General features: G+C 50.3%; 1 protein-coding gene across 2 annotated transcripts; it reads left to right on the top strand.

The window, feature by feature from the left end:
* Nucleotides 1-22,988: 22,988 nt before the first annotated feature.
* FLI1 (Fli-1 proto-oncogene, ETS transcription factor) lies at nucleotides 22,989-141,756 on the top strand. Of its 2 annotated transcripts, XM_036353416.1 has the most exons (9): nucleotides 22,996-23,354; nucleotides 86,748-86,956; nucleotides 97,356-97,510; nucleotides 101,399-101,602; nucleotides 110,897-110,962; nucleotides 134,005-134,070; nucleotides 136,260-136,319; nucleotides 138,214-138,261; nucleotides 139,739-141,756. In XM_036353416.1, exons 1-9 carry the CDS (start codon nucleotides 23,337-23,339, stop codon nucleotides 140,266-140,268), a joined length of 1,356 nt encoding a protein of 451 aa, XP_036209309.1. In that variant the 5' UTR covers nucleotides 22,996-23,336; the 3' UTR covers nucleotides 140,269-141,756. The 2 variants fall into 2 exon arrangements, with proteins under 2 accessions (XP_036209310.1, XP_036209309.1); XM_036353417.1 differs by lacking the exon at nucleotides 101,399-101,602 and having other exon boundaries at nucleotides 22,989-23,354.
* The last annotated feature ends 1,338 nt before the right edge of the window (nucleotides 141,757-143,094 follow it).

The following is a 143,094-nucleotide window of genomic DNA, read 5'->3' as shown; positions in this document are numbered from 1 at the left end:
ATTATAATAGAAGAGGAGGTGGAAGGGACAAATGATGGTACGGTAATAACATTTTACCCATGTTTTGAAGCTCTGACTTATAAGATGCTTGTTCAGCCTTGCGATATAGACACAGTGGCCATCACACCCCTTTGACACAGGCATCAGTACAGAAGGTTGGCCAGATTCACTCCTGGACACATGAGTAGTGCATGGTAGCCTAAGACTCCAGGCTAGATCCCTGGATTCCTACCTGAGTTCTCTTCTCAGGCACCACGCCCACCCTACACCATGCTGTGTCTACACCCAGATCCATTAGATGGTTTCAGCTGCCCTGGTCAGCTTACCCATCAGGAAATAATGTTTGCTCATCTGATCGGATGTCCAGAGATTGGGCAGATTTCATGAACATGCAGTCAAGACCCTGACTACATTTTCCAAGATTCTCTGCAGCTGCCTTCCTCTGGCAGCAGCCTTGGTCTCAGAGCTGCAACCCTCATAGTCACAAAAAGACCTCCAGCAGGAGAGGCAGAAAGAGAGAAATGGCTACTTACTGTTCCTCTTCAAAGTGAATAAGAACATCCCCAGAAGCCTCTACAATCTTTGCCTGAAACAGAATAGGTCCCATGACCGGTCCTGAACCAAATGTGTTCGGGAAGGACGGAAATGCCCTGATTCGTGTAGTCAAACCATAGCCCATCCCTGGAGCTGGAATCTCGGGCAGTGTGGGACAGTGGTTTGCACCACGCTCAGATTCATTCAGTTAGGAGGGAGGAGGGAAGCCAGTGGGCAGCTCTCACACCCTTCATGGTGTTTAAGACTTAAAGCTTTTACTTTATCTGTAGTGATCATCATAAAAAAAAGTTTTAGATGAATCTAATAAAGCCCTCAACAAGGAAGTGAGATTCGAGGAGAGTTCTGAGAGAATGGAGGGCGTCCTACACCCCAGAAGCTCTCCTAGAGACATTTCCCAACACCAGTAGCAGCAACAGATGTGAATGAAGAGAAGCTAACTACATCAAGTCCTCAAAACGATGCAAATCCCACATAGCGATTTCCCAAAACTCAGACAACAGCTTCCTGGCCTTCGCTGCCTTGACTTCGCTCTGAGCAACAAACGTAGCTCCACACCTCGGTTTATTTTTATGAACAGCTTCTCCTCTGCAACATCCCAAATAGTCAGCAGTTCTCCCAGGGCTGGGTGTACTCTGTTTGCAGGTTTTAGCAGCAGCTACCGCCCAATGGCCCGGACACGTCCCTGGAGAGCAGAGATGAAGAGCTGAGAAATCCTTCTCCGCCGCCTACGAGAAATGACTAGGAGGAATGCTCTCCTCATGGCTTTGGGGCTCATGTTCAGCCAGTGGTGAAAGCCTCTGCTCCCATGCACCGGTGCAGGGCAGAGAGAGGAAATCCAAGGTGGCTAGAGGGGAGACACATCCTCACAGGTGGAAGAAGAACAGAGGAGAGAGAAGAGGGCATGGGTACGTGGGTTTTGCTGCTTCACTGCTTCCTGAGCATGCCCAGTTCCCACCCAGAGCCCACCCCCTGCAGGTAGGGACAACTGCTGGATGCCCAGTGCAAGGCCCCGTATGCAACCTCCATCACCCTTCACCCAGCACAAGGTCCCAGCCCCTACCCACTCACAGGTGAGGCCTAAGAAGCAATATCACTCAGGAAAGAACAGAAATCCAAGAAGGCTGATCCTGTCCTATAATAACTGGGCTGCCCACTAAGTTCTACCCCAACTCTCCCAAATGACTTGTCGCCACCATTCCTCCAGTCCCATCCACTCTTTGTAGCACTCAGTTACCATCCATTCAACCGGCAGGTCTGTAGCCACAGCCTCCAGAACGTCAGTCACAAAAGCAACATTGGGTGTGTGTGGGGGGCAGGGGGGGTAGAGGGGAGGAGGGCAAAAGAACAAGAGAAAGCTGCTTGTTTGTGAGATGGTTCCAGGCCCACCATTTCATTCATCTTCATCGGGGGACCTGCGCAGCGGGTCTCAGACCAGGGGCCCAGGTCTGAGGTCAGCTGGTCTACCAGAGGCACTGCCTGCCCCGGGCCCAGCCTCACTCCACACATGTGCTCGCGAAGTGACGCGCACTCCAGCCTTCTCTTTCTGTTTATTTGTCTTGCGTTGTGTTGTTTTATTAACCAGAACTTGAAAAGGAGGCTTTCTTTCTTGTGCTGCCATTTGGCAGAAGACTAGAGGTTACAGTAGCAGGCAGAGCCTAAACACTTTTTTTTAAAGTCTCCATGGAAGTTCCTTCCAGAGAGAAAAACTATATCCGATTCCCCGTCTCCCATTGAACCTCGGAAGGACTTCCCACACCTTACCTTCAAATAACAGAACCCCGGCCAACGCAAATGGAAAAACATAAATTTTTGCACGTAAAATGAAAACTCAAGGGGTGCAGACAGGCCTGTGTCAACAGGGTATTGTGAGCTATCAGTGAATTTTTAGAAGCAGGTTTGGAGGCCTGGTTCTCTGTTCAGGGACCTGGGGCGTGTTTTGGGGGGCCTCAGCCACCCAGGGCTATCTTCACCTCGTTTTCAACAGTAGATAGGACCCCACTCAAAAGACCAGGCAAACAAAGGCCCAGGTGGCGGGGAACGACTTACACTTATTCCCAGTGATTAAAGAGCAGAGATGAATGTCTAGACAGGACAAGCCCCAGCTCACCGATACCTCTCGGGGTGGACTCTGACTCTCCTTCCTGATCTGCATTGCTCGGTTTTCACTCACAGGCTCCCTCCCTAGAATTCAGTACTGCCTCGTTATTATGCATGACTTTTTTTAAAAAAATGTATTTTTATTGATTTCAGAGAGGAAGGGAGAGGGAGAGAGACAGAAACATCAGTAGTGAGAGAGAATCATTGATCGGTGCCTCCTGCAGGTCCCACATCGGAGATCCAGCCTGCAACCCGGGCATATGCCCTGACCCGGAATCGAACTGTGACCGCCTAGTTCATAGGGCAGCGCTCAACCACTGAGCATGTCCAGGACGGGCTGTGCATTACTTTAGGTCTCTTTCTATCACTGACTTCCTCATCTCTAAGCTCAAAGGAAAAACACCCAGTGGAGTAGGCGCTCTCTTGCAAGGCTCTCAGCATCTCTGTCCCCGGATCCTAACAGGATGGTTTTAACACTGAGGGTGACAGTGAGTGACGGGCCCTGGCCAGGGTTCAGTTGTCTCCGGCCCCGCCCCTTGTGCCAGGAGAGGAGATGAAGGCAGCTGCTCATTTTCCCTCTATTTCCCTCCACAGTCACGGGTGGCTAAGTCTCAACGATCAAGCTGTGGCAGTTAGAGACAGGAAATGGAATCGGAGAAAAGAGACTTAAACTTACCCACCATGGAGAGCCCCCCACCCCCACCCCCTGGGCTGGGACTAAAGCTTTTCCAGGTCCCAAGGCCCCCAACCGGGTTTGCACCTGGACAAATCCTCCAGGGCTCAGATGGCCCTGCATTCCCCAAACTCCCGGGAGCCTGTGTCTGGACCCCCACGAGCTGCTGCTGCCCGGTCCCCTTCGAAAGGGTGTCCTGAGCTTCAGAAGCACTGACTGCAGGGAAGCAAGGAAGCCCAGAACTCAGGCGGCGTGGTCCCAGCCTTGCTGCCAAGCAAAGGACAGGCTCTGAACGCAAAGTGCTTCCCTCCTGCGCCCAGGCCCCACCGCCTATGACATAGTGTGGATCTCCAAGTGCAAGGACGGCGCTCTGTGGGGCTGGTGATGGGGTCTGCTTTCCAACTCCTGCCATCCAGAGATTATCTCCTGTGGCCAGTGCTGCCTTTGATCAAATATTGCACATGTATGGAAGCGGCAGGAAGGCACACGTGTACCTAAATGCTGAAGATCTGCGGCTGAATAAGGCAGCTATTGCTTTCTTTCCCTTTCTTAATAAATTTTTATTGATGTCAGAGGAAGGAAAAGGGGGAGAGAGAAATATCAATGATGAGAGAGTATCATTGATCGGCTGCCTCCTGCATGCCCCACACTGGGGATTGAGCCCGCAATCCAGGCATGTGCCCTGACACAGAATAAAACCATGTGACCTCCTGGTTCATAGGTCGAAGCTCAGCCACTGGGCCAAGCCGGCTGGGTGATAAGGCAGTTTTTTCTACAATCACGCAAGAGTAAGGAGAGAACAGGGTTTTTTTTTGTGTGTGTGTGTTTTTTAGAGTAGCATGACAAGATTGTTTATAAATTGAACCAGATGAATTCCAAAAGCCGAACACAACTCACTTTTCAACCCAGCGTGTGTGTGTGTGTGTGTGTGTGTGCCTGAAACTGAGGAGAGTTTTCTTACATGGCTGCCCAGCTCTGTTTAAAAATCAGTCAACAGCCAGTCATTTATACTTTGGGTTTTTCTGATAAATGACAATTTCTGAATACATGCCTTATATGTAGACTGATTTCAATGGAAATAATTGAGTGATTTTTTTAAAATTAGAAGTGTTTCTGGCATGTGTCTACATTTCAGAATAGGTGTACTGTGCCAACGGCAGCTGCTGAAATTCTTTAGAGTTTGGTGCAGCCAAATTTCATCAATTATAATTTAAAAAATTTTGTAACATTTAAGGTAAAAAGCTTTGTATTCACATAGCTAGTATTTATTGAGAATTAAGTTCCAGGCACTGTGATAAGTAGTTTAATACATAAAATAATGTAATCTTTATTATTACCCTTTTGAGATATTAGAACCCTTTGCTGTCACTACACTTCCTTTAATGAGGGGGAAACTGAGGCTTAGGGAAGTTAGGTAACTTGTCAAGGTCACGGAGCCAGTATGTTGCACAGCCATTACACAAATCTAGGTCTATTTGACCCAAAGCTAGAATCTTAACCACACACTACATTGCCTCACTGCACCGTTACTGATGGTAGTTTAATAGCAATTACTAAACCATGCATGATAGCACTCTTAGCAATCAAATTTTTAAGCATATATTCTTAAATTTCTACTAATCTTTCTTTCTCAAGGAGTTGGCCAGTGGGGGGGAAAAAGTAGAGGTTGTTTTTTTTTAATTACAAATATAGTCAAAACATAGGCAGAAATAAGTTTCCGTGTGTGGAAAGCATTGCATGCTTGTTCACATCCCACTTTGGAAACTGATTACCCATAATTCCTTAACCATCTAGGATGAATTTGTGTTTACATTTTGTGTCTCAGTACTGATGCTTTTATGTGATATTGAGTATTGATATTTGAGACTCAGCCACGAGTGACAAACTTGAGCAACAACCACACGATGATCAGCAGTGTCGTAAATATAAATTCTTCAAAAGATGCACTCTAATTTCTCAATAATGTTGAGATGTCAGTTCCCTTCTCTTTATCTATAGATTCAACACAATCACAACACAGCAGGCTTTTTGAGATAGGAGCATGGTTCTAAATTTTATATGGAAGACAAAGGTGCTAGAATAGCTAAAAACAATCTTGAAAAAGAACGAATTCACAGGACTGCACTATCCTTCACACTATGATTCCAAGACTTACTATAAAGCTACTGTCAAGACAGTGTGGCCTTAGTGAAAGGTTAGACAAATAGATCAGCGGAACAGAATAGATAAATATAGTCCACTGATTTTTTTTTTTAAATATACTTTATTGATTTTTTACAGAGAGGAAGGGAGAAGGATAGAGAGTTAGAAACATCGATGGGAGAGAAACATCGATCAGCTGCCTCCTGCACGCCTCCCACTGGGGATGTGCCCGCAACCAAGGTACATGCCCTTGGCCGGAATCGAACCCGGGAACCCTCATTCCGCAGGCCGACGCTCTATCCACTGAGCCAAACCAGCTAGGGGTAGTCCACTGATTTTTGACACAGGTACAAAGTCCTGTCAATGAAGAAAAGATAGGTCTTTTTTTAATAAATGGTTTTAAAACACGTAGATGTCAATATGTAAAATCAATTCAATAATGAACAACTACATATTACTTCACACCTTATACAAAAATTAACTTAAAATAGATCATAGTCTTAATTGTAAAAATTAGAACTATCAAATGTCTAGAGGAAAACATGGGACTATATCTGCATGACTTCTGGTCTGGCAAAGGGGCTTTAGCTATGACAATACAAGCAAGATTCATCAAACAAAAAATATAAATTGGACAAAATAAGGACATTGCAGGAAAACCGATGAACTCTGAATAGTCCGTAGTTTAGGTAATAGTGATGCACTAATGCTAAGTTTTGATAATGATGGTTATAAAATCCTAGAGGCCAGGTGCATGAATTCGTGCACGGGTAGGGTCCCTCAGCCTGGTAGGTGATCGGGGCCGATCGGGGCCGGCCAGCTGCGGGGAGGGATTACTGGAGGTTGGCTGGCAGTGGGAGGTTGGCTGTGGGAGCTCACTGACTACCAGGGGGCAGCTTCTGCATTGAGCCTCTGCCCCCTGGTGGTCAGTGGGTGTCATAGCTACCAGCCAGTGGTCTGGTAGTAATGGTTGCTTAGGCTTTTATAAATATAGATGGGTGAAGGGTATTCATGAACTATCTCTACTATCTTTGCAACTCTTGCTCCTATGGGATGAAAGAAAGGGAAGTCGAAAGTAGTATTGGATATCTTAGAGGTGGAAGGAGAGGGGAGTTATGAAATCAGTGAATTGGCCTTGTTAGGGAACAACCCCACCACCACCTTAGGAGATGGAAAGTTAGCCTGTTTCATGGGATGTGTTGATAGAAACTCAACAAGGAAATATGAGATTAGAAGTTAAAAGACTTGGGTTTCAGCCAGGCCCTGTGGCTCACCTGGCAAAATTTGACAAATTACTCGTATAATTACTGAGATAATGTCTAAAACACATTACTTAGATAATGTATAAAAGATGATTCTAAGAGACTCGGGTTTCCCACATGTGGCTCCATTTCGCCAAGTAAAAGATGGTGATAGCAGCAATCGTGTCCCTTAATGGAATAACATACTTAAAAGTCACCATGAAAAAAAGGAGTCATTTCTGTTTCAGATTCAGTTTCTTCATCTGGAAACTGCGCATGAATTTCTCTAGGGTCGTTTCCGATCACATATGACTCTAAGTGCTACATAAATATATCATAGAAATATTATAATAGTAGAACAAGATCAGGTTTTGTATATACATCCATATGTCAAGTCTTTTATTAGTACATGTATTAAAATTGGAATAAAATTGGCCCTAAAGATAAACATGAGAGGTGGGGAGAAATAATTCTCTTTCCAAAAATATTATCTGCTTACAACATTTTTAAAATGTAAACTATGGAATTTGTTTTGTGCCATTAAAATGCAACCTAATTCTGCCTGGCCAGTGAGGCTCAGTGGTTGAGCATCGTTGAGGAGATCATGGTTCGATTCCTGGTCAGAGCACATCCCCGGTTTCAGGCTTGGTCCCCAGTAAGGGGTGTGAAGGAGGCATCTCATCAATGATTTTCTCTCACCATTGATGTTTGTATCTCTCTCTCCCTCTCCCCCCCTCTCTGAAAGCAATAAAAATATTTTTTTTACATGTGACCCCTTTCTAATATAATCAACTTGGTGGTAGTTTGTCAAAAGCATATCAGTTTTTTTCAATTAATGTCAGCTGAGTATTCATGCAATGTGTGTACGTGTTTATTCAAAGAGGTGCCTGTGAATTATTTTCATTTTATGTGTAAGAAACCTGTATGGGAAGTGCGTCAGGCAAAAAACTGCATCCTTCGCTCTAACCCGCACCATTGCTGGCCTTGGTGCACGCCCACCTTCCCTGCCCAGCAGCTGTGGGGGAGCTGAGATGAGAAGACAAGCAGTGTGCTCCCTCCATTCCTGCCCCCAGTGGGGCGGGCAGGAAATGCCAGCCTCCTCACAGGAAGGCCTGCTGCGGTGAGATTTCCCGATTTACTTTATAAATGCAAGAAGGCCAGATACAGGAGGAGATAAGCGCTCAAGATTGCAAGTGCTTATCATCTGCCAGGCTTCTGGGCCCCACAGCCATGGCCGGTTTCTCTTAGTGAGATGCAGGCCAAAGTTCAGTTTGGTTCCAAATCGAGAGGTCTCCCCAACTGAAAGCCATGATCATCCACCCTTGTCAGTCCTGGCAAGGAAACCACTCCAAATAGCGTGCTGAATTCTCACCAGGAGTGGCATCTTCTGCCCAGGTATTCCTACAGAAATTCAGGGAATACCACTCTCCCTCCTAGCTGCACATTGGCCTCACCTGGGGGTGCTATAAAAAGGACTGGAGTCTCTGGTTCCCCAAGTGAGCGTCTATAGTCAAGGCACCCACTGGACTTCATGGTACTCAGCTGCCCCGTGATATTTCCATGGCAACGCTCCTCCCTCAGTTCTGATGTTACACTGCTGGTACCACTCAAATAAAACATTTAGTAGAACGTGAAGAATGGGATCCTCAAAAAGACAAGACAGCCAGCCAAGGTGGCTAGCTGAGTTCATAAAGGTCAGGGGGGACTAGCTCAATTTAAAATGTATTTTTATTGATTTCAGAGAAGAAGGGAGAAAAAGAGAGAGAAATAGAAACATCAGTGATGAGAGAGAATCATTGATCGGGTGCCTCCTGCACGCCCCCTACTGGGGATCAAGCCTGCAACCCGCGCATGTGCCCTGACCTGGAATTGAACCCTGACCTCCTGGTTCATAGGTCAAGACACTTAACCACTGAGCCATGCCGGCTGGGAAGGACTAGTTCAATTTAGCATTAAGCGTGCTCTGGCAGCCGCACGGGCCAACCCACTCTCTGGTCAGACCCTGGGATGGACGGGGGCATTACCCACTTGAAGGAGAATGCTCCATTCCACCTCTTTTCTTCTACTCTATTTTTATAAAATAGAACCAAACCCCTTACCTAAAGCCACAGCACAGAGGCTGCATGGAGAGTGAACGATCACGTTCTACTTTTTCCATCTCCACATTATCAATCATTGTGAAGCCATGAGAATTTCAGAGTCAACCATTCCACTCATCTATGTGTGTCACTCACAAGTCTGACGTTTTAAGAAGGGAAAATAGGATTTAAAGGAAATCTACGTCTCCTTTTTCCTCCGCCAAAAATCTTACTTCACAGAGGTCTCATTTAAAAACATCACCAAGAACATAAAAACATACCCTCCACTTTTGATCTCTTATCTAGGGAAGCCAGAGGAACTCACAAGGCGGTGAGTCCCCAGTGTTTATTGTGTTAAATGGGGACATTGTTTTGTATCCAGCTGTGACGTGCCTTGAAGTAACACGGAGTAACTGTGCTCTTTCTGGGACCTCGCTGTTCCCTGGTTGCCGAAGTTGAAGGTCACAAAATCATAATAATGACACAGCAGACCAGTATTTGACCAGGCAAGTATTTACATAGCTTCTCTTCCCTCCAGAAGCTGGAAGCACTTGGCCAAAGGCACCTTAGTTCTTGAAAGAGTCCCCCAGACCCTTGCATGAGGGCTATCATTTATCCCTCTCCCAACTCAGCTATCTCCCACACCTCACTCTACTCCTTCCACCTCAATTAAAAAATGTACCCAGTAGTTGAGCATCGGCCTATGAACCAGGAGGTCATGGTTCAATTTCCGGTCAGGGCACATGGCCGGGCTTGCAGGCTTGATCGCCAGCAGGGGGCATGCTGGAGGCAGTCAATCAATGATGTTTCTCTCTCATTGGTATTTCTATCTCTTTACCCCTCTCCTTTCCTCTCTCTCTCAAAATCAAAAAAAAGGAGTTCCTCATTGCCTTAATGTATAGTTTCATTCATTCTCTAATAACCTCACCAATCCTGGGGAGCTTTATGTATTTTTATTTATGGGTGGGGTGAGGGTGAATCTGTGAGCTAGGGGGAGGCCCTTTCTCTCACTCCTGTTTGGATTGCAAATCTCTTGCTTCAGTCCTTTTCAGTCTAACTCTGAATGCTCCCTATTTTGCACATTGTGCTACCCACCATAAGAGTCTCTTAACACTGAGGACGTGTGTGTGTATGTGTGTGTGTGTGTGTGTGTGTGCATGTGTGTTATTGTGATGGAAATCAAAGAACTGACTGGGTCACATACACGTTGGAATCTAATGAGCCGGGTCTGATGGCTCTTCTTTCTCATGGACCCTGTTCTACTCACTACCCCGACTTCCTGGACTTATCTCCCCGAGCAGATTTCCCACTCTGCTTTCTTTGTCATTTCTAGGGGCTCAATCTTGTTTTGCAGTCTGTCAGGGGCTACAGGGGCACACAGAGAATGAGAGATAAGGCGCATGACATCTTGTTGGCTCCCCTGTAAAATCTGAAATTGCTTGTTGAAGAGCGGGAAGCAACTTCCTTCCTTTCTCATCATGAACAGCAAAAAGAATAGGAAACCCAGAGAAGCCAAAACTCAATTAGGCTTTGGGTGTTATTGGGGGTGGAAAGAACCCCAAAGACAGGAACACTGCTTTACACACAAGGCCACTCATGACCAAAAGCATTAGATAGACAATAGATAGTCATCATCACAGCAGGTTCTGGAAGAGCTCAGTAAGTGAGTCAGCATCCCCAATTCCCTTTCACTTGCTTGGAGACACCAAAATACTGCATCTCAGATGCATTCCTTTGTTGGGGCTGCCATCAAAAATGCAAAATACTGAGTGCTTTTTGTTTTCTCACATTCTGGAGACTAGAAGTCCAAGATCAAAGGGTCAGCAGGGTTGGTTTCTCCAGAGGCCTCACTCCTTAGCTTGCAGTGGCCACCTTCTCGCTGTGTCCTTTCATGGTCTTTCCTCTGCGCTCCCACATTTCTGGGTCCTGGTCTCCTCCTCTTACAAGGACACCAGTCACCTTGCATCAAGGCCCAGGCATTTTATCTCCTTTACCTCTTGAAAGACTCTCTCTCTAAATACAGTCATATTCTAACATACTGGGGTGAGGGCTATAAGATATGAACTGTAGGGGACACAATTCAGCCCATAACCAGTCATCAGGAGCAGAACCAAGACTGGAACCCAAAGTTTCTAGCCCTAGAACATTAATTTGACATTGATTCACGTCCTTTCCCAGGTTAAATTATCTCATGGAATTATGGCATTCTCTAATGGGGTGGGGGGTATCTCTTGATGATCTAATTGTAGCCAAATTGTGGGCCAAATAAGGAAGCTGCGTCCTAATTGTCTTGCTTAAAATCATAAAACTCCTTGATAACCACCCAGTGGATCCAATCTCCTATTCTCCTAAACTCCACAGGAGGGTCACTTGCTAATCTGTGGATTGTAAATCTATGGCACAAGGAAACAGCTTGGTACAGGATAGTTATTGAGGGAGCAATAACTATAGAGCAAGAAAGCCCTCGCTCACCTGATCTCCCTGTGGAAGGAGTTGGAGGGATAAGCTGGCTTTAACGAGCCTTCCTGCCCCTTTCCCTCCATCCTCCTCTTTTATGCTGCTCCTTATGGCAGCTGTTACCAATTTCAGCAATTTTCTCCTGGCAAATTGAAGGCTTCAGGTGACAGAGAGTTGGTTGTATCCTTCTAGACTAGAGAATGAGAAAGCCTAGGTCCTACTTCCACCCCACCCCTGCTTCCAGACTGAGTGGTTAGGGCTATAGGCACTTCCCCAGTGGGCATCCCCAGCCCCCTCCCCCCCACCTCCCACACATGCACCAGCAAGGGCAGGCTTCCAGGTGTATGCCCAGCTCTGAGACCCTATCTGAGACTCCACATTATTCCTCACTTCATTCTCAGCTCATTTGTTTTCCCAGGACCACCAAGATTTTATTGTTTACACGCCCCTCGAGTGAGTACCCATTCTGTGGCTTGAAATGACAGGAAAAGTGTGAAATAGGACACAAGAGCCCGCACACACACACATGCGCACAAACACACATACACACAAAGAGTTTGGTACAGAACTTGGACACTGGACACCTCTATCAGCTGACCACACCCAGGATGCTTGGAGGGGGGTGAGCTCATGCTCCCTGGGTAACCCAGGGAGGTTAAACATGAAGCCAACACATGAGCACTGATTGCATATAAACCTGAGAAGCAGAAAATCAATCAGTAGCAGTCAGGTGAAATTTTCCTGTCAGTTTTTTCTTAATTTGGTTTTGTTTATTTTGTCTTCCCTTCCCTCCTTTTTTAAAAAAAAAATTAATCCTCACCTGAAGATATTTTTTCCATCCCCTGCACACGCCCGACTGGGCCCAGGGACTGAGCCTGCAACCAAGCTATGTGCCCTTGACCAAAATCCAACCCAGGACCCTTCAGTCCGTGGGCTGATGCTCTAATCTTCTGAGCCAAACCAGCCAGGGCTTGCATGCCCTTCTTTCCGTATTTCAAAAAAAAGGGATGCAGCTAAATAATTGTTTCATTTTTCTGCTTGTCTATTTCAGTGTGGACACTGAGTGTCCAGCCATGAACAAAGCAAACTCCACTTCTGCCTTCAGGGAGCTTACCATCTAATGAAGGGAGAAAGAGCTTAGATATGTCTACAAGTAAGGATGTGATAACAACTGTGAAGACACGGAGGAGGAAGAGCTTAAAATCTAGAGCAGTGGTTCTCAACCTTCCGAATGCCGCGACCCTTTAATACAGTTCCTCATGTTGTGGTGACTCCAATTTCATTGTTACAAATTGAACATAATTAAAGCATAGAGATTAATCACAAAAACGATATGTAAGTAGATATGTGTTTTCCGATGGTCTAGGCGACCCCTGTGAAAGGGTCGTTCGACCCCCAAAGGGTCGCGACCCACAGGCTGAGAACCGCTGACTAGAGGGAGGTACTAAAGTGATCTCTTAGAAATTCCCTTCAAAAAAAGGAAGAAAAAAGGTAAGGAGGGAGGGAGGGAGGGAGGGAGGGAGGAAGGAAGGAAAGGAGGGAGGGAGGAAGGAAGGAAGGAAGGAAGGGGAGGTATAAAGGAAGGACCAAGACTAGAAAAACTTAATCTGGATGGTAAATTATTACTTAGACAGTTGTTTAGTGCCTACCTCCTCTTGCATAGTTGAAGCCCTCCTTTTCAAATCCCCAACTTTCCTGACAAGAACCTGTTTAAAATACAGGCCATCCTTGGAGAATGGATTATGGGGCGTAGCAGCCAGCGCCTCTGTTTTATCCGCGGTTGTTTGGAACAGTGTGTTTGTGGCCTTGGGAAAGAAGGTGATTTCCGGGAGAATAAAAATACAGGGGCCACGGCTCTTGTTCTTCAGCCCCTTCCCCTCCCCAGGCCCAGCCTTGTTTTCCTAAGCAATTGTCAGGAATGTGCGGGGCGGGGCGGCCTGGCCATCAGCTCGGAGCCTAGGCAGCCCCAGTCACGGTCCCGGGCTGGCCTTTCACCTCGCAGCTCTCCCGGCTGCTCTTATTAAGCAGCAAAATGTTTCAATATGTGGAGCTCTGGGGGAGGGACGGAGAGAAAAATCGGGATATTGTGGCGAAGGAAATAATGAATAACCCTGCCGCCAGTCCCCATACCCCCCACGTGGGGAGATCTGGGTGATAAGTGTGGTTTCTCCAGAAACGGAATTCTAGCCATCGCCTTTCGGTCAAAAATCTCCAGAGAGAGCAGGGGCGTAGGGGGGCGGAGGTGGGGGGGGGGGTGGCCGAAGGAGAGACAGCGAGTCCTAAGCACATTTTCTCAGTGCCCAGAACCAAAGTAGTCAGCCATCTAGGGACCCAGAAAAGAAAGAGGAGGGGACAATTTGAGAAACTGAGGCCCATTCCCAGAGGTGTGCGAAGCCTTCGGCTTGGTCCTTACAAATGGACACACTCCCATCTCTACTCTGACCTGTCACCTCCACTTCTCCCCACCTCCAAGTTCATCTGTTTGGCGAAGGGGGCGGAGGGAGAGGCTGGTGAGCAGTTCCCAGTTACAGGAATGTCAGGAGCGTCCTATGCAAGGGTTTGCAGGCCACCCAAGTCCGGTCTGTTTTGTGATTCGGCTACTGACAGAGTACAGGGGAGCTTGGACTCAAGGCCAGGTCTACACGCGGAAGCGAGGAAATAAGCAACACCCCCAATTTCAAGGAAATGCACATTTGAAGACCCAGAAATGACCCCTTAGCAAGAGTGTTTTTCAATGTGTTTTAATTAACCTCCCCTTCCTCCCCCTCCCCCATTGTTTCTCTGACATTTGCAATTCACTTCGTTCTTCTAGAGTCTGCCCCGAAAGTGTGGGTCACAGTTGGGGAATCCTTCCCGGGAAGGACCAAGTAAAGGCAAGGAGTGACCTCGAAGTTGAAGAATCAAAGACCTCACTCCTCTGGTTTAGGCCTGAGGAGTAAGCATTCTCAGGGTCGCCCTTTGGCACGAAATCCTCAGCGTAGGGAAGGCCTGCGTCGCCAGGCTCCCCTGGGCTTAGCAGAGCCGTCTCCAAGTTTGTGCTGCGTGTGTGTGGCTTCCAGGGTTCCTTGACATTTCCTAGAAACCCAGCGAGGCTCCTGGAAAAGCAGCTGGGGGCAGATGGGTGGCTGTCTATAAAACCATCCATCAGAGGGCAGCTGAAATATTGATAAGAAAACGGAAATCAAATTAAAAGACGGGGGGGGGGGAGGAAGAGGGAGTGGGAAGGAGGCGCGGGCGAGAGGCGGCGGAGAGAGAGGCAAACTGCAGGGCGCGCGGACTTCAGTGGCTCCTACGGCCCCCTCCCCCCGCCCCCCCCCAGGAGGCGCGGAGCCTGCGCCCCCACCCCCTACCGCCCCCACCCTCCGCGTCTGGATGTGCAGAAAAGAAAGTCCAAACTTTGACTCCAGCGGGTTTAATTCGCGCCGCCAAGGACCCGGCTCCGGGCACAGAGAACTCGCACCAGGCACTTGAACATCCTGGCGGTGCCCGAGTGGCGCTCCTGCTTGCTTAGCAGGAAAGGGTGCCTCAGGTGAGTGTTCGTGGGACCTCTGGGGGCGCTGCGGGCTCCGGGCGCCCCCACTCTGCCCCGCTGCCCGCTCTAGTTGTCGTCAGGAAATGCGAAGCTTTCGGGGCTCTTTTATTTTTTTCCCCAGTCTCTCCAGTGCTGGCTTTTTCTCCCCCCCCCCCCCCCCCCGCCCCCCCCCCCCCCCCCCCCCGCCCTCCACCTCCCCTCTTTTCTTGCAAATTTCACTCCAACTTTGAAAGCAAACAGGGGAGACGTTGGAGCCCGGGGCGCCAGGGGCGGAGGTAGTGTGAATGGGAATCTCAGAGCCCCGAGAAATGTACCTGGTCCCTAACCCGTGTGTGTGTTGTGGCTTCAGGAGCCCCAAAGCTGGAATTTGTTAGTGGGGAGAAAAGTGCTTTATCAGAAACACATTGGCTGCCGGAGAAGCTGTGGGCTGCCACGTTAGAGATGGTTTAAGAGGAGGGAGGACCGGGACCAGTCGCCAGACTTGGCAAGGCAGGGAGAGATGCCCGCAGAGGCACCTGGCACTCTAGACTCGTTGGTGGGGGCCCCCCAGCCCCAAAATTCAGATCTCAGACGCCATCCCCCTGCCAGCGACAATGAGGCCGCGTTATTCATGGACTTGGCCTCTGCCTGCAAACCTGTTTTCTTTTAGAAGCGGGGACTCTGGGAAAGGGGCCTGGTGGACCACCGGAACCTCTAGCCAGTCTTCATAGGCGCTCCCTTGGTAGGGAAGAGGGGGGCATCTGGGCCCTAGTGGAGTCCTAGGGGTGCTGGGGAGTCGGGCAGAAGGCCTGTGCCTCAAGGTCCCCAGCGCGTTCACCTCTGTGAATATCCGTTTCCTAGGGCCTCAGCCTGCAAGGTGGGTAAACCTCCCTCCCTCTCCTCCCGGCAGGTGTGAAACTACCCAGGCCCCAGGGGAGGCGGGTGGTGGATTTCGGGCAGAAGAGGGTTGGAGGACAGTGGGGAACAAACCAGAAGTGTGATGACCACTTGGACCCTCCCCGGCTGATCAGGAGGTGTGGAGGCTTCGAACTCTAGCATTCGCCCTTCATCACCTGCACCCCCACCGCATCACCCTTGCTCCACTTGCGCGTGACCCAGGCTTCTCCTGCCCAGGTTGGTTCTGCGGCCTTCCCGACCCGTCATCACCACCCCAGGATGTTCCAGACGGTCCCCGACACGTCGTCTTACGTCAAGGTAAGACCTGACAGCATCTTTAAACAGGTAATAACTCCCAGTCCCCCTGCACCCGGGGAAGGGGTGGTGGTTGGGGGATCAGTCCGCATAGGGGCGCTGGGCGCAGACCTTCGGGGTTCCCTGGTGGCTTCTGCCGTGGCTGAGCCGGGTGACTCTGCGGGGAAGGCCAGGTGGTGGCCCCTAGACCGGCTCCTAGTCGGGCCCCTGGGGTGTGCGCTTCGGCGTGGCGCACGGCAGGCTCTCCTCGCTAAGGGTCTGTGTGAGGACGCGGGTGTGCGCGGGGGGGATGAACGCGACGCGCCTCTCTTCCCGGTCCGACACCCCCCACCTCGTCCGAAAGCCCCCCTTCCTCCGTCCACCCACGCCCTCCCAGGCGCTGATTGCGACTTGACAGCAAATCGAAGGGTGGTTTTTATTTTCTTTTCCACAACAGTTCCCAAGAACGTAAACAAAACGAGGCCAGGGCATCTGGGTTACACGTTTAATGAAAATCTGGGGACGCGTTGAGGTCCTCCAGCCGCCCACTGCAGCTTCCGGGGACTGGGGGGCAGGAGGAAGGACCTGCGAGGTCCAGGAAAAGCGCTCCCACCTCCTTCGGGTCCGGGCCCCGCCCCCTTTCCAAACCCCGCCCCCGGGTTCACCGCCCCCCCCCCCCCCTCCAGCGTGACAGTCCAAGAACGCCCAGATGGTGTGCACTGAATGTGGGCTGGTGGCCACAGCGATGGGGCGAGGACCCTCGAGTTTTCTCCTTGAGGCGCCAAATTTGCGTCCGCCCCACTCCCATTTCTCTAAACCGAAATGTGTTGCCACCTGGTAGCCTGCGTCTACGCGCACTCCTCCCACCCCCTTCTCCCCACCTTCGGTAGAAGTCTGTAGTCACTGGGGAAGCCAAGTTCGGAAGGCTTGGCCAGGAAGGAGTGTTTCATCAGCAATAAATGAATGAAAAATGATGAGACCAATGTGTCCATAATCAGTAAGTGGATGGATGGATGGACGGAGGGCTCCCAGGAGGTGGCAGAGCGCGCACAGGCTGGAGCAAGCCCCTGTTCCTTGTAACCCCTCGGACCAGCCTCCCCACCCCACCCCCTGGAACTGGGAGCCCAGCTAAGGAGCTCCCTCTTCTAGCTCGGGCCCAGAGCTGCAGGCGGGCGGGGGAGGGCGTGAGGCAGTCTCTCCCACCCACATGGACCCGCGAGTCTGCACGCACCCGGGGACCCAAAACCTCAAAGAGGATGAATTCTAGAGGGTAGAGGGTCGAGTGAGAGTCCAGGAACCCGATCCAGGGCGAGAGCCGGAGAGCAAGCAAACCCTTGGGGGAGAGGGGAAGGAGGAGGGGAAGAGGTGGAAAGGGGCGCCCTGGGGTTAGGGAAAAGGAGGTGGGTGGGGTCCCAGAGCTGTGGGCCGCTAGGGCAGCCGCTCTTCATGGGAGCTCTTTAAAAGGGGGAAAAAATGGATTTTTCAAGCAGCTACAAAGTTTGTATTGTTGCACAAAGGGGTGCATTGATGACGGTGAAAGTTCTGCGTGGCCAGGACAATCTTGGGTCTGTTCCGCCGGCTCCCTGGGTCGACCCGTTGCCAAAGGGGCACAGACAGTGCGGGCTGCCAAGCCCCTGCCCTTGGGCGCCAGGCACCCACTCCCAGGTTACTGACAAACACCTGGGCCCCAGCGCGGGGACCCGGGAGCCCAGGGTGCCCACTGCCCTCAGGCAGTGTCCGGGTTCTGATAACCCACAGAGTACTCAGGGAGGCACCCCTAAGATGAGCCCTGAGGTTGGATGTGAGAGGATGGGAAGAGAGAGGGAGAGAGGGAATTCCGGTGACTGGTTAAGACATGGACAGGCAGTGAATGAGTCATGGCGGTATCTCATAGAGAGCCCTTCCCTTTGTCAGGCCCCGTTCTAACCATTGTACAACTGGTTTAGTACTGATAACTCTGAGAGGTAGTCCAGTTTGCAAATGAAAAAGGGAGGCATTGAGAAGTTAATGTAACACAGATTGTAAGGGGCAGAGCCCAGATCCAAATAATAAGGGCACCATTTTGCTGACTGCCGGGCAAGCTCTAAAGCGTTCATTGCATCTTTACAACAGCCCTACAGGGCAGGTCCTATTATAAAGCCGAGGACGCTAAAGCACAGAGAGGTTCAGGAACTTGTTCAAGGCCACAGAGCTGGGAAGTGCAAAGGCAGAATTCACACCCAAGGAGCCGGATCTCCCGATGGGAACCTTCAACCAGGGCGTTCCACTTGCAGATAAAGGGTGGAGGGCGCAGGAGACCCGCGGAGTAATCCTAACCGGACAGGTGCCAGCGCTGGGCTAAGCACTGTCCATCCCCAGCGCGCAGGGCACTCCTTGAAAGTCCCTTCCCGGCCCCACGAGAGACTGGCTGGGTCCTTTATTTTCCTTCTTTACGAGTTTTCCAGATCCCTAGCTCTCGTCCCCCCACCTTCCAGCCTGCGGGTGCAGCCCATGCAGCCTTCTGGACGAGACACCTCCCCACTCCCCTCCACTCCCCACCCCCATCACCAGAGGAAAGAAGGCTGATGCCCTAGAATGTTCGCCGCCAAGACCCGCCCAGCGGCAGCTTCTGGCCCGCAGGTCCTGAAGCCGCATTTCGGGGACACGGGTCTGTACTTAGAATGAACGCTGTTCCCGGCGGGCGGCCGGGAGGCAGGGCAGATGGGAGATTGGAGCAAGGCCCCCATCCGGACGCAGCCACTGGCTGAGGGTCCCGGCTCCTGGCTGGTCTCCACCTCTCATCAGTCTGCACTCTCTGGTCCACCTCGGACTCCCTTGGGGTTTCCTCCTCGACGCCGTGGGGTCTGGGGACCCGGCCCGGAGCGCCAGGGCCTGGGCGCAGAGACCCTCCCCTCCCGGGCCCGCCCCGGCCTCCCGCCGCCCGGCCCCCCACGTCGCCTTTTGGAGCCCGCTCGGCTCTCGGGCGGGAAGGCGCGCGGGGAGCGGGCAGGGCGAGCCGAGGCTCTAAATCTTCCTTCCACTGTGAGTAGCTGGAGTCTGAGCAGCAAATTCAAAGCAGGCGCGCCTGCAGAGCCGTCCTGCAGAAATACGCCCCGCCATCCAAGCGCATCCAGGGGCGGCTCGAGCTGCCTTGTTTGGCTAAGGTCAGACGAGACTCGAGTTCTCCAATAAAAATAAATCTCAAATTAATTATGGCCTCGAGCGAGGGGCCAGACACTTGAAGCTGCAGTTGTGCAGTCTGGAGTTTTGGCGCTCGCTCGCCCATCCCTCCCCCGCACCCCCGCCTCCCTGCCAGCTCGAATACCCGCTGCGGCGGCGAGAAGGGAGGGGAGGCCAGGGGGGGAGGGCGGAGGGGGAGGATCCGCCCGGGAGGCTCGGCTGGGCCAGGCGTCTCTCCGCCAGCCCGGGCATCGCTCAGGGTTTCAATGCCCCGACGGACCGTCCAGGAGTCGGTGGCACCCTAGGGACCCAGCTCTACTGGTCGCACCCTCCCGTCCCCAGCTCGGGGCAGGTTCGGAGAAGCCCGGGGAGTCGCGTCTGGAAAGCCTTGATCGGGTCAAAAGGGCTGACATTGAGCGAGCCAAGACGCCTTTCACCCGCCGCTCTCCTCCCAGGGGAAGCGGGACTTCCGCATCTGTGAAAATATTGTCCGATTCGGAGGGTGCGGGGCAAGTCATCTCGCCAAAGTTCCAAGGAAATATTCACCCCCCCCCTTATGCATGCTTTCTATAAAGGACCCTAGACCTAGACATGTGAGGTGGTCTGTTTTGTGGGTACCCCTCCTCCCCAGGTGGAGCTTTTGTTTTGTCTGCTGGACCCGCTATGTTGGTTGTGAGCTCCACCCCCCCCACACACTTGAAAGCCGGAGGGGCTGGTGGATGGGGCACTGGCGGTAGCCAGCACCAGCTCCTGGTCAGCAGCCCTGCCCAGTCTGGGAAAGGCAGAGGCAGAGCCGCCTCTGGTAAGCCAGAAAAGAGGGTGTGTGCCAGTGTGTGGGCTGGGAGAAGTCAGCAGTCCCTAGCTAGGCCAGGAGGAGACTGGCAAGGCAGGAAAGGGGAGAGAGAAAGGGAGGAAAAGGGGTGAGGCAAGAAGTGGGGTGAGGAGAGAGACAGACAGGGAGGGAGAGGGAAGGGCAAGGGTTCCCCCTTCCCAACTCCCGGGCAGTCTTCATTTGCAGCAGGCCTCACCGCAGGCTCTCTATCAATTTGTCTCAATGCAAACATTCGAAATATTCTCCTTGGCTGCTCGTGAAAACAATGTGAGCTGCCAGGATCAAACCATCTTTCCAGATGTCTGGTGGAAACCACATTAAACAGGGCAGACTTGTTTACTGTTGTGTTTGGTTAGGGCTCCCCCCCCCCCATGTTTGGGATTTACAAAATCAGCAGCGGGAGAGTCGAGCCTCAAATCCAGAGTTACATAAGTGGGCACGCTTGCCCACCAGCATGTCAACACAGGATGAGGGGGGGAGGGGGTGTGTGTCTGGCATTCCCCCAAAGGCTGTTCAGAGTTGGAGGAAGGTTGGTTCTTCTGGACCAAGAACCTTGTGGATGGACAGGAGGGCCACATGAAGGCCCTGGTACGTAGGCAAAGGCCTGGCCCTCATGCCAGTCCTTGAGTCACAAAGTGGTGACAGTTATGCCCATGCCAGCTGCTCCTCTCCTTCCCCCTCCCCACCATCTTCAAAATGATGAAGTTGCCATAGCTTGGGTCTTACAGGCAGAAAGAGAAAGTGCTACTGAGTCCCAGAATTAAAACAGGAGGGCAGTCCTACTTTCAATCCAGTTCTCTATGGGAAAGGCGGCTCCTGCTAAAAGGCGTTGGGGGTGCCAGAGATGTGGGGGTGACTGCCCTGATCAATGAGGTGAACGCAAACCTGTCGTGGTCCAGGCTGAACAGAAGGTGGGATGAGAACCCTTGCCAATGTTCTGGCCACAGAGCAGCCTTCTCAAGCCCTAGGTGGAGGGCATGGGGCTGGGGTGGGGTGGCCATTAATGGCCTAGGTGTTTGCCCAGCACCAGGAAGAGGGCCCCCTGATGGTGGAGGTGGAGTCCTCTCTGCCTAAAAGAGGGGTGATGTGTCTGGGGGGTGCCAGGTTTCTGGTCTCCTCCCAGTGGGAAGCGGTCTCCCCCGCACCCTCCTGAAAGCCCCGTTGTCTGTCGTTTGAAGGTCGGCAGAGTCTGGGCTGAAAAGGAAACAATTTGGGGTTTGAAAGGATGTAATTCATTCTTCCTTTCCCTTTAACCTCTTTCCTCTCTGGAAAGCATGTGGAAACTGAAGGGGAAGAGGGAGCGGGCGGGCGGCTGGGCCGAGGGGAGGAAGGGGTTAAACCTGATTTCTTTTAATTGAACTCCAGAACTGGTGGCCCCAGGCAAAGGGGGGGACTGACCCCGCTAGCGGTAACCAGATGTGGCGGTCCCAGGGGAGCCCCTGAGCAGACCCCTGGATTGAGAAGCAGACAGGAGGTGGGGGGGGCAGCCCGGCCCCCATTCCACCCCTACCCCCCCCTACTCCCCCATACACACTCCGAGTCTCAATTGCTGGCAGGCTGCACCCGCCACTCCTGGTCTGGTCACGTTCAGACCCTCGTCTGTATTCGAACCCAAAATTGGAGCTGAATTGATGAGACTAATTTCCAGAGGGGGGTTGGGGGAGGGAGGGAAGGAGGCGAGAGAGCTCTCGGGCTCAATTGCTCCTGAAGAAATAAAGAATTAATAAGTCACCTTTTTCGCCGCTGCGGACACCCCTTTGCAACATTTTTTTCTTTTCGATTGGCTCGGATCTCCTCTGGATTTTTTTTTTTCCCTCCTCCTTCCCCGGGTGGACTCTTAAATAAAAGTGAAAAAGTCCAAAGCGTGGTCCGGAGAACGTGGACAAGGTAATCATCGGTCTTGGATGTTGGGGAGAAGGGAGTCAGGCCGATAGCGCCCGGGGTTCCCCTCCCTGAGCCCGGACTCCTGAGGCTGCCCCCACTGGAGCGCGTGTCCGAGCTGCTGGGGTCCGGGGGGGCCCCTGGGTGGCGGGGTACGGCCAGAGGGGCAACGGGAGGCCAGCTCACGCTCAGTGGGGACGTGATCCCGGGGTCTCACGGGTGGCGGGAGGAGATTAGGGGGTCGGGAGTCTGAGTCTCGGCCGCGATGTGGGGTGCCGCGCTCTGCAGACCCGCTGAGCAGCGGGGAGGGAACATCCCGCCCGAGTGTCGGTGTCCCAGGCGCGGGTGGCATCGCGTAGGCGCCTCTGGCCTGGGCGCCCCGGCCGGGACCATCGCGTCCAGGTTAGCGCCAGGGTTTGACCCTAGAGGGCGCGGGGAGGTGGCCTAGGGTGTCCTTGGCCCCAGCCCTCGGCGGACGGGCGCCAGGAGCTCTCCGGGAGCAGAGGGTCGGAGCGCGCCGCCAGGGGGGCACCCCTCTGCTCCCCAGCGCGGGGTGCCGAGTCCGCGCTCCCCGCGGCCCGCGGCCCTGCCAATCAGCCCCGGGCGCGAGTGGCCGTGGGGGTGAGCCGCTCCGGGAGTTGGCCGCCGCCCGGCAGCCCAGCGCCGAGTGGAAAAATTCCCATTGGATGCCCTCCGGCAGGGTGGTTTGCCTCGGTCTGCGTCTGCATCGTCCTGGGCAGGAGGCTCCAGCTTCTCTCCAGCCCGAGGAGGCGCTCCGGCCCCCCCCCACCCCCCCCCCCAAAAAAAAGTTTGACTCCGGCTGGAAAAAACATTAATGAACGTATCTGTGGGAAGAAACGGAAAGTGAATGAGTCAGGAGGGCCACCTTCGGCCAGCGGCCCCGGGAGCAGGAAGGAGGCCAAAGGCGATTGGGTTTGGGCTGGGGGGAAGGTGCTGGGGGATGCGGCCTGCGGGGATCCGGGCACGGGCGCCGGGCGCGCACCCGGGCATTGTTCCCAGCCCGGTCTTATCTCCCGGGAGCCAGTATCCTGTGCGCGCGGCGCGTGGATGCATCTGGGCATCGCCGTGTATATTTATATAGTGTGTGATGCGAAAAGCAGGAGCGGCGGAGGGGGGGAGTGAGTGTGGGGGAGGGCAGACGGAGGAGAGAGAGAGACGAAAGCGCTAGACGAGAGAGAGAGAGAGAGAGAGAGAGAGAGAGAGAGAGAGAGAGAGAGAGAGAGAGAGATAGGACTTCCTCCCGATTCGCAAAGTGAAGTCACTTCCCAAAATTAGCTGAAAAAAAAGTTTCATCCGGTTAAACTGTCTCTTTTTCAATCCGCTGCTACAACAACAAACGTGCACAGGGGCGCGCGGGCAGGGCGCTCGCAGGGGGCACGCAGGGAGGGCCCAGGGCGCCGAGGAGGCCGCGCCCGGCTGATCCGAAGGGGCTGCGAGGTCAGGCTGTAACCGGGTCAATGTGTGGAATATTGGGGGGCTCGACTGCAGACGTGGCCCAATGGACGGGACTATTAAGGTAAGAGACCGACCGGTGGGCGCGGGCGGCGGGTCCCGGGAGACGTGGCCACTCTCCGCTGCTTCCGCGGCGGGTCCTCCCGCGCGCGGGTGGCGAGTCGCACTCGCGGGGCCACCCCGCCGGCTCCCCCTCCCAGGGCAGTCTCCCCCGCACCCGGAGCCGAACACGGCCCCCTCCCTCTGCGCTGCCACCCGGCTGCGGGCGAGGACGGCGTGAATCCTGGGCTGGGGGTTGGGGGGGTGGGGGTGGGATCGCGGGCGCGGGTCGGAGCCGAGGATCGGATTCCGCGGGTCCATCACCTCCGCCGTCAGCAGGCGCCCGGGCCGCCTCTGGGTACCGGTCCGCGGCCGGCTCCCCTGCCTCGGGGCCGGGGGCGGTGGGGGCGGAAGCTGCAGCCGCCAGCAGCTCGGGTCCCCGCCCGGTGAGCTCGGGGCGGGCGAGTGGGTCGGGTGCAGGGCGATCGGAGTGCGAGTGGCCGTTTCTGGGCTCCCGCTGCTGCAGAGGGAAGCCCTGTTTACTTGTCAGAGGCCGGTTTCTCTTCCTCTCCGCGTTTCTGCGGCCGCTTCTCCGCGCTCAGAGGCGGCGGCTCCCGAGCTCTCGAGACTAACGGGCCGACCTGGCCGCTTCCCCCGCCTGCCCGGGCAGGACGTCCCCCTGCAGCCCGGGTCCCCGCCGCGCCCCGCGCCCCGCGCCCCGCGCCCGGCTTCCCCATCCCGCCTCGGGTCGGCGCCGACTCCCGGGAAGAGCTGCTTTTCCCGTGGGGTTGGCCAAGCCCTCGCCCCTACCCTCACCCCACACCCTGCGCCTGGGTTAGGTTGCAAAGTGCAGCCCGGAGGGAGGGCTGAGGGTCTGGGGTTCACGTCGGACCTCAGAAGGGCTGACTGCCTCCGCCCTCTCGAAGGGGAAGTGGGGCGAGGAGCAGAAAGGAGGGACACCCCCTAAAGCGACTGGCCTTGGAGGCGCGAGGGGAATGAATGGGACGAGGAGTCGCTGGGCTGCGAGAGGCAGTTGTGCAACCCCAAGCAGGAGTCAGTCTGGAAAAACTATTAGGCTGGTGAGGGGAGGACTGGCAGAGCCCCGCCATTCCCCCAGAACCCAAAGGGATCAATTTCAGGCTCAGGGCTGAGTAGGAGAAAGCTAAGCATTCAAGAGATATTTATCATTTGGGTGGGGTAGTGGTTTTTATTTTCTAAGTGTTTTTTTGTGTATATGTGTGTGTGTGTGTTTTTCTGAAAGTTTGAGATATGCTGACTTAGGTAAAAAGCACCAACAGAAGACATCTGGAGATGAGATAACTGATGGTGATGGGTGAAAGGGTGCCTGTGTGAGCCTGGGTTCCTCAAGTTTCAAGTGTGTGGGTGCAGAGTGGGTGAGGGAGGATTCCTATAGGGAGGGCGTGGTGCGCAGAGATATTTTCATGCTTGTTTTCCTGGTCGTTGGCTGGTATGTGTGCATGCAAGTGTCTTGTGTCCCTGGTTTAGTAATGAGAGGCTGCACTCTAGAATACTCCCTCCCCTCATTAGGACACTTTTCATTTACCCAGAAGGCACCTCTTTGATCTGAGCAGTGGTAACATGGCTCCGGGGTCCCGATGTGGACACTCTAAGGAGAAGTGAAGCAATTTCTTCTCCACGATGCTCAGACCTCTGAGGCAGGCCCCGAGCAAAGGGAGGAAGCTGTGGTCTGTACCCAGGATGTGCTAATCTCTTTAGATACACACACAGGGATTGGCATGGCGGGCAGTGAGCGCAGGCTTAGGCCAAGACCCTGGCACTCGGTGCCAAGGATGAGAGGGAGAGTCTTCTTTTCCATGTGGGTGATGAGAGCCTGTGAGTCTCTCCACACCCTCCACAAGGGCACCCTGGTCTCCTCTGGGTGACCTGGCTGTGCAGACAGACCCCTCCACCTCACAGAGCCGTGGCTGCTCCAATCCCCAAAGTGCTGAAGGATTGAGTCCTTGAGTGTATGTGTTGGTATTTAAATTGTGTGAAAGCCACAGTTTCTTTTTCAAAACGTGAGACCTTTGGATCTTGGGGTTCCTGGACCCCACTCCCACAGTGGTTTAAAATGTTGTTGTTGGAGAGGAGAGTGGGTAAGAAGAGGCCAGCTAACTTCTGGTCGCCACGGGAATGCAGTTCATTAAATCCGTCTGAGCTTTCAAATCTTTGCAATTATGAAAGAGTGAGGCTAAATCACCTTCACAATAGTATCTTTCCCAACCCTCTCTTTTCCTAAAATAGTATGGTCCTATGCCAGTGATGGCGAACCTGTGGCACGCGTGTCAGAGGTGACACGCGAACTCATTTTTTTGGTTGGTTTTTCTTTGTTAAATGGCATTTAAATACATAAAATAAATATCAAAAATATAAGTCTTTGTTTTACTATGGTTGCAAATATCAAAACATTTCTCTATGTGACACGGCACCAGAGTTAAGTTAGGGTTTTTCAAAATGCTGGCACGCCGAGCCCAAAAGGTTCGCCATTAATGTCCTATGCTCTTACCAAAACATGTACCGGATGCCTATGAAATCCACTTCTGTACTGACAAGGTCTGAGAGATTTATATGTAAAGGGAGAGATCCGTATGTCATGTCTAATCTGCAGACACAAATCCCGAAAGGGTGTTCCCCATTGGAATGGCCTGGAAAAACCATCTTTGAGTAATTCTGGGATGTGATTTTTATGCACCTGCACATCCCTCCCCCCCCAATATAAGGTGGGTCTCTCTTTCAAAATCCCTGTCAAGTCTCTGCGCTGAGGAGGTAGCTGGCCCAGGATGCCAGAAAAGTCTTTGCAGAAGACTTCTTTGCAAAAGCCCTTTACTTTGTGCATAATTCTATCTGATTCCAAAACCTCAGCCTTCACTGCCCTGTTACAATAAGTCCTTCTGTGTCATGTTCACCTCTCGTTTCCATGGCCGTCTCCTGGGAAGTGTGTGGGGGCCCTTCTACTCTTTTGCCGCCACAGACAGTTAACCTGCATATTAAACAACACCCTACCCCACCCCTGCTCCCCGCAGTGATAGTATCAGTGTTGAGAAGCACATGATACTGGTGGCTGCGCTAAGAAATGACCTGGTTTCAAAAACTGCATCTTAGTTCCAAGCAGCCTTCAATCGAGTCTCATTATTTCATCTGTGAAAGCTCGATTCAGTGCCCGTGGTGCCAGCAAAGATGGCGAAACTATCCAAGAAGATGCAGACAGGGAAACGAAGAGCAGACTTGGAATCAGGAAAGCGGGGTTCACTCTCAGCTCTGCTAGCATGTTTGTGGTTGCTCTACCGCGAGGCTCTTGGTCCTTTGAGTCCCAGTTTCCTCATCTGTGAAATGGAGCCAGAGTAGCTCCCTGACCTCAGTCACAGTAAGGATCAAACAAAGTCTGCACGTTAGTTGCATGCACATTGGTTGAATTTCTCCTTGGGCATAGGTCTTCTGGAGTTTGATTGGTTCGGAAATTAGATCCTGGGTCTGGATTTACCGTAATACATGTTTCATTCATTTAACAAATGTGAACTATGTGTTTCTTATGTCCCGAGGCTCAAAACTCATGCATTATGTGTTGAGAATAAAACTGGAATCAAAACCCTGTTGGAATGTATACTCCAAGGGAGGTGACAGACACACAAATAAATAATTCTATGTCCAGAGATGATATCCCTTCTGAAGAGCAGGAAGGCAGGTTAGGGGATAAAAAGGGATGTAGCTGTATCAGCCAGGATGGTCAGGGAAGATGCTTTGAGCAAATTGAGGAGAGCAATTCAGTTTTCTTCCTTTAACTTTGGAAAGTACAGCACCACACAGTCAGCGAATGATGGGAGAGCAAAAGGGGAAAGAAAGGTTGAGATTGAAGTTGGGTTCTGCAAACCAGCAGAGAGTTTCTGGGCCAGACAGGCCTAGGAGGGCAGGCTGTCACTGATGGGCAGTGCTCGCCAGTGGGAAAAGCAGCAGAGGGAGGAATGCTTGAGGATAGACTTGACCTGTGTCCTCAAAAAGGGATGTTGCCTTCACTTTGCAGAGTGAACACCCACACACATCTTTTTGCCTTCATCTCTCCTCGATTCTTTTATCTGTCCCCAGGAAGTACCCATTGGCAAATTGGTAATGGTTTGGTTTATTTTTGTGAATAATTTCTATGCTTTAGCCAGTATGGCTCAGTGGATAGAGCGTCGGCCTGCGGACTGAAGGGTCCTGGGTTCCATTCCTGTCAAGGGCACGTGCCCAGGTTGTGGGCTCGCTCCCCAGTGGGGGGGCGTGCAGGAGGCAACCAGTTAATGATTCTCTCTCATCATTGATGCTTCTGTCTCTCTTCCTCTCTGAAATCAATAACAAATATTTAAAAATGTTTAAAGAATAATAGTTTCTGCAAAACAGCTTCCTTCTACTTCTGCTGCTATTCCAATTTAAGTTTACAGGTTTGCAAATTTAGAGAATATTTAACTCCATAGTCTCATGTTATGGGTGGGATAGCTAAGGCCTAGAGTTGTTTAATGAATTATTCAAGGTCACGCAGATTATTACCGAGTCAGGGTGAGAATTCAGGGCTCCTGACCCTCAGACTAGTGTAATTTCCACTCATACCATGAAGATTTCATTCACATTCATTACATTATTATGAATTATAGAATCCTGGAGGCAGTGAGAGTATGTTGTGTGTGAGTGTGCCTAAGAGAGGGATAGAGACAGACAGAGACAAAGAGAGGCTTTTAAAAAATCACGGAGAATTTTGACACTTTGGAATAAAGACACTTGTATTTTTTAATGAAAAATGTACTACTGCCTCCTCGAATCATGTCCAGACTTTAAACATTTCAAATTTTCAGGGAGGATTTTTCCATAACTGCTTTCGAAACTAAATCCTTCTTTTCTTGCAGACAAACAAGGTCTCCATTACTATAAGACAATAAGAAATATACTATTTTACTGAAATAGCCAATAGGCTCCTTTGTAGACCAGGGCGGCAGGTGGGCTGAATTTTTATTTCAATGATTTTAATAACGGAATGTTGACTGTATAGAATAATCCATGCCGATGCATTAGAACATATCTTATGGACTCCCCTTCCAGGCTGTGTAGTGAGTGGTCTTAAGTAACAACCACATTAAATAAGATTTAGGATTTCAATGTCTTCTGTTTGGGGTCAACCAGTTAACTTAGCATTGCTTTTAAAAAAGTGGTTGATTTAAACCAAGCCTATTTTCTAGAAATGTAACATTCGTCTTATGCTAACACTGAGTTGTTCCAGAAATAAAAGGGGAAAAATTTATGATGATGATGAACAACTCAGCAGCATTTCTGATGGACGGAGGCCTTTATTCTACCTCAAACTTCAAAAACAAACAAACAAACAAAAAACTAAATTGTAAGTCAACGTTCAGGCCTTCAGCAAAGTCTCAGTGTTCCCTGGGAGAAAACTCACTCTATTTGAAGTTAAATAGACAGATTTTCAGATTAGCAACCAACTATGTAAGGTTAGAATTGAAAAGCTGCTATTTTCATTCATTTTACACAACCAGCTACGTTATAAAAATATAGAATAACATTTTTGTTTTGTTTTGTTTTGAAAAACCTGACTTTCTATTTTTGGCTTGCACTTAAAATAGTCTTTCTGAGTACATTTTTTTGCTTGTTGTTTTGTGACAAATTGAGAAGGCTAAAGGACATTGGCCACTACACACACACACACACACACACACACACAGACGCACACAGACGCAATCTCACAAAATCTTCCACCAACCATAGTCACTTTTTTTGTAATCTCAGGGCTGTGCAGGTGTCTTTTCCTCTGGAGGAGACCACACCCTGTTTCATTTTCTGTTGCTTTTCTGATTTATATCTATATATTTCTATCCCACTCGTGGGTTAATCCATCAGTGGGATGCTCTGACTCAATGATGACATTCTGATTCTTCCACAGGCCTGATAGGCCCAATATCAGCAGCCTGTGTGCTCTGAGCTGTTTACCCAGAGGCAATGGATGGGCTTTGACTATCCTCACATTGTCACCTTTAGGGCCAATTTTTTGGAATTTTGATAGAATTAGACAGTCTACGGAATAACCCTTTTCTATACAAAGCTAGCTGGCCTCACTGGACCCTGTAACCTTGGCCTCCTGGGCATCATAAACTGAGGTCAGGCATGTTAATAGAAATTAGTCATCGCTCATGTTAGGAAGGTCTGTCGCATGACTGTCGTGCAGGCACTGAAGTAGGTGCCTAAGTGCTGTTAAGAGACAATGTTGGTGGCCCAAAGGCTGCTGTCCTGGGGTCCTAGCAGGGGGATCAGCCGTGTGTATGTGCATAGGGGGAAGCAGTGTTCCATTAGCCTGGAGAGAGGAAAGAGCAATTGCCGATGGGCTAGAAAGACCTGATACCAGTAGTTATTTGCACAGTCCCTTCTGTGTACAAAGGACTTTCACATACACGCTTGCATTTAATCCTCACAAAAGCACCGTGGAAAGCCACGTTGCCACATCACCGTTTTGTTCGGGAGGGAATTCAAGTTCAGAGAAGCCAGGTAACTTGCCCACGGTGACAGCGAAGAGGGTGACAGAGTTGAAATTCAAGCCAAGTGCTTCTGATTCCGGAATACCTGCTTCTTCGTCACATAACCCACGCTGCGTCTTGGCAGAGGTGGATGGCTGGGCCTGGACGGTGGCTCTGAAGCTTGGGTAGGACTTGCACAGGAAGATAGAGTTCAATGAAAGTGAAATACTTTGGTGTGTGTTTTGGGGGTGCCTATAAAGGAGAAGGTAGGAGTGGAAAGATGGGGTGGAATTAGATTATGGAGGACTTTAAATACCACAACAAAGAATGTGGGTTTTATAAACTATTCATATGGTAAATAATACAACCATTAATAAATAACACAAGAATCAACTCTGTGTTTCCCATACTCGCAGCCATAAACCTACTTTTGCCCGCCCTGGTAGACAGAAAGGAGGGATCCCAACTTTTCTAATAGATGGATGGTCTACAGAGCTGTACAAGCCTCCTAGGAACCGATCCTTCCGCTCCTCTCCCTTCTCCTTAGGAAATGGAGATGGGAGTGGTCCCATCACGTATCAGAAATGACAAGAAATGAGCAGCAGACAGGATTAAACACCCGGTGATAGTTTCGGGCAACCAGACCCTGCTGTCAGCTGTCTTTAAAGAGATGTTTATTAAATATGGAGTCAGGGCAGAAAGGAACAACTCTGTCACTAGAAGCCATGAACATGTGATTCTCCCTTTGCCCCTCTCAATGTCTCCTTTTGCCGCGTTCTAGAGATTCCACCGCAAACTGTCTTTTCGAACGGCCATCTCTCCTGGGCTACAACTTTAGTTCCTTTCGAGAATGAGTCAGCAGCTGGTAGGTGAGAAGATTCAAAAGGAAAGGGTGTTTCCCTGAGACTCAAATCACATTTCTGTGGAAATCCCGACAGGTCTGACCCGCTTTCACAGGTTGGCTGGGACCCTCACCTCACCACATGTCACCTAAGCAAACCCAAAACTCAGAGTTCGCACCACCATCCCCGTTGGATCAGAGATGGTGTCCAGATGCATCTTCAGATCATTCCTAGGAACTTGCCAGCAGCTTCAAAATTGCTAACACCTTCAAAAATGAACCGAAAATCCTGAACGATGGGAGGTAGCCCCCATCTTTAAAAAGCAGTGTGCCTGCTGCCATTTAGTTCACCATCCAAGGCCCAGAGTGTGTAATTTCTCAAGCCGCCTCTGGGAAAATGCATCCTTGCCGATTGAAATACAGTGCCATGTGTCCACGGTAATGAAAGACCTTATGTCACAGCTCAGTGCACACAGGCGAGAGGCCAGAATTACAGGTGCCATGGGAGCTTTAACCATGCGTTTCTAGACATGTGCGGGTTTCATGTCTACTGAAACCTACCAGTGCAGTAGCAGAGTGTTAGAGCGAATAGGTGGCTATCCATTGACTTTATGTGCACAGGGGTCTGAGAGGGCATGGCTTTGTGGCCTTGTTCATGCAGCAGACACTTGAAAACAGGTTAATATTATAAAATTACTGAACGTGTGAGTTGTTTTTAAGTTGATGCTGCCGCAGGCTATTTAAGCGCATAAATTTAGGTTGAAATTCTTATGCTTGAAGAGTCATTTTGTCTTTAGGTATGATCAGTTCAGACTCATTCACTTTTTCATTCAGCCAAGAGTTGAAAAATAATCCCGCCAGACACACGCTCACTGGAACTCCACGTAAATGAAGGAGAACAAGTTGCTTACGCCACTGTTTCTCCCAGACCTCTAGGCTCTAGAGAGCATAGGTTTCTCTGCTTTCTGATTTTAGGCTCTGACAATTGGCAGGTCCAAAAGAAGCAATGCTCGATGGGGGAAATCTTTATTTGGGGCTTTTTATTAGATGGAGACTTAGGCACATTTTCCCAAAGGTAACACCCAGCTTATAATTTCCTCCTCCCCTTTATTCTTGTTTTGTTTCGTTTTGTTTTATTTTGTTAATCCTCACCCGAGGATATTTTTCCCATTGCTTTTGAGAGAGGAGAAGGGAGGGAGGGAGGGGAGAGAGAAACATTGATGTGAGAGAGACACATTGACTGGTTGCCTCCCGCACACATTCGAACCTGCAACCCAGGTACATGCCCTTGCCCAGGAATCAAACTTGAAACCCTTTGGTTCATGGGTCGATGCTCTAACCACTGAGAACATGGGTCAGGGCCGCCCCTTTCTTCATTGTCTGGACATCTTTTGAAAACTAAGGAATGCCAAGCGAACTTCTTTTTATTTTTCTCCCTTTCTTAGCTTTATTTCCTCGATTCATGCATGAACACAGAGAAAAGTACTATAAATACAGTGAAACGATACATGAGCATCTGAACAATATTTATTTCTCACACATAAAACAAAGGGCAGGTGTCTTCATGGACAAAGACTACTTGCAAATCAATAAGAAAAAGATAGACCGCCTCACAGGAAAATGGGCAAAAATGCTATGCATACACAGTGCTAGAAAAAGGCATGCAAATGGCCCATAAACGTGTGAAAAGACTCTCTAGTATGTGCATAAAGATATTTAAATGAAACTAATGAAATGTGAACATTTATCACCTATGAGGAGAGCAAAGATTAGAGCAGCTTAATTGTGCCTCCTGTTAGAAAGAGTAAGGAGACATGCCCCTCTCTCACCCAGCTGGTAGGAACATAACTTGAAGGGCAACTTGGAAATATCTGTTGAGATGTTAAATATTGATACAAATTTGATAATAATTTCATTTCTAAAAATTTATTGGACAGACATGTTCACATAGATACTAAGTGTATGGATGTACAAGATGTTTATTATAGTGTTGTTTGTAATGGCAAACATTGGAGAGAATCTAAATGTCCATCAATAGGGGATTAGATAAATAAATTACCGAAGAGGCATGCCACTGTTAAGTGGAATAAAATACAATGATTTAGAAAGTCCTCCAAGGCATCTCATTACATGGGAAAAAGCAAGTTACAAAATGCGTGCTCTCATATCTGTAAAAAATTTGAAGACACACACATCCACGTGATTATTTCTACATAGATAGTTTCTGGAAGGATATATAAGAAGCTATTTATTAACAGCATGTGCTTCTGGATAGGGAGAGGTGGACTTTTTTCACACTGTAAACATATGTAGCATCAGATTGCTTAAAAATCACTAGTATGTATTACTTTGATAATTTAAAAAACTGATGTAAAAAAATCAAGAGGGGCTATTGGAAATAGACTAGTAAAAAAAAAAATGCACCAGGCACAACAGTCCAGCCCAAATGTGCTGATCTCAGGGACGCTGGATCCCACTTTGTGGTAAATACAGGGAAAAATTGTCCAGCCTAGGATCTGGAGACCTGAATTCCAGCCCCAACACCCATCTGCTCCCCAAAATGAGCGATGAGATCCTAGGCAAGTCACTCCACTCCTTCGCTATTCACTTAACATGTCTCATGTTAAAGGTTTTCTCCAGTATAAAATGAAGGTATGATTTCAAAGTGTCCTTCCAGCCTCCAGGATTCCCACCCTAAGTAAACTTTAAAAACATGTCTTATTTGGGGGCACAGATGAACCTCTCCTAGGAATTCCGTCCGAGCCCCTGTGGGTCTCCATAAGCCTGACCTACACTGTAGAGCAAGCATGTCAAACTCATGGCAAGCGGGCCGCATGAATGAGGCATGTGGCCCCCCCGCCCGAGTTTGACATGCTCGCTGCCCAGTGACCTTCGAGGCCAGCTGAGAGCTGGGACTCTCCGGGGGATGCTTTGCAAAGACTCCTGAGCTGGTTGTTTTGATTTCCCAGTGACACTGGAGCTGTGCTGATCCCTCTGCGTTCATGCCAACTAGGAAGAGCCTCTGCTTTGGGTCTTACACTCTTTTCCAAAATTCGGTCTCATTTAAAACCCAAAACACATTTGGCCCCAAGCGCCTTTCCCCTGGACTTTTAAAAATCCAGTTTAATTGAAGGGAAATTGAATTCATCTGGTTCTGATTCATTTACACTTAACTGTAAAAAAAACACAAAAACAATATTTTGAGGACCTATTTGATGTCCAAGAAGAATTTTGAGCCTCTAAATGAGTTTTCTGGGAGGCTTTTTTTTCTTCTTCTTCTTAAAACAGGAAGTGGGCAAACACAGTCAACCCCAAAAGGCCCAATTCAGTTTGAAACTTTATCATCCACCATTTGGCATGAGCCCGGTGGCCCTAAGCAAAGGCCTTGCTATCCCTACGCCTCACCTAAGAGCCAGAGACTCACTCACCTCCCATCCAAAGGAGAACAGTGAGGAGAAACAGGCGCAGCCACAGGAAGAAAAGACTAAGCTACTTGTCTAGCTCTTGCTATGCGCCAGTACTGTCTTAACCCCTGCAGACATACTCCTATCTGATCCTTGGACAATGCTGTGATGTTTGTGTGACTTTCATCTTGGCGAGTTGAAGTGACTTACCCACGGTCATTCAGGTAGAAGGTGGAAAAGCAATGATTTGAACCCAGTCCTCCGTTTGCCTCCAAAGTCCATAGAGCTCAGCCACTGTGATACGTTGCCAGATGGACACACCACATACCCATGAAGTTTAGGTTCCAAGCTTAACCCGTCGATTGAGGACCATATATGTTTTGTTGTGTGTTTTATCCTGCAGTCCCTGCTCACAGTCTGTGCTGCTCCCATTCCTGGCATTGCTCAGCCTCCACATCCTTTATCAAGAGGGCCACAGCCCTGAGTTTCCCAGGTAGAGAGACCGCCTGACTTGTTAGCAGGTGCACCTGGCAGTGGGCAAGGGAGGCGGAAGCCAACAGGTTCTGTTTCCTTGTAATGAGGGAACGAGATGATAAAAAGGAGAGAAGGCTTGTAGCTCAGAGAACAGCAGGTTCCTTGACTTGACAACACTGCCTCCTCTACCCTCCTACCTCTTCTCTCTTTTTCTCTCTTCTCTAACTCTTTTCATTCTCTTTCTCTCATCTACACACACACACACTATACACACTTTTAGAAAAACAGATGGGGGGAGTCCTAAAAAGCAAAACAAAACAAAACAAAGAAGGGAATGTTTTGCAAGGTGAAGAGGAAACCATCGAGGAAGGCTAACTTCGGGCTCCAGTTTCTCCTGAATAGCACTTGTTATTTCAAGGCTGATTGACTTATAACTGCATCCACAGCCACCTCACATCAGGTCCTTTTATCGGCCCAAGTGAGACTTCCTGTGGACTGGCAGCTTCCTGATGTATTTCCTTTTTCCTTTGGCAGAACAAAGAAAACCATAGCTCCAGGATCCTTGGGACCAAACATAATTTAGCACCGAAGAACCTATTATTTTAACATTTTCCCTCTCAATGCGTAGGGCCAAGTGCTTGCCTCTTTGCATGTTCCCACAACATTGTGTACAGCATCCTGGTGGACCCCAGGTGCAATGATCAGGGGCCAATGAGCCACTCGAACTCACCCTAGCTGTAGTTCTATTTCATTTAGAGGGAAAATGAACGCCTTGTCCTCACTGACACTGCATGAGCCACCTCCCCACCCTTACTTCATACACATATACTCCTTTAAGAGTTACATGGAACAGCTTTCTATGTAGTGTTTACTCTTGTTAACCTCACTCAACATAACAGGCCAGCAAAGAAACCCTCTTATTTAGAGAGTTCAACCTATCTGTGTTTGAAGTTCTAATTCTAGAAATATAGATATAAGAAAAAACTTCAGACTAAATCCAAAGGGTCATCGATTTGAAGAGGACATTCCAGAAATTGGGATGAAGTGTTGCTCTCCTCTTTTGCCTGTAGTATGTCGAGTCACTTCTTACCTTCGGCCTCACCACCTATTCTGCACATTATTTCTTTGAGAGACCTTCACACGTAATCCAGGGTAACAAAAAAATGCTTCTGAGAGAGCTGCTAGCATCTCTGTTGTGTCTCTCAAGGCACAAATCACAAGTTGCCAACTTATCGTACCTCCCCAAAGTCTTAGAACGTAAGAAGCCATTGTCCAGAAGAGATAACGAGCCTTTACGATGTAATGTGTCTAAAGATGAGAACTGGACAAGAGACACAGGAAGCAGGATTTAGGTATGCCTGTACCCAAACAAGACCTTTTACAGTAAGGGAGTTTCCAGGAGCAAAGATACCAAGACTCGTTGAATCCACAGATTCATGCTTTCTTTGTTCTCCGGGCTTACTTCCTGACCGTTGTCATAATGCTCTTGGGGAACCGAAGATGGCAATTTCCAGGGGACCGACCTAGGCACCTAAGCAACCATGCAGCTGCCCACAGTAGCTTTTTCTCTTTACAAGGATCATTGATTTAGAATGAAAAGCAATCTAAACTGAACTGTGGCTCCCTTGGTTAGAGATGTATTTCTTTTCTTTTCTTTTTTAAATATCTTTATTGCTTTCAGAGAGGAAAGGAGAAGAAGAGACATAGATAGAAATATCAATGATGAGAAAGAATCACTGATTGGCTGCCTCCTGCATGCCCCCCACTGGGGAGCAAGCCTGCAACCTGAGCATGTGCCCTAAGCCAGAATTGAACCTGGGACCCCTCAGTCTGCAGGCCGATGCTCTATCCACTGAGCCAAACCGGCTAGGGCTAGAGATGTATTTCTAAGACAAGAGGGATAATTCATCATGGTTAATTTTTACTGACTTCATTTAACCCACTCCTCAGGGCGAACATGGGTGGGAAGGGCTTTCTCAAAGAGAAAAGTAACTCGGGAATGATATGACACGAAGGGAATGTATGACAGTGGGTGTGGGCACGATTACGGTGCAGGCCTCACATAACCTGCGTTGGCCATGCCAAGAGGAAAAGTTAGAATGACCACACCTGTGCATATGAGCAGGAGAGCTTCCTTTTCCGGGCACTGTGCTCTGCCACCAGCCCCTTCCCGGGTCTGTGACTAGTCAGGAATCTTAGAGCAAAGATCCACGTGATCTCACAACACTCCCCCAGCCCTCATAGTGCTGTTTATAGAGAACCCTATTCTGACCTTGGCCTTCTCCACAAGAAGAGCATGTTGGGTCAAAGGGCACAAGTAACCTTGCTCCAGTGGGTGTCTTAGGGGGAACACAGGTTTTCCTGAAAGGTCAGGGACTTGAGGGGCACCTATACTTTCCGTACTTTTCTAGAAAGGGGAGGGGAGAGGAGCAGACTGCTTCTCAGGAAACTGGCATGAAGGGAATTTTCCCAGGATGCCTCAGGGAAGGTGTCCAGGCACGTGGATTTGCTGCTCTGGACACTGGGACCTCAAGTTCTGCAGACGTGTAGATCTCGATATCCTTCCCAGGTCTGTAGTGTGGTAAAAAAGTACTGTGGTCACCCCTCCATGCCTTCCAGAGTTGCCCCCCAAAGATCGTGTAGACAAAGCCATGATGAAGCAGGGGGGCTGGTTAGAGCTCAGTGGAATCAATCATTTATTTTTTTTAAATATATTTTATTGATTTTTTTTTTACAGAGAAGAAGGGAGGAGGGATAGGGAGTTAGAAACATCAATCAGCTGCCTCCTGCATACCCCCTACTGGGGATGTGCCCGCAACCAAGATACATGCCCTTGACTGGTATCGAACCTGGGACCCTTGAGTCTGCAGGCCGACACTGTATTCACTGAGCCAAACCCGTTAGGGTGAATCAATCATTTCTTACCCTTCAGTTTGGACTGGGGATGACCCAGACTCTTCTCTGCCCAGAACACCCCCTTTTTTTTTTAAACTCTGTGTGTATGTATTTCATGGGAAATTTCACATGCCTGTTTCTGATTCACTTCCAATTAAAGGCTCAAAATACTGGTTTTGTAAGAGCTCTTTGATGATTCAGATTCTTGTTGGTTCTTTTCTTTTTTGCCTCCTAAAAGTCCACAGAAGTTTAATAAATGTTGTTCAGACATTTGCATGCTTAATTGTTCAAAATAATTGGAAACAGGAGAGAATGTTTTACTAGTGTGCCCAAAGCAAGCGCATTCACAATGGGCAAGAGAAAGACAGATGCCTCCGTGGAGGTGAACTCCCGTGGGTAACAAGGGGTGTCCCTGAAGGTGTCCCCAGCACAGGGAGGGCGCAGTGGCTCTGAGCTCACATCCCTGGAAGTGTCAGGAGCCTGTTATGTGAAATATAGGGTCAATGGAGTGATCACACTCATCAGAGTTGGAACAGGTGGAATGGAATTTTCCAGATGCTAATGATGCTTTCAACTCCCTTCTGATCGGAGGGAGTTCATTTTCTGCAATTACAACAAGCCCCTCATAGTCATTAAAAGGCTTTGATGATAACCCTATCTGGTGGGTACACCCCTGCACTAAATGAGGGAGAGGCTGCAAAGCAGACCCACACTGCCCTGGGAGAGGTCCCTGGTCCTGTGTGTGTATCCGTTCCTCTAAAGTGCTAGGGCGGTTGTGGGTTTGGGTAATCTGAGGCCTGGTTTTGCCTTAGGCTGGCTGATGACATTGGGCAAGTTACTCTCCCTTTCTTAACCTCAGTTTCTCCATCCGCTCTGAAGAATTAAGACTGGTAGTCATACAATCTTCTTCTCCCAGGGATTTGGTCAAAATCTGGAGTGATGAGTCGCTTCAAGTTTCTTGAAGGAAGGCGTTAATTAAGTACAGCCATTTGACTAACTATCGGGTGGCTCATTACATGGTTATGCTGGTTGTCAATTGTAAATCATGCAACATTTCCGTTTCTGGGCCTGGTTGGGACTTTTTACTAAAGAGAGATCATCCCTCTCGCTTTACTGTCAGAAGTTGGTCAGCAATCTTTAGTCGCCCAGACTTAACCAAATGTAAATTTGTGTTCACACAAGGTAGTGTAGGAATGGTGTGTGCTTTGTGGTGCTGCTTACCTAAGAAAGGAGACACGAAATTGTTATTAAGACCGGCAGTAAGATGTGGGAGTGTTTTGGAAATGATTGTGATGGTGGCAGAATGGCTCTGTGAAAGCCACGTGCAATTTGAAGTGCAAAAATCTAGGCTTAAACCCATTCGTTAGCTGTGTGATGTTGAGCCAGAAATGAACTTCTCTAATCTTCTCCTTTCCTATACATTTTATTCCTAAAGAGTAGTAATGGTAGTAATAAAAAGATTGTTTTCTCCCTGCCTTCCTAACTCATTATAAGAATCAAAAGAAATGTGAATGTGAAGGCACTTTGTAATTATAAAGTGCTGTGTGCGTGCTTGTTATGATTATCTTATTACGTATTCTCATCCAGGTCGGTGTTTGACCCTAGCAGATCATAAATCTTGCTTACATGGAATCCATTGGGTTGTATGATTTCAAAGACTTACTTGCATATGGTTAAATTCGTCAGTTAGCTACTCACTCATATCTCTGTGGCCTTATAGACACCACCTCTTACGAATGCAGCAGTACAGACCAAACATCACACATTCCTCTTTTCCCTCCCTCATATCCGGCCATTGTTCTGCTCATGAAACTCCCATCCCAATCAATGGGCGTTTTACGTAAAAACCGATGGCAGGATATGAGTGCAGCTTCAGGAATTCCAGGCTTGTTCTACTGATAAAGAGAGTTATGTCAAAGTGAAAACACCACAGAAACACTATTCTCCTGTCCAGCCTACGCACCACCATTTTTTTAGGTTTGTCTCCCTTTGAAGAGTCAAGAGCCACCTAGATTATAAAACACATCTTGACGACATCTCCTGTTAATAAGGGTTTAAAGGCCCATCTGGCTGGCCAGATACCCACTGGCTGCCCCCTCTCATTCACTGGTGCCACCTCCTCTGTCATTGTCTCACTGACCTTGTGGTCATGGGTTATAGGAATACGGGCCAGGCCTGAAGTTGGTTGACTCAGAGATCTCAGTCCTATACTCTCTGCTTTCCTACCCCCTTAAAGAAATAAGAGTTTTCCAGCCAGAAGGGACAGTAGAGTTGGACTCCCCTGATCAAGGGATGTGCATTTGGGTTGTGATGGCCTGCACTGAGCATCAAAGCTACTGATAAGTTTAACTGATCTAAGTGTGAGTGAAAAAACAACAGAACGAAAGAAGTGATTTGCCTTGAAGATGGTCCTCTGCTAACGTGCAACTCGGGAATAATAGTGGCTCTTCTCCTGTGCCATGAGGCCAGGCAGAGTCTTGATCCTCAACAGGCACCGTCAATAATTTAAGAAAGGTTGAATTTCTGTCTTCCATGCTACACCACACAACCGAATATGAGGATGTGGCCTCCAGAAGTGAAGTGAAGGAACATTTGCTCGTATTCTCCCCACACTGAAGTAGCTAAGTAATGAAGAAAGAGAAAGGAAAATGAAGTTGACCCTTTTCCTTTTTAAAGTGCTCTTCCAGGCATTTAGGGGTAAGATGAAGAGCTTCTCCGTAAGTCTTTTTTTTGCTGAATGTGTTGAATTGTGTAATAGGGTCTTATTTCTAGCCAACTGAATTAAGATTTCCAAGTCTGTGGGCCTGGACCTTGAGCTGCTCAGATACTGACCTGCCATTTCTTTTGTAACCACAATCGAGCTAAAATCAATCCTAATTCTTCTTTTCCCATTAAAAAAATGACCACCAAGAAAGATCCTGATGCTGCATTGAAGGAGCATTCTGTGTTTTCTACACTAGAACAGAGAGCAAGGGTAAAGAGATTGGAGAGCATTTAAATCCGTATTTCAAAATATGAAGGACGTCTCGCACTATGGAAGTAATGCAGCCTTGCAGGAAACTCATTTGCCCTGGTGTCTGTCTTTGTGAGGTTGGGTTGTGCACAGGTTCTGGACAAACTCATCTTCCTACCACTATGTCCTATGTCTTGCCTAAGCATTTACACATTTGGAAATAGCTAATGTAACACATTCTACTCTTTTCCAATGAACTCTGAATTTCTGGTTTTAAGCTTGACTTGGGTAGAAGGGAGCAATATTTTTCTGGGTTGTTGGAGACTCCAACATCTCTCTTTCGGAAGTATTGATGTATCAGAAGCTCCACAAGGGATATGACTCCTGCACGATTTTTAGGGTAAGAGATTCGGGGCACTTCATCAGTACTTCTCAACTTTCTTAACCTTGTCTTAAAGGCAAAGGAAAGTGGAATATTAAGAAAACTGTCTTTGTCAGGGTTGTCCAATAGAACTGTCTGCTAAGATGGAAATGCCCTATTCTGTGTTGTCCAGTATGGTAGCCATTAGCCTAGCTACTCAAGTGGCCACTGAGCACTTGACATGTGGCTAGTGCAAGAGGGAACTAAATTTTTAATTTAATTATACTTAATTTAAATAGCTATATATGGCCAGTGGCTACCCTATTGGACAGTGCAAGTCTAGATAATTGAGGTCAAAAAATTCTGTGATGTCTGAATTCAGTCAGAAGGCTATATTTACATGGATTATTTTTATCTGAGTCAGCAATGTGTTGTCCACATGGAGAACTAACACTTCCGTTTACTCTGGTGACTAACATGAAGCAAAACCGAATGAAAAGTGAGTGTCCACCATTACCAAGGTTCCACCAGGGCTGGCCTGGAGCTGGAGCGAAGGCTACCATCCAGTGGCCTGGCTTCAAGTCTGTGCTGGCCCTTTAAGAACACAGTGCTATCTTTCCCCTTCTGTAAAATGGGAGCATTTGGAACTTGGCATAGAGATATTCACAAATTATGATTAAATTAAGTATATCGGGCTTGTCGAAAAATATAGTATAGGTTTTTTTCTGTATTGAAAAATGACCTAGGTCAAAGAGAATCCTGTCCAACTCGGTTTCCGCTTCCTCATTTGTAACGCACTGGCGTTTTCATCTCAAATGCTTTGTGCTGTGATGAATACATGATTTCCTATTACGTAGGTCTCTGTCTTATTAACAGATGGTTGGCTTTTCTAGTTCCCAGATCCCTATGACACATTGTAGGAAGATTTTTCCCTAAGTGTAAATGTGAACAGAGCAACTTAGCAACTAAGGAGCTAGGGTGGTGGCCTTTGAACCCCAGTTTCCTTCCAGTGAGGGGCCCCAGGGAGTGTTCTTTTTGGTGGTACGCTCAGCGGCAAAGAACCATATGCTTGGTATCTCCATGGTGTGATGCAATTTCTCTCTTTCCTTCGTGGCCCTCGCCCATAGAGAATAGGAGCATATACGACACCCACAGTAGCTTTGGAATTACCATGAGGAATACGCACCCCAGTCCTTCTCCAGGGGACATCTGACCTTGCTACTAAGGCCTCTCTAATGGGCAGGCAGACCTTGGGTGCTTTGGCTATGCAGGCCTTCAGGTTGACATCACTGTGAAGGTCAGCTCTGTGTCCATCACTTGCTCGGTGGCGTCCACTTCTGAGTTGAATTGTTTAAAACCAAGATAGACAGAAGCCACAGAAAAAATGACCAAGTTCTCTGAGGTCTAACTACATAATGGTTTGGGGAGAATGAACCATCACGGCCCTGCTTCTCACTCACACTTGCCCTCTACAAAGGATAGAATCCAGATCAGCCCACGGACCCCAGGGAAGGCCCGTAGTCTTTAATAATCTCATCCTGATTACGCACAGTCCATTATTATTCATTCTGGAGCTCATGCGTTTTTTCAGAAACATCTCTTCAGATTGAAGCCTTCTACCTTTGTTGTTTTCAGATTGCATCTAGAATAAGGTGAGGAAGTGTGTGTGTGTAATACAGTGATCTGACTATGGGAATTTAGTTCACTCCTGTTGCATCCTCTTAAGCCTCTACGCATGGGTTTTTAATGTTTTAAATGTTTTGTTTTACTTGAGTGTATCAGGGTGCCATTGATCATATAGGTGTCAGGTGTGGGTTTCCATGTTACAAGATCTGTATATGGCACAATTTTAAATGTTTTTAACATTTGCTGTATGCTCATCGAGGGCAGACACTCTACCAGTTTGTCTTTGAGACCGAAGTACCTGGAACATATTCATGTGCCAGGTGCTGGGATACACCAACGGAGACCAAGCTGATTCCACAGGCTGGGACTTTCGAAGGGGAAGTATGCCTTTCAGAATCCCACTGTGACAGACGTTATAGGCAAGGAGAAAGCACAGAGACTTAGCCAATTGTTGCAAGGACAAAGAGTTCTGTGAAAAGGGAAGTACAGGGCACTTCAGGAGGGTAGAGTATGGGTTCCTAACCTAGTCTCGGAGGTCAAAGGCTTCCCTAGGGAAGTGACATTTAGCCTGAACCCTGAGTGATAAGCAGGAGTAAGCATGAAAGAGAGCAGACCTTTGGAAAGCCTTTGCTGAATGGGTGAATGAATGACACGGCTGCTCTCCTCTGGGCCTCCCCCACAGCACTGCTAAATTAAGTATCCCAAGCTTAGTCATTCTAACCATAGTCCCTCCTCCAGGCATTATCTGTGGGTCCAGGCATTACCTGTGGGTCATTGTGTTAACCTCCCTCTTCTTTGGTAAGGCAAGTAAAGTGTAATAAAGAATACTGTGCCTGGCTGGTGTGGCTCAGTGGTTGAGCATCAGCCTATGAACCAGGAGGTCATGGTTCGAGTCCCAGTCAGAGCACATGCCCGAGTTTTGGGCTCAATCCCCAGTAGGGGCTGCGCAGGAGGTAGCTGATCAGTGATTCCCTCTCATCATTGATGTTTCCATCTCACTGTCCCTCTCCCTCTCCCTTCATCTCTGGAATCAATTGTATATATATATATAATTTAAAAAAATATGAGAAAACAATTAGCTTTGGAGACATTGTCAGACTAGTATTTTACTGAATGCATACATATGGATCAGTTAGTATGTTTCTAATATGCAATGCATCCAGAAATTTCAAGGACAAGAAGATTCTGGAAGGCATACTTCCACCTTTGAAAGTCCCAGCGTATGGAATCAGCTTGGTCTCAGCTCAGTAGCTCCTCCCCGGCTCAGTAAGGCAGCTCCTTGGCAAATAGAGTTCTGGAAGCTGCAGCCATCGGCGTTGTTGGGACTGGCCGTCTCCCCCTAACCAAGGACCTGGGTGTCCCTATGCTTCGGTTTCCTCAACTGCAGAACAGGGAGATTCTGCCCATGATAATTTACCCCGAAGCGATGTTGTAATAAAGATGGCCCTATCATCATTTTGTAAGATCAAAAACCAAAAACGCCTACTGAATCGGCATGCTGTGGATGGCTGGTGTTTGCTAGCATTTCAGAGAAAGCGCTCTGATCTAAGGCTTTAGAGAGGTGAAGAGCTGGGATTGGCTTTCAAGTTCTTTTCTGGAATTACTGTGCCCTTTACTTCGGTATGACTTTAAAACCACTCTGGCAGGAGATAGCGGCAACGTCAATAATAGGATAATAGTAATAAAAAAATATTGATTGAGTATTTACCAGTGAGCCAGGCACTGTCCTGAACACTTAATGCAGTGGTTCTCAACCTTCCTAATGCCGCGACCCTTTAGTACAGTTCCTCATGGTGACCCCCAACCATAAAATTATTTTCATTGCTGCTTCATAACTGTAATTTTGCTACTGCTATGAATCATAATGTATATATCTGATAGGCAGGATGTATTTTCACTGTTACAAATTGAACATCATTGAAGCATAAAAACATAATTAATCACAAAAACAATATGTAATTATATATGTGTTTTCCGATGATGGTCTTAGGCGACCCCTGTGAAAGGGTCCTTCGATCCCCAAAGGGGTCGCGACCCACAGGTTGAGAACCGCTGACCTAATGCATTGAGCACCGCATTCCGACCACGGCCTATGGGGCATCTATTATTAGACACACTTTGCCAACGAGAGGAACTGAGGCAGAGAAAACTCCAGTGACTTGCCTGAAGTTATGCAGCGGGCAGGGTCTGTCTGATCCCAAGGACTTTCCTCGTGGCATATGTGAAAGATTTCGAGCCTTTCAGAATAAGAGTTCGGGGTTGCTAAGTGACTCAACATATACAATTAATTATTCCTGCCCTGAAATACAAGAGTGTTAACATTAGCAGAAGTTTATTTTTGCAATTCCTTTGGCCTTCTGGAGTTCCCGCATGCCTCCACCCCTTCTCACTGTGCTGCTCTCCTGTTGTTGAAAGGGAAATCAAATCTGTTCTCTAACTTGCTCAAATAGAAAGCGAGTTGCCTCTACAGGAGTGAAGGGCTGAAGGGCGCAGGGAAGGCCTGAAGGGTTGAGGTGTCAATCACGTTCGGTGAGAACAGGCTCTGGGAGAGAGGGGAATGCCGGGACCCAGGCTATGTTTTATGACCGAGATCTTAAACCATTTTTAAGGGTCTCTTTATTACCGCCCCTCTTCCTGCCCCACCTCACGTCCTCACTGGATGTTACAGAGAGAAAACATTTTTTACCTTCTTGAAATGGAAACAATGGGCTTGTGGCTGCACTACTTTTATTTCCCCGCTGGGGACTCTGAGAGATGACCTGATTGGATTCCACTCATAAAGGTCACGCTTTGAATTCAAGGCAGAGGAAAAAGTGAAGAAAACATTTCGCAGCGATGCCCCCTGGGTCCCCAGCTCGCTGGGCCTCCCCCTTTCCCCCTCTTTGCGCTGCGGCCTGCTGATAAGGATAACGGGGATGACAAGCAGAACATTTCCAGGACAAAGGAAATTCCCGGTTTCATTGGCAAAAGGAAGCCACTGTCCACTCAGGAGAGCGGCTTCAGGCATCGCACACCCGTTCCCTGCGGCAGGAGGGAGAGCCGGTCAGGCTGGGGGTGCAGGGGGAGCGCGGAGCTGCCAGCTGCTTGCGGCACATCTGTCCCTAATTTCATCTGGGGAGCACCGGCCTGGCTGCAAGTTAAGAAGGGGTCGTTGCCGTTAATGGCATTTGTTAAGGGGTTCGGAGCCAGACGGTGAGGGATGGGGGGCGCACGCCTGCTTTGCACAATGTGGCCCATTGAGCAGCCGCAGAAAAAGCACCAGGAGGTTGAGAGAAGTTGATCTGGTTTTGAGTTTAAATTCTGGACTCCTTCTCTCCCCACCCCCCTCCCCAGCCCCCAGTGTCAGAGAAGGGCCTGGTTTCCCTTTATGGAGCTCAAAATAAACAGATCTTCCGCAGCGGGCGAGGGGCCCAGCCCCCAGCCCCCCATGCCAGGCCTGGGGGTGGGGGCCACGGGAGCGGCCGTTCTTCTCTGTCTGGTTAGGATTTGGCATTGACTTTCATTTTCTCCAGCTCTGTTTTCTAGAAGCTGCCTGTAGGGGAAGTGCAGGAAGAAAGGAGAAGGCCTTCTGGGGGCTTTTCTTGGCAGACTTCAAAGGAGGTGGACTTTTGATTTTTGCTAGTTTGGGGAGACACCGGCCACAGTAAGACGGCTTTGGGGAACGGAACCCAGAGATGAGGTCTTTCGCTGTTGGCTGGCCGAAGGCACGGCTCTGCTGGTGAAAGCAGCTCTCGCTTGAGCTGGGAGCTCCCCGAGCCGGGCACGCCGGGGTCACTGTGGTTCTCCTGGCCACAGGGCCCTGCATTCCTCCGGGCTTTGCTTGGTTTGAGTGGGTGTGACCATGCATCGGCGCTGGAGAAAACGGAGACAAAGAGTCTAAATTGGGCAGGATCTCGAATCAAATGACTTGTTTACAGATCCTGTCCTTTCTCCAGCTCCAGGAGGAGGAAGAGGAAAGGGCAGGCCGGGCACGGAGGGCATGCACGGCGTTGTTTTTCATTCTAAGGAGGTAGGATGTTTCAGAGAGCAGCAGGCCATCTGCCTGGCAGCCAGTGGGCACACTGGTGTAATTTTCCAAGGTGGGAGGAAGCGCCCTGGCCTTGGCCTCTGCCCGCTGGCCTGGCTTCCGGGGAACGCACTGCTCTGGGAGCATGCCCGACACAGCCACATGAGAAACCCAGTTCCTCCCGCTGCAGCTTGGAGTGATGGGAGGTTGCTCTGCACCCTGCTCCCCAAGCCAGTGTGTCCAGCTGACGGGGTGCCGCTGTGCTGTGGCCAAGGGGCGGTTTGGGCCCTGCATACGGAGAGGAGGCTCGAGGCCCTCTCTAGTAGTACAGCAGACCCATGAAGGCTTTGCTATAAAGTGGCATTTATTTAGTGATTGCTCAGTGTAAGAACAGCCCCTCTCCCCCACCCCCCAAAAAGAGTCCTTGCTCTCAAACTTGAGGACTTGCTCTCCCAGATTCTGGCAGTTCTCAGAGGTTCTGCTTCCCAGACACCCAGGCCCGAGATTTTGCCCTGAAGGGCAGTGTTGGACTGCAGGGGAGGGTGGGAGGAGCCGCATCCAGGTGTGCACTGGGCACTTGATAAGCATCCCCTTTAATTCCCACACCAGCCCACTCGGTACATATTGAAATTACTATTTTATGATGAGAAGACTGAGGTCCAGAGAGGTGCAGTAATTCACTCAAGGCCACACAGCTGCTGAACATGTCAAGGCTACATCTCCTCTGCTCCCGGGATGCAAGGTGAGGCAGTGACTCAGTGTGTCTGAGCTCCTCAGACGGAAGGGGGTGCCCCCAGAGGAAGGCGCTCCTCTCTCCTGGGCTGTTTCAGTTGGGTGTGGCTGAGCCAAACTTGTGTTTCAAGAGAATGAGTAGAGAAGCCCAAACCACAATGCATTGCAGGGCATGGTACTGCAGAAGTCCTCCAGATGTTCCCTAGGGACATGCAAGGTGGCGCTGGGGGTGGTGGAGATGGGGACGGGGTGCCCCTGGGAGCCTTCGAACCCTTCTGGCAGTGAAACCTCATCGTTAATGGCATCCCCAGAAACCTCTATGTTTGGAAAGGGATTCATCTGAAAGATAGCATCAGCTATACCAGTGGTCGGCAAACTCATTAGTCAACAGAGCCAAATATCAACAGTATGACGATTGAAATGTCTTTTGAGAGCCAAATTTTTTAAACTTAAACTATATAGGTAGGTACATTGTTATTAACTTAATTAGGGTAATCCTAAGGCTTAGGAAGAGCCACACTCAAGGGGCCAAAGAGCAGCATGTGGCTCGCGACCACGGAGCTATACCAACTACCCCAAGAACCGGAATATGTAGAAAACTTTAACAGTAATACGCACTTTCTTCCTTGTCACCGAAAACTCATGTCTGTTAGCTCATTGGAATGCTGAGAGGTAAGGCAGGGCAGCTGTTAACAGCTGGAAAAAGAGGCACCCTGGTGCGGTCAGACATGGGTTCTGCTCCCAGCTCCCGCCCTCCACAAGGTGTGTGACCCTGAGCAAACCACTTCTCCCAGCCTTTTCCTCTTCTACAAGACGAGGGCCTTATTCTCCAAAATGCCCCACATTCTGGGTGTTAGGGTACAGAAATGATTCTCCCCAACCTTCCGAGGCTCCCCCCAAAGCTGGCAATCACAGGTGCGCTTCAGAGCCCACGACCTCCCCTTCCTCCGCCAGCCTGGCCTGAGTCTGGCCCCCGGGGAGACCAGGTCTGTGCAGAGGAGGTGGCGAGATTTCTCTCCCCTGGTCTCCTGCACCGGGAGACAAGAACCCAGGCCTGTACTTGGATGACTTCTTATTCAGAGCTTTTGTTTGTTTTTGAACTTGACAGAAACTTGCATGCCTTTCCAATGCCCATTGTTTCTCTCTACCGCCTGTCCCATCTCACCGCCTTGCAGCGGGCCAGATCTTAGTCACTAGTAACAGATTTTGTTAGTGATCTGCACTGCACGCTGCATGGAGGTGGAGGGTGGTGAGGCGGGAGGAGCTGCCTAGCAGCTGAGGCCGGGCTCGCTGGAAAATCCAGAAGTGCAGATGTGGGTCCAAATTGAGCTGAAAATCTCATGAGATCAGGCTTTCTTGGACTTCCTGCTTTTGGCCTAAGCAGTGTGCTCAACATAAACGAACTTTCGGTATTTTGAAACTTCCGTTTCTGATCTCAGAACCTGGAAGTAAAGAGCTGTGGTGAACATTTCCACAGATTTGGTCGTGGCTGCTCCGGAGGCCGAGCCGAGCCCAGCGAGTATGAAGTGAGAGCTCAGGACAGCCTCGCAGCCCGCGGTGTCCGGGGACAGGGCTATGGCAGAGCCCGGGCTCGGGGACAGGCAGGCTGGCTTCAGATTCTAGCCCTGCCACTTCCGGCCGTGTGACTAACTCCTAGATCTGTTTCCTCATTAGTGCGATGAAGAAAATATGTCATTTCATAATGTTGTGAGGACAAAATGGTGTGTGGTGTGTGTGCTCATGCTCTACTTCTCCCCTCTTTACACATCCATGTGTGTATATGTGCATGCATGCACATATGCATGTGTCTACACATGCACACACGTAACTACATATCTCTGTACATAGATGCAAAATATATGTGTTTGTGTGTGTGTATAATTTATTTACACTTTGAATGAGTTCCCCTGGGCGTCTCAGGCAGTCAATTGCTGATAGAAAGAGCATTTGGAAGTGGCTGAAACCCCCCTAATTAGCTGCCCAGGGGTGCTTTACCCAAAGGCAGCAAGGGCTCTGACTACAGAAAGGATGAGCTCTGTGGGCCCTGAGCTCCCTGGGCCTGGAGCGATTCAGGCATCTCCAGTGATGAGGGAGTCAGACACGGGACTTCACAGGGGACAAGGGAAGTTCCTTAGGTTGATCACACCTGCTTCTGGTCCGGGGCCTCCTGGGTTCCCTAAAACAAGCTAGAATGATGCCAGGCAGGCAGGGGCTGCAGGAGCAAGGGGCACTGGATGAGCAGCGCTGGGTGGAGTGAGGCGGGGAGGGGCAGGCCAGGAGGGCAGGCAGATCCAACCCCCTGGTGCCAAGAGAACCCACTGCTCAGGAGCCGGCGCTGCAGGCTGCCACTTCTTCCTTTCTCTGCATTTTGGCTTAACCTTTTCTTCACTCGTTCAGTGGATTGCTTTTAAGCACATTTTAAAGGATAATGATTCCCAAAGGGATGCATCGTCGTTGCATAAAATTGAAAAAATACAGAAAAATGCAAAAGCACCCGTAGCCTCTCAACCCAGAAAACAACCTATTCCTATTTGGGTGTATTTCCTCCCAGATTTTTTAATGCAAATATATGGATCTATGTGTCTTATTTTTCAATAATCAGAATCATGTTGTTTTGTAACCTCCTTTTATTCTCAATATTAAAACATGAATATCTTTCTGTATCATATGTCTTATTTTTCAGTAACCAGAATCATGTTGTTTCTGTATCACTACTTCTAATGGATGGATAGTAAACTATTACATGAGTGTTCAGTGTAGTCTACATCATCATGTTTCTCTCCAACTTCTGGGCCTAGGATGGCATTCTGTAATAGGGGTGGACGGAGCTCCTTTTTAGTTTAAGATAATATTCTCTAGAGCAGTGGTTCTCAACCTTCTGGCCCTTTAAATACAGTTCCTCATGTTGTGACCCAACCATAAAATTATTTTCGTTGCTACTTCCTAACTGTAATGTTGCTACTGTTATGAATCGTAATGTAAATATCTGATATGCAGGATGGTCTTAGGCGAACCCTGTGAAAGGGTTGTTTGACCACCAAAGGGGTCGCGACCCACAGGTTGAGAACCGCTGCTCTAGAGAGAGAGACTTTAGAAATGAACCCACGTGACATGCTGAAACGGAGACCTTAAAGAAGTCACAGGGTCCCCCTCAAGTCATGAACCGGTGGCCCTGGGCCCGGGCCTGAGCTCACCTCCCAGGCTGGTCCCGATGGAAGCCCAGCTGAAACTGACCATATGCCAACCCAGGGCCCAATTGGAAGCACAGGGTCCCTCCCCCCGCTGCACGTCCTGCTGCCATGAAGCCTGGTTTTGCATAGACTGTTTGGCTTACACATACATGGAAAGCAACTGCTAATAATAGGAGAGTGGCCTCTTGTCTTCGGTGGTCAGGTCCCAGGGACTGCCCGGGACTCCTGCATCTGGTGCAGCTGCCTGCAGCTCCGCTGCCCCTCGGAGAAAGAGGCCAGGCCCTCCCTGCCTTGCCTTCTCTGTGTGTGGCGTGTGGAGGTGGGGAAGGTAGCTCTCTGAGGGCTCTTTGTCTCAGGAGGGAGTGGACCGCTTTGCAGCGGGAGCCCCTCTGGCCACCTCCCCAGCCCTGCTCCCTCCACTGAGCCAAACACTTTCTCCTCCTCCAGCCTGCAACCTCCTGGCAGCGTGGGTAGCATCTGTCCTTCCCCGCTGGGTGCTGACAAGTGTGTGAGGGAGGGCGCTCTGTGAGCCCCTGGGGACCACCAACTCTGTGGGCTCACCCTGCATGATGCCTACAGAACTGGCACTGGCAATCCCTTCATTAATGCCTTGACTCATCTTGTGCCCCTTAAGCATCCTTAAGCATTCATTCATTCCGCAAATATTATTTAGTGCCTCCTATGCCTGGCACTGGGCTGTGGTAGTGATGGGCTGGAGAAATCTGCTCTTATGGAAGATACAGAAAGTAAAAGGAAAGCAATCAAGTTGAAGAACTATGGTGGAGCTCTCGGGGGAAATGCCTGCCGAGTTGGAAAACCCTCTGACACTCTGTCTTATATCTGACTTGGGGATCCTGGGCTAAGCCCGTCCCAGCCTCCCTTGAGCACGGCACAGGCTCCCAGCTCTCCCAGCTACTGAGCCGCAGAGAGACCATCAGTTATGGGCAGGAGAGCATGCCTGGCTCGAGCACACAGCCCCACAGACCCTTGTGGTCAGGGAGCTACTAAAGGAGCTGGGACCATCGGGGGCTGGGATCTGTTTACTCTTGGCACACTGGGATTTCCTGTTTCTAAGAAAATGGGCTTCGATGCTCAGCTGCATTAACCAAACAACATGTGGACGCATATGAATCTGCAACTTGCCAGCTCCAGATTCTCTAGGAGGTGAGGTTTGGGAATGAAGGCATTTGAGTGACTGTCCAAACCCTGACCTCCAAGCCAGATGACTCAGGTATATATGGGGGGAACTTCGTTCCTACCCTCCCAGCCTAAAACCCCACTACGTGGTTTAGGAGCCAGACCCCCTGGTCATCCCAGAGCAGGGAGAGGTTGGGGAACCTCTCCCCTTGTCCACAGTCGGCCTTAGATTGTAGGGGTGGGAGGCTCTGAAAGATTCATCCCCCCCCAAAGTCCCATCACAATATCCCATCTGCCTGACATGGTCACCGTGATCTCATTTCTTTGCGCCTCCAGGAGGCTCATGTCAAAATGCACAAGTCACTCATTGACGTGACTTGAGTGGCTGCATTTACTGTGTGAGCTTAGCTTGGCAAACCTGGCAGGTTGGGATGGGATGTAGGGAGCGGAAGAGAGAAGGCAGAGGACACGGAGGCTCAGCCCAGAGAAGGGAGGGAGGGCCCCCACCGCAGCAGGAACACAGGAGGACGATGCTCCCACGAGGGGCAGAACAGGCTGGAGATACCAATTTGGTGACTGTAGGCACCACACACCCCACCTGGCCTGCTGAGCGACAAGGCCTTGCATTGGGCCTTTATGCTCTTATCCGTGGCTATGGGGTGAACAACGTGCCCGTTAAGGAGATTTCTTCCATAACAAGAACTATAGTCACTGAGATGTTGCTGATCCATATTGCTTGGTCAGGAGCTAGTCAGAGGTGGTCAGGTTTTCTTGAGAGAACCCCCGTCTGGGTTGAGAGGCCGTGCATGGAAAGGCAATACAGGAACCTCCAAGGCGGCCATTCATTTTGTATTCTCCCCCTGAACCAAGAGTACTGTGAACTGAGGGTGTTAGGGTGGGTCTCTAAAGAATGAGGAGAAAATATCTAAGGCAACTGCATCCAAGTCCAAAGCCGCAGCAGAGCAGTTAAAGAGAGCAGGGGTGGGGGGAGATCAGGCCGTGTAAGCAGGATAGGCCCAAACAATTCTGAAGAAAAGGAACACCCCTGTGGGTTTGGACTAGTGTAGGAAGGCTTCCTGGAGGAGGCACACTGTGACCCAGGAGAGCTCTTCTTCATGGGCATCTACATCCTTGGGTAGTAAAGGGCCTGAATCGATGTCTTTACGGATATTGGAGGCCCAGGAGCATGGTGAGCAGCAATGGCTCTGGGTAATTTTATGGAACTTGTGCACCAGGATGTATACATTTCAGAAATGGAAATAGAAGAACTGCATTCCTGGCACCATATGTGTGCTGAGCTCCAGGAGATGGCCACGTGTGGGAAAGTAATGGAAAGAAGGAGGAAAAAGTACAGGAAGACCCTGCTTGAGATTCTGAAGAGCAGATCAATGGAACCCATTTCTTCTTTCATTCATTTGATCATCAGACATTTATTATGCACCTACTATTTCTGGGCAGCGTGCACCGTTGAGAATGCAGTCATACATAAGACATGGTCCCTGTTTTTGATTAGCTCCAAGTCCCCTGAAGGAAGCGGGCATAAATGAACAGCAAGCGCTTCACAATCAAATGCATGACGTGTCACAAGAGACCAACTGAAGGAACATGGTGACAAATGGAGTTGATTTTTTAAATGATTTGGAATTTACCTGTGAGGGCATTCCAGGGAGTGGGCAGAGCCGGGGCGGGGGCGTGATCATGAAAGGTGTGAGCCAGGCCAGTAAGATGCCACCGTGCGGGCCGGCTACAGAGAACTTGGATTTCATGTTGTAGATGACAAGGAAATCAGTACATGTTTTTTATGAAAGTAGGACAACCTTATTCAGTTCCATGAAATAAGCATGTTTAGAGCACCGACTGCATGCCAACCACTCACTGTGCTGGGCAGCTTTCCAGGCCATATGAAGGAAACACACCTGCAGGGGACCCCCATTGAATCTGGGGAGCAGCAAGTGGAGAGAGAGGGCGAGGAGAAACATGAGCGGGAATGATTTTGATGGAAGATGGGAGTGGGTGCATTGTTCCGGGAGGGACAGGAGCAAAGGTTTATGGAAGCAGAGATGCCCAGACATGTCCGTGCCCTCGGGTCAAAGCAGGTCTGATTTGGAGGCCTCACCATTTCTCATTTCCTTTCCTTGGTCATGCCACCGCGACTCTTCCTCTCCCCCTCCCCCTCCAGCAGAGAGCTTTGACTAGGCCCTCAGAGAACTGGGGGGGGGGGGGGGACAGGGGGGGAGTGGGGATGCCAGCAAGCAGGTGACAGCAGGGCCACCGGCTTGAGCTGGGAAGCTGGTCCTTCTGCAGGCCTCCACGCCGTGCCCATGAGGCTGTGACTGGAGGTGTTCTCTTGGTTCACATCAAAACTATAATTAGCAGCCACAACCCCGTGAATGGGGGAGGGGGAGCAGGAGGGGAGCCCTGCATGTGAAAAGTTTTTTCTGGATTCGTTTATTTCTGTCTCCTCTTCTTCCCTCAAGGCTGTGTTCAGCTAAATACCCGTGTTTGCCCCCGTAGTGACCTATTCGATGGGCCTGAACGTGATCCCTGCATAACACCCGCAACTCAACAGCATCCTCTGTGTCTCCTCCTCCCCCTGTTCCCTGGCCCGACACGGGCATGTTCCTATGTCCACACCCGGGCACACACGGGTAGCTGGCAGGTCCGATTCAGATTGTAACTGAAAGTCTAGACCCCTCCCACCTCACCTGTGACCACAGGCAGCAGGGCCCTGGGGTGCAGGGCACAGACACCCACAGGCCCCCCTGCACCAGCTGATGCCTGTGAGGGCAGGCAGGGCGAGGACCCACTCCACACAGACCCGTGGTCGTCGCACGGGATTTACAGAAAGCCATCTTGTCTTCCCTGGCTTTTTTCTGTCTCCTTTTCTCTCTCTTGCTCTCTTTTTGACTGAGTTGCCTCAGGGTTGGTGGTTTCAAAACTAGCAGCTGCAAACATACGAAGGAAAAAAAACCCAAACCACAAAAACCCGTCTTGTGAAAACCGTGTGTGCCACTCTCCAAGTGGTGGGCCGTGAGGGGGGCAGCCTGCGGCCGTGAGCAGGGCAGAGCAGGGCGGTGAGGAGCAGGATAGGGGGTCTGGACAGCGGAGAGGAATGCGGTACAGAGGACAAGGCAGGAGAGGAGTCGGGAGGAGGGAGGAGTCCTAACTGGCTGGGGACACCTCCTAGGAGTAGCTCTCTCAGCTGAGCTGTTTGAAGCAGCCCTGCTTCCCAAATGCTAATCAGAGCAGCTGGTACTACCTCAACCCTGATAGCTTCTCCCAGAGGGGAACATCCAGCCCCACTCCTGGTCCACTGCAGCACAAAGTGGCATATGCGTGTAACTGGGTCCCAGCTCCCATCTCAGCTCATCCTCCCCCAGCCAACACCCACGTGTGCTCTCAGGTGTTCACACTTTTCCCAGCGCCAGTGAGTAAGCAGAAAGAGTCCTCCCCAGCCCCAGCTCTAAACTCCTACTCCGTTGCCACTTTCGACCCCCAACTCGATCTGAGGGCGTAGGTGTAGGAATCAGGTCCTGGTCCGACCCCAGCCTGGAAAAGGAAGTCCTCAGGCGTTTCCGTGAGTGTTAAGGCTGGAAAGGGGAATTCCTTGAGGGACAGTAAGTGTCTCGGGCCATTTCTCCTGACCTCCTGCCCAAGCTCCACATCAGTATCCTCTTGGGCTGGAACAAAGAGGGCACTTGAGTCCCTGGCCAGCCCATTGGGAGATGGCCTTGCAACCTGCTGTGGGTGGAGAGAGCGGGCCATTCATAGACCCACAGACAAAGACGAGGGAGGCAGATCCCAAGAGGCCCCTGTGGGCAGCACTCACTGCCAGGCACTGTGGGAAGAGAGAGGACAAGGTCAAGCTTGCTGACCAAGACCCCCCTGCAGTCCCGTTACGCAAACAAGGCAAAGGGCATCTGGGGTACATGGTAATATGAGTATCAGAGGTGAAGTGATCAGAACTGGGTGGGGTTAATGCGAGAGAGAAAGCGTGGAGGAGGAAGTTCTGAGTAGAGGTTGCAGGAGGGGAGGGACCAGGGCGGAGGGGTAAAGGGGGAAGAGGAAGTGCTCTGGGTGGGGGAGGGGAGCGGCGACGGCATGGTGGCCCTGGGAGTACTGGAAGCTATCTAAAGCTAATGCCACTTGGGTATATTTTCAAAAAGGAAAAATAGTAGGATTTATTAAATCAGGCATATTGTGGAGTGCAAAGATCATAGACTTGGGAAGGGGCACCCTTTGGAATCAGACAGACCTGAGTTCAAATCTTAGCTCTGCCACTTAGAAGCTAGGTCACCTCCCAAGCCTCACCTTGCTGAACTAGAAAGTGAGGACATGATATCATCAGGCTACGGTAAGAATTAAGTTAGAGGAGATACAGTGCTTCAGTTCATACCTGGCAAACAGTAGCTGCTAAACGAAGAGTGGCTAATGTGAGATGTTTTATGGCTCATAGATTAGAAAAGCAGCCACAGAAAACTGCTTCAAGTCCCCAAGGGCAAGAGTGTAAGGAATTAGGATGCCTGGATGCTAATCTCAGCAGCTCAGTCCCCGGTACAGCCCTTCAGTACATGAGGCCTCAAGGCATGGATTCAAGTCCTATTTGATTGAGAAGCAGGTACATTCAACCATAGGTGCTGACAAATGCTCTACAACCAGCGCTCACATTTGTGTAACGCTAGCGTGTCTACTTCCGTGGTCTAAACACGACCACTGTGGCTGACTCCAGGCTGCCAGTGGGCTGCCAGGAACAAACCTAGCCAAGCCGACTCCAGCACCCACAGCATCCAGAGCCCCTGCCTCAGGGGCCAGGCCACAGCCCTCCCCGCCTGACCCCACCCTGCTCCTGGTCCCTTTGTTCAGTTGGAGGGAAGGGAGCTGAAGGGAAGGGAAGAGCACATCCCTGCTCTCTTCTCCGTCCTGCACGGGCCAGAAGTAGAGGTCCTCTCCCAGGGCCACTTCCTCCCGGGGCAGTTCCATATTGACTGGCCCTACATAAGAGGAAACAAAACAAAACACAAAAGGGGGAGGTTCTGTCCAGTGGGCCTGAGCAGACTCGCTGTGCTTTAGGGGAATGAGAAGGTACAGCCCCAAACCCAGCCCACTCACTGCAGGGAGCTCCCGCTGCAATGGGGGAGGTGGGGACACTGTGGTCTGGCCAGTGGACATACACACATACACACACACACACACACACTGATACACATACACACACATATACACACATACATGGACATACATACACAAGGATACACACACAGAGACACATACACACACAGAGACACACATGGACACACACACACTGATACACATACACACATACACACACATACACGGGCATACATACACAAGGATACACACACAGAGACACATACACACCCAGAGACACACATGGACACACACACACTGATACACGTACACACACATACACGGACATACATACACAAGGATACACACCCACACAGACACATACACACACAGAGACACACATGGACACGCACACACACACAGAGGAGATGAGGAGGCAGTGCACTTCCGGTTTCCCCTCAGGTGGCAGCTGGTCTGGCTTCCCCCTCCATGCATGATCTGGTGGGGGCCGAAACAATCTTAGGGATGGTGTGTGTACCCCCGTGCCGCCCAGGTGAGGACACTGAGGTCAGACCCCTCAGCTGTCATTGGACCCAGAACTGGGCCCCCCTTTCTCTCCTGTCTCTGGGTGGCGCCCATGAGTTGCTCACATCATTTCTTCTAGGATCCCCCGGCCCCTGTGAGCATGAGCTCCCCCAGGCAAGCCGGGTGCCTTCTGCTTCTGGTGTGCCCCACAGGCACCCAGCACAGCCTGGGCAGACCTGTGGGCTGGCTGATGAACAGGTCTGCTTCTGTTTGACAGCAACGGAAGTGCTATAAGGGGTGGTGTAAAAAGGCACAGAATCAGGGCCGAGAACCCTCCACCCCCCTCCAGCAAATTGTGTTGTGATTCCTCCCTTGAGGGACAGGGAGCATCGCCCACTCTACCTGACTCTCAGGCGGCCCTGCATGGCCTCGTGGAGCTGAGGGATGGAAAACTAACCACGTCCAATTAGCTCCCTGGCGAGGGTGTGGGGTGAGGGAAATGAAAGGAACCCAGGGCTCTTCACAGCCTCTACTCCAACCACCGGAGGACACGCCCTTCTCTGATTCAAGGAGTGGAGACCCACACGGGCCCTCCGTAGTGATGACGGAGCTGCTGGGCTCCTGCGTGGATCCCAAAGTCTCATCCGTGGGGAGCATCCCCTGCTGGGCTGATCGCTGTGACCCAGGGTGGGCGAGGCCGCTGAGGACACCAGCAGGATTCTGCCAGAGACTTTGTTATGCTCAGTGTTTAAAAAAAAAAAAAATAGGGGGAGGGATTAATAGAGTGACAGGAAGTGAGCTTATTATATTTATAAACAATGAGACCATGCTAGCATTTCAGGTGTCCTGATTTATCTCGCAGGTGGGAGGGAAGGGCTGCTGGCAGCCTTTCGCCCCGGGCCCTGAGTTTGGGAACAGGATTTCCTCCGCAAGCTGTCGAAGATCAGATAAAAGTCTTAATCTCAGGCGCACACAGCCGCAGCCTTTGGCCCTGGCCGCTGTGTGCTCAGCTTCCAGCAACCAGCCGGAACAATGGCCTGGGGCTCAGGACAATGAAGAGGTTGGGAAAGAAAAGGATCAGGCGAGAGGTGCAGGGGGCTTTCCATGGGAAATGCAGGTCCGCTAAGCGGGGCTCCTCCGGCTCAGGACAACGTGGGTCCCTTCCGCGCCCTTTGGCCTGTTGGTGCCAAGTGGGAAGTACAGGCAATAGACACCCAGGCTTCCCGCCTTTTCTAAAAGGGTGGACACGAGAAGGGGTCGCCTCTGCTTCTTGGGTTGGGTGCTTCAGGATCAGCCTGGAACAGTGGTTCTCAACCTTCTGGCCCTTTAAATACAGTTCCTCATGTTGTGACCCAACCACAAAATTATTTTCGTTGCTACTTCATAACTGTAATGTTGCTGCTGTTATGAATCGTCATGTAAATATCTGATATGCAGGATGGTCTTAGGCGACCCCTGTGAAAGGGTCGTTCGACCGCCAAAGGGGTCGCGACCCACAGGTTGAGAACCGCTGGCCTGGAAGCACACACGTCCCAGGCGTGGCCGGTGGGTCTGTGAGGTTGGGAAACGAAGAAACTGTTCTCCAGAATCTTTGCTCGGAATGGATGCCTCGTTTCCCCAAATGCATCTGTAACATGAATAGGACGAACCGTGACTTTTTTGTGCCAAATTTCTTTCTTTATTTTTAGGATATTTTTATTGTTGATAGTATTACAGGTAACCCCCATTTCTCCCCCTCTCTCCCCCTCTTCCCAGTCCCTACCCGCCCCCAGGTCTTCACTACCCTACTGCCTGTGTCCAAGGGCTATGCATATAAGTATATGAGTTTACCTTTGGTTTATCTTTTCTCGTCCCCCCAGCCCCACATCGACATATGTCAGTCTGTTCCATGCCTCCATTCGGGTCTTATTTTGTTGGTCAATTCATTTTGTTCATTAGATTCCACAAATAAGGGAGATCATGTGATATTTGCCTTTCTCAGTTGGGTTTATTTCACTTGGCATAATATTTTCCAAGTCCATCCATCTGTCCCGAATAAATTCCACATTTATTAGGTGACACTCAGAGAGTTCTCTGGGAACAGTATTGAACCAACGCCTCACCCCTTAGCTCAGCGGTTCTCAACCTGTGGGTCGCGACCCCTTTGGGGGTCGAACGACCCTTTCACAGGGGTCGCCTAAGACCATCGGAAAAACACATATGTAATTACATATTGTTTTTGTGATTAGTCACTATGCTTTAATTATGTTCAATTTGTAACAATGAAATTGGGGGTCACCACAACATGAGGAACTGTATTAAAGGGTCGCGGCATTAGGAAGGTTGAGAATCACTGCCTTAGCTGTTCTGACCTCAGAACACAGAGCTGATCCGTGTTGAGGGAGCCAGCCAAGGAAGTAGCACAGAAAGTGGTAGGACATAAAAAAGGTGAAAATCTTGGAAACAGGCTCTACACGCTGTGAGATTCTTTTCCCTCCAGTTCCACTTTAATTTCGTATTCTTGCTGCCTCAACTCAGACTGCCGTGTACGTGTTTGGTACTGTGGGCACGGTGCCGAAAACTACCCAGATTCTCTCATCGAGTCCTCACCACCTCATCACCCCCCTTTTCCAGATGGAAACGTGAACCTCCAAAAAGTGTCCTTTTCTCAAGATCACCTAGAACCAGCTTAGTTAGCCCAGAGCACTTGCACCGGCTCTGGGGGCCCAGTGTTCCAGGAGCTCTAGTACCCTGACTACTCATTCAGTGTTTATTCCGCAGGGAGGGGAGCGTGGTGAAGGGCCAATCAGAGCACTGGAGACTAGGCCAGGCTCAGCAATACCCCTCTAGTCCAGGGTGTTGATATAGAATCTGGGGTTTCAAAGCAGCGAAGAAGCCTGTCTCCCTCCCTCTTGCGGGCTGGTCTATGGGGCGGGCCCCAGGAGCCTCAATACTCAGGACCTTTCTGTTGGCTCCGCCATAGGTGGGACTTGGGGAGCTAGACCGGGGGTGTGCAATGGGCACACGGTGCGGGGAGGCGCGTCTGTATTTGCCTGGAGGGTATATGTGGGAGCAAAGCCTAATGAATGGATTCAGGGGAAACTCTATGGAATGAGGACTTTTCCCATGGGGGCTGTATTCCGAGGCTGCCGGCAATTGCGCGTTTCCACTGCTGTTTCCCATCTTTTCTGAGCCTGGGCCGAATGGGTGCAGAAATCCTGTGGGAAAGAAAGTACACCGTTCACCTTGCAGATGAGGCCACCGAAAGGCGTCCTGTCCCTCTGCCTTGTCTGGTGGAGATGTTAGTGTAGCCTTCGGGACCCTGGAGGCCCCGAAGAGGTAGATGTCCTCTCCCCCTGAACAAAGTTCATGCGAATCTGTGCAAAACAGCGGCTCTGGATAAACACCTCGCGGCTATATATACCCCGCTGGCCGTTTCCTGTCGCTCTTGCAGCTTGTGCAGGCTTGAAGGTGGGGTGAGGCCGTGACCAGAAGCCACACGATGACATGTACATTAGCAGTGCCCTTGGCTTCCTGTGCTGCTGACAGCCTGGGCTGGAAGAGCCAGCATGCGCTGTGGCAGCTGTCCCAGGGGGTGGGGAGCAGGAACCCCCAGACCTGACTGTGGGGGTGCACAAGGTGAGCTGTCACTTTCCCTGACTGCAGACAGACATCAGCAGGGAAAATACTGTCGCCCGCGTGCATGTCTAACGGTCCGCTGGTGTAACTTTTGCACCAAACAAGAGGTCAAGTAAGACAGGGTGGTTAGCAAGCTGGGCGGCCCTGCTCTCTTAAAGGAGCCATGTCTCTGTGAAGTCGTATTCAGAATCATTTGTCAAAACCCAAATGCTAGAGACCCTTCGTACTAGAATAGTAGCCAGGATCTGAACTCCGGAATCGCCTGGCATTCAGGATTTCAAAATGCTTAGATGTCTCACCATGTCATTGGGGAGTGACAAATGGGACTCTCACTAAACAGTGAAATTTAGGCGACAACAAAAGCAGAAACTTGTCCAAACCTACAGCACGTGGGGAGGAGAGAGGAGATAAAATTCTCCGGTGCCTTCCTTTCTCCTCTACTCAGCCAGCGATGGCAATACTGTGCTCTTCGCCTCTCCTCCTTCTCATGTAGATCTGAGGCCGCGGGGGGGGGGGGGGGGACCTCACATTTTTAGAAAGCTTTCCAGGAAATGCTGATGTGCAGGGAGAGCCACTGTGAGCCTACAACACATCATGTTCTGTGTGAATGGCTAGATTAAAATTCTGTAATTCACTCAGGCAACAAACAGGTATTAAGTGCTTCCTGTCTACCAGACATTGGGCTAAACCCCGGGTGCACGGTGGACAAAGGAGACCAGAGAGCCTGCCTGAGGCAGTCAGGGTAGTGGGCGAGAGACCCGAATCCCACGTTTCCACATGACTATATAATCATAGCTATATAGTAAGTGACTATATAATTATGAGCGTGGTGAGTGTTCCCAGGAAGAGCTTAAGGCTGGAGGTCATTTAGGTCGGAAGACTCAAGGGAAGCCCCTCCCAAGAGAAGATGTTCAGACACGAAGGATGAAGATGGGAGAAGGGATAGGCAGCATTGCTTTCAGCACAGAACCAGAGCAAGCTGGGATTCTAAGAAGCAATGAATTACCTCCCCCCCCCACCCCCAAACAAAACACATGTAATTGCTCTTTAGAGTTCTAGTGCATTTGTCTTTGCCCAGGGAGCCCTGCTTTTTTTCTCTTGCATTAGTTTGGGTGGTTTGTGGCAGGAAAAGAGAAGAAAAGAGACCTAAGGAGGTAGGATCCTCCAATGACTGGTGATAACATTCCGATCAGGGTATTTCATTGCTTCCAAAATGTGTCTGAGGGATGTTCAAAGGTGCCTTATACACGTCAGTGTGGGCGGCACTGGGCTGTACACGCATGGGCCTCTGCCTCAGGACTTTGTGTAGGCGAACAGCTACCGGGAATCTCCCAGGGAAGGGGAGGCAGCGGCACCTGCAGCACTTTCCCAACCAAGATGATGGTAGAACAGTTTCCCCTGAGCCCCTAACAGAGTCTCCATGAACCTGAACCGCCTAAGACTCCCTGGGGGCGTGTAAAGAGGGCCCATCCGCAGGCTCTGGCTCCTGCAGTCCTAACGCACCAGCTCTAGAATGGTCCCGGAAGCTGCATTTTTTTAATCAACACCCAAGTGATTTGGATGCCACACTCTGAGAATAGGATTCATTTTGCAAGGAGCATTGCAGCAGCTCTCCCATTCCTAGGGCAAGTGTTCTTGGGTTCCCCTCATCCTTTTGAACCTAGTTTATGCTGAGTTACTGGGCCAGAATAGATTTAAAACAATAATAATAACGATAATAATAGTGATAATAATTATAAGCAAAGTGGGTCCCCTACAGCAAATCCGACCTGGGTTTAGAGTAAAGCGACAAGACCACATTTGTCATTTGGGCTCAGTTGGCAACAACATCTCTGCGGTGTAAGAAGCTGTGCAAACACAGGGCCCCACAGAATCTGCTCTGAGGTGCCCATCTGTCTTTGTCTAATTAGCCACCTCTCTTTGGCTGCCTCCCTTCCTTTCAAAGGGAACAAAGGTACCCAGAAAGACACATCTTGATGCATTCATATGCAAAGCCGACGTGTGTGTCTTTTATTTTCTTTCCTTCTCTCTGTGGCCAACAAAAATGAAAAGGGCAGGAGAAACTGGCTCCTTTCAAAGGCTCCTCTTATCTGAGTTGCAATCAGTGTAGTGGGGAAGGGGGTGGGGGCAGAGCAGGAGTTGTGAGGTGCTAGCTGCTCAGAAGAAAGGGCTCTGATTACTGGTACCTTTGCCATAGCAGCCACCCAGAGCTCCAAGTGCTCCGTAGCCACAAGCAGAAATCACCCTTGCAGTCAGTCACACACCAAGAAAGTTCTTAACACCATTAGCCAGAGATTTGACTTGGTCACAAGAGAAACAGGAGCTGGGAAGGGAAAAATCGAGAAAGGAAGAGGTGAGAAAAATGTGTGTTCTTTTGCGCATTCAACAGCCTGCCCTGTGCTGCTCAGAGCGTTCAGAGAAGCCAAGTGGGTCCCATGCAGCCTTTAGAGAAGGCTGGGCTTGTGTGTGTGCAGAGAGGCCGAGATGTTCTGGAAAGGCAGGTGTGTTACCTGTAAGAACAGAAGTCCAGGTACAGGATGTAACCTGTTTAAAAGTTGAGGCCGGCCCTAACCGATTTGGCTCAGTGGATAGAGCGTCGGCCTGCGGACTTAAGGGTCCCAGGTTCGATTCCAGTCAAGGGCATGTACCTTGGTTGTGGGCAATTACCCAGGAGGGGGTATGCAGGAGGCGGCTGATCGATGTTTCTCTCTCATCGATCTTTCTAACTCTCTATCCCTCTCCCTTCCTCTCTGTAAAAAATCAATAAAATATATTTTTAAAAAAAGTTGAGGCCGATGGGGACTCAGACCAAGAGGAGAGGGAGAAAGGTGCCCCCTGCTTCAGAGACCACTGCGCGCCGAGCCCGTTGGCTCTGACTCACGCGGTTTGCATCTGCGTTCTGCTTGGCTTGCACTAATGCTCCGGCTGCTGGTCACTTGCCCTTGGTGGCCAGTTTCATTTCCTGGTTTTGAGAAAATGGCAGGGAGGCTGTGGCTCGGGCAAGCTGTGTGCGTCCCCAAAGGAAGTGTGCCATTTGAAAATGTCAAAGCCAGCAGCCTCATGTCCAGGGCATGCCATCCGTCACCGTGTGCCTCCAGGCCCTAATGAGCCCGCTGCAGGTTCAAATGGGAACAAGCCGATAAAGATCAAGATCTCGCCTTAAAGCTGCCTGCACTCTAAGCAAGGAGGCAAGATCAAAAGGGAAAGAAGAGTGGCATCAAGATGAAAAAATAAATGCACACACTGGCATGGTGTTCTTAGGCGAAGAAGGCCTCGGAGAAGGGTGGGCTGTGGAAAGGGCTGGGTATGTGCTGTCCAGGGGACGGGCCTCACACCCTTCTGCTTACCCGTTTTGTGCCTGGGGCTGAGGTCTTAGCCTTTCAAAACCTTCCTTTCTTCAGCAAAAAGGGGGATGGAAGGTGGAATAGTGTATCTCCACTTTATTAGGGTGATTGAGTAAGATTTTAGGTGCGGGAAGGCTCCTATTAAGATAAGGTCCTAAACTATAAAATAGTCGTAAGATTCTCAGCTATCGTTGCTAAAATAACCGTCTGGAGGGAAACAGCCTAGAAAAATGCATCTTCTGCCATTTCCGTTAAGAAGAGAGAGGAGGGGACGGGCTGAGCTGAGTATAGGACTTAAACCAGCCCAGGACTCTGTTCTGGCCCTTTTGCAATGCTTCAGTTCCTCGTCCATAACTCCACGGTATTCGTAGTTATCATTTGTATTGAAAGATTTAAGATGAACTTATCCCTGCTAAGATTTGGAGAAATCCGAAGAATCGTGTTCTTCCTCAGATGCCATTTGGTTTCAATTTTCAGGGAGTCGGCATCCAATTTCGGAGAGTTTTGGGACTGTGCAGTTGGTGTAATTCCTTGAGATCAGAATGATGATCAAGAAATAATTGTAGTGATTATCAGTATCATTGGGCCTTTGGCTAAGATAGGCAAATAGAAGGTAACAAACACCTGTGTGGTTGTGATTCCCCGGGTAGCTGCATGAATCAGGAGTCTGATTTTGGCTGGATTTGGGCACTAAACTGGGACATGCTTATGAATTCCATAGCCTTGCTGAGCCCTCCCACCCTTATAGACCAGGTCCCCTTGGACCTTCATAGGATTCCCATAAACAAAAAATAGTATTGAGAGCAAGATTTTTTTTTAAATTTACTTGCAAGGGTCTCATGCACTGGGTCTGAGAAATTGTTTAATCCAACTTTACAGAGAGGACTTGGGAGGAATAGGGCAAAGGACAATTGAAGGGAGCAGCGGACACTGGGAGTGGTTGATCCTGAAGTTTCCTAATATGCAAACCTCCACCTAGTTGATGTCCAGAGGCCAAATCTCAGCTCTGGGCATCACCAGTGAGGCTAACCTACCTGGGTGACACGGAGACCTTCCTCTCAAAGGCCTTCACCCAAACCCACTAAACAGGAAATGCGAGCTACTTGAGCTGAACAGACAACCGCCCCCAGGTCCCCAACCCCCACCCCGCCCACCATAAGTACATTATTCTTTACCTTCCATCCTGATGGGCTATGCACATCCCTTTAATATGCCCAAGGAAATACATTAGACCTTGTTAGAAAAAGCTGGCCATCATTCATACACTCAGGAAACGTGCAACGGAAGGGGTAATGTGAATTAATAAGCTGCAGCGTGAGCACTGTGGCTGCTGACATCCATAAGAGACGGACTTGTATAAGATTGGTCACACTTGAAATTCTCGTTGTTGGCTTCAAATCCCGAATCGGTTTGTTGCGTGAGCAACTTTGAGAATGTAGGAGCCTGGAGAGATTTCTTGAGACACACCCATTTCAGACACAAGCCAGATGCAGATAACAATCTCCACTGTGGCTGCAATATCAGAAAACAAGCCGATGGCTAGTAGGGTGCCCATCAACTGTGCTGATCTATGATAGAAGGAAAGTGGAAAAAAAAATAATGTTCTTTCTGATTCTAGAAAAGATAGATAACTACCACTTTGTGTGCATACTTTCTGTTATAATTCTATTTGCATAAGTTAAATATTTATGTTGGTGTATTTAGTCGTTTTCAAAATACATGATAGTGTGTGGGTATCTCTGGGTGTGCAGGTGTGTGTGTGAGGGGGCGGAGGGGACCATGAGAAAAACTAAGCCCTCTTGGCATTGGGAGTAGAGCCTGGCTCAGCACCCAGACCAGTCCAGCCCCTAGCCTGCCTCCCGAAGGACCATACCAACCAGACCATCATGCTAAGCCTTCCTCTTCCTACCCCAAGCAAACATTTTCTGAAGGATCCATAAGTGTATGTGAAAGAGTAGGGATGTCTTTCTGCTCTCAAGGGGCATATTTCAGCCATTGATGTAATTCTTCAATGGTCAGGGGCTTCTGAAGACCCTTTTCAAAGGGAGTTTGTTTAGTCCAGGTTGCTCTGTAGTGATGATGGACCGGACCCTCGGCGGGAGCAGGAGAAAGGCCTCCTGATAGAGAACTGAGAGAAGGAAAGGAGCCCCATGCCCAGCACAGCTCCATCCCCTCGTCTGTAAAGCGAGGGTATACTCTCCGGCCCACCTCACAGCATTAGCTTCAGGATCACATGGACTGGGAACTGAAAAAACAAAATACGAAGTAAGGTATTAATGTATGAGATTCACATGTTGACACAAGTAAGGTATTCATGAATGAGATTCATGTGATTGACACAAGTAAGGTATTCATGAATGAGATTCATGTGATTGACACAAGTAAGGTATTCATGAATGAGAATCCTAGGATAGACACACATGGGGCGTGCTCCCGTCTCTGCATTCGGTCAGGACCACACCTGAGCACTGGCCCTCTGCCACATGGTGCTTCTTTCCAAGGTCAGTGAGTTCTACAGCTTGGAAAACCCTTCCAGGGAATCTCGTCCAGCCCCCTGTCTCCAAACCACGAACTTGACCATGAACAAGATGATCCTTTTGTTCTTACCCATCTTTTAAAGTTGATTTTTAATGAAATAAATAGCACATGGATACATTCTTGTAAAAAATTCAAATAGAGATCAAATAAAAGCCCCTTTGCCTCACCATGCCCCACAGTCTCACCCCCCTCCCCCATCCTAGAAGTGGCCTTTAAGAGTTTATTGAAGTTCCTAAGATAGAGTGTGTGAACAGTATGTCACCTTTTTCATCGGGAAACTTTCTCTCTGGCTGAGTTCCAGTTACTTTTGCTGGAATGTTGTTTTTGAGGTTTCTGTGGAGGGATTACTTCCGATCCAACTGCCGATGATCAATATAATACATATGGTATTGAGGGCTTGGCAATCAGGAGCATATCTGCTTAATAAAAACTTGTTGGAAATAATTCATTACTTTTATGGACATAAATAGCCATCAATAGTTCCCTGAGTTAAAGATTCCCACATCAGCACCACAGAACTTTGGAGCTAGGAAGGGTAAGTGTAACCAGATTCTACTTTTTGTTTTTTAATCCTCATTTGATTGATTTTAGAGAGAGAGGGAAAGAGAGGGCAAGAGAAACACCAGTGTGAGAGAGAAACATTGATAGGTTGCCTCCTGTATGCACTCTGATTGGAGATTGATCCCAGAACCTGGGTATTTTGCCCTGACTAGGCATCAAACCTGAGACCGTTCAGTGCACGGGACAGTGCTCAACCAACTGAGCCACACGAGCCAGGGCTGTGTTTTTCATCTTCGTCTTAAAAAGTCATTTCAATGCTTCACCCTTAGCAAGGTCACGGTAGTTGTATGATTTTGAGGGAATGTGCCCATGGGTAGCAAACACTCTCCATGCTACCCTCGTCTCACCACCCTTTCTGCCTGAGTGTCCTCTAGTCCCCCTCCTTCCCTTTATGGAAAGGGAAATGGACAGAGCAGTCAGCCTTTCCTAAGACTCCATCGCTGGTCCCTGGTGGAGCAGAGGTCAGAGCTGAGACCCCCTGACTCTGCCCCTTCTACTCTACATTACACCTTCATCAGCTACTCCTTGCTGGCGTCCTGTACTAAAAACCAGGTATAACAACCCACTGGGATACAGGACAGCCAAGGCTCTGCCTCTCTCGCAGGACTCAAGAGCCGCAAAGCTCAGAGCTCCCCTCCCCCAGTTCATCCACTGCCACCCCAGCTTTCCAACTGCTTCCAGACAGGATGCCCAGGTTCAAGGCCAGTCCAGTTTCTGGGAATCTTCTAGCTGCCAAGCCTCTGCACCTGGTAGAATGACTAAAACGCAGCTTGCAAGGCAGAAACCTCTGGCTTTTTCTCCTGATGTCCCCACTGCAGGCGGCGTGCCATTGGACCAATCCCATAACCTAGCTCAGGCTGTGTCTTTGCTTGTAGACCATCGGTCCCCCCGAAGGTCCAGATAACACACGCCTACAGAAGCACTTTGCAAAAGAAACTGCTCTGGGCAGATTGCAATGGCTCTCAACGTTTGGCTCGCCCTCTGATGTCCAGGCTGATCATAATCTTCTGCATCGATGTCAGAGCAAACAAAGTGGAACAGTGCAGAGAGCTAGGGCTGCGTTTCTGCTCTGGGGTCCCCTGCATTACAGTATCTACACCAGGCTCTCCAGTGTGTAGACCAAAACAAAGCAAAACAAAAAAGAAGAAGAAGAAGAACAGCAGCAGAGAATACTGCTTGGTTTTGCATTTTCCCTTCTGTTTTCTGATTAGAGTCTCTAGGGCCTGCCGGTGCAGAGAGAACCTCAAAAGATCGTGTGAGTTGCGGATAAGCACCAACACCCGATGCTTATCGGCACTTATCTCCTGCTAACTCACTCTCTGGGCTTCAAAGCCAGGGGTGAGCTCTAGCCCTGCTCTGTCGAGGCAGCTCCCGCAGGGCCTCGGCTGCAGGTGTGCCCGGGAGTCCTGGCTCCATCCTCGGGCACGTGGCTCCCTTGTTCCTCCCCACGCAGAAGAAGGAAGCAGGTTTACCCAACATTTGGGGATGGGTCGTGGGGTAGTGGGAGCAGCAGAAAAACAAACAAACAAAACACGGAGTCTTTTGAAGCAAACCCAGAAAGGCAGAGAAAGGAGGTAAAGCAGGGGAGGGAAAGGCAGACTACCTCCCTACCAGATCCCCCGACCCCACCCCTCCCTGACTCATCCTAATCCTTAATCTGCCAAGCAAGCCTGTGGGACGTTCAGAAGATGTGTTAACTCCCTCCATCTGCTCCCAGCCTACCTTCCCCTGCCTCCTTTGGGTGGGCCTATGGCTTTCTACTGGGAACAATCATTGGCAGAGAGTGGGACAGTGGGAAGGAGGGAGGGAGGGTGTGGGGGGCGGGGAGGGGAGGCGGCATTTTATTAGGCTGTTGGATTTGATTTATTAGGGGGGAAAAATCCTTCGCTTTGCTTGCCACACAGGTTATTCTCAAAGTGAAAACTCTATTTTACTTTGAGAAAAAAAAAGTGGTGAAAGTGCCTCCCGTTATGAATGGAGCCCTTTGTTACCTGCCAGATCGACAAGACAGACTGTTTGGTTCATGTCTGTGCGCTCGCAAAGGAGTGCGGGGGCCTGGGAGACAGATGTGGCCTTAATTGCATGGAAATATTAGAAGATCGTTAAGCCACTTTGACAGGGTTTTCCTCTGGCTGCAGGAGCAAGGGCCAGTCTGAAGCCACGGCGGGCCCGGCCAGGCCCTCCGGCGGGGCCTCTGTCCCCATGTGGGAGGGACACATGGGCCTTGGGTCACTTGCCCTGATGTTAGAGGGAATTAGATGCCTGTTTACCATCAGCGTCCACTCTGCTCCTTCAGTGCAGACGGTGATTTCCCTTGAAACCCTGCGGCTGAAGTGAATATGTGGGGGTGCGTACGCACGTGGAGGGAAGGGATCAGACCATCTCCAAAACAGAAGGATGGGCCCCCAGAGCTCTCAGGGAGTCATGGGGGCCAGGAAGAATACACTGTTATCACGACAAATACTGGTAGCTAAGGGCAACAGCTTTTCTATCTACCATCTACTCACTTTCACATTTGGTGCTCACAGAAGCAGTGGCCCCCTGGAAGCCTGAACTTAAGTCGGAGAAACCCTTGAATGATGTTGGGTTTAAGACCAAGACCCCATCAATGTACTCAACCTCCCCCCCCCGCATCCCCCCCCCCCCCCGCCTGCCAGACCCCTCCTACCCTCTCCCCCCTCCCTCCCCTACTTGCCTCAGGTGGTTTTCTGTATACTTAGAGAATGCAAATTTTTTTTAACATTCGCCTAAATTAAAAACAATTAGGAGGATTAATCTGCTGGGAGGGAAGGGGAAACCCCTCCAAAACTACATTCAGTAATCCCTGTGAGTGATAAGAGGGGATGTTTCAGATCAGATCTGTCTCAGTTGGGTCAGCCCATGGGATGCTGACAGTCAGCACCTGCGGTGGCAGCCCTCCCTCCAGAGGGGCGGGGTCATCTGAGCGTCCTACTAAGGGCCACTGCCTGCAGTCATCGTGGGTGATGGCTCGGATGATGTTTGGGCCAGGGCCTGGGTGGGATGGGGACAGTGAACAGAGAAGAAGGGAGGTGAGAGGAGGGAGAGAATGTGCAGCAGCAAAGATCCTGTTCTCATGCCAACGTGAACCCAGAGGGAGAGAGGGAAGGGCCTCCTGGCAGAGGTGGCACCAGAGCCACCAGGCTGAGTGGCAGAGGCTGAGGGTTTGAGCCCCATGTTCAGGGACAGGAGCAGGCAGTCTGCAGGTCTGGGTTAAGGGACAATCACCACCCACTGGGATTGGGCCCTGGGGTCTGAGCCAGCCCAGTGCCTTCCAGCCAGTCAGGGAGAGGGGCATCCACTGCAGGGTCTTATCACTGCTCAACGCCACCTGCCTTCTGGGTACTGTGTGAGGACTCGCCAGTGAGAGCCACAGTCTACTAAGTGGACACAGTGCCTGGCAAAACCCTTAGCAGATGAGCCTTCGAGGTGGCCCTGCGGGGCTGTGCCCTTCTCCCCGCTGCGAGCTGCTGAGAAGAGGCGAAGTGTTTACCTGGGGCCCTGGCTGGCTATTTATGACCAGGAAAGTCCCTGCTACATTGGTCGACAGTCAGTGAACTGTGACCACCTGCCCCTGGGCCACATTCCTGCTCAGCTCACTGCTCTCCCCTCCTCTGAAATCCCCCTGCCTCGCAGTGGCGGTGCCATCTCTGCCTCCCCTCCCGCCCCCTTCTCATGAGTGGGTGGGCCCGTGGCTTCCCCGCTTTGGGAGATGGCTCCCCTGGTGGCTGGGGAGGCCATCGCTCCGATCTCGTTCGTGAGCTCACAGTCTCACACCTTGCAGAGTTCTTTGGTGGAGCTTTCTTGTGTAATTGAACCCTCACGATACTTCTTGATTCCCACCTCATTTAATTCAGGGTCTTCCCCACCATCTCCTTCCAACTGCGGAGCAGAGGCAGCGCTCACACAGCCGATCTGGAGCCGCTGCTGACTCCTTCGGGGTGACCCTGGCGCCCCCCAAATCCTCTGCATCTTCTCACACGTTTAGTTCACTGCAGAGACATAGTCCTATCAGCGGAGGAAAAGTTTGTGCACATCTCCCAATTCCGTAGTAATCAACAAACGCCAGTCAAGCGTGGGAGCGTCATTTGCCCATTGACGTTTTCCTGACTTTTATCATAGGGCCGATGCATAGCACGCGTCCTGCGAATATTTGTTGAATGAATGAATGAATGAATGAATGAATGTATCCATGAAGGAATGCTTTTTGGGGACAAATAGGTTTCATGATCCCATAATGAGACAGGACATGTTAAAGAAACATGCAAAGCGGCTTTGTGTGTTTTGAGTAGCACTTGTCGGGCCACCAGGCAGAACCTGTGTTGGTCAGTGTGGTCACCGCTAGTAACATGTGGCTATTTAGATGTAAATGAACTAAAATTTTACATTCAGCTCCTTGGTTACACTAGCCCTGTTTCAGATGTTCGGCTACTCTCTATTGCGCAACGCAAAGTTTACCACATTTTCTATGGTGGAAATGTCTATCGGACGTCACTAATTTCTATTGGTCAAGAGGATCAAAGTAAAGCATTCAGTTTCTTTCTGTGTAGAAGAATCATAGGCTTAAATAAACCTTCTTTGTTGTTCCTTAATTTTGATTTTATCCTAAGACTGAGGTTGAAGAGTGCGCTCTTGTTCTTTTCTAGAATCCTCAAACCTTTGGAAAAGTCATTCAGGCTTTTGGACCCGAAACCTTTCTTTTTGTTGTTGTTGTTGTTGTTAATCCTCACCCGAGGATATTTTCCCGTTGATTTATGTTTTTAGAGAGTGGAAGGGACGGGGACAGACAGAGAGAGAGAGAGAAACATCGATGTGCCAGGGATCCAGCCTGCAACCTAGGTACGGGCCTTTGACCGGAATTGAACCCAGGACCCTTCAGTCTGCAGGCCAACGCTCTACCCAATGGGCCAAACCGGCTAGGACCAGACACCTTTCTTGATTGAGGATTAAAAGGAACAGCTGAGCCCAAGGTTCCCCCAAGGGCATTTTGCTCCCTCAGTTTCCCAAGAAGGGCAGGAACGGGAAGGTTGGCATCACGAAGCTTGGCCTTCTTCTGAAAATCTCCAAGCCCACAATGAGCACTGGAGATGCGACTCATGGGGAAACCAAGCAGGAGGAGCAGCGTGGGAACCAGACAGCCTTCGCCAATGGGTCCTGAAGGAAAGGGACCGGGCAAGGGGGAGCAGCTGAGCGACTTCGGATGAAGTGTTTGGACATCTCAGGGCGTCGCCACCTGGAGGCTGGCTTCCCGTTTCCCATCAGTGTTGGGAATGCCAAGGATTAAGCCTCCCAGCCACCAAGACACCAGGCCTTGAGGCAGACAGACAGACAGGCGCGGCTCCTCCTGGGCAAGGCCGCCACGTCCAGAAGCGTCCAAGAGCAGAACATTATGTGCCCTTTATGGAGACACGAAATCAGCCCCGAGTCCCTGGGAGCTGTCAGTGGGCTTCAGCGGGGATTTCTGTTCCAATGGTTTTAGTGAGATTGACAAAGAAAACGCCGCCCTGTAATCCCACTGAGCTGTTTTCGTTGGACGTCCCTGGCAGGGCTTGTTCACAAAGTATCTGCCTTCCCTCTAGATGGATGCCGAGAGACAGGAGGCCCCGTGCCAGACAGTCCAGGCCTGGCACTCGAGCCAAACAAGGATGAAGGCCAGCCCGGTGGGTGACTGCGCGGAGGGAGGGTGGCTGCCAACCGAGAGACCAGCTGTGCGCCGGAGATGGAGCCGAGCTCCCAGATGAGCGGGTGCTTGGCCGCTCGTGTGCAGACAGGGCGACAGGGCGGTCCTCGGCTCCCCTCCCCTCCCCCCTTGAGAGAGAGGGAGGATGACAACCAACGGGCCCGGGAAGCAAGGACACACTGAGACACCTGAACTTGCTCATAGCTCAGCCATATTCAGATTCAGGAGTGAAAGGAGCTGCTCTTTAAAAAAAAAAAAAAAAAATTATATATATATATATATTGATTTCAGAGAGGGAGAGAGAAATAGAAACATCAATGATGAGCGAGAACCATTGATTGGCTGCCTCCAGCACAAGCCTCACTGGGGATCAAGCCTGCAACCTGGCCATGTGCCCTGACTGTGACCTCCTGGTTCATAGGTTGATGCTCAACCACTGAGCCACGCCGGCTGGGCTACAGGAGCTGCTTTTAAGCATTTCTCTGGAACCATAGGCATGAATGGGGACTGTCTCCGGCAGCTGGGCTGTAGGATCCATCCTCTAGATCTGGGGATTGAAGCTCTGGGAGGGTCTTCCTGTCGTGGAGGTGGGTCTTTTATGTTCCAGGTAAAGAAACAGGCCTGAGAAAGGAAGTGCTTCTCTATTGGAACTTGTGGATTCTAAGAAGGAGATTCAGCTTGGGGAGTGCTGACTATGTGACAGGCGTGAGTTAGAAGACGATGACAATCGTCACTGCTTCGCCGAAAGGAGGCTGTGGCACAGAGAGATTAAAGAACTCGCCCGAAGTCACAGAACTAAGGCGTGCTGGGCGCCCGGCTCCGATCCTGACACTTAGCTGTGAGTGTTCATCATGTCTGTGGAAAACCACAAAGAAAATCCATCCTTGGCGGGTGTTCAGTTGAGTTGGAAAGACAGGACCTAACCCTATGGAAAGCTACACTGTAAGGCAGGAGTTAAGTACAAATAAAGCAGTGTGACAGGCCGTCTGGAATAAAGAGCTGAATTGGTGGCAGAGAAAGTACTGCAGACTCAGTAGAATGAGCGGTCCCTGGGGTGGGCTGGAGGGGGCAGGGACATATCATGGAGGGGATGGTGGAACTCGAGGAGATCTGGAAGGTCACCTTCCACTGGTCCCAGGCTCCACCTCTTCCAGAAGGCCTTGCCCCTGTCCTCTCATCCCACTCTCCAGTTCTGAGCTCCCCAAGGGCAAGGATATGAGTTTTCATTCATTTATCTTACATCTCCTGTGCCTCCTGGATGCCTGACACATAGTAGTCTTCCATACAAGTTTGTTGAGTGAATGAGATCTGATGAGGCGAAGGGATGAGGAAGGCAGGTCTATGCAGGGACAGCTGGGTTGACGGAAAGGAAAGGGATGCCGATTTTCACAGATGTGTTTGCAGACACCCAAAAAGAAACCCAGAAATGTATATAATAAATAGATGTCTAAGGATGAGAAAGGGGCAGTAGGTCTTATGTAACAAAAAGAGAAACTATTTGAAATAGAGCATTAAAATGCAGAAGAAAGAGCAAGAGAGTAAGATGGAATAGGACCAGGATGCAGGAATAAGTGAAGAAGGAAGAAGGGAGAATGAGCAGAGGGTGTAAAGGGAATGAAGGGGCAGAGTAACACAGGCAGAGATGGGGCCGGGGCTGCTGAGCCAGCCCAGAAAACTGGCCTCCTTAGGCACCCCTCCTCCCGTGACTCCCCTCCTCAAAGGTTTTGCCACATGTGGATGCAGCAATATGGTAACCATATGCCCAGAGGCCACAGAAGAACAAACACCTCGGAGTGAAGGGTTCCTCCAGATGTGAGAGCTGGGAACAGTGCCCTGGTCTGCTGGCTCAATTGGTTGGAGCGTCGTTCTGTGCACCCAAAGCTTGTGGGTTCGATCTCCAGTCCGAGTGCACACAGGAGGCAGCCAACCCATGTTTCTCGCACATTCATGTTTCTCTCTCTCCGTCTCTCTTTCTCAAATCAATGACCATATCCTCCAATGAGGATAAAAAAAAAAAGAAAGTCGGAAATCCTGTCCACTGAGGTCTCGATGGGCATGAGGTCACCCAGCCTAGCTCCTCAGGCATGAGCCCTGGAAAGGAACTAGCCATTAAGAACTGGGACGTGGACTCGGGGCCTCCTCTCTTCCCAACGCCCTGCCAGGACACGGAATGAAATGGAGTCTCTCCTGCTCTGCCCATTCTGACCATCAGGGTGAGACCGCGCGAGGCAGGCCCCCTGCTCCCCGAGGCGGGCTTGCTCCGGTCCCCCTGCCAGGGGCTCCTTGGGGACAGCGAGGAGGAATCGGCAGAGGGCCCCGTGCGCAGGTTTCCTCGTGGGCCTCCTGTGACTGTAAGGGCACCAGCTGCCACAACAGCTGTCACGTGAGGAAATGGTCGGATAAGATCACAGCTTCTAGGAAAAGAACCCCACGTTGTTGTTGGGGGGTGGGGCCAGTGGCTTCTTGTTTAAATTCCAACAAGAAAGTCACAGGGTATGGCTGGGTTTTTTTTTAAATGGACAAGCCCACAGTGCAAGGCTTAATGGAAGTTGCTCATAGCCAAGAGATAGAACAGGACATCTGGCTGGTGGTCGAGGTGATGGCTGGGGAGGAAGGTCTGTGCATTTCCCATCATGCTCTGGGGGTTATCCATCAAAAAGGGCACTGCACACCTACTGGGTACCAGGAACGGTTTGAGCAACTGGGATGGAAACAGTGAGTGAGGTGGACATGGCTCCTCCCTCCGGCAGCAGAATTAGTCTTTGAGGAAAACGATGGGTAAGTTCTCATGACCCCAGATGTCAAAGAAGCAGCCCAGGGCACATGCCACCTCCCCTTCCTCCTCTCCCAGGGCTCACAGAGCATCGCAGAAAGCACCGTCCCCAGCCCGGGTAGACGGGAGTCCGTTGCCCCTGGGGGAGCCCGTCGATACCAACCTGAACTGCCTCACTCGCCCCCTTCCCTTTGTCACTCTTGTCAGCAGGGACCAGATTGAGATCCTCTGGGTACAGCCCCAGGCCAGGCCCAGGAAGCCTGGGCTGAGGGGAACTTCCCCAGCCTCCCGCTCTCAAGCAATAAGAACGCTCAAGAATTGTGTCCTGGATCCCAGGCCTGGGGTGACATGCAGACCCCATGACGCACCGCAGCCTTCCAGGCTCCCAGCTGTCTGGGGTCTGGGCCGCGGGGCCGTTCATCATCACTGAAGAGTATTAAACGCTTGGTAGATGACAGTTAAAGTTCTCCGGGAACCCAGAGGCTAGGAATCTGCCCAAGCTCCGCATGGACCCAGCTGGGAGCGGGGGCCTGTTACTGGAGCAGATTTTTAAAGCAGCACCTGGTGGTGTGAAGAGACCAAGGTGGGGTTTGCTTCCTTTGCCCTTTGCCTTTGGATCCCTTCGACAGAGACCATGCTACAGAGCCTCTGGGAGACAGGGCCTGTTCCCAGCTGGGTCCAGATCTCCCACCATCCTCTCGTGCCATGGACTGTGCCGACGGAAAACCACACTCAAGTATAGAGCCTCTCGTACCGCATAGGCACCGGGCACCAGCCCCTTGGCTTGGAGCGCCCGCCATGCCAGTCTTTGACCCTGTTGTTGTCCCCGTGCAGAGAAAGGAAAGGAAGGGTCACTCTGAGCAACAGGATGTTAGCCACTGCTGTTCCAGTCTTGATAGTGACGGGAACAGCCAGCCGGTGCACCAGGCAGAATGCAGCCCCAGGGCCAGCGGAGAGCAGTGACACGCACAGGCAACTACGTCTGCCGGGGGTCCTGGGCCGCCTTTGAGGATGCTGCCTTCCCTGCCAGCCTCCCCCCCGGCATCGGGCTTGCGTTTTGATGGTTGACAGCTCTCTGTTCATCCTCCCGCTTTGCTCTCGTGAGGCCTTTATTCTGGTTTTTCATCCCAGCAAATCGGCAAGAGAACACGGGCTCGATTTCACAGGAGAGAACGCCTGAGCTTCCCAACCACAGTGAGCCTCCTGTCTCACCCTCATTCTGCCCTGTCCCTCGGGCACCATGGGGTCCACCTTAGAGGTCAGGTCGCCCCTATTAACAGAGGGGAGCTTGGCTTCGGACTGACAAATGTAACTACTTGTTTAAAAAATATATTTTTATTTCAAAGGAGAAGGGAAAGAGAGAGAGATAGAAACATCAGTGATGAAAGAGAATCATTGATCGGCTGCCTCCTGCACGCCCCCTACTGGGGATCGAGCCCACAACCCCAGCATATGCCCTTGACCAGAATTGAACCCGGGTCCCTTCAGCCTACAGGCGAGGGCCAAATGGAACTACTTTTACACAACAGATCACTGCTGACCCTTTCGCTGTCCCCATGGTCCTGGAGAAAAAGCAGCTTGGAAGGCGGGCAGACCCACTCGAAGGAAACAGAAAGCGGACGGTAAATGCCCCTTTCCCCGGGGCTCAGATGAACCTCTGTCCCCTTCCGCTCACCTTCCATAGTCAGCACTTGTTTCCTTTCCGCAGTAAAATCATTCTCTGTGGGAGGAGGATTTCACTTTGATCTTTACAGATGCCCTTTAAATGTGGTTATGGTCAAAAAAGTGACTGTGAAAACTCAACGTCAACGGGCAAAGGTAAAACCCACGGGAGCCCCTGGAGCAGCGCCTAATGGGAGACAGTGATGAACAGGGGCCCCTCTGGATTCTGTTACATGAGCGCCTTCCGAGGACCGGGACCCTCTGCTCTGAACTCCTTCAGGCTCGTCCCCGTAATTTATTAAACTCCATTAAACAAAGTACTTTCATCTGCGAAGGATTCCCATTCCATGTTCCAGGAACTTGGCCGCCTCGGTCTAGGTCATCCCCTCCCCAGTAAGTGAAGAGCTAAGTACCAGGGAGGGAGCAGGGGAACTCGGGGGTAGGGGGGAGGGCACATTTCAAGAAGATGCTTGAAGCCCTAACCGGTTTGGCTCAGTGGATAGAGCGTCGGCCTGCAGACTGAAGGGTCCCAGGTTCGATTCCGGTCAAGGGCATGTACCTTGGTTGCAGGCATATCCCCAGTAGGGAGTGTGCAGGAGGCAGCTGGTCGATGTTTCTCTCTCATCAGTGTTTCTAACTCTCTATCCCTTCCCCTTCCTCTCTGTAAAAAATCAGTAGAATATATTTTTTTAAAAAAGAAGGTGCTTGAGGAAGCAGACAAGCTCTGTGAGCTTCCAGGGCAGCAGGGGATGCAGCAGAGCCCAGCATCGAAGTTAGCAAACGGGAAAGTCTGAGGCAGTGATGGCGAACCTTTGAGCTCGGCGTGTCAGCATTTTGAAAAACCCAAACTTAACTCTGGAGCCGTGTCACATATAGAAATGTTTTGATCTTTGCAACCAGAGTAAAACAAAGACTTATATTTTTGATATTTATTTTGTATATTTAAATGCCATTTAACAAAGAAAAATCAACCAAAAAAATGAGTTTGCGTGTCACCTCTGACACGCGTGTCATAGGTTCGCCATCACTGGTCTGGGGCGAGTGCAGAAGCCTTGCAATCAGGCTGGCAGCTCGCAGCGTCACCCGCTGAGAGGCTGAGAGGCCGGAGGCAGGTGCTGAGCCTCTTTAAGCCTCAGGTTCCTTGTCAACGATTGAGGATCCTCACGCACGTCTAAGACGAGACTTTAGAAAGCCTGAGGAAGGCCGAATGCGGCCACAGTTGTGTAAGTTCCTTGTAAGCTTCTTGCCGTCAAACAGTCCTTGTCCTATTCTTTCTCACCTGACAAACACGGTCCTTGTTTGTTTCCTGGCTGTCGTGTGTCTGGGGGTAATCCCGCACTGTGGTTACCGGAGGACTTAGGTCTGGATGCTGAGATGGAGTCTCCTCACTCTAGGAACCCAGAGAGGCTAGACCAGGGGTGGGCAAACTTTTTGACTCGAGGGCCACAATGGGTTCTTAAACTGGACCGGAGGGCCGGAACAAAAGCATGGATGGAGTGTTTGTGTGAACTAATATAAATTCAAAGTAAACATCATTACATAAAAGGGTACGGTCTTTTTTTTTTTTTTAGTTTTATGCATTTCAAAAGGGCTGGATCCGGCCCGCGGGCAGTAGTTTGCCCTCAGCTGGGCTAGACTCTGCACCTCAACTTCCCCACCTAGTCAGTTGGGGTGCCAATTCCTGCCATCTGGTGCCTGTACCCACAGTTTGCGGACACCCAACGACCATCCTCTGCCTCCTTTGAGTATGAATTCTCTTGTTTCTGATGAACCTGGGAGCCAATGAGCCAGTGGCTACATAAATGGTCCCCAAATCTAGTGACATAAAAGAGCTATTGTGCTCCTCAGCTCGGTCAGCCTTCATCCGAAGGCTCTTCAGTCCCAAGTCTGGAGGTGGACGCTGGCTGGTGGCTGATGGCCTCAGGTCCCCTCGCTGTGGGCCTCTCTGCTTGCGGTTTCTCTGCTGGCGCTGCTTGGGGCTTCTTCATGACACGGTGATATCCAAGGACTAGGCGCCCAAGACAGAACCGGAAGCAGGTGGAAGTCGTGATGCCATTGAGCACCTCGCCTTGGAAGTCGTGCAGGGCCACTTCTGCCACCTTCTGCTGCAGAGGCAGTCTCAGAGTCCCTCCTGGGTCCCAAGGGAGGGGAGGTGGCCCCTGCCTCCTGATGGGAGCCACACAATTCAGAAATAATCGCTCTGCCATTTGGGTCAAAGGCAGCCAGCCAGGCAGGAGCGCAGGCGGCTGGCATGTCCCTGCGCGGGGAGCTTTCGGCTCATATTTGGTGACTGATGGCTATTCACCTTCTTTCTGAGGCAACTTTCGAGAAATGTAGCGTTTCTTCCCTTTTTCCACCTGCCCACAGTGGGATGGAAATAATGAGCCAGCAGTGGGCTGGCAGAAAGAGGGAGAAGCAAAGCCTGGCCCGTGTTGCTCAGTGGTTGAGCATCGACCTATGAACCAGGAGATCAGCATTTGATTTCTGGTCAGGGCACGTGCCCTGGTTATAGGCTCGATCCCCAGTGCAGGAGGCAGCCGATCACTGATTCTCTCTCATCATTGATGTCTCTATCTCTCTCCCTCTCCCTTCCTCTTTGAAATCAATAAAAAATATTTTTTTAAAAAAAGAGGGAGAAGCAAAGGACTTGAAGTAACTCACAGCAGCCCTCACTCCAGACACTCCAGGCTGGACTGTGGTGAGACTACCCCTGCCCCACAACACCTCCTCCCCCCGCCCCAGCCCACTGCTCTGAGCCTGCTGGTTTCCAAAGGGAAAAGACAGAGGATCTTGCTGAAGTTCGTATGCCCTCAGGTTGGCAAGAGAAGGGACTTCGTGTCCTTATGCAAAGAACCTAATAAAAAGCCAAAGCTTGTGCTGCATGGGGGACCGTTGACTGGGAGATTAGCTCTCCATAAGACCAGGCCAGGCCTGGGAGTCAGGTGGATGCACTGGCGGGAGCAGCAGCCGGGACTTGGTCTGGTTGCCTTTGACATTCCTTCCACCGGCCTCCAGCCCAGCTCCTCAGCCGCAGAGCCTGTCCTTAAAGGTTCCAGCAGGACGGGGGAAAGGAAGGCAGGACGCAAGGTGGGCCATGCCTGGGTCATCCCTGTGCTGGAAATAAAACTCAGTCTAGTTGTGAGAATTAGGGAAAGATCAGGAAAGATTGGGACTTTTCCTTCTCTGACTTCATTTGGCTCATGACTGTGGATCACGTGTGCATCCTTCCCGCACCTGGAATTTCTCTCCTGGATTCCTAGATAGAATGGTGGGAGGGGGGTGTCCTCAGCACACTTCTCACCTTCTCTGGCTGCGAGGGAGGAGGGAGGCGCTTTCATCTCTGCCTCAGCTAAGCAGTTTGGAGGTACAGAAGCTTCTGCTCAGCGTTCGTATCAGCAGGGCCATCACGTGGCAACGTTCTGACCACATCCCCCACCGCTTAACTGATATGCGCATGGAAACTAACCTTCGACTTAATCTGCAAACAGATGCTTGAAGATTCATCTGCTAGTATAACACATGAAAAGAATACAGAAATACATATTCATCTGTGTGTGTATATATATATATGTACATGTATGTAACAAATCCCCAAATAAGGGAGGTGTTTTAAACTAGTGGATTCACAGGCATGCACACAGCACTATTCTGGCATTTGCTGCCCACGTGATATGTGAACAGCAATATGAGCAGGTGTTAACCGCCTACTATGTTGATGACCGAGGTCCTGAGGCCTCCTCCCCTGTTGGCATGGCCATCTGATGGAGCCTTATCTGTGCCACCTAGAGGCCTGAATTCTGAAGCTGAGAGGGGCCCGAGGCCCAGGGGAGCAAGGCAAGGTTTGAGAAGGACAGTGGACACAGATGAGTGAAGTCAGCTCCGGACCCTAGAAGGCCCACTGAATTCGCATCTCAAAATCTATCTATTATCTGCAAGCTTGCTCATTTTGAACCTTAGGCAACCGTGGTTACTTTGAAGTAAGCTACAGTTGAGAAGGGGCTAATCTCACTGGTTTTATCTGTCCCCCATCTCTAACCCAAAGGCCCCCAAGACATCTCTCAGCATTGTGAGTCCTTAAAAAAATGTTCTTAATGTAAGGATTTTACTATGTTCTGGGAACTTTAGGCACTTGGTTGAGGTATTTCACTTATGTGATCTCATTTTGTCTTTATTGGAAGTCTATCGGGTTAGGCAGTATTTTTGTTCCCATTCTACAGAGGAGGAACTGAAGTTGCACCAGGTGAGGCACGAAAGAGCTTGGATTGGAACTCGGAGCTCTCTGAGATTGTGCTGTTGGTTACAATAGACACCAGAGTTACCCCCAGAGAGTTCATTCTCATTGGCGAGTGAATGGTAGTGATGAGGTACCCAGACAGCAGATCTGAAGTTGAACCCCAGATCACCCTCATTTGCTGTGTGACCTGAGCAAGTTACTGCGTGTCTCTGAATATCCATCTTCTTATCTGAAAAAATAGGGGTGATAGTGGCACATCCCTTATAGAATTGCCGGGAGGGATAAGTTAGATTACTCATGCAGCGTAAACAGTGTTTTGTACTTAATCAATGCTATGATCATTGCCTGCTGCTTTGATCTCTTTTCGATAATGAGGACACAGGATGGATTATAAGCGAGGTGCCAGTTTGGGTAGGAAAGGGTTCCCACACCAAGACAAGTGCCCCATTGGCCATGGATGTCTGCTGGCTCCCTGGGTCAGCAGGGGATCATGGGAAGGAACATTGATACAATGTGGTCAGCACTTCTATGGGTACATATGGCCATCTGCTTGACTCAGGGCTAAAGTGCCACTTCAGGAGTTGCCCTGGCCTGAGCTCTCTGGTAATCGGGCCAAAGGGGATGCCCATATGCTGAGCCACTTCCCTGCTGGGAGTCAAGGATCATGTGACTCCCTCTGGACCAAGACTCATTGGCTGGAGGACCAGAGCATCCTGACTTTCCAGGCCCAGCCTTCCCAGCATTCAGCAGGGCAAAGGACGAGGGCTCCTGAAAATCTAATCACTGAGTCAGCGAGGGCTTCCTTTCCCAGGGGCAACTAATGGGGCAAAGAGTGACCCCAGAGCCGGGCACCCCACAGGATTAGGGAGCCCCCACTCCTGTATTTCCTGCTTGGAAGTCTGTTTTTAGGTAGCATGCCCTCAACAACCTGGACTCAGCAAGTCTTTAAAAGAATAACTAGCCTTCATCTGAATGAAAGGATGAGTGTAGAATCCAAAGTCAACCAGAGAAGTCATTAAAAACCAAGAAATTTAGTCACTTGGAGGAGAGTTTATTAATTCTTATGCATTTTTTCTATTCAGTCTATCACCCCAAAGCTAAATACTTAACCATTCCTCAACGAAAAGTTCTTGAACGTCAACAATGCACTTAGTTCTGTCAAGAGTTTGAAGTCCACCCAAGAGTTTTACCTGCAGCCTTTAAAAGCTTTAAGTAAAAGTAAACCCTGTTATAAGACACACATGAAGGGCAGCAGCTACACATGTGTCATAGCTACAAGCATGTCATGGAAATGTCTGCCAGCTCAGCAGCTCCTCACCTGATACAGGCAGCCTGTTGGTGCCCTCATCCACACTGTCACCCTCAGTGATGTCGGCAGGTCCCCAGCAGGGACACGGTGCTCACACAGTCTGCCACCCCCACAGTAGCTTGGAGAAGGTCCCCTGCCCACCATAAAGACGCTGTGTCCTTGCCAAGGTCCCAGTAATAATGTCGTCTTGGGAGTCTGTTGGTCTCCATTCTAACTGAGATGTAGAATGGAGATAATGTTATGCAGATAATGGATGTTATAACCAAACTTCTATCCCCAAGGCTTTCTGCCCTGAATGGCCAAAGGGGGTGCTATTTCCTCTCAAAGGCCATGAGGGCTTTCTCCTCAATTCCTATTTTCACCAGGCTCCCAAACCAACTTGTTTGGGGCCTGTCTCCCCAAATCCATTATTCCTACTTAGAGGTCTTCATCGCCCTCCTCCTGCCTATATTGAGTTTTCTAATTCAGTCCAGCAAGCCAGACAGGGAACCCCTCCTTCATCTCCCTCTTCCCTCTTCCCAGCCTTCTGCAGCCACCAATTCTTTCCCCATACCATTGGGGGCCGGGAAGGGGGTGGGGGAAGAAAAAGCCTTGTCTACTATGATTGTGAACAGAATTGTGTGAGTGTGTGTGTGTGTGTGTGTATGTGTGTGTCTGTGTTTATGAGTGTGTGTATGAATGTGTGTGGTACATGTGCATGTGTGTATGTGTGTGTGTGTGTGAGTGTGTGTGTGTGTGGACTCAAGCAGTATTCCCACCCAGCTTTCAGCTCAAACCACAGCAGGACCAGGAGTTTTCAGGAGTGAGAAGCTCATCCACTCACAGTGGGAAGGACCAGCCATGTGTCCGGGTGAAAGGACACTCCGGCACAAACAGGGACTAGGAACTCTAAGACACAGAGGTGTACCGAGTGGCCTTGCTTAGGGAGCAGTGAGGACAGTTAGCCTGGGACAGGAGTGACAACAGGGAGTCCCCGGACAAGAGGGTGGGCAGAGCTGAGTTCTAGAAAACAAGCCCATGAGAATGGGTTTGCTGTTGTCCGTGAGGAGGGGCTCCGGGGGTATCTGAGCAGGGGTTGCGGCAGGATGGCGGTAGCATTGACAACCTCAGAGAGAGCGTGATCTGACCAGGAAATGCAAGGACAGGAAAGGCAAGAAGAGCGTGGGGATATGTCATCGCTGAGGAAATGCAGGGGAAATGCACGCTGGATCCCTGGTCACAGACGGGACACACAGACGCGTGAGGGGTTCTGGGGTGAACCTGGGCTTTCTCTTCCTGTGGTGTGGCCACGTGACCAAGTTCCCTTTGACTGTGACCTGACTTCTAAAGGAAACTTCTATCCCCAATGAGTTCAAACTGCGTTTGTATCCTTTACCTCATCTGCACTGTCTCATCAGTGACCCCTTCTCAGTGTACCATGCTCCACGGTCGCTTCCATAGCCCAGCTTCGCCTGAGCTGTGCTCTGCTGCAGTCTCTGTCTGTGAATGTGAGCCCTGGTTTTGCCTTCTGCTGGACCCATTATTTTGACCTTCCTGCCTGTTCTTACCTCCTGCCCTACCCTCTGGGGGGGACAATGAAGGCAGGGATCCTTCGCCTTTCATTGAGCATCTCTAGGTCCAACTCTGCCTCCCAGGGCTCCTGCCTCTGTGATTCCATCATCTTCTCCCCTAACGTAGAGGAAGGGAGATGGAAGAGAGTCTTTATTGGAAACTCCAGAATTCGTGCAGGATGTACCAAGCATGTAAGCCCCTCGTCAGAGCAGAATATGACACCTGATTCCTTCAAGGTTGTCTCATCTTGTAGTGGAACTGGGAACTGTTCTTTGCCTTGGCCCCTGAGAGGGTCTTTTGGGGTCCCAGTTGGGAATGTGCCCCCCCTCGTGTAGAACCCCTGGAATTCATGAACTAGGGCTCAGCCCTCTGGATGATTCCAGTGTCACACTTTCAACTCGGAACCATAACACTGGGCTTGGATGACAGTTCAAAACTGGTTTGGGTTCTAGCTGGTTTGGCTCAGTGAATAGAGTGTTGGCCTGCGGACTGAAGGGTCCCGGGTTTGATTCCGGTCAAGGGCACATACCTCGGACCTTGGTTGCAGGCTCTGGTTGGGGTGAATGCAGGAGGCAACCAATCGATGTGTCTCTCTCACATTGATGTTTCTCTCTCTCCGTCTCTCCTCCTCCCTTCCACTCTCTAAAAATCAATGGAAAATATCCTCGAGGGAGGATTAGCCAAAACAAAAATCTGATTTGGGGTGTGGAGCCAGGGCTGCTCCCTAACTGAAATGTAGAATGGAGATAATAATATACGGATAATGGTATAATAACCAAAAGACGAATGGCCCTGGAAGCACAGCCTGCGTGGCTTAGTTAACAGAAGCTTATTTTCTCACCATTCTGGAAGCTGAAAGTCCAAGGTCAGGGGCCAGCAGGGTCAGAGGCCTCTCCCTGGCCTGCAGGTGGCCACCCTCTCACTTCTCTCCATGTGGTGGCTCGTCTGTGCTCACACGTCCCTGCTGTCTCTCAGTGTCCATATCCTCCTCTTACAAGGACGCCGGTCCGATTGGCCTAGGACCCATCTAACGGCCTCGCTTTAAGTGAACCATCCTTTTAAAGAACCTACTTCCAGAGACAGACACATTCTGAGGCTCTGAGGTTGGGCTTAGCAGATGAATTCGAAGGCAACAATTCAGCCCATAACAGGTAGCCCGTGAGAATCTTTACTTGATCACCAGTAATCATCATAACGAACACGGATGGGGTGTCACTAGTAGCATGTGCCAGAGACTGCTGTATTTTTCATGTATTGGTCCATCCCATCTTCACAACTGGAGATTGTGTAGTCATAGGTCATAATTAGAGTTTACCACCTTCTTTTCTGAAAATGGTCATCTTCACTTGTTGTAGTTTTGTGATCGAGTGAGCCCCACAACCCCGTCCCTGTGACTTGAGGGGATTTGGAATGATGGGAGAACCTCATGCTCACGCTTTGGTTGGTAGAAGGCCTCTGGAAGCACAAGGCTTCCTTTCTCAGCCCGTGACCTCCACACACCTGTGTCAGGGGCCAGGCCAGTCCGAGTGGGAAACAGCAACCTCTTTCAGAAGGTCCCCGGATGGATTCTCCCATCCACATAGCTGAGGCCCTGCCCTCATCCCTGGGCAGGAGTAAGGCAGGAAGCTGTCATCTAAAGGGGTCCGGTGAGAACGCCTGATGAAGCCCTCTGTTCCGGGGAGCAGATGGCCTCCCATCAAAATCCTGGGTGTGCAAGGCACACTCACACACCCCGGACAGCTCTTAACGCACGTTGCTGAGCAGTTCTTAACATGCTAGACACCTGTCCCTAGGTCTTCTCGTTTACCCCACTTATCAACTCTGAAAAAGCTATTCTTATTCCTGTTTACAGATAAAGAAACCAAAAATAGCCAGGGCCACAGCCCTGGGCCCCACCCTTCCCCTGTGTGACCCTGAGCTAAATACATAACCTCTCTGGGTGGGTCTCTCTGGTCTCACCTGTGAAATGAATGCTTACTCTCACCCCCAACCCCCCAGCTTAACTGCCCCCCACAGCTGGTCAGAGGCATTTCCGCTCCTGCCTGGCTAAGCCCAGTGTGCCAGCACTACCCATGCTCACTGTGCACCCACGTGTTTGGGCCTCCTGCTCCCACCCTCCTTTCTAGGGGTCCCAGCTACAGATGCAACAAATGAACACTCGCCTGTGGACCGCCCCCGTCCCCACATTAATGCCCGAACTCCCATCACCCAGGGTGACCTGCCAAGAAACCATCCCGTTTGCATATGGGTAGACTTGCCCCGAGTGTGAGTCAATCAGCATCTGAGGAGTGGCCTGGGCCCCCCTGCCAGCTCAGAGACAGAGCAGGTGAGGAGTGGCACTGAGCCAGGAGTGACGCTGAGCTTTCCCTCTCCTTCTCTGCCCTCCAGGAGGCTCTCTCGGTGGTGAGCGACGACCAGTCCCTCTTCGACTCCACGTACGGAGCGGCCCATCTCCCCAAGGCCGACATGACCGCCTCCGGGAGTCCTGACTACGGCCAGCCCCACAAAATCAACCCCCTCCCGCCACAGCAGGAGTGGATTAATCAGCCAGTGAGGGTCAATGTCAAGCGGGAGTACGACCACATGAATGGATCCAGGTAAGCCCGCCAGGCCTGCGCGGCTCCAAGGCCAGGGGAGGGGCTGGGGGTGGAGGGGGCGCTGGAGGCATGCTTGCTGTCCGTGTCTGAGTGGGCAGCTCTGACCTAAGTGGCACTTAGGGTTTCTGCAGCAGGTGAGGTTCTCTCTGGTGCTGAGCCGGGAGCCTGAGTGAAATGATATAGAGAGAAAAAGAGAGTGAGAGACACCAATGTGAGGGCTGTGGGCGGAGCAGGGCCGGCCAGCCCACCTGGCTCCCTGGGGTAGGCCCATGACCTCCTTTGCAGACGCTATGGAGGCCCAGGTACAGCCCCTAGCGGGGGGGATCACTCAGCAACAAGACGCCCCTCCCTGGCCTGTGGAAGGTCCTTGACCCCTCGGTGTGGGTCTCGCCGGAGCAAGCATGACCACACCATCTTAGAGTCAGAGTCCACCTGATGACACAGACTGACTTTTAACATAGACATGGCATTTCTGTCCTCGGGGCTGTGACTGCAGAGAGTGAGCTGACGATCATTGTGCACAGAGGGTGGGAAAGGGCGAGCCAGGAAGAAGAGCTAAGACGTTATTGCGATATCCCAGGAAAGAAATGGGAATGTTCTCAGTGAGGCTAGTGGTGATGATGGTGGAAATAAGGAGGGGTACAGGCACGAGGGGCACGAGGGGTACATCCACGGGCTGGCTGTGTGAGGGGGCACACACCACACTTAGAAAGTGGGTTTGGAGGCGCTGGTGCCCCGGGAGGTAAGACCGCGCTCGTAGAAGTGGAGGGAGAGTCCAAGGAGAGAAAAATCACAGGGGCAAGGAAGAGCGGGCGTGGCGACAGGGAGCCCAGGTCCAGTCCTGGCACTGCCCTTGGGCACGCGGCCTGTGTCTGGGCGCCAGCTCCCTCCTGTCTAAAAGAGCGCTGGAGGTTCACTTCTCCGCAGGCTTGCTCCCTGGCTCAGCTCTGATGCTGGAGGGAAGGAGCCAGGATAGTGACCAGGACTCAGAACGTGCTGGGCAGTCATGTGGTCACCACCAACAAAGGCGTGAAAGGGGAAACGCTGGCCTCCTGCATGAAGTACCCGGTCATCAGTGGGCCCGTAGTGCAAGGAGATACACGTGAGAGGAAGAGCGGGCCCCGAATGGCAGGCTGAGAAAGGATGGGACTCATTCCACGGCAAAGACTGACTTTTAACATAGACATGGCATTTCTGTCCTTGGGGCTGTGACTGCAGAGAGTGAGCTGACGATCATTGTGCACAGAGGGTGGGAAGGGGCGAGTCAGGAAGAAGAGCTAAGACGTTATTGCGATATCCCAGGAAAGAAATGGGAATGTTCTCAGTGAGGCTAGTGGTGATGATGGTGGAAATAAGGAGGGGTAGAGGCACGAGGGGCATGTCAAAGGGATAATCACCAGGGCTCAGGCCCGCAAGTACTGAACTTGGAGTGTGTGTGTGTGTGTGTGTGTGTGTGCGTGTGTGCGCGTGGCGGGGGGAGCATCTGAGAGGAAAGGATCAAAGATGATGAGCCTAGATGGGTGCAGGAGGGATGGTGCTGTGAGCAGCCCCGGGAGATGGGAGCGGAGATGCTTTGAGGAGAGATGTCAGCGACCCTGGGAGATGCCTTGGGAGCCATCAGTAGGACATCCAGGTAAAAATGTCTGTGCGGCTTTGGAAACTAAAGCTCAGATAGTATTTTGGGGCTGGAAGTTGGATTCAGGCTTCCTCTCTAAAGCGTTTTACTGTGAGGCGGATGAAGTCACCACCGAGGATATAAGTCTAAAGAAAGAAGAGAGGGGAGTGTGCGTGCGGCTGGGAGGGAACACCCTCTCCCCGCCCCCACCCGCTCCTCCCGACAGCCCTGGTCGCAGACCTGCCTGTGGGAACACCCAGACCTACCACATCTCTCCCACTAACCAAAAGCAGTCTCTGGGATCCCCGGCCACCATCTCACATCTCGGATTTCAGGGCGGCTCAGGGGTTCTGAGCCGGAAGCCCCTTAAATGAGTGTTTCTCCCCATAGACAGTAGGATAATGCGTTCCTCACAGCGTAGGTAGGGTGGAGTGTGTCAAACACTTTTCCATATTATCTTAGCGCTTGCTCCCCACCACTCTCCTAGGAGGGAGATGCAGGAATTCCATCCTGACATAGAAAGACACCTGAGCTCGGAGGGGTCAGTGACTTGTCTAAGGATTCAGAGGAGGCAAAACGGCACGAGAGCAGAGGCTTGCTGGCTCCTGGCCTGGGGGCCACCTCCCTCCCTCCCTCTCTGCCTGGTGCAGTGCTTCTGTGTGCACCCTCTCATTACTGCCAACACCCCCCACCCCCCACCCCCAAGCAGTAAGGAATGCCATTCAGCAAAGCCTCCCACACAGGCCTGGCCACCACAGCTCCCAGATCCCACCCTGGGAGAGTCTTCTGTCTGTTGGAGCCTGAATCCAACCGCCGCTCACCTGCACGGCCCACCACCAGCCGAGCCAGCAGCACTCTCCTTCCAGCCCCCCGCCCCCCTACACACACACCTCCCATGGCGTCCTGCTCTCCCCACTTCCTCTTCACAGCAGCTAGATTCATCCTTTCAAAGCATCTAACTGTCTTGCTCACAATCCTTCCCTGGCTTATGACAAAAGCCTAAGTCCCTCCTGCACCGCCCCCCCCCCCAACACACCCTCTTTCCACCCTCTTCCATTTCATTCCCTCCCTGCACACCCTCCTCCCATTTCCACCCTCCTCCATTTCATTCTCTCCCAGCCACACGAGACTCCAGCTGCCCCTGGGTACCAAGCGCACTCCTGCCTCAGAGTCTCTCCCTTTGCGTTCCTTCCTTCTGGAATGTTCCTACTTCATTTTGTCATGTGACTCTCTCCTTCCTTGTTTCAGGTCTCTGCCTCAATGTCACCTTCTGAGGGGTCTTCCCTGACCCTCTGATCTAAAACAGCACCTGTCACTCTAGCCTGCCTTGAGTCTTCTTTTTAGCTCTTCTGGGCTCTTATCACATCCCCCATTAAATGTGGGCAGAGCTTATATATATATACTGGTATGTTTTTATTAATTTCAGAGAGGAAGTGTGAGGGAGAGAGAGATAGAAACATCAATGATGAGAGAGAATCATTGATCAGCTGCCTTCTGCATGCCCCCTACTGGGGGGAAGGGGGGTCAAACCTGCAACCTGGATATGTGCCCTGACTGGGAATCAAACTGTGATCCCTGGTTCATAGGTCAATGCTCAACCCATTGAGCCACACTGGCAGGGCAGAGTTCATATCTTTTACTGAGCACACGAGAGGTACTGGGTAGATAGTTGTTCAGTGAATAAGTGAATGAATGTGTGGCTAACCCGGCTCAAAGGTGAAGATGCTGACTCAAGGTCATGTAGGGCATTAGTGTGTGAGACCCAGGGCGGCCTTGGTCTCTGCCTCAGACGGAGCCTGTGTGTGTGCTCACCTGCTCCAGGAATACCTGAGCACTCCCAGACACTAATCCTGGTCAAAGAGGGTCCCCACAGAAATCAATTTCAGAGCCCCTGGCCGCTCCCTCCCGGCTCCAGGCGCCCAGCAGCTGGAGGAGGGCTGTGTGGTTGCACAGAGCAGCCCCTGCCTTTGATTGGCCGGTCCTGACCCAAGACCGTCAGCAGGTGACAACGTAGGCTCAGGAAGACGGATGTATGCTCAGCCCCCGGAGAAACAAAGAAGATGCCGTGGACTCTGGGAGCCCAGCAGGTTCGCCACAGCCGTCGCCAGCACCTCATAAATATTCGCTAAGTGCTCGCATGGAAGCGGGGCCGGTGGGCAGCAGGAAGCGCGGATTTTCAGAAAAATGTCCTTGCTTAGGATGGAAGCGTGTCAGATGCTATGATTTGATCTGCGAAAAGCAATAGCATGGGCCAACAGATGCCAGGCTCTTGAAATCTCTCATCGTCGACACTGAAGCTTCTCCTATCCCCTGAGTATCATTGATAAAGGCATTTTTCATGCGGAAGATCCGTCCTCACTTGAGATGAGAAAACTAAAGCAGAGGATACAATGAGGGTTCTCTCGGCTCACGGACTAGATTCGTGCTGTCCATGCAGCGGCCACTAGCCACGTGAAATGTGGCTAATTCGACAGGGACATGTGCTCTCCACCTGTAACACACACTGGATGTAGAAGGTTTATATGGGGAAAAGAGTAAAATAGTTCCTTCTTTATTTTTATATTGATTATGCTGAAATAATCTTTTAGCTATATTGAGTTCATATATTTTAATATATTATTAAAATTCATTTCACCTCTTTTTAAAAATTTTGAACATATGGCTGCTAGAAAACTTAAAGCTGTATGTGTGGCTCACATTCTACTTTGCATGGACAGCCCTGGGCTAGTGGTTCTGTGGTTCAGAGTGACTTCTCTCCATGTTCGTTGATAACATGGGTTTCTGAGTTACTCCTTCAGGTTTACAGAGCCTCATAGATGCCTCCGAGAAGCTACAGTGCCCTTCCTCCTTTTTGTGTTTTGTTTTACTAATCCTCCCCCAAGGATATTTTTTCCATTGATTTTTAGAGAGAGTGGAGGGAGGTGAAGAAGAGAGAGAGACAGGGACAGAGACATTGATGTGGGAGAGAGACACGTCAATTGGTTGCTTCCTGTAGGCGCTCTGACCTGAGCCAGGAATCAAACCTGCAACCCAGGTTTGTGCCCTTGACCTGGAATCGAACCTGTGACCCTTCAGTGCACTGGCTGATGCTCCAACCACTGAACCACACCGGCTAGGGCCCCTTCTTCCTTTTTATCCAAGGAGCAAGTCATTTGAACAAAGGTGCAGTGGGGGGACTGAGGGCTGAGGATCCAGAGAAGGCCGTGCTGGCTCCACGGCGGGAGGCGCTCTTTCCTTCCTCTTCCTGTGTGGTTGTGTCTGTTAGCGTGCACGTTGTTCCTGAAACAGCAGCGCCATAGGTTCTGTGCTGGATGTAGGCCCCACAACTCGATCCAAGCTGTGGTCTGCAAGTAACTCAGCTGCATCCTGCCTCAGCCACGGGGCTGGGGCAGCATCCGTGAAGGAGAGAGTATGGGTTTATGGGGAGGAGACGCAAGGCCTTGCTTGCCTGGTGCGCCTGGCGTGCAGGCCCTGTGTCCCGTGTGACTCTGCCCACCGGGATCTGGATGCCCTTATTAGACTCCCAGACACTTCACGCTTCACAGACAGGAAGAGCGTCCTCACACGCCGTGTAACTCCTGCTCTCGGGCCTTCCTAAGGGGCGTCCTGGGGCTGAAGCTTACAGTGTGAAGCACGCCACGCATACCTGGGTGGAAAGCCAGCTGCAGGATTCCCGAGAAGCTATGAGCATTTACTATGTATGGGCCTTAAATTAGGGATGAGGTCAGTGCGATGGCTTCATTACAGGTGATTTCCTTTCTTTTCTTGAAATTTGCTTTTAACTTGTTTCATCTTCTTTTCAAAACCAAAAAATCATCTGCAGACATCTATGTATAGATCCTATAGAAATCCTAAGGACAACACAGATTTGCTTAATTAAAAAATATTTAAATATATGTTTTTATTAATTTGAGGGAGAGAAAGGAAGGGAGAGGAAGAGGGAAATAGAAACATGATGAGAGAGCGAGACATCGAACGGTTGCCTCCTGCACACCCCCTACTGGGGATCAAGCCAACAACCTGGGCATGTGACCTGACAGGGGATCGAACCGGGGACCTCTTGGTTCATGGGTTGATGCTCAACCAATGAGCCACGCCAGCGGGGCAAGATTTGCTTAATTTTGCACAATGTGCATACATTACATGGAAGACACACATGACAGGTCCCAATGTAGCTGTGTGGCTTGAGTAGTCTTGAGACTTTACATGATCCTTGTGAGTCTTGGGCATCCCCTGATGGTGAGCCCGGCTATAGCTTCATGGATGGGTTGACACCCCCGTGTGAAGGTGCCCTGAGTTCAATGGGAAGATAGAGAAAATGTTTTTGGTCGAAGGGGTAGTCTTTGCGAGAGGTCTTTGAAATCTCCTTTTATTCAAATACTGAAGATTGCTCATCTTGTTTTAAACAGCTTAACAGTTTGCAAGGCACTTCTTGGAAATCAGTAGTGGTCTCTGTAAAACAATGTTCCCTGAACACGCAAAAATAGGACCAGAGGAGGACGGAGCTTATGTCCCGGGGTGAAAATAAAGGGCCAGGCTGCAAGGTTCACGCCCCCATGCCGTGGCCCCCATGGTGTGGCCTCCCTGCCGTGGCCTCCCTGCCGTGGCTTTTTGACCCGTGGCTTTCTGAGCCGTGGCTGAGATGGACATGCTCGGAGTTAACCTGTCGGAGCCACCACCTCCTTTCTGCCCTGTTGTGGCTGCCCCAGCCCTCCTGTCACCTGTCCCAGTGCGTCAGTTGCCGGTGGGCCCCGGCCGTGTGCTAGCTGTAAGTGCAGGTCTCAATACAAATCCGCGGTGGTGTAGACCAGCTGAATGGCCGAGCCTCCTCCCTCCATCTATGCTCCTCCTCCCCTCCCTCTTGTTTTCATCCGGCCCCTTCCCAGGTGCCAGCTGCCTCGGTAAAGAGCAGCCTTTATGGTGTGCTTCATCTGGACTGCCCGCCCCCCCTTGGCAGTAGCTGTGGAGCCCAGTGGCCACACACGAGGGGGTGCTGTCTGGAGAAGGCAGAGCGGCTGAGAGCATGGGAATAAAGGTGTGTGTGGCTTCATTCTCTCCTGAGCCGTCAGAGCAGGGCTGGCCTGGCAAAGGCCGTGGTGCAGGCGGGGGGCCAGGCTTCTCCCAGAGGGCACCCCTGTGCAGATCCTAGCTGAGGGGTCTGAGGCTGAGGACAGGGCCTGTTCAAACAGAGCATCCCGCTCAGCTGGGGAGCAGGTGTGAACACAGGGGCTGAGGAGGAAGCAGACAGATGCGAGTTTCTATGGGATAGGAAGAGGCTGCGAGCACTGAGCAGCTCCCAGGAGTCACCTGGCCTTGACCATGGTTCTGATACCAGGAGCGGGTGCTCCTGCCTCCTCGGTACCCACCTCCTAGCAGGTGCCTTTTCTTACCAGGCGACATACCTGGTAGCTTTCACCAAATGATCTCTTTTTTTCAAACATATTTTTCTCCACTCCTGGCACCAGGACTGGCCCTGCCACAGGTGCCTAAATGGCTATCATTGCAGGGATTTTTGAGGTTCTGTCTTCTCACCTCTGCATGGCGGGGGTCAGTTTGGGGCTCAGAATCCCCTCCCCCCCGAGGCCTGGCTGATGTGGGAAAGGATGTTTTGAAACTCGTCTCCCCAGGATCCCTAAGGGGAGAGCAGCCCACAGAGCAGCCTCTTCCCCCGTCACACTGCCCCTGGACAGAGTGCTCTCCGGGCTGAAAGGCATCGTCCCTGCCCATGGCCCTCGCGCTCTCGCTTCCTCCCGGGGAAGTGTGTGCTCGGGCAACCCCACCCTCTGCCACGGAGTTCCCAGCCAATGAGACGCTGCTCTCTTGGTTGAAGGCCAACTTAATCCTCCCACTTCTGCTGCACTTGAGTTGTTTCACAGTGAACAAGTACGCTGAGAAAGGCTGCCAGGCCCTGGTGGCTCGGTGTGTGGTGCATATGCATGGGTGCATGCACACATGTGCATGCACACATGCATGTGTCTGGGTGGGCATGCATGTTCTAAGTGTGTGCATGTATGTGCTGGTGTGCATTGGGCGTGCATGTATGTGCGTGCACGTTGGGGTATGCGTGTGTATGCATTGGGTGTGTGTGCATGTGTTGGGGTGTACATGCATGTGTGAATGTGTGCACTGGGGTGAGGATGTGTGCATATGTGTGTATGTATATGTTGGGGTGTGCATGTATGCACGTGTGTGTTGTGTGCATGTGTGCATGCATATGTGTGTATGAGGGTGTGCACATACCCTCACTTGCGGTTAGCCATGAGGAGCCCAGTGAGCTTGGCCATGGCCCAGCACAGACCCAGGACCAGGGTCTTTCAGGGACGGCTTCATCTCAGGCCAAGTCCTTAAACAGCAGAAGCCAAAGGCCAACCCCTGGTGAAAAGTCCTGATGAGCTACTGCCTCCCTCGCACTGCCACGGGGACATTAAACCTTCAACAGTCTGGGTTTCTGACGGCTGGCTCTTGGTTCTCTGCCTGGAAAAACAGTAGGCGAATAGTAAAACCTTAAATTCTAACATGTGTAAGTTATACATCTTATTTTCATTTTCAGCCCATGTTCCCCTCTGTACGACATCAGGAAAAAATTACCGTCTGACTTCTAATATCTCAGTGGAGCATTTATCTCCCAGCCATGATAAGTGATCTTCAATATTTTTTTCCTTTCAGATTAAGAAACAAATTCATTTAATTTACTTTATTGAATGTGTTCAGCCTCCCCGGCCTGCCCGAGTCCCCCCCCCCCCCTTCAATTCCCCCCCCCCGCCCTCCCCGCAGGGCTGTCCCCGCCTCTTCTGCGTTCGTGGCTGGGCTGATCTCCCTGTGAGTGGAGCTACTGCCACCGCCTTTCGAGAGGAGCGGGACCCCATCTGGCAGCGCCCTGCTGCCTGGGACCTCCTGATGGTCAGTCCCCGACCACAGCAGAGTGAGGGAGGCAGTGGCCAGGCCTTCCGAAGGCCGGAGGGGTTGGGCGGCCGAACTGGGCGGCTGTCATCTGAACCTCATCTGAACTCCTGGGTCTGAAGGCTGGTCTGGAGCTCTTGAGAGAGCTGGCTGGTCTCCCGCATGGAAGAACCGAAGCTTCCTGCTCCGTAGACCCGCAGCTGCAGCCTCCCCTTGGCCTAGCTGCCTGCGTTGGTCCTGGTGCTGCTGAGTGGCGAGTGAAAGCTAGGACAGGGCTGGATGCCACTTGCCCTGGGCACGGGGAGAGGGTCCATGACGCTGCCCTGGGGTATGTGGCATGTCCTGCCAACCTGCTCTGGGCGCCAGGAGGCCGCAAGCTCGGATCTCCAGATGGTTGCTTGTTGCTGACGGAAGCCAATGAGCAGTCTCTTGCAAAACCTCAGGGGCTAACTGGGCTACAGACTCTGAGACCAGGTTGGGTGATTGGCTCTGTCCCTTGTGCACCTCTGTATACTTCCCCTGTGAGTGTGGTGCCAGGGCTGGGACTGGTGCCACAAGGCCACAGCCTGTCTATAGCAGGTTGAAGTTCTTGGATTCTATTCCTCCTCCACCCAGCAACCAGCTCTTCCGCATGTGTGTTTGGATGGGGAAGCTTAACATTAAAGACCCTGCTACCACCTGTACTAGCTGGGTGACCCTGGCCCAGTCACCTCGCCTCTCAGTTGCCTTAACCATAGCAGGGACCCATTAACCCTTGCCAGGCCTATCTTGGATGGCTATTGGGAAGTTCAGATAGAACAACGTATGAAAAATGTGTTGAAATGATATGTATGCAATAGAAATAATTCTCTCAGGAAACAGCTATCACTCATCCTCTGTACAAGGTTCTGTACAAAGCTGGCGATCATCTACATCGAGGTTACAAAAAGGCAATATCACCATCCCAGGAAACTCCCTCATCCAGCAAGGGCCTGTGCACCTGCCAAGCTAACAGGGCATGACAATCCAGGGACCAGTGCAGACACACTGTGGGGAGCCAGGTGTAGTCTGCCTGGTAACAAGGTGAAAATTGTCAGCTGCAGGCAGGTGGGCGCTGCAGTCCTGTGCTGAGAAGTCCAGACTCTAGGCCAGTGGTTCTCAACCTTCCTAATGCCGCGACCCTTTAATACAATTCCTCATGTTGTGGTGACCCCCAACCATAACATGATTTCCGTTGCTCCTTCATAACTGTAATGTTGCTACTGTTATGAATCGTCATGTAAATATCTGATATGCAGGATGTATTTAGGCGATCCCTGTGAAAGGGTCGTTCGACCCCCAAAGGGGTCGAGACCCACAGGTTGAGAACCGCTGCTCTAATCTGAGGGCAGTAGGAACTGCCAAAAGTTTTTAAGTACAGCAATTCTAGGACCAGGCTGGGATTGGAAGAAAACTCTGGTGGCAGTGTGGAGAATAGAAATATGGTGGCAGTGCCTAGCTGGTGTGGCTCAGTGGTTGAGCATCAACCCATGAACCCAGGAGGTCAAGGTTGGTTCAATTCCAGGTCAGGGCACATGCCAGGGTTGTACGTTTGATCCCCAGTAGGGGGCATGCAGGAGGCAGCCAATGGATGATTCTCATCATTAATATTTCTCTCCCTCTCCCTTCTTCTCTGAAATCAATAAAAACATGGTTTTTTTTTTTAAAAAAAAAAAAAAAAAAAAAAAAAAAAAGAAAGAAAGAAAGAAAGAAAGAAGGCGGCTTCAGCAGCATCCTCACCACCCTGCACCAGGTGGGGCTGGGAAATGACTCCGGTTCTCTGAGCGATTGGCCAGGGTGAGCTCCGTGCTGTGGGGACCACAGTGGCAGTGATGACTTCCTGGCTTTTGTCTCTTCTCCATCTAGGGAGTCTCCGGTGGACTGCAGCGTCAGCAAATGCAGCAAGCTGGTTGGTGGAGGCGAGTCCAATGCCATGAATTACAACAGCTACATGGACGAGAAGAACGGCCCCCCTCCTCCCAACATGACCACCAATGAGAGGAGGGTGATTGTCCCCGCAGGTACCGTGGGAACCAGGTTGCTGGTGGGCATCCACGTCTCACTCTCTGGGCGAGTAGTTGAAGGGCAGGCCTGTCCCCAGGGCATCTAAACTTTTACCTGGTGCCCTGGTCTCTCGCCTTCTTCCTCAGCTGCCTTCCAAGACCCTGTCCCAAATGTCACCAGAACCCTGAGTGCAGATCCCATCACAGACTCTGTGCCAGTGCCTGGTCCCATAGGGCGAGGCCGGCACAGAGAGCAGGAGCCCTGGGAAGCCCCAGGCGTGCCCACCCTCCCTGGAAGGAGCAGAGTGGCTACAGAGGTCTGTCGTGCCCATCGGGCATGGGCTCTTGGCATCCACAGGGTCCCACCTTTCCAAAATTATAGCCAGCGCATTCAGTCTCAAAATAGAAATAACTATATTTAACAAATGGAGTGCCTTACCATGTGTGCAGCGAGTTATGTCATTATGTAAAAAAAAGCCTATTTTTCCTAGGTAGTAGTGCAGTTGGGTACAGAAAATAAAATCATTGTTCAAGCCTTCCCTGTATTGGCTGGACACTCGGCCTCGGCTAGACCAGCAAGCTCAGCCGCCAGGTCCAAAAGGGAGTCTGAAAACTGAACCGTGTGGGGTTGGTGCCAGGTAGAAGGAGCTAGAACGTCCAAACCTTAAGCAACGTGAATTATAGGGCAGAGATTAAGAGTCATTTGACCAAAATAACTCTACCGAGAAGGCAAAGCCCCTTCCATTTGGAAAAATACAAACGTAGTTGTGTGTGAGGCAAGGATTAGCCATCTCTCTGAGGAAATCCAAAGGCAGTTGCTTCTTGGTCTGAAGGTGTGGCTTCATGTGGGCCACTCCTCCCAGGCCCTTTGTATTCATTTTCCATGGGAAGCTGTGTCTCCCTGTCTCCTGGGACTACAGCTACACCCTGGTGTGCTGGGCCAAGTTCAAGGTGGGAGGGGTGGGGACCCGTGGCTAACAGGGATGTGTCTGTGCCCTGTAGGACCTCAAAGCTGCTCACAAGCTTTTTAAGTGTCCTTCTTCCGCAAGCATGTGAGCTCACAAAGGAGGAGAAGGAGTAGCTCCGTTGATGAGCACTTTGGGGTGCCGGGCGCCATTGAACTGCTTCACCCACATTGCGTGACCTATGTCACTTCATGGGTGATCTCCTCCAGGACCCCAGCTAGGAATGTCTATAGCTCAGGTGCATCTGTCACGTCCAAGAGAACCGTGTCTTCTGCCTTCACATCAGAAGGTGGCAGACAATGGAACGCACTGCCGTGGGCATGGTGGGGTCTCTGCAGACTCCCCAAGGACAAGCCAAGCCGAGCCTCACCAGGCCTCCGGTGGTTTGGTGTTGAACTCCCCAGCCTTGCCAGTGGCCAGCATGGGAAGGAGATCTTGAGGATGGAAGGGTTAGGGGATCTGAGTTTATCTTAACCCAATGTGTACATTTCTGTAGACTCTTTGGGGAGGGCGTAGGAGAAAGGGACAAAGATGGCCAGACTGCTTGGTTGGCCCTTCAACTCTAAGTGGATGTTGAAATATCTTCAAAAACAATATCAAAATGTCAGTCTGCAGTGGGCCAAGGTAACTAGGGCAGTAATAATGAAAACGGTGTAAGTTCATATCAAGGGATTTTTAAAGCACTTTCTATAATGAACTCACTAGCTATGGATTGACTTCCCTGCTTTCCCTCTGGCTCAGTCATTAGGCATTACCCTCAGACACTGTGGCTTCCTCCAGGCCAGCCTGCTGGACGTGAGGGGAAGTTACACTGGGCATGTCCACAGATCAAGGCAATAAAACATCAGTGGAGGAATCTATTGCACTCACGGTGGGATTTTAAGACAAGTGTAAATGAGGACCCTAGTTAACCACCAGGTCCAAGTTCAGATAGGAAGAAATTGGGACCAATCATGCAGGAAATTTGGAAGAGGTTAGCATGATCCAGAGAGGACGATTTAGAATTCATTGTGCTCTAAAGGGAGAGAAATAATACTGTGCTAGAGCCCCAAGCAAGGGAGGAAATAAATACATTAAATACATGGTGTAGCGTGGGATCTGAGGCCTTGCACGCTAAAAATGAGAATTAGAAGAAGAGATCAGATAAAATAATATGCTACATAACCCACCACCTCAGCCTCCTCCATTTTTCTTTAGAATTCTGAAATGGTGCAAAATTATTTCCAGTTACCAATGGTCTATGCCCAATTGTCTCTAACTTATACAATGAAGCTATAAGTTCAGGAAGTGAGTTCAGGAAGGACTGTGAGAAGAAAAGACCCACCCACCTGGACTAAATGAAGTCCTGGGGAGACTTGGATTGGAACCCCCACTCAGACTTGGATTTAGGTTGAGCTAAGGCCTTAACCTTTCAAGACTCCACTTTCCATCTGGAGAATGAAGATAAAAGCCATTTTGTAGGGTTTTCTTGATCGGTGAAAAACGGGACACGTGGAGCAGGGGGCACACAGGAGGCACCCCAGATCTGGGCTGCGGGCACTGGGTTGTGGTATGACAGTCAGCAGCAGCCCATGACCTATAACTCCGGACTCCCCTCTCCTCACTCTCTTCTTTCCAGCCCCCCACCTTCAGCACACATGCAGCGACCACCCCATGCAGGACCTGCTGCTGAGCACTTTACACAGCCGCTTCCAGCCTAATTCTCACATGCAATCACCAAGGAGAAGCAGGGGACCGTGCCAGACCAGGGCAATGGCAGAAGCTCTGATTTCCAGTTTTGCCCACTCTTAGGGGAGGGTGATGGGGTTGAAAGATGGCACAGATACTCCTACCCAATAAGCCTGCCAATCAAAGAGGCCCAGTAGAAGCTGCAGCTGACGGCTGACATACAGTGCCCAGTCTCCCTCCTCCTCCAGAAGGCCCTCCTTGACGCTCCACGTTTACACGAAGGCCCTCCTCTTCCAGTTGCTTCAACGCCCACTGCAAAATCTGTTGCTTAGCTCTGTGCATGCCTGCCTGAATGCTTCGTGTGGACAGGTCTTTCATGAGGCCAGGGGCCATGTCATTTTCTTCTTTGATGAGCAGATGTCAAGTGTTTCTTGGATTCACTATTAATTGTTTGCCCAGAACACAGATGGCTTCCAGACTGTGCTAGGTGGTAAGCTATAAGGCTACCTCTGTGGAACCCACTAGGCTCCCCACCAGCACTCAGAGCGCACCCCCTCCCCCCCACACACACACTCCTGGCTGAGAAGTCATGAGGGTCCTACGTGGAGGTGGCCTCAGTCCTTACATTATTATGTTCACTGAAGAGCTAAAGGTTTCTCATCTTTGGGGACTTAAATATCCTAAAAACGTTTTGAGGAAGATCTGGTAGAAATTTCAGCACAGCTGTTTCCAAAAGGAGAAAGCGCAGGCTGGTCCATGTTAAGGCCTCACACCACCGGGTCTGCCATCTGCGTGCACAGATGTGTTCTCTCTGTAGCATCTGAGAGCTCGTGTTCTTCCATGAAACCAGTGTTCTCGAGAGGCAGCTGGTTTCCCTTGCCAGAGACCTGGGCCCTGATGGCTGGAACTGTGTTTATTTTCACTCGGATGCCACCATTTCTCAGGCAAAGGCTTCAGTGGACTTCCCAGAGCTTTAAAGAGTGTCCTGTCAGGATGTGGAGTGAGGCATCTGAGAACCTCCCCAGCGTGCTAAGTGGTTCAGGCAGCGCCAGATGCCTTGGACCAGATGGAGCTCTGGGAGGACCATCTGGGAGGGAACCCACTTTCCCAGTGAGCGTGGGGAGGGGGGTGGAGAAGGAGAGTGGGGGAAAGGGAAAGGGAGATTGCAGAGGAAAGAGACAGAGAGAGAGAAGGGGAAGGACGGAGGGAGGAAGGCCGGAAGAGGCTGCCCAGGCTTGGTGACGCCCTGGCTGACAGGCCTTGTCCCCTGCAGACCCCACGCTGTGGACGCAGGAGCACGTGCGGCAGTGGCTGGAGTGGGCGATAAAGGAGTACGGCCTGATGGACATTGACACGGCCTTTTTCCAGAACATGGACGGCAAGGAACTGTGCAAAATGAACAAGGAGGACTTCCTCCGAGCCACCTCCCTCTACAACACGGAAGTGCTGTTGTCACACCTCAGTTACCTCAGGGAAAGTAAGTGCCTGTCTCCTTCTGGGGAGGGAGCCCCCCGCCTGGAGGGTGCAGCCCAGGTCCCCAGGGCTGGGGGAGACCTCTGCCTGGCCCGCTCCCAACCAGACTGGCTTCCCAGGGAGCCAACCCAGGGAAGGAAGCTGGGTCCCCTGCCGTCGGCGTTCGTTGGGCAGAAGCTGTAGGAGCTCCGTGTTGGGGCCATGACATTACCAGGGTCCCATGGGCTCCGGCAGACCCTGCGAGAGGGCTGACCCAGTCCTGGGGGGTCAAGGGAAGTAAAATGAGGAATGGAGAACAAGTAGGGAGCTGTGGCCCCGGGGGTCTGCCCGAGGCTGGCCGCGCACGGCCTGTGAGAACCCCTTCCCAGAAACAGCCCCAGGATGACAAATACAGGGATGCCCTGGCTCATGTCCTAAGAGATGAGTTAGGGTTCCCACAGCAAATCTAGATCCATGGATTTAGGATTGAAGGATTTGAACGTCTACACATTCAATTCCTCTTATCTTTGGGGTCACTCCGGAGCCTTTTAACCCCGCCTTTAGGGCTGCCACCCACACCCCCTTTTTACTAAGCAGGGAAGAGGGCAGGTGCTGCAGGTCGGTGAGCCCTGTTGGAAGCGTCACCTGACACAGCCAGGAGGAAGGCGCTTGGGAAAGGGAGAGTTTACACAGAGAGCGCGCAGTTGCCCGTAGGATTTCTCTACGGTAGGGGTTCGCTAGCACCAACACTTTGATACAAAGGTCATTTGATATGCGCTACACCCAGAATTCTTTGAGGCCCACTAATAACCTTGGCCTTAACTCTTCACCGGAAGTCCAGGCCCGGTGGTCTACCAGTGCCCCCAAGGATGAAAGGGCTATTCTGTGGCCAGCAAGGACGGTACTGTGATATCGGGAGTTGACGCTACAGGTAAACAGATGTGGGCTTATCCTACGAGGAAGCTTTCTGAGCCATCCCTGCCCAGGGACAGACTGGCCGCCTTCGCAGACAGTGTTTGCTGTCAGTGGCCGGGACAGCTGGGGATCTCAAAGGTGCTAAGGTTCGGAGGGAAAGGGTTTGATGATACTCAAGCCCCATCAAAGCTGAGATCCTTGGACAGGGCCTCCGGGCCGCCTTTCCCATCTCCTGGGCCCTCGGGTGGTCGGTTCTTCATTTGCTCTGCGCTGTCCAGCGGGTCTTCAGCTCACCATCCTTGGTGTTGTCTGTCTTTTTCGGCAACTGTACGCTGCATGGACTGGGGCAACACACGCTGGCTTCCAACATTAAACATTTTAATAAGTGCCTTCGGGAGTTTCCACTGGTGCCCCTGGGCTCCTCGGTCACCCCTCCGAGGCGTCTGGCATCTAGTGGGGAGTGGGGGTGACGCCGTATATGTTACCACCAGAGCCATGACCTCATGTCTGAGTCTTGCGGCAGCAGGAGGTCAGCCCGAGGCCCAGCCATTTCCAAAAAGGGGGCAACGTTCCACCCAGTTTTTTCCGAGCTTTGGAGAATGAGCGTTTTCTAACCATCTCTGTTTCTCAGCACTTCAGTGTTTATAGACTTTTTAAAAAATAAGGTCTTTGCACAGAACCCTGCAACGAAGGATGCTAGCTAGGCAGGGCAGGAGTGGGCGTGGGCATGAGACGCAGAGACCAGCAAAGCGAAAGCACTCGCCGAACCTGCCTGTGTGCTTCTGCCCACATCAGGAGACAGGAGGCCAGGACTCACGGGCCCCATTTCCTCCTTTCTGGGAGAAGAAATGGACCTAGGCAGCCTGGGCCCAGTGACTCAGGGCTCCAGGACAGATGCCCTTTTTGGGGAAATATCCAAGTCCATTCTGACTGGATGTGGGGAAAGGCCCATTCATGCCGTGTGATCCCCAGACCCCTCTTTCTGGCCGGTCCATAAACAACCCAAATCCCCACTCAGACTCCCTGTCACAGAGGAACCCAAGCCACAGGCCCTGAAGGAAGACCAACATCTGCTCCAAAGGGCCAGGAATGTGGTGAGCTGGCCATTGGCAGCCACTGAGCAGGCTGGCTACTGACGGAGAGCAGATAACAGCGAGAGTGAAGGAGCGGGCAGGCGACGAAGAAGTGGCGGCCAGAGTGTGGTTGGCTTCTTTTTCTTTATTTTTTTTGTATGTTTTTATTGATTTCAGAGAGGAAGGGAGAGGGACAGAGAGACAGAAACATCAATGATGAGAGAGTAACATTGATCGGCTGCCTCCTGCACGCCCCACACTTGGGATCGAGCCCGCAATCTGGGCATATGCCCTGACCGGGAATCGAACCATGACCTCCAGGTTCATAGGTAGATGCTCAACCACTGAGCCACACTGGCCTGGCTCCTTCTTTATTTCGTAAGAGTACGTGTGGACGTGAAGGAAGATGCCCGAAGGTCACAAATAGAAAATGAAGTTTCCAGAAAGGAGATTATTAGTGGAACACGTTTTCAGAGTGGAGAGGAGATGGAACAGAGCATATATATGGTACAATGTGGAGTGAAACAGCTCAATGGAAATCGGTCTGTGTCTTGATAGAAACACCACAGCTGCCTTCAAAAGCCAAAACCGAAATGCCCGTATCAAGGCTCATACCCGCTCGCCCGGCATAGGACTGGCATAGTCTGCAGGCCTTTTGAGGAACCTAGACTTACAGTGACCTGCTGGCCTGGAGGGCAGCTTTGGTTCATGCTTCATTTTCATTGGTATCTACCTTTAGGCTCTAGCGTCTGGGACCCTGTGGCCCCGGGTGGTGGTTGGCCTGCTACACCGCGGCAGGAGGTCACGTGGCTGGTGGCCGTCTGCTGCCTGGATGGCTGGGAACCCCCTGGTGTCCACCAGCATGTCCTCAAACGCTGTATTGTTTTTGCAGATGGACTTCCAGCGGATGTTTTGTGCTCAGACGGGGAGGCCGGCACTTTGAGGGAAGAGGCCAGGCCCCTGAGCAGAGGCAGGAGGAAGGGATGCTGGTGCCTGGTGCTGGGTCCCCTGTCCTTCTGTTGAGGAGGGCACGGGGTCCAAGCATCTTGCACTTGGGCAAGAAGTGGAAGGAGAAGAGCTGAGCGCCTCCGCACAGAAGGAGGAAGTGCTGTGGGCTAGGGAGTCAGCAGAGGCGCGGAGACCTCAGGCCTAAACTGCGCGTCAGAGGCTCCCGACTAGCTGTGCTTCCTCGCAGCCTGATCTCCCCAGACTGTCACAGCAAAAGGGAACCTTAGACTTAGTGGATACGAAGTCCTGGCGTCACATTTACACGTTCTAACAGGCGCTTGAGTAGTCATTCTGGTTGTCTGGGAGGGAAGCTTTAAAAGTAAGCACTGAACCCCAGCCAGTGATTGAGCGTCCACCTATGAACCAGGAGGTCACGGTTCGATTCCCGGTCAGGGCACATGCCCAGGTTGTGGGCTCGATCCCCCATGTGGGGCGTGCAAGAGGCAGCCGATCTATGATCCTCTCACATCATTGATGTTTCTGTCTGTTTCTCCCTCTCCCTTCCTCTCTGAAATCAATAAAAATATATTTTTTAAAAAATAAATAAAAGTAAGCATCAAATTGTAAATGAATTGTCCGGGGTGGAGAATAAATAGCAACATCAAGCCACTCCGCACCCTGTCTGATAGCCCAGCACGCTCGCATTTATCCGACCTGCCTGCAGGTGCCTGTCCTTCAGGCCTGAGCTTGTAGGCTGTTCCCCACAGAGTGGCCGCACCCTGGTCCTGCTGTGACACCGCCCACCCTTGAGGAGGAGGGAGGGGTGGGCTGGGGAGGATGCACAGAGCATTTAGGATCAATCTGGACCTCCTGGGGACACTCGGGCTCAGGTGTGCACCTCCCCAGGTGTCATTCACTAGTGTACGTGGACAGGACGCCCCCTTGTGGACACCACTCGGACTATTTATAATCCCCATTTTAAAGCTGTGGCCACTGAGGTTCAGAAATTGGCTTAAAGGTAGACGGCCAGTGGAGAGCCGCTGGTATCTGAGACCCAGGCCTCTTAAGTCCCGGGCTGAGGCCAGGCCCACAGCCTCTCCTCTGAGTGGAGATGGGCCCATAGAGCTCGTGCGAACCTGCACCACATCGTCGTCCCTTCGCTGTGTTGGAATCAGCCTCCTCCACGGGGCCTTCCATGTAGAGCCAGACCACTTTCCCCGCAGCTTGTTCTGTTTTTATTTGTCCCAGGAGATAAATGCTTTCCGAAAACTTGCCTGTGGCCTCCTGGAATGAGGCAGATTAAGCCAAACCCTTCACCACACTAACCGTGTCCTTCTCTCCTCCCCGCAGTGCCCACTCAGGGCCCGAGGGGCGGCCCCATGGTATCTCTCTGGGCTCAGCCCGCTTGGCATGGGCCTTATTTACAGCCGTGGCTGCGGGAAATGAGATTGGGTGGGACCTCAAAGGAAGTGAGAGCAGTCCCCAGCTGGCAGTTCAAACATGGGGCCACTGGGGGGAGTTGGGGGTTTCTGGGAGCCCAATAGGTCCTGGGTGGGGCACCATGGGCAGAAGAAAGTCTTCATTTTACCAAAAAGTTGATTTCTATACGTATAACTGGGTCTTGCCTGTGAAAAATTCTGTGAAACTGTGTTTTGTTTTTTTAAAAAAATATATTTTTATTGATTTCAGAGGAAGGGAGAGGGAGAGATAGAAACACCAGTGATGAGAGAGAATCACTGATAGGCTGCCTCCTGCACACCCCACACTGGGGATCAAGCCCGAAACTCAGGCATATGCCCAGACCAGGGATCGAACCCCGACCTCCTCGTTTATAAGTTGATGCTCAACCACTGAGCCACTGAGGCTGGGCTAAGAAATGGTGTTTTTCAGTAGTAGCGGCACGAGAGATGAAATATGTTGTGTGACAGGGAGGCCACAGAGTGGGTATCTGTCTTGATTCTCATTTTTAATTTAAACTTAATGGGAAACACATTTTGCATCTTGTGGCATTCCCACCGGCAGCTCAGACAGTCGGGCAAAGGTGATTGGCCCGGGCCATTAGGCTGGGGAAGTATTATCCCTTGCAGGCCCGGGTCCGACCAGGAAAGGAGAACAGGGTCCCCGCAGAACAAAAGGCCAGGTTTCCCTGGACTCCGTCGTCAGCCAGGCCCTTCTTCCCTCTGCCTTCCACCCTCCCCACCCCAGCCATTGACACGGCGCAGAGAAAAGAGAGACCCGGATTCAATAGGCTGACTGCGTGAGGCAGGAGACAAAGGCTTTGGCACCGGGACCCCGTTGTCGCTCCTGCTCCAGGTGTCCCCGATGAAGAGCCCCTTGGGTGGGGGCAGTGCAGAGCTGAAGAAAGCCCCATTGTCGGCTCTGCCCCACACCTGCAAAGCGCCGCTCTGCTCATTCCCATCTTCGTTCAGGTCCTAAATACTGTCTCCAGGAGGGATCCCAAGTGGACGTTGATTTTGTGCTTCTGTTTTCACACTGGAAGGCCATTCCATTCTGAACAGCAGCCACTTCATGCTTCTCGGAGCCCCCACTAAATAGATAGACACATATGCCCGTATGCACACACTGATACAAGACAAAGAGGCTCACCAACGATTGTCGTCATTGAAGTGAAACGTACGGAGGGGTGCAGAACTCACGAATGTGCCATTCAAGGGATTATCACAAAGTGAATCCACGCGCTCGTTCAAGTGCCCCCAGGGCAAAGAATAGACTAGAAGCCCCCCTGTGCCCGCTCTCCATCATCACCCCCTTCTCCCCAAAGGTTAGCACTGTGCTGACTTCCCACACCAATATCGAGTGGTGTGTTTCTTCAGTTTAGCCCGCAGGGTCTGCTGGACCAGAATGGGGTTCCTGCCTCCCCGGCTTTCTGGCTGTGTGATCCTGGCCAAGTTACTTGACTTCTTTGAATGCTGGTTTCCTCCGCCGTGAAAGGGGAATCACGTGATACTGGTTTTATGCGGCTCGTGTAAGGGTTAAGCGAGAGAACAGATAGAGAGCGCCTGACACAATGAGCGTTCGATGAGTTGGCTGCCTTCCCCCTCATCTCAGCCTCTGAGGAGGGGGCATCGGGAAAGACGGGGAGCTCAGTGGACATTAGCCTCACGCAGAAGGAACCTCAACGCAGGAGAAAGAAACCCAAAGTCACAGAGCAGGAGGCCAGGCTCCGGGGAGGACCTCCTCCCATCAGAACAAGTTTCCTTAACACAGAGTGTGCTGTGCCACCCTCCATAGCCTGAGGAGGGAATAAGGATGGAGAAGGGAAGGGGATGCTGTCCCTGGGGTGGGGGCAGATGCCTGAAAGCGGCCCCGGCCCCGGGAGGCAGCCTCTCCTTCTAGGAGTGAAACTTGACCCGGGAACAGTCTTGAGGGCAAAACCCTTTCCCTAGGTCACCATGAAAGATGTATTTCATGCGAGCTTTGCGGAGGTCAAAGGACCCTTTCTCTTGGCTTTCTGGGAGTTTCCTGTGGAATTCACGTGTGCCCCAACCAGGGCTTTCACCCCGGGGGGAAATTTAATAAATGCGGTTTATCTAAGCTTCGTGCTCTTAGCTAAATCTGCACTAATGACTCAGGCAGCTTGCTCCTCGGAGACCATCATTTTTCTTTATTTGCTCCAGCCGTGAGGTTTCAGCCTGGGGCGGGGGACGCGGGTAGCGGGGAGAATGTCGGGGACAGAGAGGCAGACATTCTTGGTCTCACTCCTGAGACGTTTTCTGATTCCCCTGGAACGTTTGGTTCCATGTCTTCACCCCCTTCCGGGCGTGGGGGATTATTCCTTCTTGCAGGAGAACCCGTTCGTAACTCTGATTCCAGAGAACGGGATCATGCTCCGCGAGCCTTTTATAACGGCTTCATTGTATGTAATCGTGGTGTCTGTGGGAAAAGGGATACACAAGTAGCAATGATGATAGTTAGCATTGATTGAACACTTATTACGAGCCAAGGACTTTCGGAGCAATTTATATGGATCATCTTATTCAGTCCGCACAAGGCCACACTAAGTGTTACCATTAGTCCGTTTTATAAATGAGGAGCCCATGGCTTAGAGAGATGAGCTACACTGATGGATCACAAGGCTACTAAGTGGTAAGAGGGGCTCTAATTTTATTTTATTAAAATACTAGAGGCCTGGTGCACGAATTTGTGCATGGGTGGGGTTCCTCGGCCAGGCCAGTGATCAGGGCCAATCAGGGCCAGCCGGGGGGGGGGGGGGGGGGGGGTTGGGGGGCGCGGGACCACAGGAGGTTGGCCTGCCATGGGAGGTTGGCTATGGGAGCTCACTGACCACCAGGGGGCAGCTGCTGCATTGAGCGTCTGCCCCCTGGTGGTCAGTGTATGTCATAGCTACTGGCGGGTCATCGGGTTGTAACGGTCCCTTTGGCTTTTATATATATAGATTTTTTTATCGATTGCAGAGAGGGAATTGAGCCCATGACCCGGGCATATGCCCTTGACCAGAATTGAACCCGGGACCCTTCAGTCTGCAGACTGACACTCTATCTACTGAGCCAAACTGGCTAGGGCATGGGGGAGGGGCTCTAATTTTAAAGTCTGATTTGCATAACAACTATCTTAAGATGAGGTTGCCCCAGCCTCACTTGGTCCCTAATATTTCTGAGAATGCAATAACCAAAGGCACCTGGTCCTTGGACGTTGCGTGCGTGTGTGACCGTCTCCTTTCTAAGCCAGTGACCACGTGGCCACACTCCATCACTGAGCAGGCTCAGTCCCACCTCCGCCCTCCTCTTTCTTGTCTGAAACGATTTCAGAGCCAGAAAGAAGCCGCCCAGGCCAGGAGTCAGAGGTTCTAGGCAGATGGATGATTTTTCAAAAACTCTCTCCCTCGGCGTCTGGCTGGGAAGGGCACACATTTTCTGGGCGGCACGCAACCGAACGCCCACAGCTGGGTGAGGCAGCAGCTCCACTCGCCTCCCTGCCCTGGCTGGAGACTAAAAATAGGAGTGTCTGCCAGCCCGGTCCCTGCCCGGAGCCCTGGCACCCGAGCCAGGCCGCTCGGCCCAGGGAGCAGGGAGGGCTGTGGTGAAAGACTTGTTCCTCCTCCAGCGCTTATGTCGAGCTCTCGTGTCTCCTGTGAAAGCAGATTCCAGTCCTGTCTGGGGAGCGCCGTAGTTTCCCCGGGAGAATCTCAAGCAGTCTTTGGAGGAAAAAAAAACAAAAACGCTGACATTTTACAAAATAAAACTCTTGAATGTGCTTGAATCTAAGGAGCAAAAGAAGTTTTAGGAAAGAAGGGACAACAACAAAAACTATCACGCCTTTATTTTTTTATCCTTACCCGAGGTCATGCTTGTTGATTTGAGAGAGAGAGAGGAAGGGAGAGAGAGGGAAACATCGACGTGAGAGGAACATCAGTCGGTTGCTTCCCATTGTGCCCTGACTGGGGATCGAACCCACAACCTAAGTACGTACCCTGAAAAGAATCGAACCCACAACCTTTCCATGGTATAGGATGACATTCCAACCAACGGAGCCACCCAGCCAGGGCGAAAACGATCATGCCTTTAAAATGCCTGCACTAGTGCCGATACAGACTAGGTACCCGTTAAAGTTTCATTTTAAAAGATTATATGTCAGCCCTCAGGGATGACAGAAAACCCAAGGTATTATGCCTGGCGTTTAGTTGGCAAAGTTACTATTGGGAGAACGGCCACCCCAGCCCCTCCCCACCCCCCCTACCCCTCCAGCGCAGTGACTGAGCATCTGAGCGCCTGGCCCACCAGCAAAGGCACCTGCACAGAAACCCAGAGGCCGTCGGAGCAGCCGACCTCTCCTCCAGGGCCTGGAGGGCCCGAGCTGCCGGCCAGCGCTGGCCAGCTCTGGCCCGTGGACAAAACAAAACAAAAACAAAGAAGAATGTTCGGCCGCCACTGTGCCTCGGGCCTGCAGAGCCTGCACTCCCGGCCGGCCTCTAAGCGTGCCAGCCCGGGCTGCAGCTCAGCCCCGTCATTTTGCTGATGAGAAATCACGGTCTAGACATATAAAGCTGCTTACGGGGTGTGGAGGGCAGAACCGGGACAGGCCCTGGTGTTCCTATTCCCCGTCCCGTGTTCCTGCCATGACGTGGCCTGGCCCCGAGGAGCTCTGAAGCATGAAGGCCACTGGGAGGGTGTGGGAGTGTCCCACCGGCAAGCGTTCTGTCCTCACCCACTCTGACCCTAACCCAGGAAGCTATGGCGGTCCCCAGAATGGATCACAGTGACTTTTTCTTTCTCTCGAGGACTCATGGGTCCCCTGTCCTATCTCCCTGTCTCTGCCCCTCCCACCCCCCTCTCATGTCACCTCCTACTCTTCATCGCAGGACAGAGTCTTGGTTCTAACCTGCTTTTGCTTTTGCCTTTCAGGTTCACTGTTGGCCTATAACACCCCCTCCCACACAGACCAGTCCCCACGGCTGAGTGTCAAAGAAGGTGAGTCTATTCCCTCGGGGGGCCTAGAATTTTCCTCGGTACAAGCGGGGCACGGGCCCATGCCTCTGAGATGGGTGGGGGGGTTTCCGGCTCTCTGATTCCACACAGCTTTCTCTAGCACACGAGACACGACGCCAAAGCCGATCCTGCTTGTGCCACTAGTTGGGGAAAAAAATACCACAAAGTTTTAAAATGTCGTGTCATAATATCGTAAAGATATGACTTGAAGCTGTGACTCCACAAAAGAAAATGTTTGGTCATAGAATGCAATGGATATCGCTCGCTTTCCAAGCTGAAAATTGGGGTTTCCCTGTTGAAACTATTGAAATAGAGATTGTAGGGATGCTTGCAATGCTACATTTCAAAGTTTTGAGAACAAATTTTAGCAATTCCAAAGTGGTGATTTGAGGATTTAGTCTCGTTGTTTTGGTTTGGTTTGGTTAAGAGAGAAAGAAAACAGACTCAGCAAACGATGTTTGCCAGTGACAATTTTAGCAAAGATTACAATAGCATTTCTCAACATCTTTATTTCTGAAACAATAATGTAAAGGTTTATTGCTCCAGATACTGTGTTAGATTCGAGGCATTTAAACAAGTGAATAGAATGATCTGAGGGAGAAAAAAAAAATGTGAATGAGAAAAATCCGCCCAAGGCAAAAGAAAAATTCCTTGAAGGAGGGGACTCTTGTGTGGGGACATGAGGAATGAATAGGAGTATGGCAGACATTCTCTCTACCTTGCTCTCTCCTTCACTACTTCTTTTTAGTGCACACCTGCCATTATGTAGAACAGGGGTCCTCAAACTATGGCCCGCGGCCCACATGCAAATACAAATATTGTATTTTTTCCCGTTTTGTTTTTTTACTTCAAAATAAGATATGTGCAGTGTGCATAGGAATTTGTTCATAGTTTCTTTTTAAACTATAGTCCGGCCCTCCAACGGTCTGAGGGACACTGAACTGGCCCCCTGTTTAAAAAGTTTGAGGACCCCCGATATAGAATGAAAGTAGAAGTTTTTAGTGTTGGTTGCATTGAAAGTAGCACGGTATCATACTCCAGAGAAACATAATGTTCTCTTCATGGAAGAAACTTCGAGATCATTTGTTTCAAAATCCTCACGGGTTATGGAGGAAACCAGAGACCCAAACAGCCTGGGTGTCTTGGCCAAGGCCATACCTTTGATCACACGGGACTTTGTGTTTCCTGTTCATAATTTATCATCAAATGATGACAAAAGAATGTAGTGGAGAAAATATACAACATGATGAACCTGATTGTAAACGTCTGTGGTTTTCATTTGCTTCCTTCTCCCCTACCCCAACCTGGGCCGGTCCTATGTCTGCTACTGGTTTCCTTTCCAAATCAGATTTATTTAATTTTGCCATGCAGACTAAATTAGATAGTCTCCTCCTGCAGGCCAAGCCACATTTTACTTGATGGCCTATTTAATAATCTCGATAAGAGAGAAGATGTAGCCCAGCTGGCTTGGTTCAGTGGATTGAGCATTGTCCCATGCACCATAGAGGTCGCTGGTTCGATTCCTGGTCAGGGCATAAGCCCGGCTTGTGGGCTCGATCCCCGGTAGAGGGAGGGTAGGAGGCAGCCGATCTATGTTTCTCTATCCCCAATGTTTCTATCTTCTCTCCCTCTCCCTCCCTCCCTCTCTCTCTAAAAACTCAATAAAAACATTTTTTTTTTAAAGGGAGAGAAAATGTATTAGAGTAACACCCTGGCTTGGAAGTCAGGCCACTTTTGGCTTACTTTGGGGAAATCCCTTCATCCCCTGAGCCTTAGTTTCCCATCAAGGGAAGGGGCTGAACTAAATCAGTTCCAGTCAAGCCCAGACTCTCCAGCTGTGGCTCCTTAGGCATGACTTGGGGCCACAGAGTGAGGGCTCTGCCTCCATTCAGAGCCACTCTGGTTCCATCTGTTTCCGTTATGGAACTTCCTTTCACTTGCAGATAGGGACCCACTTCTTGGAAGGAGGGAAGGAAAGAAGAGAAAGAGAGAGGAAGGAAGGCCCGGAGGAAGAGGGAAGAAGGGGAGGAAGGCAGGGGGGGGAGAGCAAGAGGGATGATGGGAGAAAGGGAATACGGAGAACCCTGAAAGTTCCTCCACCCCCACAGGCTAAGGCTAATGAGACTCTGGGTTTAACTACAGAGTTTGGTTTAGAAGCCAGTTTGGCTAAGTTGAACTGTATTAATAACCAACACATCCCCCCCCCCGGGGTCCTAGCTTTCAGCCCTCCCCTCTACCTGTGAAGTGCGTTCCCTGGTCCTTTTGTGCGCAGGGAGTACATCTGTAAGGCCACTGGGCTCATTCAGGCATCGCAGGAGCCGCTCACTAGCTGGGCAGCAAACCTCTCCTGCCATGAATTAGCGACAGCATCCCGGCGGATGCATGCTGCGCTGCCAGATCTCATTCAGGTGCTGCCGGGCACTTATCTCCCGGCATTGGCCCTGGCCTCCAGGGACGATTAGGGCTGCGCTTTGCAGGTGCGTCTTTTGTCCCCAGTAACGCTTGCCACTTGAGCTGTCTTGCTGCTGTGTCACCTCCCCCTTGTGAGGTGGTCTGAATCTGTCTGAGCGGCCATCAGCCACAAAACAGAGTGCATTAGCAAGACAAAGCTAATCAGGCCTCTCTATCCTCCCCCCACCCCGATTCAATCGCCTCCCCACCTCCTCTCTTCTGCTTTTCTCTAATCCCTACCTTTATTTCTTAAAATATTAAATGGGAAGATAAAAGAGAACACGCACTGCAATCCTGGCTCCATCTCGTTCAAATGAAGACACACACAGAGCTCCCTAACAAACCGAGATCCCTCTGAAGCACCAGCTGTGTGTGTGCGTGTGCGTGTGCGTGTGCGTATGTGTATGTGTGTGTGTGTGTGTGTGTGTGTGTGTGTGTGCATGCGCTTCACACAGGGCAGGTGCTGGCACCAGGCACAAAGGAAAGAAGTTCAGGAGGTGATGTCTATTAATGCTTCTTCGATGCTCTTATCAGACTAGAATGCCTTTTGACTTGCACATGGCCCAGTCCCCCGGCCAGCTTGCCTCTTGAAAATGATTGCACGCTCTAGTCTAAAGGTTATTTGTGCCCACGAAGTAAGACGAGTTTTTAACGTTCAGTTTATAGCGGCCTTGAAGCCCCTTTATGAAAGAGTCTCTGGTCATAGAGGGGAGCCAACTGGAACAGTTGTTCTTTCCACCGTTCGTTATCCGGGCGCATGCACTTGAGTCACACAGCATGGAAGCATCCATTGCCCGTTTGCAAGAGCAGCCACCACTGTCGTCTGTGTAGAATTCGTGATGCTTCAGACAGGTTCACATGCTGGGCCCCTGCTCTCGAGCCCGGCAGCATCCCTGGGAGGTAGACATGGTTCTCCCCATTTTGCAGATGGAAAAAGTGAGGCGGGGCGACATTAAATTGCTCGCTGGAGGGCACCCAGGGACTCGACAGCAGAGCAGGACTCAAACCCAGGTTGTGGGGTCCACATCCCTTGCTGCACACGGTCTCCCTGACAGACAGCCTTTCCCCTCTGGCTGACTTTCCACGGAAACAAGACCTGGCCTAAGTGTCGTTTGGACGGAGATCTGAATTCCCCCCATTATTTTTCTCTGTCCCTGCAGTTTTCCCACTATCACCCCACCGGCATCCCTATTCTATCCTCTTTCCCCAAAGATGAATTCATACGTACCCCCACTTGGCACTACCCCCTCGTCCTCACTACACAGAGAACCACCTGGTGAGCTTTTTTAAAAATGCTGATACCGTAGGACGGATATTGTGGGACTCCACTCCTATGAGGTACCTTGGCCAGGCAAACAGGAAGTAGAATGGTGGCTGCAAGGCCTGGGGGAGGGGGAAGAGGAATGGCGAGTTCTTGTTTAATGGGACAGTTTCCGTGTGGAAAGATGAAACCTTCTGATGGTTATGCTTCCACAACGTGAATGCACCGAATGCCACTGAAACACAGACTGAAAAATGGCCCAAAGGGGTAAATTCTTTGTATGTTTTACAACAATAAAAATGCAGAAATTAAAATAAGAAAATTTAGAATACTGATGCTCAGATCCCAAACATGACCAGTTAATTGAGAATCTCTAGGAGAGACATGTGGGCGTGGAAACTTTTCTTAAAGCCCCTGGGTTACTCTGTCGCTTGTAGCCCAAATCGAGAAGCCCTGCCAGAGAGTGTAGACCAGGGGTGGGCTAACTTTTTGACTCGAGGGCCACAGTGGGTTCTTAAACTGAACCGGAGGGCCGGAACAAAAGCATGGATGGAGTGTTTGTGTGAACTAATATAAATTCAAAGTAAACATCATTACATAAAAGGGTACGGTCTTGCCCGCGGGCCGTAGTTTGCCCACGGCTGGTGTAGACACACGCTAAAAAGAGGAAAGCAAGACAGTCTCAGAGCCGCACTCTGAGCAGGTGATCTTGACCTTTCGTGGCCCCAAATCCACCTAAAGAAGGAAGAGCAGGGCCAGTTGATGTACTAATGCAGGTGCAGGCTGAGTGAAAGGACCACCTGGTCAGGGCTTGTCGTTGATGATGGTATAATCATCACTGATTTGACAACTTCACCTTAGTGCATCGTTCATATCTCAGGGATTTTTTTCCTTATGTGCCCTCATCGTATGTATCTAAAGAGTAGATAGGTGGGCCTAGCCGGCGTGGCTCAGTGGTTGAGCGTCAACCTGTGAACCAGGAGGTCATGGTTCATTCCCAGTCAGGGCACATGCCCGGGTTGTGGGCTCCATCCCCAGTGTGGGATGTGCAGGTGGCATCTGATCAATGATTCTCTCTCTTCATTGATGTTTCTAACTATCTCACCCTCTCCCTTCCTCTCTGAAATCAATAAAAAAAAACAACAACAAACACCTGAATAGGTAGGTGGTAGCTTGAATTTACAGGGAGGACACGGGTTCTAGAAGCTCAGTGGCCTTCCCAAGGACATGAACGTCCTGCAGCCAGGCCCACTGACTCTCGTGTCCTCAGCTGGACACGCAGCCTGCGAGAGCCAGCAGGTCTCTCCTTTGCCTGCACAACCCTCACTTCCTTGGGGTCTGGCTGGGTCTGTGTAAACGCCTCTGACTCCCCAAAAGGCGGAGGAGACTGAGCTCCCTGTTTATGAACTCCTGGAACGCACAAACCCTCCATGGCCCGTGGAGCCCGAGCGTCCAGCCGCAGCCCAGGAAGCCGGTCAGGACCTGTGCCGAGTGCAGCATCGCTTCCCCACAGGGCACACTGTCTGCCTCGGAGCCCCGTCGCCTGCAGGGCCGCGGCTGATGGAGAAAACGGCTGTGTGCTGGCAGGCCAAGTGTGGGAAAGGGGGCAGGAGACACTCCTTTCTGCGTCCTTTACGGCAAAATGCCTAACAGGCCCCAAGCCCAGGCTCGCGAGAGCCCTTAGTCTCTCGAGGTGGTTTCCAGGGGCAGGGCCTGTGCACACAGCACCCCCCCACACACACTTTGCAGCTCCTCACTGTCCAGGATCTCGTCTGTGCCTCCCACCATCCCCATGAGACGGCCGGACCGATGTTATCATGATTCCCATTCTGTCCATAAAGCAACGGGACACAGACTGGACAGGGTTCATCTGAAGCCCCCCAGGTGCTGGAGCAGAGCGGGTGCAAATGGAGGCCTCTGGTGTTCCTAACTCCCTCCAGGCTGCCTCTCACCTCTCAGTGTATTTAATCCCAGCATCTGGAACATTCTTTAATGAATGCTCTCGATTTACCTAAGGCGGGTATTCATCTCACATTGCAGCATTAAACATAGTGATTAAAATCTCGGGCTCTGAACGAAACAGGCTGTGTGACCTTGGACAAGTCACTCACTCTTTCTTCGGCCTCAGTGTCCTCGTGTAGAAAAGGAGGCTGTTTTAGCGTCCCTTCCGAGATGCTGCGCCCATAAATCGCTTAGCACAGTGTCTGACACACCACTGAGTGCTCAGTGTTAGCCCCAGGAATTCTAACTATAATGATATTCTTATTGCAAAAGAATTAGAATATGTTGAGGGTTCACCGTTATGCTAGCACTGTGCCGAGGATGGTGAAGGAGCCACCATATCCTATGGCATGGTGATACCACAGGTGAGACCGCCACATTGCTTAACATCTTATTAGGGAGATAGACCTATAGAACTATTAAGGAATACTAGGAATCTGAATATCATCACATAGAAAACCACGGGCTACATACGAGAAGCTCTCTGAGAGTAACGAAGGGATGGAAAATCATTAAATGCTACAGTTGGACATCCATCCACTCCAGCCGCTCCTGTGACAGAAGGGACTGGAGGCCAGAGATGGCGCGGGTCCAGCCAAGGCCACATGGGGAGCGAACAGCAGGTGGCAGAGCTTTAAGTCACTCAGCACCTTCGTCAGGAATGGATCGAGTCTGTGATCCCTGCCCTTCTCCACTCCATCCGTTCCTCTCTTCATTTATGAAGAGCCACGTGTAGGGGATGCTAGGCCCAGCCCAGGAAGTAGGGTGCACAGCCAGCACCTATCCTTAGGGGCTCACTGTCAGAGTCACCCATGGGTCAATAAGTTATTGATACTGTGCATTGGAGTGTGGGTGATATAGACCATGCTACGCCCTCTCTGGGCCGTCCTTTCTGGCTGAATTGTAGAGGCTGATGGGAAGCCTCTAGAAATATGCAGCATGGTCGTGCTGGGAATGGGTATTGAAAGGAAGGGACGATGATAAACAAGCAAGACACCAGCCAATGTGCCTGGGTCTGTTGTGCACGTATGGGAGTTGTGGTGTGGGAGCCGTGTGTGTGTGTGTGTGTGTGTGTGTGTGTGTGTGTGTTAATGTATTTTTATTGATTTCAGAGAGGAAGGGAGAGAAACATCAATGATGAAGGAGAGTCATTGGTCAACCGTCTCCTGCATGCCCCCTACTGGGGATCCAGCCTGCAACCTGGGCATGTGCCCTGACCTCCAGGTTCATAGGTCGATGCTCAACCACTGAGCCATGCAGATGGGGCAGCCCTGTGTGTTCACATTGGGTTTGGGGGAAGGGGCCAGGGGAGTCCCTGGGGGTGTGTAGGAGTGTGCCCTCCGGGGGCACCAAGGCCTCAGTGTGACATGAGCACAGGAAACTGAAAGTGGGCTGTGTCACTGTGAGACAGGAAGCTCAGCAAAGGGGCGGAGCCAGGGATCTGCTTCAGAGCGACCAGTGGGGGGAGGGGAGGGGGGGGAAGGGCTGAAATATGATTGGCAGGATGAAGGGGCCCTGGGGTTCAGTAGTTTCCTCTCTGCTTTTCTTTTTTCCCCCCTTTTTTAAAATATATTTTTATTGATTATTCAGAGAGGAGGAGATAGAAACATCAAGGATGAGAGAGAATCATCGATCGGCCGCCTCCTGCATGTGCCCCACTGGGTTCAGAGGTCAAGGCTCAACCACAGAGCCACGCCAGCGGGGCTCCTCTCTGCTTTCCTACATCTTTGAAATTCCCAGTAATTGAAAAGATGCCCCAAGAACTTTTGTTTTGATGGGAGAACATGGATGAGAGCAGAATATTTATGCCTAAAGCTGGTGCCCGCCCCCCCCCCCCACTCCCCGTATGTATGTATCATGCAGTGAAAGAGGACGCCGTGTTTCCAGGTCCAGCATCGGGGACGTGGCACCCTGAGTGGAGGGCGCGGGAGCGTGTGTTCGGGTGTTCCGCGTGGGCACGGGCCGCGCGCTGGCTGTCGCCCTGGCCGGGGTAGTGTGTGGGGGGTGGTCTGGAACACGTGTGCCGTCGGAAAAGGCCTGTAACGCTGTGAGGTAATGCCCTGTTATTTTAGGGAGTAAATAACATCTCTCATGCAGCAGGTCGTATGGCTCGGCGGCCCGGCTTAGGTCCGCTACGTAGCACTTAAATCCAAGGCTATGAGGCCTCGCGGGAGGGCCTGTTAAGAACTGTGTCAGTCTATGTTTTTCCTTTATGATGAAATACCTCTAATCCATTTTTAGCAAAAGTGGGGATGATTGCTGGCTGTGTGTGTGTGTGTGTGTGTGTGTGTGCACGCGCGCGGGTCCAAAGGCAAGATTTATTATTACAGAATAGACAGTAGCTTGCTCTCTTGGTTTTTTAAAAAAATTGTTTTCCTTTGAAATTTCAGAGTTAATGTTTTGTCTGCTTTCGATCTGACCCTTTTTGGAGAGCAGCATGCTTTTGTGTGTGCTTTTTTTTTTCTTTTTCGCCAGAGAGAGAGATAGAGAGAGGAAAGAGAGAGAGAGAGAGAGAGAGAGAGAGAGAGAGAGAGAGAGAGAGAGAGAGCTGGAAACAAAGAATCCTTGTCTGTAAGCGAAGCAGGCAGGAAACCCCAGTCCCCAGGGAGCTCCGCCAGCCAGGCCTGTCCCGGAGTCAGACTCCAGCCTCCGAATTCAATCTGACAGCTTGTCTGGGACACTTTCTAAGTAACCATTCTCCTTCCTTTCTCTGAGGAACAGAACCGCTATTTTTTTCGCTGGGTGTGCTGCGTGTGCTGTGACCGCACGTGCGTGGGTTGCGCGGCGACCAGGACACGCTTTCTCTCCATTTTGGCCGGCGCTTCGCCCGTTTCCTGGGTCAAGTGTAACCTTGTTCCGGGATAAGGAGGCCAACAGCGCCCAGTGTGGTGCTGTCGCAGGTACAGAGGCATGTGGCCGGGGCTTGTCTTCCTTTCTTTGGTGCCAGTGACGGCGTGGATTCCCTGATTGGAAATGAGGGAATTCCATCTCAAGAATAACTCACGTTGGGCAGGTTTTATGCCTTTGAGGATCTTTTACAAAATATGCACACAAAAGTCTTCTAAGGATCCTTGCCCTCAGCTTCTGGGTTAAATTCATTCTTTTACAGCGTATATTCCAGACGTGTCCCTGCGAGAGAGAATTCAGGGTTGACCCCCCACCATTCAAAGTGGGGCCCTTCTCCCTCCTGCCGCCTCCATCCAGTTACTCAGACCGGGTGACTTTGCCACCAGGGAGTGAGGGATGGTGAGGCAAAGCCAAGCTTTCCGGTGTGATCATTTGGAGGCCGCCCAGCTTCAGCTATGTGGGCCCCCCAGAGGCACAGAACAGTTCCAATCACTTCCGGGTCAGAGACCTGATCGCTGTGCCCAGTGGGGCAGTTTTGCCCATGTAGGATCTGATCAAAAAAATTCACCCTTCAATTGTGAACAATTCCTGTCTTCTCTGTCTTCGACATTGACTGTCTCCTGGCCTCTCTCTGCCTCGTGTATCCCTCCTCCCCAGTCTCACTCCCACCCCTTCTGTAGGCTAGGCAGCCCCCCTCCCCTCCCCGTGAAGGCCCAGATCACCTACCTCAGCAGGGGCTCGGCACCCCTTCCCCACGTACTTTGCTTGGACTTCCTGTTTTGCGGTTGAGCATTCAACAGATCCCATCATAATGGTCTTTTGTCTTCCAAGACATCAAGCCTCTTGGAGATGGGAACTCAAGCAAGGCCATGGGACGGATGGATGAAAATTATAGGCAAAATGCTTGGAACCGCTTCCCAAGAGTGACTAAGCATGGGAATGATGTTTGGTTTTGTCCACTGCAGATGGTGCTTGCCTTTTCCTCTACCTTGCCCTGAATTCCCCCTTCATTGGACTCCCAGGGGATTCCTCTGATCAGTCCCATCCATGAGCAGGGGAGGAGCTCGCCAAGAGCAGACTTCAGTTATATGATGAGCGTTCCACTTCACCCTTTGGCCCTTCTTTTAATCCTCCCCAGAGGGATATGTTTATTGGTTGTAGAGAGCGAGGAAGGGAGAGGGAGAGAGAGAAACATCTATTGGTTGCCTCCCGCAGGTGCCCTGACTGGGGACAGAACCTGAAACCTGGGCATGCGCCCTGACCTGGAATTGAACCCAAGACGCTTCGGTACATGGGATGATGCTCCCACCAACTGAGCCACACTGGCCAGGGACCGGGGGCTTTTTTTTTTTTTTTTTTTAATCAGCTTAAATTCCCCTTGGAGGCCTTTCAGATCTGGGTCTCCCTGCTCGGTGTGCCAATATGAAAGAGGCCAGGGACAGAAGTAAGCCAAGAAAAAAGTGATCTTGTGGGGAAATTTAACTTCTGCTCGTTTCACCCTTCTTTCCTTACCTTTCTTCTCGCCCTCCCCATCACAATAGCCGCTAACATTTATGAAGTGCTTACTATGTGACAAGAAGTTTTCTCTTCGCGTCACATTTATACTTCATAACAACCTCATTTAGTTGGTACTATTCACACCCCTACTTTACACATGTGAAAACTGAGGCACAAATAGGTTAAGCCCAAGTCACAAAGCAAATGGGAAGCAGAACGGAATCTGTTACTGCAGCCCCTCCCCAGCCAGGCAGGGACAGGGCTCCGCCGTTGCCTCTTCCTGTTCCCTCCACCACCCCAAGGAAAGGCCGTTTCTTGCAGGAGGCTGACATCATCTAGTTGTTACTAGGCATGATTAGATTAATAGATCCCTGCTATGGTCCCCAAAAAATCAGGGACCTGACTCCGTCTACTCTGGTCTTTGCATCTCACAAAGCATATTAGTGGTTTCACAGATGTTATTTTTACTATGACGCCTTCTAATTCACATAACATTATTCTTTCTTGTGTATTTAATATCACATTTTAAATAATAAAGAAAAAATGAGAGATTTAGAAAAGGAATTGATATATCGAGTAATAAGATAGCAATACACTTAATTTTTTATAAGGAGGGGGAGATGGATATCAGTCTAATAAATCTAGTTGTGAAATGTCCCTCAAATTATATCAGGTGGACAATCCCTGGCCTCTATAAGCTTCATTGGCCCGTGGCTCTCAAGGAAGAGAAAGAAAGGTATCCGAACACCTGGGACCATGTTAAAGACACCTGCCAGGATGCTCCAGCCACCCCATCCCACTCCGCCTTCTCATTCGCATGCGCCCTTGGCAGGTGGAGGAGCCCAGGAGGAAGATGGAGCTGAGCATCTTTGTTCTTAAAATAAGTGCCTTCCATTGCTTCTGAAACCTTCCTCCCTACACCACCCCCACCATCGAGGGCTTTATTGGAATACTGAACAGAAAAGCAATCCCTTTCTGCCACTATGGTGTGGGGCTTTCTCCTCCCTCTGCTAAAAGGTACCCGGGGCCCTGGTCCTGGTCCTGGATGCTTAGAGGTTCCCACGTTGACTTTCCTGCCCTCCTTGGGCATGTCTTTTGTCTTTATGTTTATCAAAGCTGTTCTTAGATGCTCCCTGGAGAAATCAGGGATGTGATAGGCTGTGGGAAAGGTGCTTGGGAGCAACTTGACCCCCAGAGCACCCTTCCAATTAGACTCAGCCAGACTACAGCTTCTCCCAGCACGGTCAGGGAGGGGCCTCCCTGACTGTGACCTTGAGTGCTCAGTGGGCTGGAGCTCCATCACCTCTCAGTGGCATTTCGCACTTACTAAGTGGGCCACTGGGGTTTTTGCATTTCCAGTTCATCTCCAAATTCTTAACTGCTACTATTTTAGGCCTCCCATCTCTACCAACTTTCACGTTGACTCACATTTTTCATCCCATTCCAGATAGCAAGACTAAGACTCAAAATGAAATTGCCTTCAGTTGCTGTAACTTCATTTCCATGACCGTGTGGTCTTGATTTGTAATAGAAACTAGAAGTGACCCCCGTTGCCTTTTTTGAGGAGCGGGGCCCCAAAGTACTTTGGAAATCAAAGGCCAGGTCTACAAGTGCTCCCAATGGCCCACCTCAACACAGAGTATTCCAAAGGCGTGTGTTCTGCTACAAGCACTGATTTCAAAATTCTACAGGGAGGTTCTTTGAGGGCAGCAGTAGCTGGAGAGTACTTAAAGCTTGCTTAGTCTCATGCTTATAAAGCAAATTCTATCCATCCATCCATCTGTCTACCTCTCTCCTGGAGAAAGAGAAGGGAGCTTCTCTCCTGCCAGACAGTGGTGTGGGAGTTTGGGGCATGTTCTGGTAGCATCATCAGCTATCTATAATAATAAAAGCGTAATATGCTAATTAGACCGGACAACCTTTCGGGTGAAACCAGGGCTGCAAGGGAATCCTGGGTCCCGGGTGCCAGCAGCCAGGAGAAGGAAGGCCTACTCTTGCAGAAATTTCATGCATCAGGCCTCTATTTTTAATATAAAACCTTTCCCCAAGTTCTTTTTATAGATGTAACAATTTCCTCTCTCTTTTTTAAAAATATATTTTTATTGATTTCAGAGAGGAAGCGAGAGGGAAAGAGAGATAGAAACATCAATGATAAGAGGGAATCATTGATCGGCTGCCTCCTGCACACCCCCTACTGGGGATCGAGCCCACAACCTAGACTGAAATCAAACCTGGGACTCTTCAGTCCACAGGCCAATGCTCAATCCACTTAGCCAAACCAGCTAGAGGACAACTTCCTCTCTTTAGAGAAACCCCTAGCTGACATAAAAAAGAACTTATTTCTTTTGGGAGAAGATAGTCTTCGAGGAAGACATACTATGGCTAGAAACACTAACCAGGACATATATCAGCTTTGCCTCTCGAGCAGCGGTTCTCAACCTGTGGGTCGCGACCCCTTTGGCGGTCGAACGACCCTTTCACAGGGGTTGCCTAAGACCATCCCGCATATCAGATCTTTACATGACGATTCATAACAGTAGCAACATGACAGTTATGAAGTAGCAACGAAAGTAATTTTATGGTTGGGTCACAACATGAGGAACTGTATTTAAAGGGCCAGAAGGTTGAGAACCACTGCTCTCGAGTCTCAGAGATCTGTAAGCTGAAGGTCAATAAAAACTTTAACATGTTTCCATGAAGAAGTTCAAGTTCTTATGTCAGGCGTACTCTAAGGAGAAAGTGGTTCATTAAGTGAGGTTATTACTTTATCAAAATCCAACACATGCTTCAGGGCCCAGTTCAAGTTCCAGCCTCTTCAAGATATATTTTCCTTACTCCCAGACACTACAATCACTTCTCAGAACCCTCCCACACACACAAGATATCCATGAACCTAATTACTACACCAGTACTTTCTAGTCTCTAATTGTGACTTTTTTCCTATGCCCTTTTTCCAGCCCTGTAGCTATTCAGTAAGTACTACTGACAGTAATGGATTCATTGGGGAAGGAAAATGTAGTCTTTGACAATTTAATTTAACATTTACTCAATCCTTCTGCTTTCCTAAAGAAAGAACCATAGGAAATTAGCTTTGGTTGACACAAGAAAGATTACCTTCTCATCTCCCATGAATTAAACTCTGGAAAAGAATAGCAGCTATAATTCTATGGGACACTTTGGAGTATTTGAAGCATTTTCTCATGCGTGAGCTCATTTATTCTCAGCGTAACCCTGTGAGGATTAAATAGGCCATTTGCTTTTCCAGGCTCTTAAATTTTAGAGGAGTTATTTTCCCCTGGGTATCTCCCTTTTACAGATAGGTTAGCTGAGACTTGGAGGCATTAGCCACTTGCTGAAGTTCACACAGCTGACAGAGATGTGAGGCAAACCAAGGAGTTCTGAACCCCAATCCAGCATTCTCTCTATTGCAACGAGCTGTTTCCCTGTTTGGAATGGATGAAAGAGAAGTCATGGAATCCTTTCCCATGAAAATCTTTGGAGCCTTTAATAAAACCACAAACAGCCTTATGCTTGATAGCATTTAGGTACGACTCTTCCAAAGAGATGAAAATTGTTCTTGGTATCATTTGGAAAAATCTTTGAGCTTAAACGGTTTTTGGCCTGCCTGTAAAAGAATCATCAGTCCTACCCAATATCCTAGAGGAGTTTAGAGAAAGGAAGTTTTCATGCCATGAGTCATACTTTCAATTTCTATTAAAATTCTTATATGGCCACATATGATTTCTCTCATGCTTCAGGCCTCCAGGCCAGTGCTAATTTGCATGTCTGGTTTAGATAATGTCTGAGGTACCTTCCAGGCTGAAAAGAAGCCTCTGATTCTATTATGTAAGACCATGTTCTAACTTCCAGAATTGATGGCCCTTTTTCTTCAACTCCTGGGCTCTTGCTGTGTGGATGCAGGATTCGGGGACAGAAGCATGTCATGCTCACCACCAGGTCATGAAGATGGCATGTTTAGAATGACTTCCCTGTCCACTTAAATATATATATATATATACACATGTGTGTATATATATATATGTATATATATATTTGATTTCAGAGAGAAAGGGAGAGGGAGAGAGAGAGAAACATCAATGATGAGAGAGAATCATTGATTGGCTGCCTCCTGCATGCCCCCTACTGGAGATTGAGCCAGCAACCCGGGCATGTGCCCTGACCGGGAATCGAACCTTGACCTCCCAGTTCTATCTGTCACCCTCTCCTTTCCTCCCTGAAATCAATAAAATATATATTTTAAAAAAAATTCCACTAGAACCGTGATCGGCAAACTGCGGCTCGCGAGCCACATGCGGCTCTTTGGCCCCTTGAGTATGGCTCTTCCTAAGCCTTAGGAGTACCCTAATTATGTACCTACCTTTATAGTTTAAGTTTTAAAAATTTGGCTCTCAAAAGAAATTTCAATCGTTGTACTGTTGATAATTGGCTCTGTTGACTAATGAGTTTGCAGACCACTGGGCTAGAAGACCAGACAGGGCAATAAACATGGGACTCTTCCAGGTGACCCTTAACCTGTAGAATTTTGGAAGAAAAAGATGCACAGGTTACAGGCACAAGATTGCATCCCTCGCCGCCAGAGAGCGTGAGAGCAACCTCACTGTGAAATGCCAGCCTAAGAGGTTCCGATCAAGGCCCTGAGCAGAGTGGAGGGGGCTGGACCCAGACAGACCACCTCTCCTTGAACCCAAGCCCTAGTTCCTAAGCGAACAGTTAGGTTTTCTTTTTTTCCTGCCTGGAATCCTCTTAAACCTGAGGCAGATCTGACCGAAGAAGTGGGCAATTTAGTTGTGTCTACATGGCCCGATGGTGGCCAGGGGCGGGAGGAAGGGGGCAGGGGGTGGTTCGGGCAAACATCCAACTAACCTAGTCAGTATGAATCGCCTTTCTGCATAAGGCTGGCTCAGAAACCCACTTTGAGGCCCTATCAAAATAAAGAGGTCATTTAGACTTCGGTGTCACTTAGACACGGAGCCCACAAGAGAAGCAAAGTGAGAGAGGGGCCCGACTCAGTAGGCAGCCTGCGTGACTGTGGCGGGGCCGGGCCCGGCCGGTGCGCCACTTGACTCTCCAAACTTTTCCTCTTTCAAATCCATCCATTTTCCCCCCCAAGCATTTTGCTCATATGTCTTTTTGTCCTTTGCACATATAATATCCGAAACAGTGCCTCCATTCTTCTCCACGCAGCGGGTCCGTCCTGAGCTGAGGCGCTGTTTGGATTCCAGGACGAGGTCCTTGAGCAAAGGAAACCTGATCCAGGATGTTTTTTTTCCCCTGAGTTCCAAGTTTGAAGACAGTCCTCCCTAGATATTTCCCTCCTCCTGGGGTCTCAGTGGAAGCCAAGATCCTCTGTTGCTCTTTGTAAAATAAGATGCCACTGAGGCGGAGGCTGGGCTGCCCCTATAGGACGGGTTGAAATGAGGTGAGGACCCCGCTTCAGAGCCGGCTGCACAGGGACTGTGAGCTGACAGGGGTGCAAGGAGGCTGCCAGTCAAAACCTAAGCCTCATACACCAGCACCCCTCACTACCTTTCAGGGCGATAGTCTTCAAACTGGGGCCCAGGATAATCCATTTCCTCCTTTAATATACATCTACATACATGTGTGTGTGTGTGTGTGTGTGTGTGTGTGTGTGTGTGTTTACTGATTTTAGAGAGAGAGGAGGGGGAGAGGGAGAGAGAGAAAAGTCAATGAGATGAAGAAGAAACATGGATTGGCTGCCAACCCGTACTGGGGATCAAACCCGCAACCCAGGCATGTGCCCCGACCGGGAATCGAACCAGAGACCTCGTGGTGCACAGGACGATGCTCAACCAACTGAGCCACAACTGCCAGGCCATTTCTTCTTTTGAAAGAGAGCCACCCTTTATTCCAGTTTGGGAGTCAGTGGTCGGATCGCAGGAATGGGACTGTCCTTCCTCCTCCTTATCCTTCCCCAGGCCTTCCTTGCTGCGCTTTGTAACCTTGTTTCACCAAGGTAAACCTCGGAGAGGTGCAGGTGAGGTCCTGTGGCCTACAGGTACAGGGCGTCTATTTTCAAGTCGCCATGTAGCAAATGCTTGTTTCGTCTTCCTAGCGACCCTAGAAAGCAGTTGTTAGTCGTCCATTTTAGAGAAGCAGAACCTGAGGTTACAAAAGGGGTGAGGAACCTTTTGCCCCAGGTCGCCCAACAGAGCAAATGGTAGCGCTGGAACCTGAACCCAGGGCGGCCTGGTTCTGAAAGCCGTGTCGCCACCACAGGGGTAAAGCCCCCTAGCGCAGCAGTTCTCAACTCCTTTGGCAGTCAAAGGACCCTTTCACAGGGGTCGCCTAAGACCATCCTGCATATCAGATATTTACATTACGATTCATAACAGTAGCAACATTACAGTTATGAAGTAGCAACGAAAATAATTTGATGGTTGGGTCACAACATGAGGAACTGTATTTAAAGGGCCAGACGGTTGAGAACCACTGCTCTCGAGAGAAAGGACACCTCGGTGAGGGCACCCTGCACCTCACCGGGATGCTCACTGCTTATGCACTGGTGGCCTGTGCACCGTGTCTGCAGGGGAGGCCAGGCCTGAAGGTCAGGCATCTGAAGGGATCACCCGCAGGGGTTATAGCAGAGACCGTGGCTAACAAGAAGCAGGTCCTGAGTTGTGGGTTGAGAAGTTTCCAGAAGCAGAGTCGACGTTCACAGACTGGGGTGCATTCTCAAAGGCATCATGGAGGAGAGCCCCGAGGCAAGCAGCCTGAATTGGGTTGGTGGCGAGAGGCGGCCCTTAGAAGCCAGGACCTCAGAGAGAGAGAGAGAGAGAGAAGGGTTTGGGCGGATCATCCAGCCCAGTCCTCCACCAACACCATGGATGGTGCTCCCATGTGCATTCCTCTGAGAGCCTGGGGAAGGCATTTCCGCCTGCCCCACTTGGCTCTTTCTTAGGAAGGTCAAGGTTGTGGGTCAGCGTCCTCTGTCCTAGCGCCCTTCTCCATGGTCATCCTGGCTCTCTCAAGAAGGGAGGTCAGGATCTGACCAAAAGGAGCCCCTTCTCTGAGCTGCAGCAGCCATGCCCCCTCCTGGGCTGAAAGGTCTGATTCAGAGCCCGGCTCTCCAAGGATAAACAGGGCGAGGCGCTGCCGGCCTTCTCGGCACAACCAGAAATTCGCCGAGAAGGTTCAGGGAACATTCATCTTTTTCCATCAAGTAATTGAGAGGGTGGCCTTCTGTCGTCAGGAGTGAAGAGAGAGGCCCTTGTGTGCGGGCGCCCCTGCATCCAGGGCCTCCCGGTGAGGTCATGACAAAGTGGAGAGCCGCGTGTCGCCGGGACACGGGGCCTTCAGACGGTGAACCGTGGGCAGCAGGGCAGAAAAATGTCTTTCCTGAGACGTTTGGCCAGACTTCTGAGGCCCGTTTGAAAGCTTCCCACAGAAACTGAGCTAACACTGGATTGTCTATGAGATGGCTGTGCCCAGACAAGGCCTCCCCTTCCAGCTGGGCTTCCAGAAACAAGTCTCCACGCTCAGGTTTCTCTCCCCAGGAGGCTCCCCTGGAATCTAAGAGGCCATCTAGTGTCACCGGAGCCACGTCGAGCGTCACATGATGGAGATGCTGTTCGGGCCATTGTGTGCGGGAGGCGGAGTTCCCCACGGTGCCTGGCGGTGCCCACATTCTCCACAACAGCGCTCTGGTCTCTGCCTGCTGTGGCCGACATTGACCTCAGGACTGCCTGAAACCACAAACGCTAGGCAAAGCCCTTTTGGTGACTCGTCTGGGCAGTCATCACAATATTTGTCATCTACGCAGCCAGGTGGCAGCAGCCTTCACCCAAGTCAAAAGTGGGTTTGTCAGAGGCGGGTGTGCTTTTGTGCTGACAGAGCAGGCTGCCACCACACACCAGCCCGGACTGTCAACCATCTGCTGGTTGCCGTCGGTCACACCGTGCCCTTGGCTGCTCCCTACGCTCTGTCTCCAGAAGCCAGTCCCCAGGAAGCAGACAGCAGGCATTGTATGCGAGGGTGGGGGCTGGTGCCCACTCAGGTGGCTCTGTGGACCAGCACACCCACCTGGGGACCCGCCACACCCGATGGCAGCCAGCCGGGGTCAGGGAGGCCTGACACAGCCACAGGTAGTGTTTGCGCAGGAACGCCAGGCGCTGGTTTGGCGCCCTGGGCCAAGCCTTCTCATGTTGGTTCTAGACATAGTTCTGCTTGTGCATCCGGGACCAGAACTGACCACGCTGTTCAGTGTTCACTTGCACGACAGTTAGTAGAAGAAAAACAAGCTCTCCTTTCAACAATGACATTGAAAATGTATCAAGTAAAAAGCTGGCCACTTCAATAACTGGCTTCTAGTCCCTGACTTCCCTGTGGGGACAGATTTTAACCGGTGCCTGTAGCAGACGGGCTGTTGTCCATTACTCTCAGAGGTTAGCAGAGTCCCCTGGAAACGGCTCAGTGGGGAGAAGGAAGGGTAGGCCCCTTGAATTCTCTTTATCCAGTTAAATAGTAAACGTAAGAGGAAATGTGGATGTTTAGCAAGAAAGAAAATATGGCCCATCTATTCATTCAACAAATATCTACTGTGCACTTGCTGGGCTGGGCACTATTCTAGGTGCTTGATAATGTCAGAGAACAGAAGAAAGGTATTCAGGTGGGAGATGCAGACAATAAACAATAAACATGAATTATTGATTAAGTTCAGTGATCAATGGAAAACTAAGAAGTAGAACATAGGAAGCTCGAGGGGAGGAAAGGGGAGGGGGAAGTTATGTGTGTTTGGTAGGACTGGCGAACATGTTTGTGGGTCTTCTGAACGTCCTTTCAGTTTATAATACCGATGCAAATAATATCATTAATTGCTGACATTTTCCACGTCTGACTTGGTGCTAGGCCCCGTGCCAGGTGTTTGCTTGGATATCTCATTCAATCTGCAAGGCAGCCTGGGTTCTTAGACCTCCCAGGCAGAACGCCAGCTCTTGGTTCTTGGCATTGCCCTCCTCCGTCCTCATGCTCTGTCTCTGCACTAGGGCTTCCTCCAGAAATACTGGCTTTCATTTCAAACTAACATGTAGTGGATGTCCCCACAAAGCCCTGTGCCACAGAGGCATTGGTTAAACTCCTCAGTGAAGAAGCTGGGGGTCCTTTGTAGATTCAGGAGCCAGGAGCAGGACTTTCCATCAAATAGTTGGGGGCGAAAAAGCAATGGGAGGGAGACTTGTGGTGTTTGTTGCTCAGATGCACACATGGCTCCCAGACCCTACGCTAGAGACACCAGCCTCCGAATGGCCATTGCTATTGACTGCTCTGTTAGCTTTGCTGTGAGAACACAGTCCAGGCTGATGGCTGGTGGCCTCTGATTCGGTTGATTCATTTTTTACCCACTAGAGGACTTCGTGTTGGTTGGGACCTCCATCGTCCCCTCAGCCAGGCTTCCCCCATCCCCCCTCCCACCACCTCCAGTCCCAGGTGTGCCTGTGGGAGGATCATGACCTACAGCTCTGCAGCCCCAAGGCCCTGAGACACCACAGCCAAGATGGGCTGCCAGACACTTCCTGATAAGGCACCAACTTCAGCCTTGACCGGGCAATTAGAGTTACGGAAGAACCTAGCCATCACCTCCCACTGTCCATTATGGGGAATTAGTCCACGCATTTTGTAGCTGTTGCATGTCTGCTCTGTCCCTGGAGTTAGAATAAAAAAAAAAAAATAGGAGGAAAATTTGGTAAGAGAGTGAAAAGGGAGTAACCAAAGAACTTATGTGCATATGTGCATAGCCCATGGCCACAGACAATAGTGAGGTGAAGGCCTGGGGTTAGGGAATGGTTGGAGGGGGTCACTGGCAGGGAAAAGGGAGACATGGGTAATACTTTCAACAATAAAGATAATTTTTTTAAAAAAGGAGTCAATGGTAGTGATAGACATAACCATAATTTGGGCTTAAAAAAAATGGTTCCGAATATAACATGGCTGTCATAGAGGATGCCTTCAGTAAATGAATGAATGAGCAGAAAAACCGATTAGAAAACTTTGAGACAGATCTTATCAGTGCAGTAAGTCAGGAGGCAAGTCAGGACTTCAGATAACACACACCGATTCCTGGAACTTAATGATTTGGTTTTTTCTTTTTGCATGAATCTGTCACTTTCTATTCCACTTTCTGTTCTGTTCCTACTCAATTCACATCCTTCCCCCAGGCGCTCTCCCATCCTACACACCACCACAAACCTCGTCCTCCACCACCCCCTGTTTTCATGGCATTGCCGCCTGCCCATAACAACTCTGGGCTTCCACTGCCTGCACCCCAAGGTCATTAAACTTGCCTGCTGCCATCAACATGGCCTTGAACATGCCCTTGGCCCCCTCTTCTAGCCCTCTTATCCTACCCGTTCCTCTAATTCAGTCCTGCAGCTGCCTCTAATGGTTGTCCCCAGACATCACTTGTATACCCCATTACCCGATTCTGCCCTATGTCTGTCTGCATTGCTCACTCTCTTCTCTCCAAGGAGGTCTCGCTCAGTTCAGATGACGCCAATGACACTCTCCTTTCCCTCCTTAGCCTCCAGTAGCCTCAATGTCCCCACCACTCCTGTGGTCCATTACCCATCATTCCTCACAATCATAGTTATCTTCTCATAGTCAAATGCAAGGACAGAGAACATGTTTCATATTACTTAATATCCACTCTGTGACCAACCACTCAGTACATGGCAGAAGTCACTCCACAGTAAATCACTGCAGGCCTACCCAGCATCCCCACCACAGAAAAATCTTTGAACCCCACCTTTCCTTTGGCTTATACCAGCTTTGCACACACTCGGCAGACCCCCATAGGACAGCCCCAAAAAATGCCCACGAGGGCCGTCAACCGCATTCCAAGCCTGTAAACAAGTTAGGTTTTTCATTTGCTTTTGTTCTATTTTGTTTTTAGGCAAGCAGAGGCATCTGCTTGCAGGAGGAATTGTGAAAAAAAAAAAAAAAGTAAAGTGAAAATAAAAGCAGACCACGTAAATGAGTTGAGCCTTGTCTCCTTTTGTCCCCTTCCCTGCTCTCTCTCCCCACCCCCACCCCCTCACTTTCTGTTTTGCTTTTCATGCCAGTTGCTAAATACTGTAATTTCAAAACTGCACTGGCTTTTCCAGAACCGGGAGGAATGTGCACTCGCACGTGGATTTTTCCACAAGAACATTCTCCCTGTCTTTCGGCTCTTCTTCGCCAGAAACAACTAGAACAGACGATCAGATGCGCCCGTCCATCTTCGCGGTGCTTATTCTAATTCGTTAGAGGCTCAGAAGGGGCGGAGGGGATGGTTTGTGTTTCAGTCTGTCAGGCTGTTGTTTGATGAGGTTTGCACACCATTTGTTCGGATGGTTTTCATGGTTTCTTTGTTGTTCATGGAAAGACTTTGAAAGTCATCATTCTGTGTCCTCAAGCTCTTCTGCCATGCCTGCTCCGTGTCGCCACGGGACTGACACCAGGAGGAAAGAAAAGGGATGTTTCCAGCCAGTGGAGCGGCTTCTGAGCACAGCTCTGGAGGCGTGTGGGAGAGGGTGGGGTCACAGATGTCCGGGTTCAATGGAGTAGTTCCCATGGCGATTTGGAAACAAGGCCCTAGTCATTCCCAGGCGAGGCATCGCTCCTTCCCCTCATTTCTTGTTCCCACCCCTATTCTAGCCACACCTCTGGCCTTTGTTCTTTCTCTGTGGTCATCAGGCCTAGCCCTCTCCACTCTCAAGAGGAAAACATGAGAGCCCTGGCAGGTTTGGCTCGTTGGCCTGTGAACTGAAGGGTCCCAGGTTCGATTCCGGTCAAGGGCACATACCTCAGTTGCAGGTACGAACCCTAGCCCTGGTCGGGGAACAGGCAGGAGACAACCAATCAATGTGTCTCTCACCTCGATGTTTCTCTGTCTCTTTCCCTCCCTCACACTCTCTCAAAAGTCAATGGAAAAATATCCTCGGGTAAGGATTAACAACAACAAAAAAAAAAAAGAAAGAAAGAAAGAAAAGACAAACATGAGGGCCTAGGTGAGCCTGGGGTGTCCTGAGGAAGGGCTGGAGCGGGCCACCTGAGAGGTCATGGGCCTGGGCTTTGAGACACTCTTCCCTTGGAGTCTTGAATCTGGACGCTGCCCATCTCTTCAGAGCCACTATAGACATGTTTTCTTTCTATTTATATTTGCAGAAAGTTTTGTAAGACGTCTCACATATGTCTAGCATTTGATCATCACCTGTCTTAGTCCGTGGGGACTGCTCTAACAAAGTACCATAGAGTGAGTGATATATAAACAACAGAAATTTCTTTCCCACGTGTCTGGGGGCTAGGAATCTGAGATCAGAGTGCCAATGTGATCAGTTTCTGGCCAGGGCCTCTTCTGGGTTGTAGGTTGCCGACTTCCCATTGCATCCTCACGCAGCAGGAAGTGGGCAAGCTAGCTCTATAACCTCTTCTTACCAGGCCACTCACTAATCCTTTTCCTCAGGGCTCCACCCTCAGGAACTGATTCACCTCCCAACAACCCCACCTCCTGATACCATCACATCAGGGATTGGGTATTAACCTATGAATTTGGGGGAGAACACACACATTCACTTCATAACATTAGTCCTACCCTACAAGGTAGATAAATCAGGTAAATTTTAAGTTTCATATTAAAGAAGGTTGAATGCAGGAATATATTGTGATTCATCCAAGGCCTCAGGACAAGTAATGTTGGGGACAGAACTTGAACCAATCTGCTAACTTCAAATTCAGGGTTCTTCTGTTACTTTGGCTCCCAATCAGAATCTTCATGCTCCTTCCACTCACCCTACCTTTCCCCCAGGGCGAGGGCACACTGCTGGAATTTAGTGGTGTCTGAAAAGTGATTGCTGAATTAAATGTAATATCTCCTGATTGCTAAAAGAGCATCTTCACTCAATCTTTCTGCAAAGCAGGAGATGCTGATGTACGATTATTTGTTATTTTTCATTAGATCCTTCTTACGACTCAGTCAGGAGAGGAGGGTGGAGCAATAACATGAATTCTGGCCTCAACAAAAGTAAGTACATGTCACCCTGTCTTTGGGGGGAAAACATTTTTCCAAGGATGGGTGGAGAGCGGGGTCATGAGATAAAAAAGGAGAAGAGTGAGCATTTGTCTTCCTGTTTGTTGAGTGGACATCAAAATCAATTGCCAATTTAGGGCCTGTCAGTGATACCGGTTCCTTAAAGAGGGTTGGGGTTTCTGTTCAGAGCCTTGAGTGTGGTTTCATTCCCTTTGGTTTGAGAACTGTTAAAGGCAGAAGGCTTCTCAGGACAAGGTTCTATGTGAACATATAGTCACTGGATTTGGATTCTGTCATTTAAGTGATGATAATGACCCTCCATGACTTTGCTGCTCAAACTGTTGAAGCTCAGTCACATCAAGGTCACTGTCCCCGTTTCATGAGGGGCTGAGATGAAGGATAACCTGGTGAGGAGATGGAAGGGGTCTGAGACATCAGTTGGAGATGAAGTCTGACCCAAAACCTCCCATGAAGTGGGGGGAGGGAGAAGAGAAGGACTCAGACTCCTGAGTCTGAAGGACCAGAATGTGTCCCTCTTGCTACCTGTAGGGAGTAAAATATCAAGCACATGAATGGATGCTGAAGGGAATTATTTCAAGAAAGAAGTTGGGATCAACCAAAGGACTTATATGCAAGCATATAGGCCTAATCAATGGACATGGACAACGGGGGGGAGAGGGCATGAGCGGGGGGGGGGGGGGGGGTAGAGGGTAACGTGGGGACAAGGACACATATGTAATATCTTAATCAATAAAAAATATATTTAAAAAAAATAAATAAATAAATACTAAGTTAATATTTAAAAAAAAAAAAGAAAGAAAGAAGTTGGGGTTACAAATGTATGCCCCAATAACCAATCAATAACCAAGATCCCTTTCAATGATAAGTGTGATTATTTGTTTACTCTGTGCCCAGCACCTGGCACATTGGGGTTCACAAAGATGAGTCGAGCTCAGAACAGCTGGGGAGGGGGTCTTTACTCTTCACTCTCCACACATCACCCTTTATCAGTGGACGTGGCACCATCTGAGCTGGCTCTAGAGCGGTGATGGCGAACCTATGACACGCGTGTCAGAGGTGACACGCGAACTCATTTTTTTGGTTGATTTTTCTTTGTTAAATGGCATTTAAATATGCCATTAAAATAAATATCAAAAATATAAGTCTTTGTTTTACTATGGTTGCACATATCAAAAAATTTCTCTATGTGACACGGCACCAGAGTTAAGTTAGGGTTTTTCAAAATGCTGGCACGCCGAGCTCAAAAGGTTCGCCATCACTGGCCTAGAGAGAGAAGAAGGATTTGGACCTGCAGTGATGGGGGAGACAGAACCTCCTAGAAGCGGGGGCCAGGGAAAGACATCAAAGCTGATGTGTCTGACAGTCGGGGAGGACTCTGGGTTCCTGGAGCTTGGGATGTGTGAAGGGAAAGAAGTCTGGGAAGGTAAGGAAGGGGGCATGAAGGACACCTAGAAGACAGACCTAATTCTGTAGTCAATGAGGAGTCACTGAGGTTTTTAGACAGAGAGTGCAATGGTTTAGGGAGATTAAACCGGCTAAATAGCACGAGATGGGTCAGTGGGAAGAGCGAGGAGTGATGAAGATACCAATCAGACTGAGCCTCAGGCCATGCAAACAGCGCAGATCTAAAATGGGTATAACAGGAACGGGGAGGGTCATGGGAGATGCCATGGAGGAAGCTCAGGAAATGGTAAACACAGGAAGCAGGTGATCTTCGCTCAAACATCCCCTTCCCTTTAAGGACCTCTCTACATTTTCTGTTTTTACAATGAAACCCACAGCCCCAGTACCATCAGCCGTGCTATCCCAGGCGTTTATAGTTGTTTACCACTGTCTGCACCATTAACCTCTAAGTTCTACCGGAAGCTGTTGCTTCATGGCTGAACCTCTAGCATCAAGAATGGGCCAGCGCACAGTAGAGTCTAGATAAATAGCTATAAGATAAAGTGAGTTGATGAATGAGTAGAGAGTGAATGAGTGAGTGACTATGTGAGTGAGTGAATGAATGAGTGAGTGAATGAGTGAGTGAATGAGTGAGTGAGTGAGTGAGTGAGTGAGTGAGAAAGCAGCTTTCTCCTCCTCTGGAGGGCATTTGACAAGATGTTTCTCTCCCCTTCGGGGGCGTGGCCCCACTGACCGGATTTCCTCTTCTCTTGCCGTAGGTCCTCCCCTGGCAGGAGCACAAACAATGAGTAAGAATACTGAACAGCGGCCCCAACCAGGTACCTGTCCACGATGTGTAACCCTCCTCCTCTGCTTCTCACGCAGCCATTGGTTCCAAGTGGCCACCTGAGGAGGATTTAAACAATGTGCTGTGTGTGTCATCACTTTTCCACGTAGGGTCTCTGTTTGACTCCGTAACAGATCTGAGAGTCGATACCCGGCACTGGAATCAGGTTGTTGAATGTCAGAGGCGAAAGGCATATTAAAGAGAAAGTCTTCCAATGCCTCATTTTGTAAAATAAAGAGACTGAGACCCAGAGGAGCAGTGATTTGCTAAAAGCCACAGAGCTCATTGACGAGAGCTACCCTGTTCCAAGTACTCTCCAAACCGTTCCTGTTTCACCAACCTTGCTTTCAAAACACCTCCTTCCTGTGATGGATCTACTTAACAATTTAGGCAGGGGAACTTTAAAAACCATGGAATTGGAGACTTTTATCATTAGAAAGGAATTTAGAGACATCCAGGTCTATAAATCCTTCTGTAACATCTCAGTCTTATGATTGCCCCACCTCTACTTGAATACTTCTAGCAACAGGGAGTTCACTACCTAGCTGGGCTCAATTCCACTATTGGAGCCAAAGTCCCCTCCTTCTAACTTTCATTCAAGTTTCCTAGTTTACCCTCTGTAGAAATCCTCCTCCTATTCTATATGAAGATCCCTCATATAACTGAAGGCGGCTCTTGTGCCCACCCCCAAGGCTAGCCGTGTCTTCTTGCTGTGACACAGACAAGATTAAGGTTTGAATAAGCCATTTGCTTTGAGATGGGCAAACACTGTTTCCATCTCCACTGAAGACAGAGCAATAGAAAGTTGACTTAAAGATTCATCAGGAAAGTTTAGAAACACAAGACAGGGGATTTGACATAAAAGATTCAAAGAATCCCTAACAACAACAAAAATCAGATGTGACCTGCCCAAAAAATGCTTGTTGTCATACGGTGTGGATAGAAAAGGGTAGGCTAAATGGCCATAAGGACTCTTCAAAGTTAATTTTGTGGGCCTAAGCAGAAACCCCAAAATCATGTTGATTTTTTAAAATTGCAATTATAACCATAAAAATAGCAAAATTGCACCAAACATTTAACAACGTGGTCAAGTTGTAATCAAGCTCTCTTCCAGGATTTCCCCTGAAAAAGGAGACAAACCTCACGTAAAACCAATATTGCAAAGATTTTTTTATAGCTAATCACATACATGCTAAGTAAACTGAGAGACAAGGACAGCCACTTTATACTTCAAATACAAATTCTGGTTAGTGTTGGCATTTCCGAGCTTAAAATCACAGAATGCTGTACTGGAAGGGAACTGGGGGATCCAGTAGCCCAACCCACTCATTTTGCGGATGAGAAAACTAATACCCGAAGATGGTCCAATGTTTCCTTAGTTTATAACATAGCTGGGGCTAGAAACCGGCTGCTTGATTTTTGGGGCGTATATTTTATGCCTCCTCAGAAAAGCAGAGGTGTGTAAAGTTGTTAGTAATGGGTAGAGCTATTAAAGACCACTAACTGTTAGATCTTCAAGCCCATTTAATGAACCACGTTCACCTTATTCGTTTTGATGAAATCTATAGCCACCTCCTTTCCAAATGGTTGTATTACTCTGTTTTAGATAATAGCAGCATTAGCTACAAACTTTAGACACCAAATATGAAAAAAAATATAATGCTGTTACTTTTCCATGTTGTTTCTATAAATACTGGGATGAATCCTGTGATCAAGATCTTTGGGGTCTGCAAACATAAAAACAAAAAACAGTCAAGTTTTCTGAAATCAGACTTTTCTATGATAGTGAAATAAAAGTACAGAACCTTGAGGTATTCTTATTGTTGATGCTGTTATTCTTATATTTTTAATAACATTGAAGCAAATCTCCTTTTTTGTCTCCTTAGATCCATATCAGATCCTGGGCCCAACCAGCAGTCGCCTAGCCAACCCTGGTGAGTTGACTTTGACCTGCAGGATTTTCTTTCTAGAATGTTCCATAGCTATGTGAGATCACAGAGACCTCTGTCCGAAGTTCAGACACCTGACTGGGGAGTAACATGTACTTCTTTCCTTGAAACGTTCAGCACCGGTTTCTCTAGTGTACCAGTGAGGTCGGGGCGGGTTCTTTGGTGGCAATAATGTCCATTAGCCTAGGATGTTTCTAGAAAGCAAGTGTGTTAGCACTGCACACCTGCAATGAGCCTTAGCTTAGTTATAAGTGGCACAGGGAGAGGTTCCAGGAGGGAAAGACAGGGTGGGAGGACACAAAGCCACTGGGCTGTCAGTTACCTGCCTCCTGTGAGGCATACGTGAATAAATATTCCAAAGGTGTTTTATTCTTTTTAAAAATATATACTTTTATTGATTTCAGAAAAGAAGGGAGAGGGAGAGAGAGATAGAAACGTCAATGATGAGAAAGAATCATTGATCAGCTGCTTCCTGCACACCCCCTACTGGGGATCGAGCCCACAACCTGGGCATGTGCCCTGACTGGGAATAGAACCGTGACCTCCTGGTGCAACCACTGAACCACATGGTCCCAGCCAAAGGTGTTTTATTCTTGATTTTAGAAAGCATTGCAAGCTATCTGGCCTTACAGAAGAGGTGTGTCCCTAAAAAGTTGTAGATGAAGTAAATTTGACAGTGTATTTTAAGGATTTATTATAAAAAGAATAACTCTAAAGTGAGTTCTAAATCAAGACCGCTGAGCATGTGAGCTGATAGGCTGGCCTAGTGCAAAAGTGAGGCCCACACCCTCCCAGCTGTGTGCACTGACACTGCGGTGTCTCCAGGCCCAGTGTTCGGTGCCTGCCCTTTCTGCCCAGGGGAAAAGAAGCCAGCCAGCTTCTTCTCCTGTTGCTTTTCTCTCGGCCCAGGTTCTTCTCTGTAGAACTTAGCCTGGGAGCTGGGAGCTAGTGCCCTGCTAAGGAGCATCCTGTTAGCTTGAAGCCTGTGCCACACCTTCTCCCTGTGCCTGACAGCAGCCTCCTGGCCCAGACTCTTACGCTGACATGAGAACCACTCCATCACTAAATATGAGAGCTGGCCAGTGATTCAGGCCTCTCCAGAAGAAGAAATTCCAAACTCTTGCCCAAAGGAGTGGCTGTGGTTTGCCCCAAATCACACAGCTAGCTCTGGGCCATCCGGCACCTCGTTACCCACAGTGCATTTCACCAGGCCTTGGAGGGAATTGCTTTAAGATCTAACTATCCTTATAACGCCCATCTCAGCAGCAAATGATAAAGCAAATCGACAATGAAAAGGAGGGGCTGCCAAGTCAATTCTGAACGTAAAAGAAAATACAGACTTGTTTTGTTTTGTTTTGTTTTGTTTTGTTTTGTTTTGTTTTACAAAGGGTGAGGGGGTCCTTGCCTTTAGGGGATTGGATTCTGACATGTCCTGTTTTCCCATTCCTCTCACCACCTGCAGGAAGCGGGCAGATCCAGCTGTGGCAATTCCTCCTCGAGCTACTCTCCGACAGTGCCAACGCCAGCTGCATCACCTGGGAGGGGACCAACGGCGAGTTCAAAATGACGGACCCCGACGAGGTGGCCAGGCGCTGGGGGGAGCGGAAAAGCAAGCCCAACATGAATTATGACAAGCTGAGCCGGGCCCTCCGATACTACTATGACAAAAACATTATGACGAAGGTGCATGGCAAAAGGTATGCCTACAAATTTGACTTCCATGGCATTGCCCAGGCACTGCAGCCACACCCAACTGAGTCGTCCATGTACAAGTACCCTTCTGATATCTCCTACATGCCTTCCTACCACGCCCATCAACAGAAGGTGAACTTTGTCCCGCCCCACCCGTCCTCCATGCCCGTCACTTCCTCCAGCTTCTTTGGAGCGGCCTCACAATACTGGACCTCCCCCACGGGCGGAATCTACCCCAACCCCAATGTCCCCCGCCATCCTAACACCCACGTGCCCTCACACTTAGGCAGCTACTACTAGAAGCTTAATCATCGGTGGTCTTCTAGCTGAAGCCCATCCCTCTCTCTCTCTGGAATACTTTGGACTCTAAAGGACATACGTGGCCTTGAGGAGAAAACAAAACTGGATGTTCTTTCTTGTTGGATAGGACCTTTGCATTTGTTCTTTTTTTAAAAAAAAAAACAAAAAACACACCCTTTTTTTATGTTGCTTCCTCTACCTTGAACAAAGAGATGTGTAATTCCATGGGCCAGTAGGCTAATGTGTATTCTCAATCTCCTTTCATCTTCTGAATGGAATATTTAGATTACTGGAATGGTTGTATCATGGTTCTATGAAAGAAACTGTAAATCGTCTTTATTATTTGTATGACCAAAGCAGTTTCTTATCCACACACGGGTCTTATCATGGACCTCGTAGGGTTCACTATGCTAAGGATTCGTGGACTTAACCAGTTAGGCTCTGGTTTGAGACTTAGTGAAAATAGAGGCAGGAAGCTTATAACCTTGTTTTAGGGAGACCGAACTCAGTGAATAGCAACTGGAACATTGGTTGTAAGGCCAGTGAAGTTTTCACCCAACTGGAACTCAAAAGAAAGAAGATGTCTGTGTATTTAAGAAGCCATGGGCATTGGAGAATTCCTCTCAATGGGCAATATGTACTAGGCTGACCATTTTCTCTAGAAATAGTCAAGATATTAACTAAGAAATGTTCATGCGAGCGCAGGCATTCCTGAAAGACAGAAAGCTAAATAACTATTTTTTTTTTTTTTTAGATAGTGACAGTGAGTCCCCGAACTTTGAAAAGTCTTAGGGATTTCTAAACACGAACAGATCCGCAGGCGCTGTGCGCTTGTCAGACCGTCAGTCCAGGGTCACCCAATCAGATGGCAACTTACTGTATAAATTATGCAGAGTTATTTTCCTATATCTCACAGTATTAAAAATAAATAATTAAAAAAATTAAGAAGAATAAGTAAACGAGTTGACCTCGGTCACAAATGCAATTTTACTATCAAATCAGTCTGTGTTATTTTTTTAAATGTAATATGTACATCTTTTGTCAATCTGTACATTTGGCCTGTTTGTACGTTTTTATAGCTGGTTTGTTGTTGTTTTTTAAAAAAAGCATAATGTGACTATTGCTGAAAAGGAAGCAGACTTTTAAGTCACTGGCTTATTAAAAGAGAAGCACTGGTTGTAGTTATTTAACAGGTGTGCACACGTTACCCAAGAAGAGCCATTGACATCTTGATGCTTTGAAATGTTTGTACATAACCGTCTACGCTGCAGTCACAACTTTGAAAGGAACAAGCAAACATTCCCTTGTGGGCACAAGGGATTTTTCTGCCCTATATATGCAATATATTTTTTAGATATTAAAATATATATAATTTTGCAGGTAATCGTTGACTTTTTTAAACTATATGAACTGTTAAGCTGACAACTGTCCATGAAGACTATGTTGTAAAATAATTTGACTAAATAAATTGTGCCTTCTTCTCTCAGACCTGAGGATGTCTTTTTCTTACTGACCCCCTCCCATAGGCCAAAGGGTTTTCCCAGGGGAAGTTTTCTATTTTCCTCTTGCACCATGAAGAATTTTACATATGTACAAACTGCATCACAGTAGAAAGTACAAAATCAGTGTGTTTTGTTCTTTTGTTGTTGTTGTTAATCCTCACCCAAGGATATTTTTCCATTGATTGTTAAAGAGAGGGAAAGACAGAGAGAAACATCGATGTGAGAGAAACACATCGATTGGTTGCCTCCTGCAGGGACGCTGACCAGGACCCAGGCCGTAGAGGAGTCTGCAACCAAGGTATGTGCTTTTGACCAGAATCGAACCCAGGACCCTTTGGGCCGCAGGCCGACACTCTATCCACTGAGCCAAACTGGCTAGGGCATATGGTTTTGATTGTTGTTTGTATTAGTCAGGGTTCTCCAGAGAAACAGAACCAGTAGGAGATGATATAGATATAAATATAGATAGATATAGATGTCTACATAGAAATACATATATAGATATATATATATAGAGAGAGATTGACTGATTGTGAGGAATTGACCCCATGTGATTTTGGAGGCTGAGAAGTCCCTTGGGCTGCTCTCTGTCATGTGGGAAAGCCAGGAGTACCTGTAGTCCCAGTCCCAACCTCAAGGCCTGAGGACCAGGAGAGCTAAAGGTGTAAATCCCAGTCCAAAGGCAGCAAAAGAGAAGCATCCCAGCTCAAACAGGCAGGAAGCATCTGGTGAATTCCTCCTTCGTCTGTTTGTTCTTTTCTGTCCAATAGATTGGCTGATACATTGGGGAAGGCAATCTATCTCACTAGACCCGCCAATTCAAATGCCGACTCATCCAGAAACACCCACTCGTGCAAACCCAGAAATAATGTGTCATCCGGGCACCCTGTGGTCCAGTCAACTTAATACTTAAAATTACCCTTCACATGGCTGATGATGTTGGCAGAGATTTCTTTTTAATGTTATTTCAATCTTCCTCCAGCCTGAAAGAGGTCTATAGGATGACAGTCAAGGCCATAGACAGTCTGTGTCCAAGAACTGGAACAAAGCAAACAGGTTGGCCCAGGATGGACCCTGTCCATTAGACTTCATTCTATTCCATCCACCAAGCTCCTCAAACCCAAGTGGCCAACCCCCCAATACTCCAACAGAGAATCAGATGGCCCAGCTTCTAGCTTGTTCCATGCTTCTATGTCTCTGGATCTATTTTGTTCAACAGTTTGTTTTGTTCATTAGATTCCACATATGAGTGAAAAAAGGGGACATATTGTAATACTTTTAACAATAAAGATTAAAAAAAAGATGGCCCGGCTTCCTCTGGTCC

The sequence above is a fragment of the Myotis myotis genome, unplaced genomic scaffold, assembly GCF_014108235.1.
Source record: "Myotis myotis isolate mMyoMyo1 unplaced genomic scaffold, mMyoMyo1.p scaffold_m19_p_20, whole genome shotgun sequence".
In the NCBI taxonomy this organism is placed as follows: domain Eukaryota; kingdom Metazoa; phylum Chordata; class Mammalia; order Chiroptera; family Vespertilionidae; genus Myotis; species Myotis myotis.
The sequence above is the reverse complement of the archived record's forward strand: the minus strand, read 5'-3'. Positions and strand labels throughout refer to the sequence as shown.

Bases quoted from the DNA above. Each gene is read 5' to 3' on its own strand.
- FLI1 (XM_036353416.1), top strand. The intron at 86,957-97,355 runs GTAAGCCCGCCA...TTCTCCATCTAG, and splicing joins GACCACATGAATGGATCCAG to GGAGTCTCCGGTGGACTGCA. The intron at 136,320-138,213 runs GTACCTGTCCAC...TTGTCTCCTTAG, and splicing joins TGAACAGCGGCCCCAACCAG to ATCCATATCAGATCCTGGGC.